Genomic DNA, 141,732 nt, shown 5'->3' on the forward strand with positions numbered 1-141,732 from the left:
TAAAAACGCTTTGCAATTATGCAGCGTCTTTTCATCTGAAGATTTCAAAGCTTCGCAGCACTCACAAAGTTACTTATTATCCCTGGCATTCAGCAGAGTCAGGAAATGAAGGAAAGCAGCTAAGTGACTCGCCTTAGGTCATGCAGTAAGTCGGCGTCAGAGGTGGGAACTGGGTCCCGAACTGCTGACTCCACTGCTGCTCATGCCCCAGCACGAGGCCACACCTCTGCCTTGCTGTGCCGGGCCTTCTCCTGGGGGTGCAGAGCTGGGGGAGCCCCCTGAGGGTCAGCACAGCTCAGTCAGGGGGTGCCCGGCTGGGAACAGCACTGCCATGCTCCCCATGAAGGACCCTCACGCCGAGGGGCTGTTGTGGGGTCTGTCATGCTTGGGGCTGCCATCTAGCTTGTTGTGCACCCACAGCCCTTAGTGCAGGCCCTGCAGGGCGAGATGTGGTGTGGTGAACGCCGCCACCGCAGCCCCTGTAACCAGGATGTTCCCCGGCCAGCCTGCTGGCCATAAAAAGGACCTTTCTTTATGGCTGTCTTCTCCACAGCCACTTCAGGCTGGATGGCCCAGAATGAGCTCTGTAGGAACCAGAGGCAACCAGAAGCGGTTCTGCTTGTATCAGCACTACGCTCACTGCAGCAAAGGTGCGGCAGTACGGGCTGCCTCCTGACTGGGTGCTCCAAGCCTGCTGAGCAGCCAGGATATACGTTCATACACCCACCAGGAGATCAGAAATTTATTTCCAAAGTGTTCCTCTCCGTGGCTGGCCGAGCTGGCTGTGCTGAGAGGGCCACACCGGGTGCCAAACCCAAGTGCCTTGCAGCAACTGAGCCGAAAAAGCCAAGCCCTTGTAGGCTGCCCCTTCTCTAACTTTCCATTCAGTGTCGGGACTTCAGGATAGCATGTCAGCATGGGGGGAACAAGGAGGGATTGAAGGGGTAGAGAGAGAGGAAAGGTGGTGAGAGACAGGTTGGCCTCAGCTGCCAAGAGAAGGGCTTGGCTGAGTCTCCTGGCCCTGCTGAGGTAAAATACCTCTTGGGTGAACCACCACGAAGCTCACCTGCACACTTATATTTTTAAGGTTAAAATTTATCTCTAAAAAGGGCAACAAATCTACTTCTGCTCTTCCATTCTGGTTTGCTGATATTTACCCTGGAAATAATAGAAAAATATCCACTTTTGTCAATTTATTTTTTTTTCCCCTGAAAGACTTCAGATGCTTCAGGCTTTTTACTGACAAACAATATCCTGCTTAAAGTATTACATCCTGCAATCAAGGCAAGCTTGACAGATTTCTAAGGTGTATTTAAACAAATAGCAGTAACTAATCAATATTATCAGCTTTTCTTAGGAGCTTGGGGATTTACATGTCTCACTGTTACTGGGATGAGACTCCAGGACTGGGAATAAAACTCCAGTTAATTAAGCATAACTTCACTGGGGATAAAACCCAGGCAAGGGGGAAAACATGAAAGCAGATGCTGCAGTTAAATGAATTTCAACCTCAGAAATAATATTGAGAATAAGCAGTCATTACAAGGAATCATTTTGAAATGGTAAAAAAAATGATTGGTTATAAAAGCTGTGTCTCATAAGTCAGGCAGAGTTTGGTCTTCTAAAGGATATTAATAAAGCATTTTTCCTGGTTTCACATGGTTGAAGAAAACAGGGAAGGAGGAAAAAGAGCAGTTATTCTGCAGTGAGAATGGGATAGAGTTTAATTTATGTTAGGTGTGTGCAAAACCTGAGTTCATATGAACTCTCACTGAAGGTAAGGATGTTAACCACGTGGCTGCAGCTGAGAAGGAGAATGGGATGGGGCCGTGGAAATGTTCACAGCCAGCATAGAAACAAATCTCCGGGCTCCCTCCTGCACTGAAGGCAGAGGAACGGGCTCATCCACATGCCAGAGCTCCTGAAGAACTGGCCCCAGCGTCTTCAGCAGATTCCTCCAGTTAGGGACCGGAGCAGAGTGAGCACACGGCCTGTGTGTATGAAGTGAACCGATCTGGACAAGAACAGGCATGAACGTTTCAGCTTAATGGTATATGAAAAGCTTCAGAGCAAACTGTGAAGGAAAGGATAGGTAAAGAGAGGGAGGTAAATGCCGTGAGATTAATTGGGTTTATCAAACCCATTTATCTTTCTTGGGTAAGGTAAGGCATTTACTTGGTGAGAGAACTGGGGTGGATCTCATCCATCTGGGTTAAATTGCACAGTGCTTACGGTGCAATGTGGAAAGTCCTGAAAAATGGGAGAAGAGATTTAGTACAAGGTGTAAATTCAGTAAAGACCTGCCATGAGAAGAGTGCAAGACTGCCAGGCTAGAGGGAAGTTACCGGGGGGTGTTAAACGTCATTCCTGGAGATCTGGCAAAGTGCTCTTGTAAATGAGCTTGGCACAAACGTTGGTGGAGAACTAGTGAAATTGCTGATGACAGAAAATACCAAGCAACCTCAGGACAAAAGAGGCCTGAGGTATTATACAGAAAAAAAAATAGTCAGCTACAAGGAGAGAAATCAGCAGAAAGGGAAGGTTGTAGGGACAGATGACCAAACCCTTTCCTACACGCAAACTGGCAGCTCACACTTTGATCACAGAATAACTCAGTTGCCAGAGTGGTGGAAACATGAAGAAAGCAGTGCGATCCTAGAATACAACAGGAAAGGCACAGCCCAGGCTGCAGTGAAAGCACAGTTGTACTCAATGAGAGGCTACTTTTCTTGATTTTACAATGCAGGAGGATTTCTCTCTGTCAATACATCATGGAAGTATCTCCCAGGAAGGGAAAGGGAAGACCTAGTGGTACTAAAGGCCAGTGCTGGTAGATAATAAATGAGCAAAAGGAGGCATCAGACATTTTTAACAGATGATTGTTACTAACCATTCGACAATCTGGGAGGAACAGCCTGCCAGTTGCAGTCGTGCATGCAAAATATTAAATTGTTCTGAAGACGGAACTTGATAAGTTTGTGAGAAGGATTATATCACATGGTGCCTGTGATATGGGACGTGGTAGCCCAGAAGTTCCTGCCAGTCCTATGCACATAGGTAAATATTTTGTAACCCTCTGACAATATAAATATGGAGCATGTGATTATACACACACAGAAAGCGGGCACGTGATTTATTAATCACAAGACCTCAGCTTGTCAAATAATAATTACAAGACAATAACACACCTTGTTGTAATAAGTGGCTCCCTAAGATTTTTTCCCACAGTAAACCAGTAAAAAAAGGACAATTATGCTGAGGTAAGGACAGTATTACATGTTTCTGGTCGTTAGCTTTTAAATGAACTCACTGTCTGGAAGTCTTTACACGCAAATCAAGGGCTCCCTTTTTCTGCACATTTCACAAGTTCAGCCCTTTCCTGTAAAGTGTCTTTTCAGAGGCATGATTGTCTTTGTTAAGGCAAGAATGAACAGATGACAACTGTAACACAGAGGAGACATGCCTGAAACAGTTTTACAATGCAAACCCAAACCTGGGGTGTCTGCCAGGAGGGTGCACTCAGAAACACGAACAGGGATGGGTTTTGTGCAGTGTCAGGGTGCACAAGTCACGATACAGACAGGCAAGCTATGGTTTGGGTAAGAGTGTGTCCAAAGACATCTCAGCAAGTGGCTCTTGAGTTTCCTCAGACAAATGTGAGACTATTCCCCTGCACCTCCCAGAAGTGCCCATCCCCAGCAGGTGCTGCAGATGCAGGGCAGCCCGTCCCCAGCTCACATACAGGGCTGCAGGAGGATGTTCAAAAGCAAATCTAATTACTGAGCATTAAATAAGTGAAGGCGTGCTTTAGCATCCTTTCAACCCGGAGCTGACACTGACTGGTAAGGAATGGGATTGCTGGGCTTGCAGTTCATTTTATGAAGGCACCTTGCAGCCCATGCAGAAGACACAAAATAAAAGTGCATTGAAGGCAAAGAACCCAGAAGGCCAAGAGACAGGGAACTGAGCAGAGCAGATTGATTTAGCAGATACATTTTTGCTGTCTGCGTTATGGATAGAAATCTATATTTTAATTGACACTGCGACAGACTAGATTGTGATCAAACAGAACCGCTGAGGTTTCAAGATCGCAGACGCTGCCTTTTGAAAACACTTAAGAACAGAAAGTAAAACTCTGAGAAATCCGCAGTGGGGAGTGCAAAGAAAATGCCCTGCGATGTGTTTAACCAGAGGCAACCTCTCCGCTTTCTGCTGCTCTCTGTGGTGCGGGAGGGCCGATGGCCAACGCGAGCCACAGTGGGATGAAAAGCAAAGGCCGGCAGCACGCCCACGAGGCTGCGTGTGCTCTGGACCCAGGCTGGGGAAGGGCTGCTCCACGCGTTTTGGGGAACTCCAGCCAATGGTTTCCTCCCCTGGGTGTCATGGGAGGGCTTGGCCAGCGAGCGAGAAAGGGAGGGGAGAGTTTGAAAACAACCCAGCAGGCGCTAAGGGAGGAAGAGAGCTGGGAAGTGACCCGCTCGCCTCTCTTGCAGCACTCTGCTCCAGGTGGAGGGCAGCAAGGGCTCCCAGCGGCTCCCCACGCGGCGTGGCGTGGCACGGTGTGACACGGTGTGACACGGTGTGGCACAGCGTGGCAGAGCTCCTGGCACAGGTAACCTCGCGTGGCAGCTGCGGGCTGCCCACAGATGCTCAGAAGGGCTTTTTTCTTCTGTTTTCTTTTTTTTTTTTCCCTAAGAAAACCTGGGTTTGGTCTGAGTGATGCATGGTTTTTTGCCCTCTTGTTTCGAGGGGGATTTGGGAGGTATGTTGGCTATTAATACAGCTGGGGGATGGAGGCAGGGAGGGAGCAAGCAGCCCTCTGCAGCTCAGAGATTTGTGTGTGATTGGCTCTGTCTGTTCAATATTAAGGTTTTGAGGCTGGGAAGGCAAAATGGTGATATCTTTTAGTAGGCTGGTAGATAACAGTGGGAAAATACAAATAATCTTGCATGCACATCAGTCCTTTTTCATGTCACAGTGTCTTAGAAATCTGAAAGTATGGACAGTCAAACATAGACGAGATTTTCAGTGTTTGATAACCGGGGTGCTAATAGAGACGTGCAGCAGAAGAAAGGAAACCTACTCTGTTTTCTTGTCTGGCAGTGTGCTGGTTAGTTCAGGAGCGTTCATCTTCTCTTGATTTAATCACCCTGCTTTTGGGCCTCGTGGAAGTGACCCAGTCCAAAATTTAACCAGAAAAATCCTCCCCCAAATTTTCTGCGGTGCTTTACACCAGGTAGTAGCAATTGCCATGTGTTTTGTGGCATCTTCTCTTGTCACTATTTCAAAATGCTTTTTCTGCCACCTCCTTTCTCCTCTTCCAAGCTCCTCTCCTGTCTTGCTGCAGGGAAAGCCGAATTCCCTGATCTTTGCTAGTGGATAGAAATTATTTTCCAGATTTCTGAGCTGTAGTGGTATGTACTACTCAGTTAGGGTGAAAGAGCAAACTAGAAATTATTTTTTGATTGATGGGGGGAACAACATAGTTTGAGGTTGCTTCTGGGTTGCTTATGAAAAAAGCCTTGTGTGAGCATGTGAAACTGTCCCGACTTGAAAATGCCTGGAAAAAAATGCCTGGAACCTGGAGTCTTCAGGAACAAGAAAGATTTTCTTCCTGTCATTTGCCCGACGGGAGCAGCATTTATCATTTATCACTAGAAACACAGCAATCACGCCGCATGCTCGTTTCCCAGATCACTGTTGTTTTGATTCTTAACCCTACTTCTGATGATTCATGTGGAGCCGGGCCAGCAAATGCACTCGGAGCCTCTTACACAAGGGAAGCCTGGCTTTTAACTCCCTCAAAACCACGCCAATTTGGAGCAAAAATCCACTGGAATAATACCTAACAGCCCCATAAAACTCAGCTCATGGGGCATTTATGTAAAAAACAGCGTGAAACCCAGCTGGTAGGGGACGAACTGAGGGGGATTCTCTGTGGGGAGTGAAAAACCTACAAGGCAGAAACCCCTCAGCGGGGCGGTGTGGGGACATGGGGAGACGGGTTGTGAGGCTGCCTCCATGTAAAACCCGCACATGAGGCAGGAAGGTGGAGGTTTGGGGCTGGGTGAGGGTGTAGGACTGTAGGTGTGCAGGGTGTAGGACTGTAGGGTGTAGGACTGTAGGGGTGTAGGTACAGGCCACACAGCCCAGCAGCGGCCCCCTCCCCACCCGAATGGTTCCGCCCCGCTCCCCCCGCCCTTCATGGTCTCGCCCCCCTCCTCTCCCTTCTCTGCCCAGCGGGCCGAGCCCCCCCCCCCACCTCCCCACCCCAGTCCGCTGATTGGCCGAGGCGGCGGGCGGGAGCCAGCCAATCAGCGGCGCCGCTCGCAGCCGTGTCGCTGGGGGGAAGAAAACCCAAACAAGCGGGGCCGGGGGGCGGGGCCCGGCCGAGCGGGGCCGAGCGGAGCCGAACGGAGCCGAACCGAGCTGAGCCCGGCCCCGCCCCGCCCCGCCCCTAACGGTCCCGCTCCCGGCTGAGGGCTGAGGGGAGGCGCCCGGCCCGGCGGGCCCCGAGGGGCTCCCGTGAGGTGCGGGGCAGCCCTGCTGTGGGGAGCTGCAGCCAGGGCTCTGATTGACGCCTGTTATCCCACCCGAAACCTAAAGTTCTGTTATAAACGACGTTTTTCTCTTAATTGGTGCTGAATTCGGGGGTTTTGTCTGCTTTTTCAAAGAGGTGCAGCGGCTGATGGGACGTCCCGCTGGGAGGGGTGCAGCGCTGCTGGCATAGACCCACCGCACGGCCAGCCCTGAGGAGGAGCTGCTGGATGACTGTGTGAGGTAAACACCACGCAAACGTGTCTGAATTGAGCAAATGTGAAGCAAAATTCCCTGCTCTGAAGCTGTGGGTAGACCCATGTGGTGCCAGGGGGTTGGGCTCGACGTGTCCCTTCCAACGCTGGATATTTGGGATGTTCAGGGGTTAAAAATGGTGTGGGGATGAGGAGGATCGCGTATTGCATTAAATTAACTGTTGGGATGGGTGTTAGGAAATGACAAGGTGGTGGCAGTTTGGTACCGTGCCCTAACCCTTCAGTTCCTTTCCTGTCAGCGCGCTGTGATGAATCGTGTGCAGTTGGTAGGTCTGTGGCAGGAAAGTGGGCATAAAAGGGGAAAACCAGGAAAGGAGAAAAGCGGAAGGGAGCGATGCCGTTTGGTGTCACAATCTTGCCACTCAACGGTAAGCTGCTTTCAGGGCAGAAATGGATGAAAAAGAAGAGCCACGGTATTCGGATGGGACAGGCACGTACTGGTAATAGTCACAGTGCTACAAAGTGATCTGTGAGGATCTCGCAGGTAAAAAAAAAAAAAAAAAAAAGTGCACGGGGAGTTGTGAGGCTGCTTTAATTTTGTGTACATAAAGGGAAGATGGATGAGCTCGGGAGGGATGAGCTCTTTCACAGTGACCTGTGGTGGTTTGTGGAATAGCAGCTGCTAGGAAAAGAGAGCAACAAAAAAAAGTGAAATGTTCAAACTTACCCCGTGCTGATTGGCACAGAGACATGTGAAAGTTTGACAGTTGTACATAAACACATACGTTAAAATATAACCACTGTGTCCTTGAGGGGAGGAACAAAAATATCTTGTTTTTTAAGGATTTGTCTGAACTTGATAAACAGGTACCATTTTATCAGTATAGTTCAACCTGAAGAACATTTCTCTTGTGGATGCAATTATTACATTGATATCGCATGCTTTTGTAGATAACTGCTCTGCAGAGGTGGACGGTCCTAGGTTGATAGAGGTGACTTATCAACTTACAAAAGCTGCATACAGGGGGCTTGTACCCTTAACATAACGGTTTTTATCCTGGTTCCTTCTATATAAGCAGCAGAACTAACAACTGCTGAGACATAAAGGCTTTGATAGATGTGTTTAAGGGTGGTGCTGTCTCATGTTACATCTTCTACCTTCTCAGGAGTTTTTCAGTGGCTACTGGTAGTTAAGTATAACTTAAACATATTTTGTGAGTGAAGCCTTTATAGCTCTGTACTCCTTTCGGATTTAGTCTAGTGCATTTCTTCACTTGGGCTTCTCCTTTTCCGTTTAGGCCCTGAAGGGAAAGCATTGAGACTTTACATTTCACAGTCAGTTCTGTTAAGCAACTATGGAAATAGAAAAGGAGCACGTTTATGTTAACACAACAGGTAAGTAATAGATTCAGTACCTTTTACTTATATTTGCTTAGCTGACCTAAAGTGTTCTCTGTTGTAAATTGTATTGCCTGTTAATTTTTAACACTACTGCTTTAAGAAAAAAACTTCACATATTTACAGAATATGTGTTGAAGTTTTTTTTTTTTTAAAGGTTATTTCTTTCAGGTATATATTACAATATCCTGCTTGATGTTTATTTTGAAGCTGCTCTGAAAATAATAATGAATATAACACTTCTCCCATAAGTTAGTAAATAGTGACTTTCGACTCTGTCATGTGATTTTTCAGTAGTGCAGGTGTAAAGGCAGGTGTGAAACTGCCTTGAAATTGACAGCTTGGTCCATATCACAAGCACATTTTATCATGCTTGGTCAAATTAATGTAATTTCATGTTGTTTTTATGTGCCTTCCAGAGATTGTGATGATCTGCACCAACCTTCTTATGTCAATTAGTTTCTGTAGGTTTTGTAATTCTTTTTTCTAAAAAAAATCACATATGTTATGGATGGTATGCGATGCAGTCGAAGTGGCAGCATTCTCCATATGAACTCTTACTTTAAGCTTGAAGTAGTTTGCTGCAGAAGATGCACTGCTTCTCAGCATTTTAGAATGACGTTTGGATAATGGATGGGAGGCTGTGAGATATCTAAATTGATCTAATTTGGTCAAATGAAACTTGTAGGTAGGTAAGTATTTGCTGAACGTTCTTTTTGTCTAATAGTAGTGCCCATAAAAGCACAGCTTTCAACTATGCCTGCTAGGCTTAATAGCAGGTTAATTAGATCAATTTGGATAACTTTTTAATATGTGGTAAGCAAAGCCTTAAAGTGTATAGGATGCTGTTCCTGCTTGTATATGTGATGTAGATCTTTCCAATGTCTCATTTTAACGTCATTTTTTGTGTACTTGTAATGAAAGAGATTTATAAAATTATTCAAAGCTAGTTTAATCTATTTTTTTTTTTAACCTAATTAGGTGACTAACAGTGGAGGGCCAGTAGGTCACGGTATTGTGGAGTAAGAGGCTACAGGTGGAACTTACATGGTGTTAAATAAAAATAAAAAAAATGTAGTAAGAAATCAGTAATGCAGTATGAAATCCTGAGTCTTACGGGTTGGACGTTTCCTGTGGATGATTAAATTTAGATTTGAACCTGAGATTGGGACTGTGTAGAGGCTACACTGTTGTCTCCCCCTTTTTTCTTAGTAGTCAAAGTCATGATTGACTCGTGTTAATTAAATGTTGACCATTTTCTTTGAAAATGGAGAGAAGTAAGTGGTCATCGAAGAGTGTAGATCCTGTGTAGCCTGGTTGCAGGTCTGAACTGGAGAAATTCATGGGAGACTCAGCATGGTGCAGAATCTTAATTCAGTTATCTGAGATGAGCTGGTTCTGCTGGCGAGGGCTCCCTGGGGAAGAGAAGGAAGGAAACCTGTTCAGTTTTGCTTTTTTGCCCTCTGCTAGCTTTATGCAAATCTTTCATTGTGGTATTAAAATATTATAAAGCTGAGAGTGCTTGTTGTGGGAATTCTTTTCTGTACGTAATGGATGCTTTTCTTTTTTTAGCTTGCTGCAAGCGTAAAGGGAATGCTTTTGTGGGAGTAATGAGTGGAAAGATGAAGCTTATATGGGAACGACTGCATTATTGTTCAGCTATAGCATTCACATCTGTGAGCACTAATATCTAAATGTTGCTTCTTTGATCATGAAGGAGGCAGTTGCATCAGGATTTCTTCATTTTGCAGTGCAGTGTCCTCTTTGATATGAGTAAATACTTTGAGGTTGGAAATATTTTATTAGTGCACTTTGCTTTCAAAACATTTTCATGAGCTTGTTTTGAATTGAAAAAAAATCCTGTTCTGAGAACAGTTGCCAAATGAATGCTTTTAATTAGAATGTATTGGAATGGTAAAGTAATATATTTGTCTACGTTCAAATAGAAGTTTAAAATACTCTTCGTGTTCTGGGTTTAGGGCTTCAAACTTTTCTGTAAAGCAGGTTTGGCACAGCTGGAAAAGCAGCTTCTTCTGTGCACCTCATCAGTGTACATCCTGGGGTTGGGGCCATAGGCTGTGGCTGTGAGACTCTACCAACTGCAGAAAAAAAAAAAAAAAGAAGAAGGAAGAAGAGAGGGAAGAAAAATTTACAGGGACTTTTGCACTAAATAAAACATTCTGCTGAACCATAGAGTTCATGTGGGGGAGAGTCTAACTCTCTGAAATACAGGACTTTAATGCACATTTAAAATTTGTATCTAACTTAAGAAAATTGTGAAAATCAGTGAAATTATTGCACCTCTCAATGCTCTGAGATATTTTTGGATCGTTAAGTTGTGAGAGGGCTTTTTTCATTGTGCAGAGGGTGTTTTAAAAGGAAACAGGGCTTGTTACCTATTACATTTGATTGTAGCAGGAAAAAAACATGGTAATTTTTAGAAAAAGTCTTGAACTACCCCACAGTAAGGAACAATCCCTAAAGAAGAGAGATCACATTGTTTCAAAATACTTTATTCTGAATTTTTGTTACCAACCTCTCCAGATTTTGTATTAAACTGCACTTTTTTCATACCTTTAAAAACAGAAATTAGTGATCTCATTCTTGTATTTTAAGTGTAAATCATTGATTTTTCCAGATGGTGAGCTTTGTTTGAAATTCCTTGAATGAGAGGAATGTTGCTTGATGATGTAGGAAATTAATTTCACTTCGGTGATTATTCTGTTAACATTGCTGAGTTCTTACAAAATTTACTGCATTGGCAGTTCTGTTTGTTTCCAAGTCAAGCGATGAGTGGGTGGGGTGATAACAGGGCACCTAGACCTTCTGTGCTGAGGAATTCTGATAGATTGTTTAACACGGGTGGAGTTCTTTGCGGTTTACCTGTTTATAAATGGTTTATTCATTTGCTGTCTGCCTCTTGACATATGCTCTGTTTAGATTGTGGATGGTATGTGGAGGGGGATAAGGAACGCCTTATTACTGTGATGTGTGGACATATTTAAATTAAACACTACCGTTTGCCTGTTGAATATGAGTGCTATTAAATGCTGTAATCCATTTTAAATGCAGCATTTTGGTATTTTAACATAAAATACTTTAAAACAGTAACAAAATTTCCACTTTGCCTCCTTTTTAAGAACTTGAGAACCTCAGTGATGCTCCATTTTCCGGTGATGAAGAAAATGGTGGGTCTGACGAACGAAAGACTGAAATCAATGGAAATTGGATTCCTGCAACTTCGATTACTGAAGCCAAAATAAACGCTAAAGCCAAGAGACGGTTGAGGAAAAATTCTTCCAGAGATTCTGGGCGAGGAGACTCTGTCAGCGAGAATGGAGAGACACAGAAGACCGGAGTTGTCATTCCAACGAGCCCAAAGGGGAAACTCCTGGATAGGCGGTCCCGGTCCGGAAAGGGAAGGGGTCTGCCAAAGAAAGGTTGGTGTAGCTTGGTGAAAAGATTACTGTGATGATGATTCTGTCAAGAACACAGAGATTTTGTTGTCACTGAGAACCATACTTGTAGCCCACAGTCTATGCAGGCATTTGCTCCTATTGCCACCTACCAACTAAAAAAAGCTAGGTGGAATCTTTATATCAAAAATTTGTGAGTATCATTAAGTAACTTGTGTCTTTGAGTTAGGTATCTTTTAATAGTAAATTGAAGTAATCTTTTAATAGTAAATTGAATATGAATTTGAACTATTTGGGGTTGAGGCGGTTCACAGGAGTGTTACTAATGCGAACTGAAAGCATGGCTATATTCGAAAGTATGGTTGTTTCAAACTTCAGCAATTCTTACATAGTTTCATTCTTCTAGTGTCTTACTGGAAAGTAATGAAAAGACTGGTTGCTGAAGTGGGAACGTGTCAGAGAGACACTTCTGCCCTTTTCAGCAAATATGGCTAGAGTCAGGAGGTGGTCACAAGCACATACTGAGTCAAAGAATGTTGGATTGAACTGAAATTATTGCATGTAAGCTGACTGTCCTTGCTTGCTGTCCTCTATTTCGCCAGGTGGAGCAGGTGGTAAAGGAGTTTGGGGAACACCAGGTCAAGTGTATGATGTGGAAGAAGTAGATATTAAGGATCCTAATTATGATGATGACCAGGTAGGGCAAATTTCCTTGCACAATGCTTGTTTTGATTTCCGTTATTACTTAAAATTGCCGTGATGCTTATATTAATGAAAGTTTAACCTCACAAGTTATGCGGGTGTTGGACTATCTGTACTAAATGCTCATTTTTATGTTCAGTAATGGATTGTTGGCTAGCTAAAGGGGTGTGATGTAGGAGTGTGGCAGTGTAACACTATAGATCTTAGACCTAAACTTTCCCTCTGTGTCTGACTAGGCAGTGTGGTTTTCCCAGGTGTGTTCTTTCATTGCTTGTTCCCATGGAGGTGAATGTTGCAACGCTGCTCTAAATTGCAAGCAAGCACCAAGTTAAAAATACCACACAGATTTTTAATTTGGGAGTTTAGTCCATGACAGTATCTGTTAGGGATTGTTCTCTTCCTTATATTTCTCTTCCTTATATTCCCAACATAGCCATTTCTTGTATCTGCTTGGTATTTGTTGTGGAAGATTGTGCCCTACAGCCATATTATTGGGGAGAACATCCCCCGAGTGATGGAGGAATCCTTTGAGCAGAGGTTGCTGCTTGTAACCATAGCTGCTGAGGTGATGCTATCTCGGTATGCCAGGACCTGCTTTCAGAATCATTTTTTCCTGCAATTCAACACTGACATCAGCAGACAAGGCTATTGAAAACGAACCTGATGATTTCATAAAATGAAGCTTTATGAAGAATTAATATTCCAAGGAATACCTGCATGCTTAGCTTTTCATAAACATAGTCTATTGTGATAGGAAAAATAGGCTTTTGGTCTTCTGCTGGAATTCTTGACCGTGGTAAGCTTCCTTCTGATAGATGTTAGTTGGAAGCTTCTTTTTTTTTTTTTTTTTTATTTCTTTTTCTTTTAAATATTGCTTTGATCTCTAGTATTGCTCTGAGTATTACTTCTGTAGTCTTTGAGGAACTGAATTATAGTGGAGAACTCTTCAGGACCAGGTTATACAGGAGGCAGCTGCTGTGTGATTCCCTTTTTCTCTTTAGGGAATGCCTTCACTCACAAATGTTCTGAAAATGCCTTTCTCTGTCATGCTATCACCTGTCTGATCACAAAGTCCCTCCAGGGAAGAAGGAAAACAGGCAGGCTTGTCGTGCTGTCAGGGACAGAAGTACCATTGCAGGGAAGGCTGCTAGAAGTTAAATCTTCCGTTGCAGCACAGATAACTCAGCTGGGCTTTAACAGGAGTTTCTGTCACCCTCCCTTGAGTACATAGGTACTTGATCTCTGTGTTCGTATAGTGTCAGCAGAAATCCAGTGACAGAGTTTGAACTATTTTCTGTCATTGAACAGTAAATTCAAAATATAAGAAACGTGACATTTAGCCAGCATCATCCACAGTTAAACTGTAGAGACATAATCTGGTGTTTTCTGGTAGAATACTAAAATATAAAAGCATTAGGGATGTAGAAGGTGTTTTTTGATGCTATTAATGCTGCTGAAGATTTAAGAAGTGACTACTGCTTACAAAAGGGTTTATGCTTTTGTTTCTTTTGAAATAGGAGAACTGTGTCTACGAAACAGTAGTTCTACCTCTGGATGAAAGAGCATTTGAAAAAACTCTAACACCAATCATACAGGAATATTTTGAACACGGAGATACTAACGAGGTTTCGGTATGTCACATGCCTTTATTTACTTCAGGGGGCAAACCTGTAGTGCACAAGGGAATCCAACTGCCAGCTGTAAATGAGTGTTGGCAAGAAATGTGCAGTAAAAATAGCTAAGCAGTTATACGTACGCTTCTGCTTATGTAATGAATATAAGCAGAAGTGTGTATACGTATTTGTTTATAATATATATTTAATATTGAAATGATGAAATGTTAATCTGTTTTGTTTTTCAAATCTTATTCAGGAGATGCTGAAGGATCTAAACCTCGGTGAAATGAAATACAGCGTGCCAGTGCTGGCTGTTTCCTTGGCGCTGGAGGGGAAGGCTAGCCACAGGGAAATGACATCTAAGCTTATCTCCGACCTTTGTGGGACAGTAGTAAGCAAAACTGACGTGGAAAAATCATTTGACAAACTGCTTAAAGATCTACCTGAATTGGTGTTGGATTCTCCCAGGGCACCCCAGGTATATCTGCAAATTTTTGTGGTAGAAGTCAAAACCTTTTCCTTCTAAATTACAGCTAAAATTGATCAAGCAAATTGAAACAAGGCTCTGCGTTTTGAAAAACAGCTATAGATTGTCTTGGTATCTGTAATCCCCTATCCAGCTTCCCAGGCTGTGTTTTCTACTTTGAGCTGTCTCATTTAAATAAAATCTGAAAACCAAATACATTGTAACTTTCTACTTAAGCTGTTTTGAAATTCAAGGTTTATATAAAAATGCTTTTTTTTTTTTTATTATTTATTTATAGTTGGTGGGCCAGTTTATAGCTAGAGCTGTTGGAGATGGGATTTTAAGCAGTACTTACATAGATGGCTACAAAGGCACTGTGGATTGCATCCAAGCTCGGTAAGTTTCTTGCTTTCTATAGCAATGTTTTTTTCTATTCCACATGCCTGAGAAGGAAATCATGAATACGGGGCTTCAGGATAAACCATGTGGTTCTGTAATTGCTTTTCTAATTTCAAACTATCAAAAACCCACATCTGCAACAACAAAACACAGAATTGCGGATGCCAGAGGAGAAGTACTGAAAGTGCCTTAAAACTATATTCGATACACTGGAGTTCATCTTGTCAGGTTTGTCTGGCTTTTGTTTTGGGGGGGATAACCTGAGCTGAAACTAGACGTGACTATAGAGGGTTGTGTCTTCTACAGAGAAAAAGCTTTAATGTGACTAAGGACTAATAGCATTAAGACAGCTGCTGTAAATATGTTGTGAAGTACGCAAGTGATCAAGTGTTTTGCCTCACAAAGATTTTAAGTTTGTGTAGTGTTTTCCTAGACTTCCTTTCTGATGTTTCATTTATCAATAAATAGAATTGTTTTCAGTTCCAGGGTGAGTAGTCTGAAGGAGCAATCTCTGAGCAAAGAGGAGCATTTCAGTAACTAGCCATGCATTTTTAATTTTTTCCCCATAAGTATGTTTCAGGCTCAATACTGAGATGCTAAACTCATACAACTTCTAATGGTGCTTAACTGGAGCTGTCTTTTTTCACTGTTTTTCTTCTCAATGAAACAACAAACATCCCTAGTTCACAACATTTTTGCAACTACATATTTGCCTTCTGAAATGCTGTCTTGGCTTAAATTCCAAATGTTTCACAATTCTTTAGACAGAAAACATTTCAGTGCAAAAGCCACTTTTCAGCATGGAAGCAACTCAAGCCTCTTGTTCTGAGATACACATGCTAGCCTGCATTTTTGGAGGAGCCCAGATACAGTTCCTCCCTACAAAAGAAACTATTAAATTCTTTCCTATGAGACTGTTTCAGGTTCTGCATTGATGACACACAAACACTACCACTGCAGGATTGTTCCCTGTTCAGAGCAAAACATAACCAAAAGTGTACGGGTGGCAGAAGGAGAGCACAGGAAGGGTTCTCTTGCTAGCTTCTTGATCTAGGAGGCCCAGTGGAGTTACTAAACCTGACCTTTTTCCAGAGATAGGATCACTTTGGTCAGAGAAGAACAGTGGGGGTGAGGGTGTCGATGCTACAGATGTCTTTTAGAGATTTATTATGAAACTTTACTAAAATCTGAATTTATCTTTCTAGAGCGGCTCTGGACCGAGCCACTGTGTTGCTGAGTGTGACAAAGGGTGGAAAGCGTATAGACAATGTGTGGGGGTCAGGAGGCGGCCAGCAGTCTGTGAAACACCTTGTTAAAGAGGTAACTCATGTCTACAAAACTATTCTCCCCAGAGTTTACTGTTTGTCTAAGCTTACCTTGTTTGGGATGGAGCAAAGAGATGCATACATCCCATAGCAAAATGATGTCTCGAGTGTTGTATTTTTTTTTTTTTTTTAATACAAAGTAGGTTTTAAAAACTGATGTAGATAATTTTGTGGATGGAAATGGATGTCCGTAGTGGTCAGTGGGGGGAACAAACTAGGTAATATTCTTTATTGCAAGATTACACCTATTCTTACTTTAAGCAAAATTTTAAGCACTTAGCTTTTAGGAGTTCACAGTACAAAATGATGAAGTAATAGAGGAGCCAACACGAAACTGGCTAAACTAAACTATCTTTTTGGCATCAGTGATTAAAAGCACTGTAATAACTCAAAAAAGAGGGAGGAGGCAGAAACAGGGAAGCTTGATGGTCCCTGCAAGGAGGTTTAAAGGAAGCAGTCACATTGTAATTCCTAGTTTGTGAGTGTAGCAGATGACAGGAGCTCGGGGAGAAGATAAGTTTATGTAGATATCTTACAAAACAATATGCTTGCATATTTGTCTTACATTATAGGCAGGTATTTGGCTTACATTGTGTTTCAGGTCTCAATTTAATTACGTTTATAAAAACACTAGCTGCAAGTTTCAGGAACTAACTTGCTGCCAGGTTGATTATGCAGCATGAAAAAAACAGATCATCATCAAAACAGTTGACAGCTTTTAAATCTTGTATCTAATTAGTTTTTGTTTTGTTTTAAAATTCAATAGATTGATATGCTGCTGAAAGAGTATTTGCTTTCCGGAGATGTACTGGAAGCTGAACGTTGCCTTCAGGAACTGGAAGTACCCCATTTTCACCATGAACTTGTGTATGAAGTAAGGAGAAACCAGTCCCTTTGAGGACTGCCAGTAAAACCAACAGATTTTGTTTTGATGTGGGCATGCATATAACGTAACTGGAATTTGAAGCTGATGTTGCAAGTTCTGATGTTATTTAAATAACTAAATTATTTCATGTAAAGCTAATGGTTTATGTGTTCACTGTGTGTATGTTGTGCAAGAAGTTGCTGGTCCCTCTGGGAATATCCAGAGTTAATTTTTTTTGTTGTTGTGTTCAGATTATTACAGATCTCTGAGGTCAGCTTATTTTCTGCTGAAGAATAGCAGCAAATAGTCATAGCTTGTATTGGTGTTGACTTGCTTTAATTGCGTACTACAACAGATTTTAGACATCTGTGTATTCTAATGGGTGTTCCCTATTTCTGTTAAGTTATGAAGTTTTCTCTTTAGGGTGGAATTATTCCTTCTAGTACATCTGTAAAAAGCTTTGAGATGTTTTAGAACCAGACTATATGAGAGAAGGATCTTTGTTTTATGTGGAAGGTGACTGTTCAGAATTGTACTCTTACCTGGCAAACTGGGAGATGTTGTGTAAGGCCAAACACCCACAAACTGCAACATTTACTCTTCAATAAATTGACTCCTTTTAGAAAATCCTCTTAGGATAGGAAAACAGATACCTCCTGGTTGATGGGGTTTGTGGAGACTGCTAAAGTTGTAAATTTTCCTCTAAAGTCCTGGAAACAAAAATCCCAGACACAAAACTCATCTGTGCTGCAGCAACCAGATGGGTACAGTCATGTACCTCTCAAACCAGGAAATACTCTGCACTCTGTCTACTCCTTTCTGTTTTTTTGTTTTGTTTTGTTTTTTCGTTTTTTTTTTTTTTTCATACCTTTTATCTTTATGCAAATAACTTTTCATTAGTCTTTCTTTTCAAATAATAATATACTGGAATTGTATACGATTGCATTTTCTGGGGAGACAAGTCCACAGTAATGCGTTCATTGCGTTTTGTACTTCATGTGCTTACATGTGTACTTTCACCACTATTTTCTTTTCAGTTAAAATGCTTACATAATTTGTTTTAGGCAATTGTGATGGTTTTGGAGTCAACTGGAGAAAAGACCTTTAAAATGATGCTGGATTTGTTGAAATCTCTCTGGAGATCTTCTGTCATCACTGTGGACCAAATGAAAAGAGTAAGTGTGGCACTTACAGAATACTGGATGAGGTCTTTAAAAACTTGCTTAGTTTTTACCCACTTTTAATAAGTATTTATAGCCCATTGCTGACTCTGCTGCTTTTTTTCCTCCCTTCCCTCCATGGTCACTCTGTATCCCATACAGATAATGCCATTATCTCATACAGACAATGTCATTTTCCTCACACACATTTCTCGTGTATTGGAGGGAGTACAAAGGGGTTCTGAGCAGCGGTTTTCTCTTCAGCTGTGGGGTACGGAATATCTGAATCTTCACTGAAAGATTTTCAACTGATTTTATGCAATAAAATGATAAAAAAGCAATCATAGTATGCTGTGATACAGCTACATGTCTTTAAAATTATTTTTCTTATCCAGTATACTTCATAATCGAGAAGTGTGTTTTCTTCCTTCTGTTACTACCCGTGCAAAAGCAGCCTGGCTATCACAGAAACCCAGATAGCACAGAATGTATGACTTAAGAAGCTTAAAAATTCAGCTAGTGTATTTATATAGATGGGTAGTTACATAATACTGTGCTATTGGTTGGTATTATACCTTGCTTTGCCACTAATTTGCAGGTGCTCTGCTTTCAGTTTGTTGAAACTGTCTGAAGTATACGTGAAATTACATAAAAAATCATCCTCTGAGTGCAAAAGGGCGTTTTAAAATAATACAATCATTGAATAACCAGATTATTATTTGTGTTCTTACACTACAGGGCTACGAACGAGTTTACTGTGAAATCCCCGACATTAACCTGGATGTGCCACACTCCTATTCTGTGCTGGAGCGGTTTGTAGAGGAATGCTTTCAGGCTGGAATCATCTCCAAACCACTGAGAGACCTCTGTCCTTCAAGGTAGGTGTTTTACTAGAGATACTGCTTTTTATCCCCACTGTAGGTAACAGAAAGCAGGATCTTCGTGACCCGAGTGTTAGAGATTGGAACCCAAAACTAGGAAAGATGGAAAAACAGAAGAGGGTTGGACTGGGAAACCGTTTATTAAAAAGCTGCACTAATACAAAACCTTTTACATGGAGGCTGGGATAAATATTTGAGCAAAGCAGGGCCTCTGCTGAATCCCCGGCACCATGCCTGTCTGCTCTGCAGAGGACAAAGGCCCGCCTCTCCTCTCAGCTTTGCCGATTTCCTGGGCAGAGATCAGCGCATCACTGAGATGCAAGAGTCAGATGTCACAACGATCCATGCAGGCAAAGCTGGAAGAAAAACAAAGCTTGAAAAATAGCTTAAATATACTAAACAGCATTAGCCGAATTCTAGGATTAGACAACCAATTCTCCTTTTTTGTTTAAAAGGAACCGGGATATTTATGCAGCATAAGCCCCACGTACCTGATCCTTTACTATCTGCCCATCGTGGGCTTTGTAAGGTGCTTTTTGTTTTGTTAGTGTTTGTTTGAACTGCAGGTCATCAGTATTCTTTTCTCTCCTTACTGGTCACAGTTTCATTTCCTGTGGGAAATGTGTGTAAAAATTTAAATTTGATGTTAAAACCATTACTCACAATTTTGCGCATTGGGAATATTGCTTGTTAGATCTTTTCCAGTCTGGGTGTTTCCTTAGGCTTCTTAAAGCATCTTGACAGCTTGCAAAAAATCAGGTTTGGAAGGTTTAGTGACTTCATTGAAAGCAGCCTCCACGTGTGGACTTCAGGCTTAATATTGAGTTAGTCTGTATTCCGATACCAACTGTTTTGTGGGCTTGGGGAGTAGGAGGGTTGAAAGTCATCGCTGCAGCAAACGCTTGATTATACTTCAATTCTCACGAATATATTGAGAGGCATTTTTGGCTTATGTACTTCAATTTGGGGTAGAAAAATGCCAATTTTAGGCAGCATCTTTTTCAAGTATGAATTACAAAAATAAATAGAAAAAGGTAAGCAAAGCAGAAAGAACTTGACAATACAAATTTTGAAAAGCTTCCTAGAAATGAACCAAGATGTGAGATGCAGATGAATTTTCAGCAGTTGAAGGGTGATTGTCAGCTGTATCTTGCTGAATCTTTTACACCTTGTATTTGACTCCCAAGATCAAGAGAAGATTCTTCAGTGATAGATGAGAGAAAGAAATTACTCCACTGTAAACTTCCTGAAAATATACTTTGTGCTCTCTTACAGGGGCAGGAAGCGTTTTGTGAGCGAAGGAGATGGAGGCCGGCTTAAACTCGAAAGCTACTGAATGTGGGAACTGACTCCCGAAGCCTGAAGTTTAAAGGGACAAGAGATAGATATCTATATATATACAGACACGCGTGCTTGTTGGTGTGTGTGTATATATGTACGCACATATATTGTATACCAGAATTCTAAGAGTTGCTTAGCACAGTTCATATTTTTTTAAAAATACATCTTTGGGGTACAAATCATTTTTTTTAAATAGTTTTATAAATTTCAGAACTTTTTTTTTTTTTTTTGGCATACAGTAGAACAACTGGCCACTCCGCTGTGGTGGTGCCTTCAAATAAGCTACCTTTTTATAAGTGCCATACGTTGTGACCTAATCATTCCGTGTTTGCATCGATGTTTGACTGCCGCTCTTTCTTTCAAGGACAGTGTCTTCGTCATGAAATCACTGGCTTGTACAAAGCTTTATAGAAGGGTCAAGTTAAGCTGCTGTGATCCCATTTTCATTGCTGCTGAAGAAATACTGTGCTTTGGGAGAAAAAAAAAAATAGCTATTTCTTTGTTGTAAAGAGCCCATGGAAACGGAGTTGTTGGGTCATGGGACAAATTCACCTGTTCTGGGGCAAAACGCAGGTCGGTTTTAGATGTTCCAGCCACCACCTACCAAACCAGTCGAAATGTTTTTTCTATGTAACTGGAAAAGTGAAACGTTCTGGTAAAAACATATTAAAAATATTTTTTTGTGAAGCTCTGCTTTCTGTCTTCATTTTTAAAATGATGTTTTACAACTGAACTGCTCCCATCTCTGACGGGTGAGGTGTACATCTATCACACTACGAGTTAGAAGATGTGAGAGAGCAGTGACTAAGCACTTAAATTACGGGTAACAATTTTAAAAAGTGTTGTTAGAACACTTTTAACGCGCCCCCCAGCCCCTATCCCCTCCTCCTACCTGTGGCCGGGCGGCTCCCGGCGCTAGCGCTGCGAGCCCGGCGCCCCCCCCGAGGCCCTCCCGGCCGCCTCGGCCGCCGCCCGCTGCAGCTCCTCCAGCTTCTCCAGCGCCACCGACTTGAGGGGCAGCACCTTGGGCTTGCACAGCACCATGGCGGGGACGTCCTCGGCCGAGAGCTGCCCTGGGGAGAGGACAGGCAGGGGGTGAGCGGGCAGCGCGCTGGGGCCGAGCCGAGCCGGGCCGTGCCCGCCCGCCCCTACCTTGCTTGGGCAGCACCTCGCGGAACGCAGCCTTCCCCTCCGGCATGGCGCCGCTGCCGCCAGGAGAACTACAAGTCCCGGCGTGCACCACGCGGCGCAGCGCTCTGCATGCGGGGGCGTCTCCCTCGGGGCATGCTGGGAAATGTAGTCCTTACGGTGCGGGCAGGCATACCAGCAACGAGGCCCAGGGGTAGTCCCGCGAGGTTGACCTGGCCGCCCGGGGTGTGTGCGGGTCGCCCCGCCCCGCCCGGTCCCTCTTAGTGTTATGGGATGGGCTCCGCGCCCTGCCCGCCCCGGGCTGTGTGGTGAAAGCCTGCACCCTGCTGACCCGGCCTCGGCAACCATTTGTTTAATTGCACTGAAATGCTGGGAGCACCCTTCAGCCTCCTCCTCCAGGGGCTGTGGGGAAAAGCACAGATGAACCCACTAAGTCACAAATCAGAACCAAAATGAGTGCCAAACAGCTTTCTGCCCCCTGTGCCTCTCCGCTCTGTCTCGGTGCAGCCAGCTCCGAGCTTCCTGACCCACACAGCTGCCAGCCACGGAGTCCCAGCCCCTCTGGGGTCTGCATTTAACTCCAGCTTCCCTACCACCACCTCCCCGACGCTTACACAGAGCCCCTATTTGTACTCTGCTAGGTGTGTTTCCTCCGCGGCAACCTGCGGTGGGCAGCTGCTGGCCCCTCAGGTAGCCCGCTGCCACCCCACGGCTCCCTCGCTACGTGTGGGGCCCCGCGGCCGCCTCGTTTCCTGCCTTTGTGGAGCCGGCCAAAGACAACACCGCCGGCGTGGGCCAGCAGGGCCCAGCAGCCCAGTCCGTGCTCTGATTCACTTTATTCCACTCGCAGGTCAAAAGATTGGCATCGCTGAGGCGTTGAAATGGACGCGCTCGCTCGGGACATCCTTCGCGGCCCTTTGAAGTGCGCAGGAGCCTTCCCGCTGGTTTCGGTGGGAACGGCCACCTCCTTTGTCTCCTGTGCTAGTCGGGGTGTGCCAATTAGCGTTCCCCATTGATTGGGAGAGGAAAGGGCAAGGGACCGGAGACAGATTTATGAAGGTTGTGGATGTCTGTAGACCAGGACGTTTGACACGGTACGTGCAGTTTGCGAATTAGTAACTTGGTAGGTTTGGGTTTTGTTTTTGTGTTGATGGGCTTTGCGTGTTTATGTATGTAATTAGTTATTTATTTTGGTTATTTATTTATTTATTATTTTCCAAAGTGACCCTCCTAGCATCTCAGCTGGCTAGAAACGAGTGGAAAAGACAGCCAGTTACGAGTGAAAGTCTTGCACTGTGAAGCCAACAGTTACTCCTGCGGTGACAAATACGGCCTGCGGAGCAACAGAAGATGAACTGAAAGCCAGACGTCGGAATTAAATTGCAAGATGGTTGTTTTGACAGAGCCGATGACCACCTGCAGTCCAGCATTATGTGAGGGTTGGCATTGGTAACAACCAGAGCCCCCCTCGGTCACATAAGGAATCACTTTCCCAAGACAGTTTTCCTGCCAGCGAGGTTTGTTTGCTTGGTGGCAGGAAACAATGGCCAACTCGGGTTGTGACTTGAGTGTTTTAGTGACTGAGAAGTGGAATCTGGCTTCATGCTAAATCCATTCTCGTAGCTAGTCAAATGCCAGCTTGGCAGCCTGTCTATAAACTGATAGCACTGAGAGTGGAGTGGCTAGGGGGATTGCTGTCAGCAGTCTCCGGTAAGTCTGCTTTTAAGACACCTCTTTCCATTGGGGAAAAAACAGTTGCCATCTTCAGGACTGTAAGGACTGGATGAGAGAGAGGAGAGAGGCATGGGCATTGTCTGGAGCTTGGTGTCGCCCTTTTCAAGGTGCTTTACAAGCAGTGATGGGCTTAGCTTTGAGTCAGGCCAGCGTTCGTTCAGTAGAGCAGTGACAACCACAGTCAGCAGGAGGGGAAAGCATGGCACGTAGGACCTAGTTCTGCTCTTGTTGGAAGAACAACAACACAAGACGTGAGTTTTTCAATTACCTGGTCTTATTCTGCAAAGGGAAGCGTAGTTAGAGGTGGCTCCCAGGTGCCTGGGGAACTCGGAGCAGGGCTGTGTGGTGATACCCACATCTCAAGTTGTGCCCTCACTGCGTGTGGCTTTTTAAAGTGCTGAGACTCGGCCTTCAGATCACAGAATCGTAGAATCACTCAGGTTGGTTGGAAAAGGCCTTTGTTGCCAGTGTGAGAGCACCACCCCAGACAAGGACAACGCACTAGGTTCCATCCTCGTTGTACTGATGTCGCAAACAAGTTATTCTTGTACGCTGCAGAAAGCCTCACAACCACAAAACCAGCAATAATTTTATAAATGATAAGCTTGTTTTCCTCCTCCTCTTCCCAGATATTCTGAGTACAGCAGGCAGCAGAGATGTGCATTGCTGGAATCCGGAGAGTTTCATAATGTGGCAGCCGCTTGCTGAAAGCCCTGCAGATACAAAACAACACTTATTTTAAGTCTTGAGAAATATCTTCTCTTACCAAGGAGAAGAAAAGAACCCAAAACATGTAGGTGAAGCAATATGGCCGGTTCCATTTGTTTACAAGGCTTGTTTTTTGTCTTTATACATTTTAAATGCTTTTTTTTGTATTCTGTTTTTTGAGCCTTTCAAGTTCATGTTTTCCATTTTTTTTCATACAACAAGAAAGTCTGGAATTGAGTCCTTTAAAAGCAAAACTCCGGTTGAGCGTCCCATATAGCCATGTAACTCCAGACACGGCGGGTTTAAAAATATCCCTGCTTTCATGAGAATTGCCCATCTCTCAGTGCTAAGTTTAAGTAAGTGCTTTGTTGACAGTTTAAGACGCTTTTAACAACACCTGTCTGTGTTTGCTTTCCAGGCAGATCTCTCTCTTCTTTTCCAAACATTTAGAGCTTGTCTCACCTCTGCATGTGCTGATGGGGTCAGAAATGCAGTGCACCAGCCTGGATAACGCGTGTCGAATAATTCATACAAGTGCTTATGAAGGTACAGGTGTGTAGATTTCATGCCGTTGTCCCCCTAAGGTGCTGAGTGGTACCAGAGGGTGCAGAGCCCACCGTCCAGGCAGCAGGGTGGTGCTGCTGTCCCCGGAGCAGAAAGCCTCGGTGACTCCCTGGGGGAACCACAAATGCCTCCAGAGCATGATGTTTAACCCAGTCCTTGTTTTTAGGAGGCAGTTGACAGACGAGTGATTTCTTTTGGTTCACTTTGCTGAATGTAACGGCTTTAACTCTGCTGTGTGACGCGGTGCTGTTCCCGAGTCCACCACGAAGGAGACGTCCTCGCTCAGCGTGCAGGTTTGTCTTCCACTGCTGGGCACACACAAGTGCCTGGAAATGCGTTATCCAAGGGACACAGAAACAGCTTTTTGTCCAGCTGCTCTTTCTGTTCTCTCTCTAGCCATAACGCCCGGTAAAAGCGGAGCCTTTTGCCTGCCTCATTGCTCCGTAAAAGCCCCGCTCTGGGCTGCCAGGCCCAGGCTGGCACTTCCAGGAGGTTACCGCTCTACTTGTGTGGTTTGAATCGCTTAAGTCTTTGGCCTTGTGCCTTCAAGTGCCAGCAGAGGCATGCTGTAATTGCCCGTAAATGCACCGTCTGTCATATTATTGTTTAATTATTCCAGCTTCTTACTGCCACACACTGCTTAGTGTCTCTCTTGCTATCTTTATTTAATTGAGTGGAAAAAATCCGAGACTTGCGCTTCGCTTACGTCACTTTGTATTTACCCAGCATCACTGGATCCTACTTTGAAGTCCCAGCTTTTGTACGTAGAAGCCAGCCTTCTATGCAGAAAAAAAATAATGTAAATGTCTAAAGCATATGTTAGAGACAGAATCAATATTTTAACACATGGTAAACTCGGGCCATAAATCTCTTAACACAGTCAGATGATTGTATTGTTCTCCTTTCAAACTCCGCTCTGCCCCTTGAGAAACAAGAAGGGGAAAGAAAACCCGCGAATAACCAAGCCCTTGTCCTCACAATGCAGGATTGTTCTTAGCCTGTCACTTTGTCTGTGCCACCTCTTCCTTTTCTGGCTACTAGCTCTCTTTATTCTTCTCTGCCAAACGCCTTCATCTCCAAGAGCCTTCTTTCCCTAGCCCATCCCTACTGATGGGTTTTAGCTTATTATCAGGATATCAGCTCTGTCCTTGGATCAGCCTGTGTTGACCAGTCTCACTGCCCTCTTCTGACAGTTTCAAACACCCCTCTGCTTCCTCCAAGCCTGCAACAAACCCGTTATTAATGTGTGTGTTGAAAAAAGAAATCATCTCGCAGAGATCTCTCCTTGTCCGTATGGTCTATAAAAAAACTTGGCAGCATGTTGACTGCTTTCCTTTCCTCATGCTCCCCGTGTCTGCGACAAATAAACGCATGCCATTTTTCTGGTCCTATTCTCAGTCTTCTGTCTCTGAACCAGAGCAACCTTTTTGTACAGCACCCAGCACACACAATTGGGATCAAGCAACTCTGTGTTACTGCACCAACGGTAAATATTAGGGTTGCTGGCATTCTCCCTAGACTAGTTTTCCTGTCTCTAGGCAAAGGGAGTTTCATGATGTCCTTTTGGAAGATCACCGTGTGCTTGAATAAATCTTGCTTTCAGGACTTTTCTTTTTTTCATAAATCCTCAGCCGAAATTTTCATTCACAGGTGTGCTCCGTACAATGCCTAGCTGCCTGGCAGAGCCAGCGTCGTTTCTGGGGCTGTGCTTTTGGCTTCCCATAACCGTAAGATTACTCATTTCATACTATTTTCTGATTTGTTTTATTTTTCATCCATCTCTTTCCTGCAGGAAAGAGCAATTTATATAATGATTTCACTGTGGAATTGACTTCAGGCTTTACTGCTATTTGTCACCATTCAGGAAATCCATCCCTGGCTCCAGAAGAACACTCAGTCCCTGCTGACAGTCTGGAAGAGGGAGAGAAAATAGATAGCAGAGCTGAAGCTATTAAGACCAACAGGCACATATTTTATTCCAACTCAATTTTCCCTTCCCAAATACCTTTTAAAGAAAATCTTTCTCTTTGAGAGACCGTGAATTAAGGTTGGTTTTGTTTGTTTTTTGAGGGAAGAGGTTGTTGTAGTTTTTTTGTTTTGTTTTGTTGTTGTTTTTCGGGGTCCTTGCTGATCTTCATCTTCTTCCACATTTCAGACAGCAGAGCCTGCAGCCGTGACACGATGCAATCCCAAGCAAAACTGCTGCTGCCTCTGGCCTTGGTTAACCTGCTGGCAGTGATACTTGCCTGGGCATGGGGCAGCTGGCTTTTTACACAGCTCAGCATGGATATGCTGCCACTCCCAGTCACTTTTAGGACACAGCCGAGTTGTTTTTCTTAAGATTACTTCTGAAGAAAAACATGTAATAAAATGTTCGACCTTCCCAGGGCCACCACTCCCTGAGACCTTTCCCCTTTCTTGGCTTCTGCGAGAGCTTCTTTCCCTCGGCTTCACACCTTTATCAGCTGAGAACGATAAGGGTACAGAGCTGCTTGGCTCCGGGCTCTCCCTTTGAAGCACAGGCTGCGCTGCCACACCGTTGTGCCTCTGGGGGACTGGACGATCACCGAGGACAATGGGGAAGTGAAGTCTGCTCCCTCTTTTGTGTGGAGCAGAGGCAGGACTTGGCCTTTTATGAAGTTCAGCAGGGGAAAACTCGGGCTTTCTCACTCGTGTTCCTGCATTCCGTGCCCTACCCGTCAGCCTGGTGCTAATCTTCACGGACCTTTGAAGGCAAGAAATGACACGCAGTGCAAACGAAAGCTCAGCCAGGGTATTGGTGCCAGCCAGTTTTAGAAGTCTGACGCGGGAGCCAAGTGGAACAGGTACAGGGGCAGGAGATGCCGTGTACCACCTGCAGGCACGCAGACCTGCGGTGCTCGCACGGCATCGGAGCCCAACGGCAAAGCGCGGCGGGCGAGGAGCTGGGGAGCCCAGGGCCACATCAGGCTCGAACGCACTTTCCCGGGGAGGAAGTGGCTTTTCCCTTGGAAAGCTCAACTCCCCAGGGTCCCTATGAGGTCAATGGAAAAAGTGATTTCTTCAGAACATGATTCAGAGTGCCTGAACACAGGCTTATCATTTCGACTACGAATGGAGCTTAACCTCTGTAGTTTTAAAGTAGATTTGTGAATGCCCACCCCCTCCTGCCCCCTAGTTTTGGGAATTAGGGAATTATGCTGGGGGTTAGTGGTAGGCAGGGTGCCCACCACAATTCAGGTGCTGCAGACCCACAGCCTTGTCCACTACAGCACCGCATGTCCTATTGGATCCTGCTTTGTCCTTGTGGCATCTCCTGGGATGTCAGAAATGGATCTGCAAGTAGCAGAAGAATCAAATGAAGTCAAGAAATGTTGGTTTCTTTATGGATAGCCTGACTGGAGCTGGAATAATCAGCATCTGTTTCAGTTTAAGCAAGTTTTCATTCCAGCCTCTCTCCCTTTTCAAAGTACAGACAACCGAAGCCTTTAATTTGCCGTGTCTTTCACTAGAGAAAAGTAGGAGTTTCTAGCAGCTGATACTATCCTGCCTCGAAATCTACACTACAAAAATACAGTTTATTGTCTGTTGTGAATGAAAAAGCTCTCGCTTGTTTCTCTTGTTTGTAGTGTTGACTTTGAAAGATAAATTGTTTGAACTGGTTGACTCTCCGTTTGTGTAAGTGAAGATTAGCTTGCTTGATAGCCGGCTGGATTTGCAGTTTCCCCTTGCACTAAATAAACCGAAGACCTGCCAGCCTGGGGCAGTTAGGACACGGCACAGACTTGAAAAAGTCGGTGTGCATACTGGTAAATATGGGAAACTCCTCTCATGCCTGGCATTCTGGATGTGCCATTTCAGGGTTGGTGTGTCCTGCCTTTCCTCCTGGAGAAGCCCTTGTAGGACCTGGGAAGCGCGTCTGAAACCTTGCTACCAGATAGGTTCCTAACGAGTTCAAAGGTAAGGCTGGCAGGCCCAGAGCAGTTTTTTACATGACAGTTTCACAACTCTTGAGTCATGCTGCTGCTCGGTTTTGAGAACACAGACACCGTAACCAAACTCCATCCTCTTCCCATGTGCGTGTTTGCTCTGTAGAGCCAACGGGAGGCAAAAAAGCAAAAATAACTTTTTGTCCCTCAAGTAAGCAGACCTGACTGAACGCAGAAAAGGAACAGGCGTTAAAAATAGCAACATCTTACAGTACTGCAGCCCTTAACTGAGAACCACATTTTGAGGTTCCCCTTCTTTGTATCCTTCTTTGTATTGCAACAGCAGAAGCTTTTGCTCTGGCGGGGCAGAGTCTCTCTCAGATGCGATGGATCCTGTTGTTGGCTGCTCTGTCACAGCGCTGGCTGCTGGACATTGCCAATGGCTCTGGGTGTCCACGTCCATCCCCCAGGCACAGCTCCTGTGCCTCGCACCATTCCTCTGTCCCCTTCAGCTCCTCAGCTGTGCCAGTTCTTCCAGCCTCCCCACCCTCTGTATACCCGTGATAAAGGCAGTAGAGCCAAGATTACGTTCAAGGTGAAGACAGAAAAGCAGCGCTGAAGTCATACGCTATTTCTGTGATCAGTGTGACGCTCACAAAATGAAACGGTCTTCATCATGCCATCAGCCTTCAAAGCATGCTTCTCTCCCACAGAGCAGCAGGACACATTGCAAGCCTTGGGTAAGAGTCCGAAGCCAAGCCTCTGGTAAACTGATGGCTAAAGAGAAGGGAAAGGAAGAGGGCAAGGCAGGAAGGCCTGGGTAGGCTGAGGTGTAGAAGGGAGGAAGGCAAAGCCTAAGACTGGGAATTTGGAGCTTTGGTGCGATGGAAGGAGGCTGAGATTCACAAAGAAAGCGAAACTGGGAATTAGAGGAGTTTCATGCTGAGACTGGCTGTGCGAGGAACTGACAGCAGGGGAGGGACCGAAGCCATGGCAGATTTCAGTTTGTCAGTACAACCAAAGTCAGGGGGATAGGAAGTCGGATGAAGAACTGGCCAAAAGAGACTGAGCAAGGCATGGGGAACTGAAGCTGGAGGCAGCGTTGGAGGCTAAGAAAGGAGAGGCAGGTGATCGAGTCTGAAAGCCTTGATCGGGCACAGGCAGAGGGGAGGGAGCGGAGCACCAGGGAGAGCTGTGAGCTGGGCAGAAGGGAAAGCTTGGGGATAGGGGTACAGGGGATGTGCTTGCTGGGACACCCTGGCAATGGGGCAGAGCTTCCCTGAGGCTGGCCTTTGCTGTGGCGTGGCTGGCCAAGAATTTGCCTCTTGTTGGTTTGCCCCAGAAACAGCTAGAATTTAGTGCCCTGGGATGAGGCAGCAGCAGCTGCCTGCCTTGGGGAGGAGAGAGAGATTTCTTGTAGTGAGATAGAGAAAAAATTACAGTTGGGAGGAGGTAGTAAAAAGGCCACATGAACAAAAGAGAAAGGGTCAATTCATTAGTCTGGCAGCTACTAAATTAAGAAAAGGCAAGCAGGGCTGTTATATCAGAGGTGTCTGAATTCAGGCAAAGATGATTCTGAAGTTGCTGTATTGATCTCGTGGTCAGCTTAAGCAAGCTTAACTAATTAATTGCTTTATTTTGGTTCATTGTGTAAGATCTAGCTTGCAATAAATCACACTGCTTTGTAGAAACATGCTTGAAACAACTGTGTAAATACTAAATAGCCTTAGGAATGGTCATATGTACCCAGTGAATAGTCCAAATTCCAGGACTCATCCCTCTCCACTGCTGGTCTAGGTGGAGGATAACAGTCTGCTGTCCTCTGCCTCTGTGAGTGAAAGGGGCAGAGGTCTGTGTTGGGCACCTCAAGGTACCAGCACTGCCGATGACCCAGGGAAGGGCTGTGATGTTGTGTGATCCTGTAATGACAGCTGTCCTTTGGGGAAGACAGGGAGTATTACGTGTGTGGAAGGACCATTACTAGGGCTGCAAAGCCAAGCATTTCAGTGAGGCAATGCCCAAATGAAATTGCCTGCGAAACCTTCATTCAGATCGTCCACACATGCAGGTTATGAAATGCTCGTTAATTTTGTTGCAGTAATTCAAGATCCTCTCACGGTTGTACAGGTTTTTAGGGAAACAGAGACCACGAAACTACTGAGTTGCTGCCTGTGGATCTCTCTTAAGGAGAAGTGCTCAGCCACCATACCACCAGGTTCAACGTATGGGCCAATAAGAGGAGTCCTCTGAATATGAGGGAAACCTTCGCTAATAATTTAGGGATCCTGACTGTGGTGTCTGTCTTTTACATCGGGTCTGTGTCTGGGAAGGCTTTGGGAGAAGCAGCAGCACTGCTGGAGGCTGGGGCTGGAGCTCAGCCTCCAGCAGGAGGGCACCACATTAACTATTTCACGTGTGCAGATTCCAAAACAACATCTTGCAGGGCTGTGCCCAAACACCCGTTGCTTTTGGGCTTTTTTTTTTTTTTTTTTTTTTAGGAGCCGGCGCCGTCTCCAGGGGCAACGGGGGCCGCTTCCGCCCGGCGCCAAGATGGCGGCGGCGCCGTGACCTGGAAGCCATCGGCCGGGGCCTCGCCGCGCCGCGCCCGCCCCCGTGGTGCGGCGGGCGGGAGGGCCGTGGGCGGGGAGTCCCGTGACGGCTCGGGGCGCACGGAGCGGGGCCGCCGGGGCCGGTGTTGTGAGGCGAGGAAAGGAGGGGGGGAGCGTTGCGGAGAGCGCCGCGGGAGGATGGCGGAGCCGCACGGTACGGCACCGGGGCGGCGGCGGTGGGGCGGGTGGCGGCTGACAGCGGGCCGGGCCCCGGGGAGGCCGCGGGCACAAAGGCGGGGAGGGCCCCGCAACGGTCCCGGCCCCCCCCCCAACGGCCCCCAACGGTCCCCAACGGCCACCAACGGCTCCTCACGGGGCGGCCGGGGCTGTGGCGGGGGTGGGGGGGGAGGCCCCGTGAGGGGATATGGGGGGGTTTGGGGGGATGTGAGGGGGTTTTGGAGGGGTATGGGGGGGGTTTGAGGGGATGTGAGGGGGTTTTTAAGGGATATGGGGGGGGTTTAGGGGGATGTGAAGGGTTTTTTGGGGGGTGTGAGGGGGTTTTGGAGGATATGAGGGGGTTTTGGGGGTGTGTGAGGGGTTTTGGGGGGTATGGGGGGGTTTGGAAGAATATCAGCGGGTTTTGGAAGAATATGAGGGGGTTTTGGGGGGGGTATGAGGGGATTCTAGGGGATATGAGGGGGTATTGGGGGGTGTGAGGGGATTTTATGGGGATATGGGGGGTTTGGAGGGGTATAGGGGGATTTTGGGGGGGATATGAGGGGATTTGGGGAGATACGAGGGGGTATTTGGGGGATGTGATGTTTTTTGGGGGGGGATATGAGGGGGTTTTGGGGGGGTTCAGGCGCCGTGGGGGCGCCGCGTTGGGGTGCTGAGCTCCTCCGTGCCGCGTCGGGGTGGCGGTGCCCGAAGGAAGGAGGGGGGGATAAATAAATAAAGAGAGGAGGAAGCCCAGCCTCGCCGCCTCACCTCGCCCCGAGGAGGAGCTGGGGGGAGCGCGGTGACCCCGTCAGCATGGGGGAGCCCGGCCGGAGCCTCCTGCACCCAGCGGGGTGAGGGCAGGCAGGGCCCTCGCAGCAGGCGTCGCCGTCCCGTGGTGCCCCAAAAACAGAGGTGGCCCTGAGGGAGACGGGTGACAGCTGCCCGCTCGTCCCCGTGGCTCTGGAGCCTGGCTTTGCCCAGCTCTGGGTGTCTGTCTGTCCCTGTGAGGTGCTTGCGAGGCGCTGGTAACCTCAGGTAAGGTGAGCGGCTCCCTGTGCTGCCTGCCAGCGCCAAGGAGAGGTTCGGCGGCACTGAGGGTGCGTGGAGGCGTGGGGCGGCTCGGCCCCACGGGCTTCATGGGGAGCAGGTGTGGGACAAAACAATCCCAAAGCTGAATTAACACTGAAGCATCGACAGCGATTTGTGACGGATGCATCCGAGATGGGGCTGGGGGAGCCAGCGTTTCGTGCGCTCCTGCACACGTGCAGGCACAAAGACGCTTCTGAGGCAGAATAGTAAAGCTGAGGAGTTGTAGCTGGGTGTGCTGTGGCTGCAGCAGAGATTTCTGCGACTGCTGAAATACAAATGAAACTGGTTTTGGTAATTAGATTCAAGGCTTTAATTTTCTGCTGTCTCCTTGTTTGTGCGTTCGGCTTTCTACTTATTGTTTTCCCTTTTTACCTTCTAAACTGTTTTTCTTATGCATCTCACTAGGCGTTATTGGGAGCTTCTATTTATAAAATCAAGGGCTTAAAGTAGGTGGTGGTCAAATTAAGTCACACTTATTTACAGCCATATTTCAGGCATATGCTGTATGGTGATCTTGATATAATCCTAGCTTGGTTTTGGGAAAGATTTACTGTATCCTATGAATTTATTAATACTCTGTTGTGCATACGTTTTAATTTTAGTAACACCCTTATCCCCTTAATTCCTTTTGAATGATTTGGGCTTGACTGTCTTGGTTTTCTGTGTAATTATTCTTTGTTCTGGGCGAGCAAAATGACGGGCTATTTTCATAATTTGAAGCTGGATTCCTTTTAATTTAGGCTAATATTTGTCAGCCATCAGGATTTCTGTACGTGTGGCAAGGCAAAACACGTCCATCGGGCAAAACTCATTTTCTGTGCCATCTCGTACTGCGGAGAGATGATTCCAGACAAAGCTCTCCGCGCGTCCGCAGCCTTCCTTTGAGGAATACCGAGGCATCCTCAGCGAGGATGCTCGCGTCCCTCTCTCCTGCTCTCTAGAGATGTTAAACACCCCCCCAGGATTTTTTCTCCCAGGGGTGACGGCGAGGGTAGGGTCTGTGGCTGCCGCTCCCGGTGGAGTTTTCCCTTCCCCGTGCCAGCCGAGATGTCGGTGAGTGAGGCAGGAGGTGCTGGGAGGGGCGTTCCTTTGTTGTGGTGACACCGATCGCCCCGACGGGTGTGTGCTCCTCCAGGAATTGCCTTCCGCGGCCGGGATTCCTTCCCAGGATGGGTATTTTCTCTGTCAGTCTCCGTGCTCTCTTAGCTTTTGTGCAGGGGTGAATTTCTCCGGGGATTGCTGTGTGTGTGTGTGCCTTTTAGGAAACCCTGGGATTTCTTGCTGCTTGGCTGTGGCTTTCTAGAAACGCGTGTCGCTGCTGGAGCAGTGTGGCCATCCTGCTTGGGCCAGCTGCTCCTCGCCGGTGTGCAACGCCCGTGGAAGAGGTGCGGGCGTGTGTTTGTGTGCCTGCGTAACGCTCATGCATATTCATCGAGTCCGGGCCATAAAAGTATCTCCTGTTCGCTCCGGCTGAGAAGATCAAATGTGATCTCTTCTTGATCAGGCTGAGGAAGCCGTGCAAAGAACCCAGCTCCCTTTCGGGATGATTTGGGCAGGTGATAAGGAGACGAAACTGCACTGAGAGATCTCAGATGTAGTACCGCCGCGGAGAGAATTTGGGTAGGTGCTAAAAATGAGCCGCGTCTCTCTTCCAGCGGGTTTTCCTTCCTGTCTGAGGAAAGACGAAAACTTGCGTGTCCGTGCGTGCGCCTGAAAGCCAGCTCTGCCTGCTCTGCCTCCCTCCAGCCCCACACAGACCCCGCTTCTAGGGCCTGGACCCGCTCCTGGGTGAGCAGAGCGGGGCCGGAGCCGTGGCAGCCCGCATCCACCCCGCCTGGCCCTCCGCCTTTCCCACCCAAAATCATTTGAGGCTCCTGGCTTGCTCTTGTTTTTTTTTTTTTTTTTTATTTTATTTTGTGGGACAGCTTTGTGGATGCTCTTCTAAGTGAAGCACTGCCTGCTTTCCTCTGTGGCTGTGATACCTTCTACTTATTTTCATTGCAGGCAACTCTGCCTCTCGGAGGAGGTATTTCTGTCTTTTTTTCTGGTGGGTTTGTGTGTGTGAGAGAGAGGGCCGGGGAGGACACCGTAGCGAAGATTAAACAGCCAGTCGTAGCTAGATTGTAGAGATAAAAAGAGCCCTTGTTTACATTAAAATTGTACTGGCTGAGACATATTCTAGTCTGTTTCATACAGTAGTCCTGGTGTGTTACAAAATCTCCCAGGATAAAATGTAACAGGTTGTATAAAAAGAGGGTAATGTTTGCGATATTACCCATTGACCTTAATTTGCCTCTTTTTTTTTTTTTCCCTGCATTGCTTGGGCTTGGCTGTGTTGTGAAATGCAAATAGCGTGCTATTAAATCTGGGTGTTCTCCGACACCGAGCCTTGCTCAGGGAAGGCAGTTGGGGGATAGCGAAGCGACGATCGCTGGCACAAAGCGGGTTTTAATTACCGAGGATTTTTCCATCGCTGACCCCCTAGGTAATGGATATGCCTTGCAATTACGCAGTGTTGATTTCTGGTTGAAAGCAATTCAATGCCGGGCAGTTGCTTTTAGCCTGGTTGAAGGTGGCTGCCGCTGAAGTGCCCGATCTAGGAGGGAGATGCGGGTGTGCAGCCCGTCCCCAGCTAGCGCCGTGGCCGTGCCGATCAGCGTGAGAACACGGGAAGAGGCTGGGAACGGGCGGAGATGAACCCTGCTGCGTGTGGTCGCACAACTTCTTAAAACACCCTGCCGTGCCTGCGCAGCCTGTAGTGATGCTTTGCTGGAGGTGAACACGTGGAGAGGCACAGGGCGGCCTTGACTGTGCTTTTTGGCTTCCCTGTGGCAGGACGGCCTGCGTTCTGAGTGGATTTACGGCCACCAGATCTGAATTTGCACACCCGCCTCCCTTTTCCTCACAAAAATTGCTGTGTCCCAGGAAGGTCTGTGCCTGTTTGCTTGTCCAGCCCTTTGGCGTGGCCCACAGGCCCTGCCTGCCCAGGCAGGGGGCTGTGGCTGGCTCCTACCTTTGCCACGCTCATCTCCCCCTGCTTTCCTACCTGGGAATGGCCTGTGGAGGAGCAGGAGGTCCGAGGTGACCCACCAGAGGGTATTTCCACGGAGCCCTGATGATGCCACAGCTCTTGGATCTGCCTGCCCTGTGGTCGGAGGCTTTTTGTTACGCTTGCATGCTAATTGTTCTTTCTGCTGGCATTGTGCGGGGACCGGAGGGGCTGGGCACCAAGGCAGACAGCTTTTCTGGTACCTTGTGCATTTGCATTATAATGGCTGCATAAATATTGCAGCGCATCTCAGTTCTCCCTCGCACTGCTGTGGCTGCCACGCTTTGAAACGGGCTCGCTCTGTGGCCTGGATCTGGGCTGGGATTGCTTTGGGGGGGGTTCTGAAACCCCTCTGTGATGCTGAGGTGCAGTTTTACCCTGCCCACGTTCTGGTCTCCCACTCCTTCAGCCCACAGGTCGATGCAGGCGCTCAGAGGGAGGGAAACGACAACAACAAACCCCACCAAAACCCCACGACCTCAAGCAGTTAAGCAGTTTTTCACCGACTATTTCTAAACTGACTATATTTGGGGTTGCAAAACATGTTTGCTGGAGACTTGGTCTTGCATTTATTCTATTTCCAGAGTGCCTATAGATGTCTGTGGGAATGTTTTATTCATGAGGAATGCAAAATATTGTGCCACCATTGTTTTGGTGCTGAAACATTCAGTGACTTATGACTAACTTTACCAAAACCACCCTAAATTTCCTTTGAAAGTGTCGACACAGCGACATGACTGAAACCAGCGGCTGTTTTTGGGAACTGGTGGCACGTTGCCATCGCCTACCTGTCCGAAGTGTGCTTTACAGAGCTGGTAGCCAGGGCAGGGAGCAGGGACACTCACCTGACTCGCAGCCATTAGGAGGTGCCTGGCGACTCTTTTTTAATCGTGAAGGGCTTGAATCCACTGCATGTGGCCGCAGCCTTGGTATTAACGCGTTGTGTGTCAGGTTTTAGGGGAGGGTGATGTGTTGCATTACTCCTTGTATTTGGTGGCTTGTCAGCTCTGGGCTTAGCGCTCGCTCTGTCTGACTTGGTTTAGTTTGCATGAAAGATGTTGAAATCAAACGGGGCTGGGGTCTTTCTCTTTTTAATTTGGATCTGATGTCAGTAGTTTGTTGCTCTCTCGCTTCTTTGCACGTGTTAAAGCAGCGGTAGTTGGTTAGGTACACGCTGTGGGGAAGGACCCTGTTGTTGGAAATGAAGTTGTGACGGGGCAGCTTGCTGAAACAGCAAGCGCTGCGCCTGCGAGAACCCCTAAACTTGCCTGGAACTTGCACAGTCACTGACTTGGGCGTTGTGTGTTGTGCTGCAAGCAGTGCAGTTAGCACTGCAGCCCAGCTTTTTAACACTTGCAGCGTCAAAAGCTGGTGTTTCCTCTAACAGAAGTTCAGAGGAAGTATTCCGTGAAGGCAGAAACACAAGGTTAAGTAATATAAAAGAATAAAACTCCCCAAACCCCGACACCTTCAGATGCAGAACACTTGCACTGTCCATGGGCTTGTGTTTTTGTTACCATTTGATGTTGCAGATTGTGTTGGTTTGGTGCTCCGGAGAATATTGGCAAAACTTCAGGGTTTGCTGTGGTATTTCGATCTGTGCTCTCATTGTTTCCATCCTAATAGGAATCGGTATTAAATCAAGAAGCTGAAGAGGTGGCTCCTGACAGTTGAAATGGTCAGAGCTCTCTGTTGGTCTGTCGTCTCGTGTTGACTGGGAAGGAAAAATAAACACATCTATTACTTCCAGGAAGAATTGCCTGACTGGCAGCCAAAAAGGACCAGGGCCCGGTATTTACTCGCAGACAAGGTGCAGCAGTGATCGTGGAGACTCAGGCTTTGCTCTTTTCCTTCCTCTTGTCTGTGTCCTGGTCACCTAAATGTCACAGACGGGGGCTGCTCTCTTCTGCTCCGCCTGAGGCTTCTCTCCTGTGACCGGCCGTAATGGCAACCTGGGAAATTGTAGCTTGTGGACTGTCCGGTCATGTGTATAGTGAGATTTTTCCTCTGCTGTATTTTTTTTTTTAATGCTGAAAATGAGGTTATAAGCTGTTCCGTAATACATTGCATTAATCGTGTTTATTTATCATTGTCCTGGGAGGGAGTTTTCATGTATCCAAAAAAAAAATAACCATTGCATATATATATATATATATATATATACACACGTATCTATATTTGGAATGAAAGAAGGCAGTCAGAATGTCACTGTAACTTAAAGCTTGTGTAGCAGTGCAGTGAAAGTCTTAGTAAATTTGTAAATAATTGCCCAAAGCGCCACACCGTGCACCTGCAGGTACTGAGTTAGGAGCGTTGTGCTGTAGCAGGGTTCAGGTCTGTAACTAAGCTTTGGCCTTATTTTACTTTCATGTTATAGCTAATCCAGCAAAATACTGGAGTTTATTTTCATCCTCATTTAAAAACAAGTAAACAAAACCCCACCAATACCAACAACAAAACACACAAAACCCAGCCTCTAGTCTCTCCTCCTTTCCCCACAACTCAACAAGGAAAAACCCGGGTCAGCTCTTGGAGAGCAACCCTTATTCTCCTCGTTGGGTGAAATCCTGCTGGTGGTTCTGTGCTTTTCGGACAGGGCTTCTGTATTCCCTTCCCCCCTGCCTCGAGACAGCCGCTGCAGAAAAGCAGAAGCACGCGTTGCTTTTAGCTGTGAGGGATAACCACGCCGAGGGGATCCTTCGCGTTGCCCTGCACGCTCACTTCTGCTTGGAAGCGTTCAGTTGCGTGGAGGTGCAGAGGGTAGCAGAGAGAAAAGGACTTCACTAGCAAACTGTACGGCTCCTGGAGGCAGCAGGTGGCCAGATATGTACACACAATTACACGGCAGTCTAAAATAGCTCTTCATACAAAAAGTAGTGCGAAAAAGTGACCTGAAGGAGGAAGTCAGGGGCTGCCAGGGAATCCATCGCTGGAGTCCTGCAAAACGCCGGTGGAAGCGGAATGGGAAGGACTGGTAATGGAAACCCATCCTGCTCTTGGTCATGACATTACGCTCGGAGTACACGAGCTTTGGTTTTGCTGTTTCTTGTGGATTGATTGTACCAATTATTATACAGTCAAAGGCTTCAAAGCCAAGAAAAATCCGATAAAGTATGCAGGTTGGAGTGATTTACAGTTTTCTTATTGAAGGGATGAATGGGTTAAATGAAGCCTTAGTTCAAATGTGCTCGTTAATGTACTCGATCTGTGGCAATTACTTTTCTAATAAAATTTAAAATTTAATGCCCATGCATATTGTACGGTATTTGCAAAACCTGAAGTATTTCTTATTAAAGGCAATCGTATAGTACGAGCAGGCACACGAGTTTCAGTGAATTTCAGGTTTTAGATTATCTGCTTTCACTAGAAGGGAAACTTCTGTTAGTAAATAATGTGAATTAAGGTACATGGGAACTTGTGGTTGGGCGGCAAATTTTGTTCTGGCAAGTCCCTCTAATTCCTTTGAACTCCTGTTCAGCGTGCAGGGCAAGGCAGATTTCAGGCGATCGTATTTGTTCTGTGCATGGCAGGCTGCAGATTCGGCTTTTTGTGAACGTTCAAACAATTGTTTGGCAGCTTTCTTGATAGCATATTGTGTGTGGCAGGCCTGGTTAGGAAGGAAACAAAAGTTGAAGTATTATCAGCGTGAGTTGTAAATCGCCAAATAGATGCAACAACCTGGGTTTTTATTTCACTACATCATCCGTAAATATATTTTCTGTGCTTTAGGGGCACCGTTAGGAACATCTTTACAATAGTGATTTGTCATCCCTCTTACTTGTTGGAAGTCTTCAGAGAAGTGTTGGTAGTTGTCCCTTGCGTGTCAGCCGTACACCATCTTTGAGAGATGTTTTTGTGCTCCAGCTCGCTCGGAGCCCGAAGCCGAACCCACCCAGACAGCGAGGTTTCACTTGCATGCTGTCACTGCGGCATTATGTTTTCTTCTCCTCCTAAACCAAGATTCTGGTTATTGAACCAATTAGCTGCTGGGTGCAGGCCAGAACTTTCTCCTGCAATCAGAATTAATGAATAAACAAATTACCCTGGGATGCTGCCTGTTCTCCACGGGCAGCGGCAGTCGGTGCATGGCGAGGCCACGCTTCGCGTCCCACCGCGGACCTGCCTGCGCTCTCACCCCTGTCCGAAGCAACGGGGTGAACTTCTGAGCAGGGATCACGTGTTTGCAGCGCGTATTTGCCGGTATGTCTGCCTTGGCCCGGTTTTGAACCCCTTCCAGCTCTTCTGTAGCAAGCAGATGGGATGCATACGCCTTCATTACCAGGCAGTTAACTCCGCTGGTATGACTGAGTTTCCATCACGCTCCGGGTCTCTGTCTTGGCTCTCGCTGCGTTCCAGCTCCCGCTGCTTGTTCTGCTCTCTCTAAGAAACTGGTGTAGTAGTGTTACATGCTCCTGCCCTCCTGTGGCAACGAAAACCGAAATGATTTGCTCAAAATCGGGTTGTGTAAAAATAAAAGAGAAAGAGATGAGAATAGGGAACCAGTTTTTCTTTTCTGTAACAACTTATTGCATATCTCAAGATGCGCGTTGGCTTTTGATGCAGCGTTCTGCTTCAAAAGTGCACACAAAAATCAAACCAAACTTGCTGTTAGGGTACCAAAAATACCTTGTAGGCCTTCATGGCTTTGAATTAACCTTCTGACCTTTTCCTGTGATAAGCATACTGCCCCTTTTGCACTGGAATGGAGGAGCCAAGGCGCAGAAGTTACAGGGAAGCTCATGAGAAGCAGGAACAGAGACTCGATGCTGTGAGCTGGTGGGAGCCTGCCCGGCTCACCCTGAGCCAGGACTGAGGTGGGTTACAGCCTGCTCCCTGCTGCTGCCAGGGCAAAGCAGTGGGTGCCAAACGGCTGCTGCTGTGAAATAGTTGTCAGCACTTGGAGCCATGGAGTGATGTGCCACATCTCTGGGCATGTGGTGCGGCAAGTGAGCATGGTGCCCAAAAGGGTCCCGAGGTGGCTGTGGTACGTCTGTAAGTGATTCCTGGTTTTGGGCCAGCCTGTTGGCTGCCTTCATGGGAGGGTTTCAGAAATCTGTAACAGAAGCTGATCAGCTGTGTCCCGTGGTGATCAGCAGTGTCCTTTACCGCTACATCTCCGACCTTTTCCTGTCACGTTTTGTACAATTTCACTTTTGGTCTCTTCATCTTTGAAGCCCCTCAATTAACAGTGAAAACACGGCACACAGAGTTGCAGCAAATAAGAAATGCTCCAAGAAAAGTTTCTGTAATCTTCGTTGTAAATAAATATCTTCTTTTGTGACACCTGAATGAGTTAAGGCAAGGTAAGGAGGTGTAAATTTGGAGCACAGAAGCTACTCATTTTAGCTGCTTGTCTGCATTCCCTCATCCCAGAGCAACGTGTTACACTGCCCCTCTTCGTATTGACCCAGAGTGTGTGTGTGTGCCCAGGCTTTCTGCAAGTAACTGGTAGGCAGGAGCCTTCAGCCATCAAGTTCCTGGTTGGGAGCCTAGCTAGATGTATAAAGTCTTAAAACAAGTAGGGAGAGTGCGTATGGCAGAGTGTAAAATGAGCGCCCGGCCCTCTGCCTGCCTGTTGGGAGCCAGCTTGCTGTCTGAGCAACTTCAGGCAGCGGGGGGCGAGGTGGGTGACAGCCTGGGCTGTCTGCTTCAGTTCTGATTTTTAAATTAAAGTCAGCATCGTAGAAAGTGTTTTATGAACGAGATGAGAGACTAAGGAACTTGTTAACAAGTTTACATTCTTGCAGTTGTTCTTTGATGGTTCGTCCATATGCACAGCAGGTGTGTGATCTGCTGGTTCCCTGCAAGCCGTGCCGCTGTTCAGACACCGGGAGCACAGGGACAGAGCGTGGTTGGTGCTGGAAACGCTCCTTTTTGCCCAGGCTTTGACCACTTTTAATACGAGGTATACATTGATCCATTATAAAGGTGGTAGTTCCACAGCTCTAGCATTTAGGATTCATCTGAATTCTGATTTTCCTTGCTGTCAAAGCTGTAAGCACTATGTAAGCACCATCAGTTCTATTACCAGTGGATCGAGGGGGACAGGATGGACGACCCTTTTTCTTCTGATGTGACCAGGGACACTTTGTATCCGAGAGCAGCGTTTGGCTCTGATTGGTAACACACAGCTTCTCGCCCTGCCTAGTGCTTACGGGCTAATGGAAATAAAATACCCAACCTTGAAAAGTGACAAATTGAAATGAGTTTTCTTTTTTTTTTTTTTTTTTTTTTTTTTTTTTTTTGATACGTGCACTTAAACACGTGATCGTAGGGCAGACTAATTCGCCAGTGCAAGGCATTTGATTCTTTTGAATCAAGCTTTCCATTTGCCTGGGAGGTTTGCTCTTCAGTATGAGGTGTTCTCGTATGCTGACGCTGGCGTAATGCTACCATTATATGCAAGCTATAAAACAAAAAGGAAGGGAGAAGAAAAGGATTATTTTGCAATGTGGTGGTTTGTGAAGCTTGCCAAATTCACTTGTGGATTGCTCCCTGATTTTTTTTTTTTTTTTTTTTTCCTCTGATGACATGTAGTGATTCTTGAAGGAGTAATGTGCCTTTTATGCAAGTCTTTTAATATTGGGAAAAAAAAATACCTAGAAATAATAAGTGATGAAATGAGAGCTCCTGACATTAATAGAGGCAAGAAAGAATATCTAGCTCGAACAGATGGTGTTTTTTTTGGCTCCATTCAGATTTGTTCTTTTATCTCTTTTTAAAATTATTTATTTATTTATTTAAAATAAGACTTCAAGAGTTAAGCATGCTCATTGCAACTGTCTTGCTCTCTAGAAATGTCTGAAATATTCCCTTCACATTTAGGGGCGCAGGGCTGGACACGTCCCTTAAGCCAAGCAGCATTCTGGTGGTTCAGTGGCTGAAGAAGTGGAAGGGAACCCCAGGAGGTGCTGGGGAGATGGTGGGTTCTGGCTGTGCCTCCTGCTTCTTGTTTGTGTTCTAGTTTTCTGAAGAGGACCTCTTAGTTACTAGATTATTAGTTGTTAAATTTCAGTTAAAGTACAGATTTTAATGGCTGAAAAAAACACTTAACCGAGAGTGATCGTATTTTCTTACAAGTTTGCAACTTTATTTTTTTGAGTTAATTGTGGTGAACAGCTGCGCTTCCTACCATAGTTTCTCTAAATTTCTTTAGTGGAAAGATTTGATTGTCCTCTGCTGGGTTTGTGCTTGCTTTTTTTCTCCCTTTTTTTTTTTTTTTTTTTTTAAGTGTAGGGATATGTGCAAGTTTTTGATATTCTTGAAAATATCAAAATAAAAACACTGTGCCTTGTCTGAAATACGAAAACTTTACACTCTCAGTTTACTTTAGCACTACGGTAAATAACCTTATTTCACTGCTGATTGAGTTGCTCTTCAGTTCTGCACCTGCATTTGGGAGCTGCTTGTAAGTACAGGAATTTGAGGTCCCAAAAATAGTGATCAAATGTAATTACTGTTTGCAATTACTTCTGATCCCAGAGGGGAAAACCAAAGAGTTGTTTCTTGCCATAGGGGCCTGTGAGGGCTCCAGTTTTACAGTACTCTGGATTGTGACAGTATTTAAAATGGTTTGTGACAGTTAAAGCTGAATTCAGAGAGAGATCAAACTGTAATGAATCGGTGCTTAGATACTCGTTTCTCTTTTTGCTGACCTTATGCAGTGTGGCAGGTGAAGCAGATGTCGTCTTGCTTTTCTGCTCACTCCCAGGTATTGAAAACCTCACGTTCGTGGTGGTGTGTGCAGACACCCAACGTCTGAGGTGTGGTCACATGAAATCTGTAAGGGTTTTTTTCTCAAACAGCCCCCCTAACCTTTTAAGTTCAGTTTTAAAACACGTAGGTTTTTTGTTTTGTTTCTGCTGAGGTTATTTTACGGGACCTCTGTCTTGATCTGATTCACACAGAAAAATGTCATCTGCTCTGTGCTGGAAGGCGGTAAGTTCTGTTGCATATTTAGAGATTTAGTTTCTGTGTGACATCCAAGCTTTTGTCTCTCTTAGCAGCTTCACGTGCTGGGTATGCGAGCATCAACATCACGTCCTGGCATGCAGGGCAGCAGAGCTTCGTAGCCATCCACGGAACTGGCCGGAGGGGAGCGTCAGGGACTCCTCTTTTTGCAAGGAGAAGTGGCAGGGCTGTTGGGGCAACAAGTCTTCAAGCACTGAGCTTTTTTTTTTCTTATACAAAAATACCAATTTGGAGCTGCATCCAGTTTGCTGGACACAGTAGTACAATGGCCAAAGAATGGAAGGGCGTGTGGGAAGTTTTCTGGTGGGCTCCTGCAGGGTTAAGCTGTGGCTGTAAGTAAAAGCGAAGCAGTCATCCCACTAAAGCACCTCGTGAAGATACCACGTTCTTCTGGGGGAGAGATTTAATTTAAGAGCTCTTGAATTAAAATCCAAGTTTTATTAATAAATGCTAGCAGTCGGAAAGAGATAATGTTGTATGGGATTAAGTACGCTGAATGCTGCCTGCAGGAGTGAGCCTGGCTGTGGGGGGGATCGGCTGGCCTGGATTTAGTGGTAACGTTATGTGCTCTGTTAAGGCTGTGGGAGAAGAGAGAGCTGCAGCAGATTCCCCAGAGCTGATGTGAAGAGTTGAGGAGTTACAGACAGCCCCAGATGTGGCAAATAATTGAGGATGGGATTAAAACTCCCAGTCCTGCTTCTGACTGCTGGTCCTCCCAGCCACAGGTCACGTTGAGCCCTAGAGAGGATCCCTCCAGCTGAAACGTCCCTCTTTGAAATGTTTTGGGGTTTGAACTTCATCGGACACTGATTTTAGTATAAGCTGATTTTAGGGATCTCTTCATCTAAAGGAAAGGAAAACACACTTAGAGGACTTACCTGCACTTCAGTACCGAGCCAATACTGAGAACTGCCAGAGCAGTTATGTTACTTGTGGGCCATGTAAGAATTACAGAAGGCTTTGGGGTGGTAGAATTTGTGTGACACGGACAATGTTCAGCTCTTAGATGGCAGCTTCTCTTCCACCTTCCGCGTGAAGGGAGGCTGCCAGAGAATGGAAGAAGGGGAGAGAGAAAGGAGGAGCCGTGGGGGAGCAGAGCTGCCCCCGCTCGCACCACCTCGTGTCCAAGAGTCACAGGAGCTGGAGGCTGCCAGCGAGGAGGAGGATTCATCAGACACATGCTAATCCTCCAGCCTGCAGAGGAACAAAGGCTCGCTGTAGTCTGTCTGGCTCTTTCCTTGCGGCAAAGGGAGGGATGGAGAAAGGTTTGGGACGGCACGGGGCAGCCCCACACCGGGCCCTGGAGCTTTGCAGCCAGGCAGCGCGTGCTGGGCTGGGGGCAGTGGCTGTCTGCCCCGGCAGGGACTGGCTCCCCTGCCTTCCCTGCCCTCTGCCACCCTTTGTGCCATGGCTCCTCTGGCTCTGTGCCACCCCTCGCTGCTCACTGTCCCTACGGGCAGCCACACCGTGCCCAGGCCTCCAGCTCTGGCTTGGGGTAAATGCTGGCGGCTTCTCTGCCTGTACCTGCCCTCCCTCTTGTTCTGGTCCTTTGTGTTTTCCTTGGAAGTGTCTTTCTGTGCCTTTTTTCCCTCTGTTCCCGCTGTTTTAGAGAATGGTCCAGTGAAAAAGGAACAAATAGTGAGTATTTGTTAATGTTAGTTAAACAGCTTCACCGGAAACTTGTTTTTATATTTAGAGGTTCAGGTGTCCAGTGTTTTAGCTGCTTTGTCTCTCTGTTCAGGAGCTCTTTTGCACTTCTTCAGGCCCTCTCCTTGCGTCCTCAGGGTGTTCATTTACAAACGTGGCATCCTGATTTTGTACACGTTGTTCTGGAGCATGTTGTCATAATAAAACTCGTTCGGTCCTTCCAGCAGGTTTGTGAGTCTCTCTACCTTTCTGAGTGCTTTCTGCGTATATCCAGTACTTCTTGGGTTACCCTTGGGTTACCCTTCCCAGCTCGCAGTGCCTGGTGCAGCCCTGCAGTCCCTCCTGTGCAGCCAGGTACTGAGCGAGGTGAGTATCTGCAGGCTGCTGTCACCGTCTGGGGAGGCACTGGCGTGCCTGAGCTGCTCGCTGTAAAGGTGGCATGTTTCTTAGTCATTTGTTTTATAACTCCTGAATGTTCACAGACAGCTCGGGTGGTTCCTTGCTGACTTACACGTGTGAATGACATCTGTTTTCTGTCTGAAACGAGGGACAATAAGCTGCAAGGCTGTCGTTCATTAGAAATGGGCGCACAGGACATGTTTGGGCTGCTTTATTTTGCTGGGGTAGTGGTAGGACCTTCCTTGTAGCTCTAAGCTGGTCTGCTTTTTCATCAGTTTTTTAAAATTTCCATTATCTTATTTAATTTATCAGAAGGTAAAAGGCTTCTTATGGCATGGGATTTGTGTGCTGGTGTTTAATTCAGTTCACGTCTGAATTTTTTTTCCATGACTTTTCTCAGGTTATCGTTGCTGCTACTTTCTGCTTTTACAATATACAAACCTTTCAAGCGTGCTGAAGACCGTATCATACCGTTGATTTTTGGCAAGCAGAAATCATGTTGTTCACTATTTCTAGTAAAAATGTCACTGAAGACCTTTTTTCTTTAAAAAAAAAAAAAAAAAAAAAAAAAAAGATGCCTCATCTGAACAGATTTTAAAGAATCTGCTTGGAAGGGATCACAGTGGTTTTCTTTTCTTTTCTTTTCTTTTTTTTTTTTCTCATTCCCTGTGAAGGAAAACATCTTGTTCCTGTGAAGATACCCAATTTATCGTGTGTTTTCCAGAATTGTTAGCGTGTGACATCTTTTAATCGGGCTCCTACTTAGGAGCAGAATAGTGTTCAGCTCATTAGCTGCTGGATGTCTTGACCATCAGGACAAAAAAAAAAAATAAAAATGTTAGAATCTAAGTCTTGCAAAACTGCTTTTTTATTTTATTTTTATATCTGTAAAGACTGGTAATTTGGGCTGTCAGACTTCTGTTACACTCCTGTAAGCTGCTAGCTAACGTTTGAAAGAATTACACTGCAAGAGTGTCCTTTTCAAATAAGATTGTGTAAAGAAGAAAAAAAAAGATATATAAAATCAGTGTGGAGTGACCTAAGATACCACTCTTTGACTGACTGACAGACTAAGTTAATTAGCATTTAATTAGCATTTATCAGTGAAATGTATGTATGCAGGCTGCTTCTATGGAGTAGCTGGCGTACAGGCGGTTCGTACTCTAACTTGTGTGTTGAGATTGTTAAAAATACATCCCCTGTTCTTGAAACAGCTCGTGGAAGCAGCTTCTTAACCCTACTCTTGTCATGCCTTCCTTAGGGCCTCTTCACTTACCACGAAGGAGCAGGAATGCCACCTGCGCGAGGATTACTGCCTCTGTTTTATATCTGGGCTCTACACGGAGCCCCCGAGCACTGCCGCCACCGGGGCTCTTCAGCCTCCTGTCCCCGCTCCTGCTCCGTGCTTCTTGATGTGCTCGTGCTCCAGGCTGGCTGTGTGTCAGCTCTCTGCCCCTCGGCACGGCTGCCGTGACCCCGCGGGGAGCCCAGGAGAAGGTTTCTCAGCCGGGTAGGAAGGGCCTGTTCGGCCACGGTGCGTTCGACTTGCTCTGTGGGAATGCCGTATATCAAAAGAAGTCGGCGTGTAGGAGGTGAGGAGGTGAAACAGGCTCGGGGTGCATGAAATATTCAGGTCTGTGTTGCCAGAGGAATTCCTCGCAGTTTTCTTATGAGAGGTTTCAAAGTGGCCAGAAGTGAATATGACAAAATCTGGCACGGCGCAAGGCAGCTTCTTCACAGGCTGCAGGTCCCTGGTGTAAAGCAAGAGTACGTGGTGGGTGTCATGAAAGCACGGTAGGATTATATGCAACACGAACAAAGCAGTGTGCTATTAACTGCTTTGTCATAAACACCTGGACTAAATAACTTGTCTTACCTTTTCCCTATCTTCTTGGCCCTCAAAAAAAGAAAAAAAGAAAACAAACAAAAAACCCACTACCAACAACAAATGGGAAAAAACAACAAACAGACACCTTCCCCTCCAAGAGTAAACTTCAGTTTTGAGAAGTCTAAAATGGTTCAATGTGGTTACCAGAGCCTTCACCACAGCGCGCTGGCTGTGCCTGGCTACACGCAGCGCTCCCTCAATCACCTGAAATGCACATGGATTTGCTTAAATAATATTTGACTGCTTTATGCCGTGTAGCTTTAATTCTGTTTCGCTCTTGGGGGAAAACATGTGAAAGCTTTGAGAAAGCCTTGGGAGCAATTTTATTCCGCGGCACCTTATCGCGGTGTGTAATGAGCCTGCGTTTGTGTGGCGCTGCTAATTTACGAGGTTCCCCAAGGTGTTTCCAGGCTGCCTCCCTCTCCCCAGCCGAGGCCAGGCACCATTTCACGCAGCGCTGCAGGACGCCGGGCTGGTCTTTGGGACGGGGAAGCTGCTCGACCGCGTGCAGCCAGGTAAGGAAGGGCAGGATGGGGCTGCTGCAGCACCCCAAGGCAGGGGGAGTTGTGCGGGCACAACGCGCTCGGTGTTGGAGATGCACACAGCAGATGCTAACAAGAACTTGGCTGGAGAGCACCCAGGGAACGCGGCAGCTCTCGCTGGCAATTCCTGGTCCTGCGTCTGAATGAGGATGCTTGGAAGGCAGAAGTGCTCCGTCACGGCACGCGCAGGCAAATGTGTGCTGGAAAACGAGAGCAGAGGTAGAAATTGCGTTCTGAGGTGCAGCAGCTGCTTTGCCCTCCCTTTCTGTATGCTCACTTGGCCTGAGCCAGTTTGCTTTGACCAGGTACGACGTGTGTGTCTGAGGTGGTCAGATAACAAACGCAAACAAAGCCCAGTACTGTAAAAATCCCTGGTTAAGCAGTAACGGGGGCAGACGTGCAGGCTTTTGTACCTTCCTTATTCTTCATTCAGAGTGTTCTGAATTTGTGAAGTTTTGCTTCCCCGTATTAAATACATAACGTAAACTTCTTGAAAAACGTCCTCCTGGAGGAAACAACTCCAGCTCATCCTTGTGCAGTTTTCAAAGAAATTTTATTTAATTTAGTAGCAATGAAGGGGAAATGTACGCTTAAATAGGAGCAAATCTGATTCCGATTGTGGTCGTTATCTCTTTGTATGAAGAATGCCAGTCTTTTCAAAGAGATTTATTTTTTAAGAGGAGCTTAGCTGCGAGATATGCTAACGACTTTGAAAACTGAGGCGATTTATAATTGGAAGCTTGTGGGTAAATACGTGTTTTTTTGGTCTTCACCAGACTCACGGACGTTGGTTGGAAAGTAAATCTTCCTGCATATGTCCATTTCTGTCCTTTAGTTATATTTAAACTAGGTGCTCAAGGAAACCAACCCAGACTCGTCTCTTTTCTCTTAATTGAAGATCAAGAACTGCAAATAATCTGAGCTAGGGAAAACGTTACCAGGGGCCAGGCTCCGCGCAGCGAGGAGCTGCCATATGTAGGCACTGTGGCTTTGGCTCTTGGTGCTCTGTGTGCCAGCAGGCACCGTTCCTTTTCATCTTCAGAATTATGTTAAAAGTGCCTTTTAAGTTGCTTTTCAGATAGGCTGTTTTCCTAGCAGGGTAACCCTCTGCAAAGGGATCTTGTGACTTGCAGTCACTAATTATGGTCAGAAAACGCAGGCACTGAGAGTCATCCAGCACTGAACTCTGCAAAATGGTCGTAATTATTACATAAAAGCCTGGTGAAGAAGATGAGCAAACTTTCTGGATCGCATTCAGAGCCGAAATGAGGAGAAGTGCTACGATAACCGATAATTTTGCTTTGTCTTTGGGCAATTGTGCTGCTGGTAGAGACTTGGGTAGGATGCTACCGAGAGAAATGTTTGTGGCTGGGATTTAGCGTGCGACTTGTCCCTCTGTCTGTAAGCAGAACGTCACGTTAGGAGAGCACCTCTTACTCCGTTGTTGCTTTGTGTGTTTACTTTCTCTCCCGCCCGTCCTTCTTGTTTTGTCTCCTGCTTGGTTGCTTTGTGCCGAGATGTTGCTTCTGTTGCTCGGAGGAGATGACGGATAAAAGAAAAAATACTTCTTGAATTTCATTCATTCCGTTTTTTTCTTGGATTTCCCTAGAGCCATGTCCGTTTTGGATAACCTGTTTTTAGGCATTTCTAGTTACCAGGACCTATATGAAGGCGAGGAAACTTGCTTTGCTGAGCAGGTTAGGATTTTCAAATTTCACGTGTTAGGAGGGATGGGGTCGGGCTGCCAGCCGATCCCACAAGTTCCCGTGGAAGCAGAGAGATGCAGCCCGAGAGGTGCGTGTTGGGGGACCACACATGCAGAAACTCCCTCGTCCCAGCTGGAAATAGGCTGCCTCGGGGACTTAGCAGGATTCTTTGTGCTCGCTCTCAGAGTCTGTTTCTAGAGACACATGAAGTGGTGTAACTTGGCCAAGAGCTGGGCTTGGTTTCCTTTCTGTAAAGGAGAAAAAGAACAAATGCTTCATAAAGATAATGTTGAAGCATACAGCATGAATCACAGCACTATACACTTGTTTGTATTTGCTAGATGTGCTCAAAGGCAGGGCACAAAAGATTATTTTTACTACCCAGGAACTTAGGGTGTAGGTGCCTCTGCCTGCTGGCACGTGACCGTGCATCGTGGTGGATCTGGACTTTGGTGTGTGACATGGCAGCACAATGCAGAACCTGCAGAGAGCGGGGGATGAAAGATGAATTCAAAAGCTTTGTAGGGGATGGTGACGCCTGTGTGCCTGTGTCTCTGCTGCAGAATCGAGTGCAGTATAGGCATCTGGAAAGGGATGTCCCGGAGGTCGTGCCTGGTTCCTGAAGTTCAAGGTGCTCAGCGTCCAAACACCTCGTGAAGCTGACTTGCTCATAGTGGCGCAAGCTGTAAATGCACATGGATCTGTAATTATATGCTTAGAGTTACAAATTTGTCTCCAGATTGAAGAAACCACAGCTAAAACATGAGCAAGCCTTCAAAAAATGGCCCGGTTGCTGGCCCTGCCCTGTTGTGAAGGCTGTGCAGTCACTCCCTGCACCTCCCGGCTGCGTTGGGACGCCAGATCAGGTCGTGCTCGGCCTTTCTGCAGCTAGCAGGCAGCGTGGTCCTGGCTGTGGTCCTCTGGCAGATGAAGATATCTGAAAGGGCATAGCGGGCTGTCAGGCTCCGTGCCCGCTCGCTTACCCAGCCCCGCAGCACGCAGGCTGCCCCCTCCGTGCGGGAGGGGATTAGGGGGGAGCGGGGCCACGGGCAGATGCACTGAAATCAGGCGAGACGGGCAGGCAGGCTGCAAGCTACCATCTGCTGGCTGCACATCTAGGGGACCGAGATGAATTTAGTGGCCTGCCTTCCCGACAGAGCCATCCAGTTGGCATGGACCCCGTGGCAGCCTTACACTGCCGCTCGGAGCCGAAGGGAGATTTCTGCCCAAAGAAGGAAAACACCAAGTGCCTGGCCGGCGTGTCCCGGGAGCCTTCCTTTTGTCAGCTGGATCCTGGCTACCTCTGTGATCTCTGGCTACGTGATGGCTAGCCGGTCCCTGCTGTCGGCCAGCCTCAGGGTGAGGGTTGTGCTCGAAGGAGCAACGCGACCGCCCGCCGGCTGAGTCAGCGCTCTGCTGCCGGCAGCAGGAGCTCAGCTGCGCTCACACAGCTCAACGCTGCGGGTCAGATGGCTGAAGCTAGGAAATTGTAGGAGAGAAGTTGCTTCGTTTGCAAGCGGCTGCTTGGCTTTGGCTTTTGGGGTTTAGAAATGAAAGTAGTGACCGGCGCCTTTTGCAGATGTGGTGTTGAGAAGGGAAGGTCTCTGGCTGAACTTGAAGTTTCAGCCATTGCTCATTCGTGTGCTAGTGTTTTTGAGATACCCCCACTATCTTAAGTAAAAGGCAAGCACTTTTAAGAAGTAACTTTCTCAGACTTGTTTGTGTGTGCGCAGGTGTTGCTGCCATTCCTAGACAGCATTTGAGCTCTGCCTTGCTGCTGAAAGTCACTCAGGTCTGACCAAGAGTTTCCTCGATCAGAGTTGCTGCCTCAAAACACTTATTTTTATATTATTATTATCATTGCTGTGTAGGGGAATCACTGTTTGCTCACTCTGGAGTGTCAGTGTGAGCTGATTCCTTATTTCTTTGACGTGGTTCATGCTCAGTGATCCTCACCCATGATTTGGGTTGGAAAGCCCGAGCCGTGCTGTGTGCCTCTGGGTCAAGTCTAGTACAACTGGAGTAAGGAGAAAAATCATCCCTATTCCCTAAGATAAAACTATACATATAATGAGGAAGTTTCAGTTTAAACGCAGATACATTATAAAATAACTAAAAACGTATTTGATTTGGGCGTAATGTATTAGGCTTTAGTGACTAGAATGCCTTAATTTTTTATTATTCTGGGTACGTGATGTGCCTGTGATTTGGAGCACCTGTTTTGTTTGCTGAAACACGTAACGGGGAGCAGCAGTGTTCAAGGGGCACTGCACAGTGGCCGTTCTGTAAGGCGATGTGCTGTGAGTGCTGTATCTCAGCACCCTATTTTATTAGATTATGACCTGCAAGCACCAGTATTCATTTGCCAAGTCGCAGGTCATTAGTGTAGTAGTATTCCTGGAATTACAAACATTGCTGTTCTTGCGTTACTGTGTTATTTTATAAAGCTCTTATTGCACGGATGGTTTGGGTTCTGGTCCTCAAAGAAGCTGAAATCTCTTTCCAATGCCTTGTGTACTTCACTGAGGTTCCCAATGTGCGTGAGGTGGATGTGGTACCCTGCCAGGCGGCTAAGGAAGATGGTACAGCTTGGGCTGAAATTGTTTCTGAAGCTTTGTCAGAACAGCCCAGGTGTATTGACCTGCTTGCCAGACGTAAGGAAGAGCAAATGAAAATTCTGATGCTGGTTATTTATAACTATTTACACGTATTTTTATATATATATATATTTGAAACAGGCAAGGGGTTATATTCCTTACCTTCTCCAAAAATTGTATTTTCCTTCATACGCTGCAACAAGCAGGAGCCTTGCTCCATTTTCCAAGATGTCCAGCACACAGTTAAATGTTTTTATGTCAATTAATATTGCCAGGAAGTCAGCTTGAACAGCGTTGGAAAATGGAAGTAGTTGGCAGAACTGGCTAATTTCACTGAATTTCCTTTTGCTAAAAATATCTCTAAAAGAAGCTCTCCTTTTGAAATACAATGAGTGCTTGTTGGGCTCTAGCGTAGAATTGATGGTGACTCTTGTCCTTTAATGAAAAGGGCTTGAAAAATGTGAATAACCTTTTGAGAAATATTCGGCTTCCTCTGTGCTATGTGCAGTGATGCTCGTGTCCCTCAGAAGTTTGGGTGTCTGCTGGGCTGTATCTGTGAGTAACCCTGTTAGCTGGGGCGATCCGCAGCAGCAGTGACATTTCTGTTGAGGTGCTTAGGTGAGGCCGAGCATCTCACCGTGTGCGTGCTGGCTGCATGGAGCAGGGTTGCTGGGTCAAGCTTTGGGACAGCCGGACTGCAGAATTCCTCACCGGAGGCTTTTTGCTTTCCTTCCTAGAAGCACCGCTGCAGTCGCTGCATGGACTAGGTTTAGAAATAGAGTCTAAACCTTCCCAGCCTATTTTGAGTGTGTTTTGTGGTCTCGGGCAGTAATTAAAATCCCCAGGACAGGGAGAAGAGACAGGTGCAGTGCATTTAATCGCCAGCCTGTTGTCATGGTGGACAAGGTGTGTGTTTTGAAGGCCTGCTGCCCTCCTGAGCTCTGCTCTCGTTTCGGTGCATTAGACACCTACCTCTGCCTGCTGCTTGCTTGCAAGCTGGCTGCCTCTAACATCCTGAACTTTGAGGAAAGGTCGAAATACCTGGTAGTGACACTTCTGTATTGATCTGATTTTAATCCTCATTTTTCAATTTTTATCCTTTTGTATAGGCAAAAATGTATTTTTTTTCTGTCCCTCAGAGTCAAATGAAATGCTAAATTGGCAGGCTGTAACGGGGAGCGCCTCCCACCTGCTTCGTTTTTTCAGACTGCAAGTCATCGCTGGTGAAGACAGTGAGATGCACGCAGCTTGCTTGGAGCATTTGCCCTCCTGAGCTCCTTTCACCAGCACTGGTCTCCCACTGGCTTTCCTCTCGGAGTCTCCTTCAAAACCTGCTTCTGCAGTGCCTATAAGGCATTAACCGAGTCCCTCTTGTCAAGGCTTAAATTTGACTAAATTGAAATCTTGTAAGAGCAGCAGCCTTTTTTTTGTAGGGGGTGAGGGGGCACTTTAGGGTCTGGCTATGTGATAAAAATCTCAGTATTACGAGGACTTAGAACCTGGCAGTGTTAGTACTGGGCTCTGCTGGCCACCTTTAGTGCTGAAAACCAGCTGACAGACACTTGAGGCTCTTACCCTTCAGTCAGCTGCGTTTTTGCATGTGGAGTCATTGCATTTCCTACTGCGGGAGGTTTGCAAGCGTGTAGATGACACGGCGCCGAGAGCAGGTCCTAAAACAGAACGTGGCGAGGCTGGTAAGCTGGAGATTAGGGCAGGTTAATGGATGGTGTAAAAGCTGGGTGTAAAATCTTCATCCTGCAATAAGGAACTAGCTTGTGCTGCTTTGGAAATCTCCGGTGGTGCAAACGTCGAAATTAAAAGCTGCTGCTCTCAAGCTGCCCAAGTCCTTTACTTGGTTGTGAGCTGTGCTAGTAAACAGCCAGGTTTGCTGCAGAGGTGAAATGTCTTGCCCTCCTTACCCTGTCCCCAGATAGATTGTTTTTTATTGGGTTTGTTTTTATGTGAATGAGCACAGTGAGCAAAGCCTGCTGGTGTGTTCTTTGAACGCATGTTTATACTTGAAAGTAAGCAAACACAGTGTAACCGTGCAATTAAAAATAGCTGCTGAAGCTCTGCTACAAGTTTCTTGTAGTTCTAGTTCTTGATGATGGTTCAAGCATGCAAAATATTACTTAATGGGTTTTGATTAGCAGCTGTATGAACTGGTGCAGAAGGTGGAATGCCATGAAGGAGAGGGTTCCTGCGTGATGATTTTGTGAAGGTGTAAAAGGGGCTCTGTAGGTTTCAGACACTTGTTTCATTATTAGGCTGCATTGTATTCACTTGGGGGGGAAGTCAAGATGTTTTTCAGAGACGGTATATCCTACGTTTATGAAAAACTCCTTCCTAATTTTGCTTGTCTGGAAGTGTAACGTGCTACATTCCTTCAGAGCTTTCAGCTGACTTCTCAAATGGCTTATTCTCTAATGAACTTCTTCAGATAGTTAAAAATCTTTCCATTTGTGTCCTCGAGGTGCATGAGCCTGGTGACAGCGTGCTGTTCCTGTGGTCCAGGACGGGTCGGGAGGGAGATCTCACAGTGAGTGGAGGGAATATTTGTGTTGGTGACCAGGTCTAGCTGTGACATCAGGTGGCAGCGCGTGACTCCAATGGAGCACTGAAGGCAGTGTTGTTCTTAAGGGCTGTACTTTTCTTTCCTCGTGTGTGCTAATTACCATAGCTCTTCTACTACAGTGGATCTTCTGAGCAGCAGGTGTAGTATTTTGTGGTAACACCGGGTTTTTTGTTGGTGTTTGAAGAGAAGGACAAATCATTAACCTGAGCGAGTGAGTGCTGGCTGGAAGTAGAAACATTCACGGTTTAACTGGAAGGGAGGTTTTGTATTTACACTAACTTTGGCTTCTTTTCTCTCCTGTGTTACAGAAATACTAATACGGAGTGCTTGACCTTCTAATCCCTAACAGCTGAATCTCCTGAGACCAGGATTAGGACAGAGTGCCTTCAGAACCAATATGTAGCAAATGGGTATCGCACCTCCGAAGCTCCTCCCTCGGTTCAACACGTGCGTGTTGTAAGGATCCTCATAGCCTCTGCAGTGAGTCGTTCTTGTTGACTTCAGAAACGGATTTCATGTGGTGCTTGCTGAACACTGAGTCACCATGAGTAGTAACCTGGGAAAAGAAAAGGACTGTAAAGAGAAGGATCCAAAAGTCCCGTCGTCAAAAGAAAGGGAGAAGGAGGCCAAAGCCTCCGGAGGATTTGGGAAAGACAGCAAAGAGAAGGAGCCTAAGACCAAAGGGAAAGATGCCAAAGACGGAAAGAAGGACTCCAGTAGCACGCAGCCTGGGGTAGCTTTTTCAGTGGACAATACGATAAAAAGACCTAACCCAGCCACAGGTACCCGCAAAAAATCCAGCAACGCTGAAGTGATCAAAGAGCTAAATAAATGCCGGGAAGAGAATTCGATGCGCTTGGACTTGTCCAAGAGGTCTATACACATGCTTCCATCCGCTGTCAAAGAGTTAACGCAGTTAACAGAACTTTATTTATACAGTAACAAACTGCAGTCTCTACCAGCAGAGGTGGGCTGTCTGGTGAACCTGATGACACTGGCCCTGAGTGAAAACTCACTCACCAGCCTGCCCGACTCTCTGGATAACTTGAAGAAGCTGCGCATGCTTGACCTGCGGCACAACAAGCTGCGAGAGATCCCGGCGGTGGTGTACAGGCTGAGCTCTCTCGCCACTCTTTACCTACGCTTTAATCGTATAACTACTGTGGAAAAGGATATCAAAAACTTGTCAAAGCTCACCATGCTTAGCATACGAGAGAACAAAATCAAGCAACTACCTGCTGAAATTGGTAAGCGATGGCACTGATTAAGGGCTTAATTCAATGCTTGAGTTAATTTTTGCAATTCAGTTCTGTATACATAAGCTGCCACTTGTTCGGGTGCTCTGCCACTTCTAAAATATGCATGCAATTATGGTCTTGGTCACATTGTAGCAGTCTTAGCTTATACAGAGAGTAACCAATACCCTAGATGTATATTTTTAAACAAAACAACACCCTTTTTTCTTCTTAATCCATCTTAAAACCAGCTATATCTTGTTTTCATCTTTGCCTTGTGCTTTCACATATTGTGTCTTTGGAGCCCAGATGGTTTAAAAGAAAAAGAAAAGATACAGGGGCACGTCTTATTTTCGGATTTCTTTATAAATCATTTACGATCTGTTGCAAGTTACAAACACATTATGGGCATGTTAGGGAGAGGTATGACCACAGCAGTAGAAGGTGGACAAGGTAGCTACATGCTATTACCATGAGCAAGCTGCTGGATGCCCTAACAGCTGATAATGCAGGTTAATGATTCGTGAGAGCCTCTACCTTTTCTCGGTCATGAATATATTAATACGTGGAATCTCAGTATAAAGTGACCAAATGTTGCGTGCACGGTTGATGATTCTTATGACTTTTTAATGAGGAATATTTGTTTTTCCAAGCGTTGTTGCAAAAGTTTGAAAGATGGTTACGTGAAATGATATAAAAATGGCTTATTGATTTGGAATAGTTTATTACAAAAAGAGCAGTGGATTGGCTGTATATCAGTAACTCCTGAGTTGTTCCTAGTAGGTTGAGATTCGTGGAAAACATCTCTTCCTCAGACTGATCTCAAGCAGTGCTTCACTAACGTATGTGTTTCATAAAAGGGAGTGTATCATAAGCTTTTTCTCTAGGTAGCTTCAGTTTATAAAACACAAGCACAGTTTAGTGCTGTTAGGTGGAGGGGGAACAGAAACTTCTTCATGCATTGGAGAGAGTTGAAACAGTTCCTGAAAGTGTGGGGAAAATCTTATAGCAGACCCTTACACCTTGTAACACCGAGTAAGCATTCCTACGCCCTGTGTTCATAAATGGCTGTGGCACTTCTCCCTGTCACTACGCTTGTGCATGGGCTCAGTTAAGCACTACTGAAGTTGTCCCGATGTTCCCTAATTTTGCAGAGTTTGGGAAATGCTCGTTTGGATCCCAAACTGATCTCTTCTAAGCCAGCAGTGTTTGCCTCCTTCTGCGTAAGGTAACGTGTGCTGGATAGCAAGAATTGCTGGGCACTTCTTACGTGCTGATGTGCAGACGGCTTCTGCTTCATCAGGGAGCGAAGAAATGTGGTGAAGCTGTCTGCCGGTGGTGTCAGTCTTTGGCTCCCCGCAGGTGCTGTTGGAGTGGATTGTGCTAGAGCCACAGAAACTCATTTTTGCTGGGCAGAAATGGAACAGCGAATACGGTACATTTTCTGATAAAATGATTTTTCACTTGGCAGCTAACATCTTAGCAGTCCTGGGAATTTCCCCTGGGAGAGCTGAGGAATAATAATTTGGATCTATTATTTGACACTTTGGTTTCAACCTAACAGCCCGGGCCTTTCTCAAATCCAGGAGCCATACTGCAGCGTGCTGCGTGCTGCTGCAGACGTCGAAGAAATTGTGACCGATTCAGTTGCCTGGGTTATGTTATGCCTTTGTCAGTACTTTACCTGTGTCTGTTTTGTGGCTGTTATTAAATACAACCCAGCAAAGAGTCAGCCTCTGAAGTTCATCTGGGGATAGTTCTGCATAAATTTAAATTAATCGCAGTCTGTGAAGAAAAGGCTTTCTTGCGATGTTGCATTCCAGTGTTTGGTGTTGCCCTTTCCAAACCTTTAGTAGGTGTGTTTGATACTGCAGATATTGCTGCTGGTGGAGCTGCTTTGTTTCTTGCTGTTTTGTTTGTGCAATCTCATAGTTAGGTTTCCACTAAAATCCATGGTTTCTCTACATACAGGTGCTCAAAGTAGGCTTGAAAGAGATCATGTGTAACAGTTGCATGGAGAAAATTAGTTACTTCTTTTATTTGCTTTTTTTTTTTTTTTTGTCTTGATAGCATCCTGGCAGAGGTCTCGGTTCTTTATCAAGCTCCAGCTTGAGAACACGAACTACTTTACTTCTCTCTGTGTATCCAGAAGTTTGTCGTGCCCGTGTTTGCATTGTGGTAATGGTTATATTCCTTTCGTGGGTCAGCACCTCACCGTGGAAGGCATTTTAGAAGCACAAGTGCAAGAAGACTCACTCCTGTGAAGAATTTCGAAGGGCTATCACCACGTTTAACTGCAGACTTAATCCAAAGCCCATCTCTCTGACTAGGTTGCCTGTAATTGAATCATTGGAAAAATTAGTTTAAAGGATTTTGAAATTTAAGAAACACAGAATTATAACTGTCAAAACACACACAACAGCTATTTGAAAATCTTTTTTCCTCAAGTAGTGAAAACAGACAAGGCAGTTTCACTTCTGTAATTGATTTCTGTGCGCTGACTTTCACGTCTCTTTGTTTTGGTACAAAGATGAAATGTTTGAGTTGGACACAGCTGAGAAATGAAACTGCTAAGAAATGTATCTCTTACTTTCCAGTGGAATTTCTCTGTTTCTGTAAACACTTGTTAGTTCTCTACATTTTGCATGCACGCTTCAAAAAATGCTAGTCTTTTTAAGCCCTGATGATCTTAATTGGTACATTTGTAATGCGGTTCCCAAATATTACATGCAAAGCTGAACTTAATGGTAAACATTCTTGTATTATCGACTTGTAAATAACGCAGAAATTTTTGGTGCTGCAAAGCAGGAAGTAAAATGAGGCCATTATCTTTTATAAAGCAATATCACGCGGAACATTTCAAATTCTTTTTAAAAATACCCCATTGTTCTGAGGCCCAGGGCTCACATATCTGATGGTGAGCTAGTGTGCTTATGTGTAGGTCTAAAAATTCACAGATTTTGTAACCTGCTGACTTGTCCAGCAAGGAAGAGTCTGGCAGCGCTTGGCTGCAGCCTGCTCGTGTAGCTACCCTGGTATGCAAGCATGCGAAGAATCCTTGGGTTACGTTTGCTGGTAGACATGCTAACTAAAAACGTTGTCCTGCACACAAAAAAAAAATGCAAACCCCAGGCCTGAGGCGTGGGATGTTGCTGCTGTCCCATAGCAAGAAGTCCCTACACAGAGCTGGAGCTGACTGTGAAGTCTGACCCCATGCTAAGGAGTTCTGGTGGCTTTTGTTACCTCTGGCCACACGACATCAGTCCTGTGTAGTTATAAAAGGCTTTCCAGCTTCTGGGGCTTGCTGCTTTTAAATAAAGGATCACCTGCTCTTTGCAAGCAGCCACCCCATTTAATTACTTTTCTAGAAATCTTTAGTCTCCAGCCTTATTAAATACAATTTGTTCTCCTCCTGCTCTCAGTGAAAGAAATTGAAAGTGGGGTCTGGAGCCTTAACGCTCTGATGGTTGAGCCCTTTCTGCCAACAGCCAGTAAGTCTGTCACCAGCTGCTTTCTGTGCTCCTGGGTTTAGATGCAGCACTTTCCCTCTGTTGCTAATATTTGCTCCCCCGTTGTATTTGCAGACAGCAGTCGTATCTTCTCCCAGCAGTTACTCAGATTTCAGTTTCAAGTCTTGCGGAACATCTCCATCCCTTCTGTCACCCCGCTATCTATTTTCTCGATTTCTCTCGTTTTGAATGGAGAGCATGCTTGGTTAGTTGGGATGTGTGGGATGTAGGGAGAAGCCCCTTGCTTTCTGACTAGTCTTTACTGAAGACACAGCAAGACTGGTCACAAGGCGGATGCATCTTGACTTCTACCAGTTGCTACCCGAGTTTCCAGGTTATTTTCTACACGCTGCTACATCAGGCATCTCGCCAGAGTCTTGGAGGACTGGACAGAATAAGAGGATCTGCCGTACTTTTGTAGAAAGCTGTGTCCAGTTTCATGCCTTTTGTTAACATCTCTTGCTAAATCTGGTGCTCTGTGTAGTGTTCAGATGCCCTTTCAGAATCTCCCTTTGGTTTTTCTCCTTCCTTAAATTTGGAATCGGTTTTCAGTCCTGTGGCAACATTCCTTGTTTGATCGATGACTTGTCAAAGCTGGGCTACTGCTTATGCGATTTCAAAGTAAGTTTGTAGAACTGCCTACCTCGACCATCCACTGCTGGCTGTGCAAGTGCTAATATTAGCAATAGGTGCCTGTCGGGGAACCTGAAACTGAAACATTTCTGAAGAGACTGAGCGAAGGTAAAATATCGGACAGAATGTCATTGGCAAAACCTGTCGTTCGTGAGATTTTAAGAGAAAAATGCTGTAAAACAGCTGAGCTGTTGCTGCATGTATTGCCTTGAAGAGACTCCAGAGGAGATGAACCTTCCTGCGCCCAGGAAGCGCTCTGATACCTGTTCGGTTCTGCTTTGGGCTTTAAAGCGTCTTAAGTAGCTAAACAACACAAACCTGGATGAGGTGACTGCAGTGGGGGAAGAGTTGCTTTGCATTTAAAGTTTTTACAAGAAAGAGGAAGTGTTATTATCTGTAGTTAGTAAACAGATGTGTGTGTTTCTGGTCTCTTTTTCCCCCCAGAATGCAGTACATCGTGGTCCCGTGCCTCCAGTTGCTTTGTTATGGGCAGGTAGGATGATGACAGTAAGCTTTTGAGTCTTTCCAATATTCAGATCTCCTAACTTTAAATAACAGCTTACTGAACTCACCGAGTAAGCAAAAACAAAATGGGGAGAATATTCTCTGTACTTTAGAAAAAGATTTTTAGTAACTCCGCAAATTCAGGCGCTAAGTAGGTAGCAAGTCATTGCTGCCAGTCTTTTATTGGACTTCTCCTAACTTTTCCAGCAACATAAATATTGTTTCTACATTTTTAATGCAACTGAAATGATTTTGATAGGCTGCATAGGAAGCTGAAATCCTGAAATGTGTTGTTTTATTTTCAAATATAAATAGATCTGTTTGAATAACATCTAAAAATCCATAAAAATACATTTAACCAAAAACATATTCAGAGGGTGTTTTTAATCAATTCTTTCTTGAATGTTTAGCTAAAAGATCTGTTCAAGAGTGGCTGAATTAGGGAGAGTTTTCATGAAATGGCTGTGCTGATGTACACCAACTTCATGATGCTGAAAAGGGCAGTAACCCCTCCTGTCTTCCCAGCAGCTCAGTCCTTCTGCCTTGTGCATCTGAGTTGTTCCTTGATGAGCTGATTTTTCTCACTGAACTGACAGGATATGATTTTGCTACTTTTGTTTTCTATTATGTTAGTTGAGTTCAATGAAATTTCAGATGAAACAGGACCTGGAGTAAGAGGAGCAGTGGGACAGCACGGACAGCATCAGGGAGAGCAGGACCGCTGCTTCTCACAGTGCTGAGCTGTTAAATCAGTGTGGCTCGCTGCAGCTCGCTTGTGTAATCTCACAGGTAGCATTGCTAATGTTGTATAAAAGCACATGAAATGCATTGCAAATTGAGGAAAGATAAGTTACCCTCTACAGAGCCATTGAAAATGCATCACTTTATAATTTCAGAGTCTTTCTTCCTTTTTCCTCCCCACCTTCCATCTCATGTTCTACAAAATCCTGTGTGACATGGGTGTCCCAGTAGCACCAGCTTAGCCTCACCATCCTAAAACATCATTTTAATTATTTATTTATTGGAATAATGGTGAGGATTTATATTTGCAAATTTCATGACAGCAAAGCTGCTCTTCATTGCTCTGTGTACCTATTTTTTCTTGTAAGTGCATCTTGCCCAATATCCTGCTCCTGACTGTGGCCCTAGACAAATGCACTTGTCCTGCCTTTATGCAGACGTATACAAGGCTGAACCTGACTCCTTTCCCAGATCCCAGCTATTTTCATATCGGGGATTTCCTGAGTCCAGCACAGACTTTCTATTTAAGATTTCTCAATAGACTCCTCTTCCAAGGACCACTTTTTTCCCTTAAAGTTTTATAAACTCTGCTCATCCTTGGCAAGGTCCACAGGTTTGCTTTGAGTGCAGCTTTTGATGGCTTCATTTAACGAGCTGCAGTTCCCATGTTCCGAGATGGTCAGCAGTCATCCTGATCTCTGTGCCATTCCCAATTTGGATGTCGTTCCCCCAAGTTTTGCTTCTGAACACAGATGGGTTGTTTGAAGCCTGTCATTTAATACACGAAGCTAGATACATTTTTCTCTTGGTCTCCCATCTGCATTGCTTTAAGGTATATAGGGGAATTTAATCGGTCGTTTTGTTGCTCAGTCATTGGACTTGAAGTTCTTCGGCAGGGTTTCACTCTACGCTTGTCCTTATGGCCATGAATAATTTAGTTTCAATCAGGAGGCTGCTGCTGCTCAGCCCTCGATGGAAAGCTCGTTGTTGTGCACTCGCTGAATGCGTGCACATTGCAAGTGTGAATGCAGAACTGACCTGCTCGCCTGGCTGTTGAGTCTCTGGTGGCATCCACAGACAAAAATGTTAATGGGAAGGGCTCCATGTGGCAGCTTTGCCAAAACAATCTCTGAGGATAACGTGGGAATGAATGCGCAAGGTGGACTCTGGCTTCATCACCATATCTGGGAAATTGTCCATTCCTCCGAGATCAAAAAGTTGAAGATGAGAATGAAAGAATGCAAATGCTACGGTGAGTCAGACGGGGAGCACGAGGAGGAGGAAAACCAGAGGAACTCTTCTGGGTTGAGGCCAAGCAAGTGCTTCGATTTGCAGTCTGCTACTGAAGCTTTTTGCATTTCTTCTATCTAGCGTTTTCCTGCGTTCTTTCACGTTGTGCTGAAGGAATTGTTTTGCACAATCAAGTTGATAATATTTTCTTTACCAAGTCAATGTTGCGTGTTACACAAGTTTTTGACTTTTTTCTTTTCAGCACACAGATCAAATAAAAATAATATCGTCAACACAGTTGAAATTGCATCTGCTTAGTTTCTGCAAGTTTCTTAAGACTCCAAATATTGTGTTTTCTGTCTGTGAATGCAACTCTTATTCTGTGGAGAATCTGGTCAGGGCTGTTCTGCAAGGGAAATATTTTTAGATTGTAATTCAGGGAATCTGCCTACACCAGACTTGGAATGTCTCTGAGACTCTCGTCTGTTCTTCCCTTCCCCCATCTACCCAATATTTAGATCATTTGTGGTTTCTTCACTACTTTGAAACTTTTTTCATAACACTTGCACCTGTTTGGTTTTCAGTGGCACAGACAGCAAAGCAGATGCGTGCAGCTGCGTTACTTGGTGCCTGCTCCATGCTGAATATATTCGCCTCCTGACTCGGTGACTGCTCGCTTGCAAAGCTTCTCAGCGGCGCTCTGAATTTCATTTCCCTTTTCTTAGCAGACCTGGCGATACGGAGAAACACTGTTTGTGTGTAAGAACCCCTTTTTCAGTTTCAGCAGTTTGAAAGTTGTGTTCCTGGGCTCAGCTGTCACGCTGCTATCTGCGAATTCAGTGTCTAACGTGGTTAAAGCCTGGTGTTGGGAATCAAAGTGTAATAAATGCAGGCGTCCACACACATGTGCTGTTCCCTGGAAGTCACAACATGACTCCTTAGTTGATGCAGTTCTGGCCACTTCCTTGAGCTGCAGGCAGGGTGAAGAACTTGCTTTTGGCCACCTTCAGCTTCGGTGCCTGGCTTCTGATTCCCCTGGGAGCTCATGAGGGGACTCAGTTTTGTCTCGTCAGCTATTTGGCAAATTTGTCCTGGTTGCGTTGTTTTTATACTGACTTTACGATAACAGTTGAGTAGTCCTGCCTCCTTGATCTGCTTGCGGAGCTTACTGGGAGGATGTCCTGATGGTATTGCAGGGAATGCTGACAGCTTGTTAGAAATCCAACATTTTTTAATATCAATGCTGCAATAATTTTAACTGCTCTAATACTTCATAAACGCTGAATAGAGGGGCACAATCACCTTGCCCTTGCTAATGCAACGGTGTGTGGCTAGCCTTTATTATTTGTGCACGCTGCTGTTCCTTCCTCAAAACGCACAGGGGCCAAGACCTGACCCCAAACTCATCCCCTCCAGGACCCCAACCCTCCGAGGCTGCTGCGGGGCTGCGCTTGTCCTCCCCAGCTCCGCGAGCTTCCCACCGCTTTGCTACGTGCCCGTCTCCATCCCTGTCTGCGGCCCTTGCTGAGGCTGGTTCCTCTGCCTATGTCATATGTTTAAAAGGTTGTTTGAACACGTTTTTATTTGTATTCCTTCACTGTTTATAACTGAAAGTAACAAAAAGTGTTTTTGCTGTTGTCTTGTTGAAGCTTGTTTTAGGCTTGATTTTTAGGCTTTTCGGTGAGCTTAGCTTCTGCATGTTTGAGCGGTTCCCATAGCCAGCTTCTGCTTTACACCCTGCAACTTTTAAATATTGCACTCTGCTTATTTATTTATATGAATATTGTAATTTTTGATCATAACTAATTTGGAACAATATTAAGATTTCTTTCTTTCTACTCCGTAACTCTCCTGTATAGGCTGTATTTTGTCAGTAATAATTCAAAACAGCCCTTATTTTTAACTCTTAAGCAGTTAGTGATAGATAGCAAAAAAATCATCCTGTCTGTTACAATGATGTACCCAACCCTTGTGTCCAGGGATAAGGTTCTGAAATTGCAGTTAGTTAATTTTTTTAAACTAAAATTAGAACTCGTACCTCAAACAGCTTTATAGACAGACTAAAAAAAAAGGAGGAAAAAAAAAAAAAGGGTTGCTTCCCCCCGAGTCAGGGAACCTAATGAGAGATGAATGTTATGATTATGGGAAATACTTGAAGTTTGTTCACAGCGTTGCTGATTTTGGATAATTGTTCTTTACAAATTAGATTGCAACCAGAGCGCTGACGCACTGGAGTCGGGTTCCACTTCTGTTTGCATTCTCCTCTTCCTCGCGCTTTCTGTAGGAGTCTTGATCCTCCTGCTGTGTCATCTGGCCCAGGATTTATCATCTTGTGAAGGATTTCACAATTTTCAATCTGCTTAAGCATGGGCAGGCATCGAGTTAATCCGGAGGAAGACAGGTTATAGTGCCAATTCTTGCCATCCAAGAGAGTCGCCCACCGAGGGAATTTGTGGTGGGAGACACCACAGCCCTTTTGATGCCGACCTGCGCTATCTCCCTACGCTACTGTGAATTTGGGAAGCCTCTTCTATTATTTTAATGTAGCTGTGTGCTGTTTTTAAATGGCCAAGAGGAATCTTCAGTTACGTAAGTCAGGGCACGTAGCTTGGCCCTCTTGTCATGACAGGCTTTCAGGCTGGCCGTGTAATGGGGCTGTAATTCTGCTGCAGCGTGTGGAAGACACCGGGTTCCTCGTAACCCTGTTTTTTTCCAGCACGCACATTTAGCTCTGTCATAGCATACCATACCATACCATTTACTCTCTGTGTACCTCTCAACAGCAGTCAGGTGATTGTTCCTCTCGCTTTTTTTTTTTGAGCAGCATCCTTCGCTGTATTTTTAGTGATTTTTTTTAACTAGAAAGTAGTTGGGTATCTTCAAGAACTATTCTCTCTGAAAAGTACATGTGAATTGTCTGAAATTTTTGTCCTGTAGACGCTTTTAAATTGTAAGTTTTTTTTTTTTTTTAAAAAAAAGAATTACATAATTAAGCCTTCTGTTTATGGAGAAGCTGTTTTATGTATTTCATATGGACATTACTTCAAAATTTCTTATTACCAAACCTGTTAGTACATGCAATTTCTGCCTGCTGTCTTGGCAGACTTTGGGTTTCAATAGCCTTTTATGTGTAGCTTGCAGAGCAATAGTGTTTTAAAAAAAATCCACCTCCAACCCCACAGACTTTCCTGGTTTGTTTTCTGGTTGTGCTGAGGTTGCCCATCTCCGCAGTGCCGTTGCGAGCAGTCTGTAGAGAATTCTTTCCTCACTACCTTTAGATGAAAATTTTGGCCATTACTTGTGGTGAAACGGCTCCGTTCATTTTTCCTGTCATTAGCTTTTCCCTAAAGTATTCCCTGCCCTTCTCCAGTGGTCCCCGGTGTCTGACCTTCCTTGGTGAAGTGATCCTGCTGCCCGGGCGAGACTTATCTCCAGCTGTGAGCAGCACATTTCTAGCTGGGGTGGTCTTCAGTATGAACAACACCGTGAGTTCCTCACTCGTTAACTATTTTTCTTCTTGTACCTGTGCAAATTTTTCCATTAGGAAGACTCTTTTTGATTTTTGACAGCCCCTGCTTTCGCATGCAGAGGCCGGGCTGTGCTGGCGCTTGCCCCTCGGCACACGCAGGCTGCGGGCCCCATGCCCAGGAGGCGTTAGAAGCTGAGCCTGATGAGCAAGGTTGGCCTCATCTGACACAGGGCCTGGCCAGCATTGCTTTATGAAGTACTGGACCCCTTGGATTCCCTATTTCTCTCTTCCTATGCTTATTCTTCCCAAACTGTGCTGATTCTGCCGTGGTAAGGCTTGCAGTCCCCCAGTTCTCCTCCTCATATCCCATGGGAAGCATCACAGCCCCACTGGGCTTCCTCTTTGTGCCTGGTGGTGAGCCCCCACCGTGTTACCCAAACATTTTTCCCTTTGTTATGAGAAGCATATCTGATGGAAGGTTTTTTTCTTTGTCCTGGAGAACAGCAGGATAAATCTACCTTGCGTGTTTTCTGGTGACTTGCAGGGTCTCGGTGTTGTGTCTCGGCAATCCACGTTAAAGTATTGAAAGAATTTCACTTCCCCTCCCCTCTCCTTCTGCCTTTAGGCTAGGAAGGACGTTTTGGTGAGCTGCTGTCAGACCACAAGTATTATTATATTACACCCAAGAGCAAGATTCCTTACAGAGCAATGTGAACTAAAAGCTGAATAGTAGATACCAAATAGTATCACTTGAAATTGTTTTCCTGAAGTCACTGCACTTCAGGATAGGGCTTTAACTTTAGCTTGACTGGCTACATAAACCTGAGCTTCTCTTTTTTTTTTTTTTTTTTCCTTCTTCCCAGAATTAGCTCTGAGATGTTTGTGGCAGCACGTATCTTGCTGTTGTCAAAGTTTTCAGCAGGTGCAAAAGGGAAACGCAGCAAATGGTACTGCAGAAATCCAACTCTCTCCTCAACTCCAGCAGATGTAGAGTGGGAAGAGTCAAGTAAATGAGAAATCAACGTGATGAAATGAAATTTGTGCCACATTGAGTTTGACATCATTGGTTTAGGTGTGCAGGGAAAACAAATGCAAACAAGATTGTCAGGGCTGAACTTCAGCAGTCAGGAGGTGAAAAATGCTGACCGAAAGTGCGATCAAAATTCTTGGGTTTTCTGATTAAAGATAATACGGGGTTCTTTTTGGTTTGTTTGAAGGGAGAATAAAGTCTTCCTCTAGCTTTTTCTCTTTCTACTGCCTTCTACGCTTTGCCCACTTGTTTTCATGACTATCAAGCAGATGCTTCTATCACAGAACATCAACTCTTGCTCAGCCTTCTCCGTAAGTTTGCTTTCTTCTGCCTATTAATGGCATTGAATCGTGTGGTTGATGAAACACGATTGGATATTGACTCTGTGGTTGCCTGAAATACACTTGAATGCTGACTTGAGAGGCGAGCGCACACAGTCATGGAGGTGGTGCTTAAGCATTACATTTCAATGTGCCTATTTTCAAGGAAAAACATCGCAATTTGGGTCAATACATGCAGAAAATTGGGTCACTTTTGCATAAACTTTTTTGTTGGCTGGTTTTTCACAACTGTTTTCTGATCCTTAATAAAAGTTTGTGCTACCTGCAGCTCAGATACAGAGTCTTGAGTTCATTAATGTATTACAGTTCAATAAATTGCGATTTGTGATCCCCTGATGATGTAATATGTAGACAGTCTACGCATCAGAACTTGCCCAGGCCAGGCCTGTGGGAAAATCCCTAAAGGATCACGTCAAAGATACAATACTGAAGCTTAAGAATAGACAGTCACCCCTCAAAAGGAATTTGCTTCTTTTCCAAATTTGTTACTCACTCAGTGATGCTCTGATACACGAATACAGTGACCTTTACTGGATAGAGTTGAAGCTGTTGAAATCATTTGCATTAATTTCACCTCCATTAGATCCAAAAAATACGAGCACGTGTACCTGGTACCTGTGTTCTTCCATGCACACACACTTTCTCCAACAAACGCAATGAGCTATTGCTCAGAATGCAGTGTTTGCTGTTCAAAGAGGTGGAACTGCTGTACACAGAGAGCTGTGCCTCGTTGTGCTCTTCAGTTGGTACGTACGAGTCAGGAGTGAAACAGAGCAGCAGTAAAGCTGCTCTTAGCTCTAAGCAAGTACAATCCTTTTGTCCCTTTTAAGGCTTAACAGATAAGTCTTTTATTTCAAACTTTTATTGGCTATACCTGTGTTTACATATATATATTATATCATAAACTGTATAAATAGTTTCTACAGTCATCTTATGATATGTTGCCTTTTCTTGATGACTGAAATGATTAAAAATAGCATTCAGGACTTTGGATGAGTTTTGTAGGGTGTCAGCCAAATAATTTTGATGTCTCTTACGCATTCATTTTGTGTCTGAACATAATTTATGCTATAAAAGCAGATTTGGTTTCTCATAATTCAATACAATCCACTTACTCCATCAGATTTTAAACTTCTGGGCAGCATGAAACAAGTGTGAGGAATGGATTTTGTGCTCCTCATATTCCACAGCTTGAAGTGCTAGAAGAAAATCAATAAATAAGATTTCTTTAGAGAATCTATAAAAAGCTTTATCCAAGTTTTAAAGAAAATTGTCAATCAGATTTTAGATCGCACTGATAAAGTTATGATGCTCTAAGGACTTAGTTTATATTCGTAATTTTATGGTAGTAATATATTATATATATATTTTAGATCATCAAGAAAAATCTCTCCAGACCTGTACATTAAATAACTTCATATTTTGATTCTCTTGTGTGCTTCTAGGTGAGCTGTGTAACCTCATAACGCTGGATGTAGCGCACAATCAGCTTGAACACCTTCCAGAAGAGATTGGAAGTTGCACACAGATCACCAACCTTGACTTGCAGCACAATGAGCTTTTGGACCTGCCAGAAACCATAGGTATGTAAGGAGGCTGGGGAAGAGAAAATAAATCGCTATTTCAAAATGTTCAGTAAGAGGTGGGAATTTAAGACTAAGTGCTTGGTTGGCAGCTGTAGAATGACTGCTGTTCTGCTCAAGGCAACTTCACCATTGGGATTAGAAGCAATGTGTGCCTCTTACTTTAAATGTAGTTTCTAGTTTTTGGAATTATGTTATTAAATTTAGCTGTGGCACGGAGTCTGTGCAGCATTGCACAGAAGAAAGAGAGTTTTATACAGAAAAAAATCCTTCACTTTTAACCCTGATTTAAGGTGCTCTGTGAGCATGATGAAGTATTTGCAGCTTGTTTGTCCGTTCTGTAATGAAATTAAGTACATAAAGGAACAAAAAGCCAAAAGAGAATTAACTGAAGATAAATACTTTGACGGATAGTTTTAACTAACACCTTTGGCTAAAAGAAAATAAAACCAAAAAGGTAAATGTTTTCAATGAATTCTGTTTGCTTTATGCTTCTGGGTAGAAAATTAAAAAAGATTTTTTTTAAAAGAACTTCTCAAGTCAACAAAGCAATTATGCTGTAATGCAATAAAATACAGAGGGTTTGTGACTGAGGTTGGGAGGCTTTTTGGTCAGTTCCAGAATCTCATGTAGGAGATTCTCTAATTTAATCTGTCTTAAACAGATGGCAGAAAAAGATGCATGCTGTGATTTTAAAAAGACAAAAAAACAAGGCCATCATGATTTTAAGCCCTTCTTTGTCACCACAACATACTCAAAAGAATATACATTATCACTTAGCCAATGTTTAATGTTCTTTAATGCATAGTGAAGTGAATGAGCAGAAGAGTGAAGAACCACTTAAAAACACTCCAGCTTTTCTTTTAGCAGTAAATTGTTGTGTGTAGTTGCTGTGGCTTTTTTGATTAGAAAGTTTGACCTGAGCGGAGATTACATTGATGAACCATCCACTCTAGCTAAATTTCCTTCCTGGTTTGATGATATTTTTAAACTCTGGAGATCTTTTTCCATCTGGAATTTGCATCTAACTTACACAGTTTGTAAGCACAGCCTTTATTTCTATAGCTGTTTTGTAAATCTTACTGCAAACTGTTTTAAATAAAATTTACATGTACTGTAAATTTCATATTTAGGAAGACAGTTCTCTGGATAAGCTGTTAATTATGGGAAAAAAAAGTCTTCAGGCAAGTTGGTGGCTTCCATTGTGCTGGATGGTGCCAAAGATGTACCGAGTTGTCTGGTGGTTGGCAGTCACTGAGCTTCCTTGCTGTACAAGGAGAGGTCCTTGGGTGTGAGAGGCACGGACTTACTTAAGCTGTTAAGCCGTTCGTGATAGGTAGGAGATTGCTGACTGTGCAATCAAGAGAGTTTGGACTCTTCTATTTCTCTAGGAAGTTACTGTAAACGTAGGTTGCTTGCATTGAGCTTCTACCTGGTCAAACTGGATTTCTGCGTGTTTTCTTTGTTTTGTTTTCCCATTGCATTGTTTTTATAGTGTTTTGAAGTCATTTATTTTTAAATGCACACAGATGTCTCTTTACACTGCTTATCGGAGCTGAACATCAGTGCTGTGTAGCTCAGCAAACCACCAAAGACAGATGAATAATTACAGCGCACTCTCCTGCCTTTAACTTCGCACTGGTTAGGCTTTTGCGCCACTGGAAAATCCCTCTTGTTTGTACTGATGAACGTGTCCAGTAGCTGAGCACTGTATTTAAGTGAAAACTGAACATCACAAATCAGTATTTGTGTAGCTCACAAATGGCCAGAACTGGAAACTTCAGGCAAAAAAGTTGAGCTCCAACTTAAATGATAATGATCAACCTACATTTATGCATGTTACAGAAAAGGCAGTCGCAGCCAGTTCAGCAGCATTGGCTTTGTTTCTTAGTCATCACAGTTTTGGTTCAACATTAAAGCAAGTTGTGGCTTGATTTTTAGATTACAGCTTACTTTGCGGTTAGGATTGTTCAGCGAGAGAATTTGAGTACTGAGAAAAACACCGAGGACGTCTCCTGGCCCCGAGACGCAGGGGCTGGGCTGCAGGACGCCCTGCCCAGCCTCTCGGCCGCTCTCGCCAGTTCCTGCTTCTTCCCTCGCCCGCCGATACCTGCCTGGTGCTGCTCATAGCTGGCATGTCTTGCAGCGCCTTTCCTCTGCCGGGTTTTGGCATATTTGGTATATAAAACACTGTCAGTGTTCCCCTAACTTACTCGAAGCAGCGTGGGGGTCACACGCTTGGTACAGAAAAGACCAAACACATTTGCTCGTTATAAATATTTAATACGCTACGAGCCTCCTGTTGTGGAAGAGACTTTCCATTACTGCCAGATCTGTCCCCTCCTCCCCCACTGATACCCCTTTGATGGAGGCCTGGTTTTGCTCGTGAGGGATGTTTTTGTCAAGCTGCTTTGAAAAACCTGCAGCCCCTTTCGTTTTCTACTTCTCCTTCCCCCCTTAACCAGACACCCCCAACAGAAAAGAAGGTGAAAAACAAACTTGGGAAATGCTTACATTTACTGCTGCTCTATCTAACCAAGTTTTGGTTTTACCACAGAAAGATTCCTGGACATGCCAGTAAAAAAATAAAAAGTTAATCATCATAAAAAGCTGTTTTTCTAGCTAGCAGTACCTCCTGAACCGAGGCAGCGTTGGAAGGCAGGGACGCCGAAGGGTGACACGCAGGGGAGTGGCCGGGAGGGGATTATGCATCAGCAGTGATTACAGAGGTAGCAGAGCCAATATATCCACTCTGTAAAAATACAAAGTTCTTTTCAGCTAACACTTTATAAGCAGCATGCCTTCTTGCAGTAGCAAATGTCAATTTTAGATATTAGTTGTCAGGAAGTGACCTCATGTCTTGCCTTGCAGATATTGGCTTAATACATTCATATCTGTATCTCTGTTGATTGAAAATTGTAAAGTACTTTGTATATTAGGTCACTTCCTGGAAGAAAAATGAGCTTTGTGGAACAGCTTAGCACATTCCAAGAGTTTCAAGTCCTAGAATCAAAATCGTAGTGGGATCTTAGCTTCTCTGGTGCTTTAATTGCAGATTTTCCCCCCCTGCCCTGGGTGTTTTCTGGGGGGGTGTGGCAGAGAAATTAAGATCTCATTTTATTTTCAGGGATTTATCTCTGTATTAGTACCTGGTGCACTAATAAGAGGGATTATCCAAAGCATATATACAAGGAGGTGAATTATCAAAATTAATAATTGGACTTTTGAGATAGCAAATTTGGTCTGGAAGAAAGGGTTTCTGTTAGGTGACCACTGGCTTAAACTAGCTTAGAAAATGTGCTGCACATACTGCGCTGTGAGTGTTCGCTCTTTTTGGAGACTCTATTATAGCATTCCTTATAAATGTTTGCAATTTCTTGTTTAAAAGCTCAGAAATGCTTGTTTGAGAATGTAATTTTGTTTCTGTTGAATTTCTGCTGTTAAAGAACCAGATTCTTCAACTGTTTTGTAATTTTCCACTTCTGTGTGTTTACGTGTGCAGCTTGATTATAGTCAAATGTGGCATGTTCATAGACATTTAAGGCAACAGACATTTTAATATGAAAAAGAATAGTCAGTTGTAAATGATCCAAAATGATGCTTTAAAAGCACAAAAAATTCTGTCACTGGATACACTTTCCAGTGTCTGACATGGCACCGTTCCTGAAATATGGTTAGGAGAAGGAGAGGCATATTCAAAGCCTAGAATTCGTGCCCTTCTCTACGATAGAAGAGCTCAGAGCTGAAATCACAACGTTCACGAAAGCAAATGCTCTGGGGAGAAGCTTTGCTGCTGTTGTTGACATTGAGCTACAAACCATGCTTCGAGCTGCGTTACCTTCGGAGCGCTGCTCTGCTTTTGTGCACGTGGTTGATAAAACCTGGGGACGGAGCTGTGGCTCACGCAGCTTGGGTCGTACGACGTGCTGCCAACACCTTTAGGTCCCCAGAATTCCTCATAAAGATATTTTCCTAGACAAGTGAAACTACTTTAAATTTATTTCTTTATTTATTTTCTTTAAGTACAGCAGGCTTAGCAAAAGCTGAAGTCTCAGTCTGAAACTTCTGCTCTTAATGAGAAGCAGGCGAGCACCGCCAGCCCTTGATGGCAGGGCTGCTGCTCGGGAACCACGAGCTGATTTCTTGCCCTCCTGGTGGAGCAGAAGGTGGGCACCAGTTTGGATGGCAATCTTCATGTCCTGAACATTGAAGCATGTACACGTAGTGCTTTGGTCAGGCAGGGCCTACGAGCGTGCAGTGCTTTCAGGGTGAAGCCCATTTCCAGTCTCAAAAGGAGAGAGCGATCTGGTCAGTGCTTATTGTTCTTGGACTGTGCTGTTAATGGAGCATTTAAATTAGATTCTGTTTGTATTTGGCAATCACAACAAGCTTGCCTTTTCTCTACCTCCTCGAAAGCAGCGGCTCCCACTCTTCTCTTTCAGTTTTCAGGTTATTACAAACCATTGTTGGTTTTCAGGGTGTTCTCATAAAGGGGATGAAGCTGCTCATTGTCTTCACTTCTAGAGTTAGTAAATACAAAGCAGTGAAACTGTCCCAAAATCTTGCATGGCATGGAGGTGGGAAGTGGGAAGTGCCTGCTCACTGCCTCCTGGGGGCTGAACTGGAGGGTATGGAGCAAAGCTGTGAGTCGCCAGCCCCCAAAGGATTGAAAGCAGCTCGCCCTTACTGCGACGGGTAGGTAACACTTAGATGTCAGTGTTTGCACAGCTTGTTGGGGATGCTGAAAGCTCGCGGGCTCCCAGGGCAGCGTGACAGTTCCGAAGAAGAAAACTGCATCAGTTGCTGCTAACTCCAGGAAGTTTGCGAGCCACACGTTGTTGAATCTTCCCCGGGCTCCAGGGGAAGTTTCAGGGTGTGCTTTCCCTTTCCTTAGCTGCTTCTCTTGGCGTTGGCTGTTGGGCTTTTTTTTTCCGGAGAGAAGATAACTTGTGAGTTAGGTGTACATTGTTCTTGATGGTTAACCTTTTTGTAAAATTAATGCCTATATAAATGTTTTTAATGCTCACTTGAAAAGGAAAGTAAGATTGCCAAAGAAAAAAATAGTAAAATAAATTTCAGTTGCTTTGTGTTACATTTTTCTCAATTCATATTTCATACAACAACTTCACTGATAATTGAAAGCAAGTCCCAACTGTTGCTTTTGACTGTTGCAGTCAAGTGTTTTTGTATCATTTTCATATAATTTTCAGCTGATTATAATTCCTGTTTTTGTTTCAGTAAATAATCTTCAGTGCAAGCCTGGTATATAATTCGATACACATGTACTCTGCTGTAAAAATAAGGCTTGCTTCTATTGGCTTATTAGTTCTGAGTTTATTGATTTGACCTGTATTTATGAAAACACTTCTTATTTTGTATTTTGGTTGGATATTCTTCCTGGTGAGACCAGGATGGGGACTGTTTATTTTAGCGAGCGTGCATACCAGCACACGGTAATGAGATGCAGAGACCGGTATGGAGAGATGCGTTAGAACTGCAGCTCAGCATTTTCAGAGTGATTTGTATACCGTAGGAAGAAAAAGCCCATCATCTTATATGTAAGAAGCAGGCAGGAAGGAAGAGTGATTCAAAGGAATCAAGGCAAGCAGGTCTCTTAGCTAAGTGCATTTTGATGAACACATGTTAAAGGAAGTTGAGTTTTCATGGCTTAAAGACAGTTTCAGAAACATGTCGCTCTTGTTCGTGCTCTCTTGCCTTATACAGGTGTTGTGCATAGTACATGTCAGGTACTTTAGCCTCTGCCACTTAGTTTTTGCCAGTATCTTCCATCTTTCACACGTGCATTCTGCAATGATTTTGGTCTTGATTTGTTCTGAGGATTTTGTTCTGCTTTCCACTGCAGCATGCTTGCTGAGATCAAGTTCATGATGTCTTGCCTTGCCAGTGGCTTCTCACTCTAGCCGTGCTGGATGTCTGTAGCATGTTGTGCTTGTGGAGTGCAACTGAAGATCAAAATGGTTTATCTAACGCCTTTCATTTTGCTTCCCACCTATCAGGGGAAATGTTTGCCTTTCTGACAAGAGCTTAGATTGTCAATGACAATGGTGTCAACATGTCAACAGCTCCTTTCACCTAAAAAATCTGTGAAACTGTTCAACAGTTGTCATGGAGTATGGCTGACATCTGGAAAAAGTAATGCATACTAAGCACAAAGTGTGCTATAGGCATCTTCTAGCTTGCCTTATGGCTATTTTAGGCTATGAAATAAAGCACTACTGAAATGCTCGAACAGTGTTTTATTTCTATCCATAGTTGGCCACCTCTAGCTTGCCTAGTCTCTCCTTTAAAGTTTTCAACTCTTAAGGCCCTTGTTCCTACCTTCTTTGGGTTTTGTAATTATTTTTTAACATACTCACTGAACCTCTTGTGGCTTTTTCTTCCATACTGTCATCTTTGTTATTTTATACAGCATGAAGGATATGCGGTGTTTTAAGGCTAATCAATGACATCTGGTCCCTTTTGTGGGTGAAATAATTTATCTCCCGTGGAAGAAAATTCCTCAGTGATTTAAGTGAGCTGAGCTGTATGAAATCATACGGTGTAATGTAAAATAAGTTCTTAGGCTGCTACTTAAGGCATGCAGAGTTTAGTCAAATCGAAATCTAAGAATATTTATCAAAGTTAGATCATCAAAAACACTCATGAGCCATGTTTGTAGTTCAGTCTTGTGATTATCTGTTCCATGCCGAAGTTCATGTATACTTATTATCACAATCTTTAAGGGAAGGGTTTTTGATGTGTGCAGCTCTTTTAGTTAAATTTGTGTGTCAGTGCTATCTGCAATAGGATTTTCTCTAGCAAACAGATTTTAAGTTGATCAGTAAGTTTCTGGTATTTTTAGGAAAAAGCAACTGGCAAACTAGCTTGATGAACTAAATTGCATAAATCAGACTAATTGCTCCATGTTTTAGTAATGATACAGTAATATTTTGCACGAAGTAATGACCCTTCATCTAGGGATAGGGAATTTGAATGATTATTTTAACTGAGGAAGGGAGAGAAAGATGTGATGAATCTCAGAAAAAAGAGCATTTGTCACCCCCTTTACGTGGTGCTGGTAAGACTTTGAAATAGGAATTTGGATTTCTTTATACTATTTAATGCTTTAGGTCCTTTTTTCTCTTGATTTTGAAATACTCAAGGAAGAGGTGTGGCTCCTAATTAGAGAACTGCTTCAGGTGGTCTTTCTAGAAGGCATATTTAGGTGAGTGTGGTTTTCCACTTTATTTCAGTCTTCCCTTCTTTTGGGGATTAGCTTGCACTGAGTTTTTTCCTTTAACGTTTGTGAGGTATCTTTAATAAAGATTTTAATTTAAACTAGAGTCTTATTTGTAGTAGTAGGATTTAATTTAACAGTTTCGGATTTATGTACTTCCAAGGGGCTTTGAATTAATTTCTGTGTAAATTTAGAGACCCCTGTTCTCCTCAGTGAGGTGACCGGGAGTTGTGTGCTCAGGGCGCTTCAGGACTGAGCACTGTGGGATGGGTGTCACACTGGGCTGGGTGTCAGTACCTCTTGCCTGTAATCAAATACATCTGAAGCAATTGCTACAAAGGTGGCTGTGTGAAAAGTGACTCTTAACAGTGACTGTTCATGCAAATAGTTGAGCTAAGACAATTGTGCAGTGACTTCCTTGTGCCTGGTGTGAGTTCAGGGCTTAGGCTGGCTTTAGTATGCCAGGGAGAATTACCTCTGAACGGGGTGATTGAGTTTACAAGCTCTTTTTTTTGGAATGGGCTTCCTAAGAAAAACTCTTGGAAAGGTTTCTAGTTGTTGCTTTTTCTGTCAGTAGCTGCTTTTCAGTTGTGGTTATCAAACTGTTGCCTTCGTGAGCATCCAGCGCTGCGTCTTCTGAGTCACTGCCTGCGAGGGGCTGCTGGAGAGGAACCGCAGAGGTATGGTTTCGGTGACAAAAGCACAGCCGCAGATGCTCCTGATTGTCTGGCTGCCCCAACTGATGGCGATCGGCTGGTACCATCCGCGCCTCACTTCTGGCGCGGTAGATTCGGCCTGACAGCGTGCAAGCTGAGGGCTGAATGCGGTGCCACATCACAAACCAGTAGCTAAACTGGAGAAGAGGTAGGGAAGCACTGGAGAAGAGGCCGGTGAGGTACTGGGGAGCGGGGTGAGGAAGATGGCAGCAGGCCGTGCGGCGGGGCCTGCAGCCCTCGGCCATGCCTCCTCCAGGCCCGCCTCTGATAGCTGCTGGTGTCGCTGCGGCTCCGGGCAGCAGAAGCAAAAGTCTGGAGACAAAACTTCCTGATGGCACATACACACAGAAATAAATACATTAATAAATCTGACCTTCGTTTTGAAGAATGCAGGCTTCCCATTTGGGGAAAAAAAAAATAAATCACAGGGAGGAGTTTTGACATCTTGAGCAGAGGAAAGAGCTATAAGGAGCATCCTGTTTTGTGAAGAGGAGGCTGTGCTGGACAAGCCAAATCTTACCGAAATAAAAGCCGATCGGGGCTGCTCACCATGGTGTGTTCACAGCGAGGTGTGAGCATGAACTCTGAAGGGGATGAAAAGATACCTGAGTCTTGTTGACACAAAACTAAATGGCGATGAGTTGGCCATAAAACTGGTTTGAAACCAGATGGTGGCCTGTGCTGACTGGGTTGGCGGGTGCAGCACAGCCTTTCCAGGAGCAGGAGGGGCACTGGAGATGAAGCTGCAGCTGAAATCTCGCTGCTTGTGTTGCCATTCCCAGGAAGAACCGACTGTATTATTGCTGTGCTGTGTGAAACAGTCACGAAAAGGAAGGACACGTAGGATGCATGTTCTTTTTTTCCTGTGGTATGCCTTTCCTGTGGAGGAGAAAGATTTCTGGAGAAGAGAAAACAAGTTTATTGAGAAATGCTATTTATGATAAAAATTGTGTTGAGAGCTGCTACTTATGCCTCCTTTCTGACAACGCTATGAAGACAGCCCATGGGTATCGTTCTCCCTTGGAAAATTAAGGCACAATTTGACTCTGCAACGGCTGCCTTGTGTTGTTTTTCTCAAATGCCACGTTGCTGGTAGGAATGGAGCCACAGCCATCCAACCTGTGCTCGCAATCTGGACTCAGCACAGTGATGTCGTATTGCTAAGCAACAGTTGGCATCACGCTGGCTGCTCGAGCCAGGCCCTCTTTGTTCTCCTTCAGAGTGCCCGAAAAATCAAGATCAGCGTCCAGCTCAAGGTTTAAGTAGCGAAAAAAAAAATAAATTGGCATCTTTTTGTTGTGTAAAGTTGATCGCTTGTTTTGTAAGTGAAGTGTTAAATAGCAATTCAGAGAAACACAGTCAGGGTGTGCTTCGTTCGTCGTAGAGCAGCGAATCCTAATGATTGTGGTGCTTTGCGATAGGATGTGCGTCTTGTGGAGCCAGGCCAGTGTCCTGTATGGACAGATCTTGCTGAAAATGGTATGAAATAGCTGCTTTGCTCATGAATGCGCATCTTGGTGCTAGTGGATTGTAGGCTGAAAGCAGGTCTTACGTATTCTGCTTAGTGTGGATATGTACTGTAGGATTTAAAACCAAAATGATGACGACTTGTGCATCAGAGAGCAATATCGATAGCCCCAGGTTTCAAATGCCTTTTTTGGTTAAGGGAAGACTTATCTTGCTGCTTCTGTCAAAGTAAACTGTAGACTTGCTCAGAAAGAAAGCACTTATAAATAAAAATCCCGGTGGGAGATGATGTTAGTTAAGCAGCTCTAGGTGGCTACCTGTTGTTTAAACTTCTGTTTAGTTTTTGACAATACCAAGTGGAATTTGTTGCTAAGCTCGTTAGCTAGGCACTAGATACACACCGAAAATTTGTCATCTTTTCTTTCTTGCTTTGTAAGACCTGGAAATTTTTTTCTATGGGAGGCTTTTTTGGACTTTTTTGCCTCTCACTGTTCTTACGAATCTCTTTTTTAGTAACTGCAGTGAATCATTCAGCATTTCCAGTTCTCAGTTTTTATTAGGTACACTACCAGTCTAACCACTCCGTGATTTAGGGTCAATTCTTACTGTATGTTTTCACCAGTCCGGAGTACTTCAAGAAAGAGGTATTTTGCCATTTCCTTTGCTCTGACGTTTTGTCTGTCTAGTGCATTTCATACACTAATTTGCTTCTTCATTTGCTGTGTTCCCATCACCTTTGTAGAAGTTCATATGTATAGACATTAATATATCCTTCAGTTAATGAGGAATTGCTCAGACTATACATATAGGGCTCCCTTCATTTTTTATTTGTATTTTTAAAAAAATTTTGGTTATTCTTGCTAGTATTGAATCTTCTCTTCCTTTTATCATGTATCTTTCTGGTACTTCAATATGCAGAAGACGTAAGTTGTCGCACCAGTGGTTGTAAAAATGTAAAATAATATAAAATAGTGAACGTTTTGCAAGGACTAAGTGTGTGACTTTGTTTCAGTAGCAGAAGCTTATGAACATACACATGCACAAACGTGCTTTCTAAACACATGGATGAGACAGAAGGCTTTGCACCGTTCTTCATACTATTTGCCAGATGATTTTATAGAGAAGTTTTGCGCCTTAGTACTTGCAGGAGAGTACCGAATGCCCCAGGACTGTGTAGGTCAAAGACATTCTTAAGCACTTGATTTTGACCCCGAGAGCTTGTTAGCTGTCAAAGGTGAGAGCTAAAGGGATCTTCACATAGGAAATTTTCAAGATGCAAGCTTCTCAAGGCTTTTTCTCTGGACAGAAATACAGATCAGCAGGGACTGTCAGCCTGGCAATATTCAGAAATATTTTTAAAGCACTATTGTCCAGATTTTTGCAGACTTCTCCCGGACTTTTCCCTCGGTATCATTTGAAAAACTTGAAAGATTTTTTTTTTTCCGTCATCACTTCTTAAGGACTGTGTTGCTTTTGAAGGATAGTAGAGTCTTGGTGTTGTGTGGTTTTCCCCCACCCCCCTCACCCCCTGTAGAGGAAATTGTTTTGCCAAAACCGAAGCCGTGTGAAGTATGCCCAAGTTCTGGTAATATGAGTCATGGCATTCAGTGATGCTATGTGTAAATTCTTTTTTTTTGAAAAACAAAAGTTGTTTTGGGGATATTGAAAACGACAGAGTTCTTTGGTAGAAAGATCAGGATAGGACACTTCTGCAGTAGGATGCAGGCTTTCCTTTTCCTTGCTTACAGTATCATGTACAAGTTGAGAATAACTACAAGGCATGTACCATTACTTCTCCTGCATTGTTGGTGTCAGCATTGGAAAGCATGGTAAGTTATGAATGTCCTGTTTGGGGATGACAGCTCCTTTTCACCCTATGAAAAGTTTGAAGTGTGAAGTATGAGACTACAGAAGAATCAGAAGTCAAACCATTTTCTGTTCCTTGGTGTTAATATAATGATGTGTTAATAACTGTTTCCTCCCTCTAGGAAATCTGTCTAGTCTAAGTCGTCTTGGCCTGAGGTACAATAGGCTGTCAGCAATTCCGAAGTCTTTAGCAAAATGCAGTGAACTTGATGAGCTGAATCTGGAGAACAACAACATTTCTACTTTACCAGAGGTGAGAGTTACAGGGGAGTGGGTTTGGGAGGGAATGTGTTGTAAGGCGTCTTTGTTTTGTAGAGGATTTGGAACATGTCAAATAACTTCATTTCGCCTCGTGACTCTGAGGAATACCCTTTGTTTTAATCTACGTGTGTAATGTGAAATATTGCAATTCTGTACAAGTTCTTCTATAGCAGTTAGATATGCCTACGTCACGCAGCTTCTGTCAGAAGTTGGAGTAGTACATGTGGTTCCCATCATTTGAGCTGTGTAAGAGATATTTTGTGGAAGAAGTGGAAGTAGAAAAAAAGAAAAAAAGGATAACTATCCCTAATTGAGGCAAGAATGACCTTTAAGAGAGTGAATAAAGTGTGCTTGCAGCTACTTACTTGGCTTTAGCATTCTCATTTTAACATGGAGAACCATATGCTGTTGGCACTGATGGGGTAGCATCCAGCAACTCATTGATGCACCTTTCGTAAGTCACAAAAAAATAAAAATTTCCATCATGTTTCAGTTTCCAGCAACTCTGCAAGCATCACAGACAAGGGAGGAGAATCAGTTTTCATGCTTTTCATAGTCATTGCACTTGGTTGTTTTACCCTGGTCTCTTGCTTCAAGCTTAGTGTGGGAGCAAAGAAAAAGTTCATTGTTAGAAGTTCTGGAGTCACCTTTTCAGTCTCTTCAGGCAACACATTTCCTGAATGGACTGCTTTGTTAACGCTGAGGTGGAGACACAAGTCCTAGTCCCCAGTGCATCTTTATATTTGTCTGTACTCTTTCTCAGAAATTCCCTGAAACTCGCCTCATTAACCTTCAGTTTCACAGTCCTGGATAGGTGTGGTAGGTGGTTACAGACCGTTTTTTCAATACAGTTTTGGTGTCTGCATACTTTGAAACTATTTATACTGCTGGGTTATACGTCTCATCCTGATTTTTTTTTCATTTTTATAATTTCTTGAGACTGATTTAGCAGGGCAGCAGATTGTAAGATGCTCGACTGCATACATTTGGTGCTAGTAAACATTTAGAGGAAGTGTTTGAATGGAAGCATTAGTGCCTGGGCAGAATTGCTTGGACAACAGAAAAAAATCTGATATGATTTATTCTTATTTTGGATGTTTCTTCCATTGATTTAGAACTGTTTGGAGATTAAAGCTGTGAGACAAAGCATAGAGTTTATATTCTCTTCTGTTTTAATGGTGGTCCAGACTGCTTTCCTAAGCTGAAAAGAGAGAGAGATTTCTATAAATCACTAGCATCAAAGAGGTATATAAAAACTATACATACAAGAAAAAAATAAATACATTTACAGTTAAATTTGGAATTAGGCAAAGTATTCGTAGTAACAAAATGTCACGACCTTTTTCTGTCAGATAAATTTTTAAACTCAGCAATGATAGACTGAAGACCCAGAATTTAATAAATGTTTGGATAAAGCTATCATTTAAGGAAATGCCACTGAGTGAAAGCCACCAGGCTGCTTTTAAAATGAGGACTAAGCTAGCTCTTCCCACCCTGACATATTATAAAAGCAACTACAGTGTAATTACAAAAAGATAATGTGAAGATGATTGCTTGTTTTTCAAATATGTTCAGTCCTCATACAAAACTATTTGAGACCACACTGACTTCTTCACGTATTTGCCAATAATTTGTTACCACCTAAGCAGCTACCTTGCAGAAGTGTATAATTTATACTGTAATCAGCTTAAAATAAAGCATTCCTTGCTATAATACAAAGAACTGTATTTGCTGAAGAAACTTTGGAATTTCAAAACATAGCTGAGGCTGCTGACACAACGCCTAATAAATATTTTATCTTAAAAGGATGGGCTGGGAGAAGGCAGCACTGCCACAGTTTTCACAGACATAAGAGCATTGTTCTTTTTGTGCTGCCAAAGCTCTCTTGCTTCCCTTCAAATGTGTTTAATTACTCTAGGCTATTAGAGTGTATTAGCTAACATTTTTAATATTTTTTATATAGATGCAGAGTTGAAAAATTGGCTTTAGGAAATGCCAAGATCCATTTGAAGCCATAAAGTGTTTCTGTAACAGAGCTCAGGGACTGCCTAACCCTAGGACAAAGAATATCGGTTAAGTAAAGTATAGCTAGAAGCAGTATTTCCCAATCAGAGGTTGTATTAGTAAATGATTAGGTTTTAATGACTAATACTGATTTATAGATCCATTATTTTGTCTTTAGGGGAAACCTGCTTTATTGATGCTTACTGAGATGCCCCCCGAATTGTATTTCGGTGCTTAAAAGTTTTAGCCATGACTTGTAGACTATTCCCTATTTAATCCCGCTTTACTTACAGCAATGTTAATAAAGAGTTTAGAAGAGAAAACTGACCAAAGCTTTCCTAGTGAAAGCAGCAAAACCATCTTCTTAAAGTTTTTACAGTGCGTGTAGCAGTGTAAGTGCAATCCAGAAACACAGACACTAGAGGTACGGTCGGAATCATTATCTTGTTACGGCTCTTTCCTGATTGCAGATGTTGCATTATTTATGGTACGTAATGCCACGCACAAATCTCCAGTTCCTGCAACGCTTAAGCAAATAGGGCTGAATTCAAGTTGGCATGCTAATAAGCAAAGGTGACACTTTCAGCAGGAATTTAGCTCTCATTATTCATCCCCGTGGTACCAGCAACGTGCTTGGTGCATAACTAATGGGTAAACCCTGCGGTCCGCGCTGCTGAGGTTTCGGAGTCAGCTTAACTGAGGAGGGTTACAGTGGGGCTGTGCACTCAATGGGCAACCATTGCTACCTCCAGGCCTTTTGCTTTTCTTTTCTGAAGTGGGATGAAAAGAAAGGTGGAGTAATAACTATTTAGGAGCATTTTGGAAATAGGAGGAAAAAAAAAAAAAGGCATTTTTCAAAGCAATTTCCAAAGGAGGTATCCAATACACATTTGAAGAGCAGTGTGTGCTGTTGGTACCTCTTTGGGCCCTGGTCTGGGTTGTGATCAGAGGTCAGAACTAAGCAATGGGAGGCTCAGTGCCATGGGCTGTGCATCCCCCAGAGCCAGGACGTCTGATGGGGGCATGCTGCTGGCTGCGGCCACTGCCTGTGGGCTTCAGAGCTGCCCAAGAGGTAGCAAGGTGTGATTGCAAAATTCCTTTCCAAGGAAAACCTACTAAACTTGTGCTTTCAAAGGTGGTGTCTTTGTTTTTATGTATATATCAGTGTATAAGGAAAACAGGGGAAATAAGGTAAAGGGTGATGGCTGTGATGGGAGATTGCTGCTGATGGAAGTTTTATCAAATCTAACCCTGATCTGTGTGTTGCAACGTGTATTTGGGGGATAAGCTTTGGGGGGGAGCATTTCCAAGTAGACCCTTGAAGGAATAGAGCTGTATTGAAATAAATCTGTCCTAAGTTCCTGGGTGGTTTTCTTCTCTCTGCAGGGTCTTTTATCCAGCCTTGTCAAACTGACTAGTTTAACGCTGGCCAGGAACTGCTTCCAGTCCTATCCTGTGGGTGGCCCGTCCCAGTTCTCCACAATCTACTCTCTCAACATGGAGCACAACCGCATCAATAAAATCCCCTTTGGAATTTTCTCTAGAGCTAAAGTATTAAGTAAGCTGAACATGAAGGTGAGGCACAGAAACATGCTGCTGTTTGTAAAATCAATGAGGAGCACTGTTCCCTATTCCCTGAATTCTGGCAAGCCTAACGATTTAAGGGATGAATTTATCGTGCTCAAGTGGGCACTGCTGCTGTTAGACATTGAAACCATTCTGGATTAGTTTAAAAATGGACTGTCAAAATGTTATTGAGTCGGCTGTATTTTGGTAGTTAATCTTTTGTCACATTTGCTGGAGTCTGAACAGTAACGAAGTGGCTGCAAAGTTTTCAAATAATCATCTAATAAGATGTGAGCGTGTATTGCAACTTATTTAAAACAAAATTATGTAACGTTTTTAAAATATGTTCTTTTAAAACCTAAGTTTGGAGCATGCAGGAAAAAAGGACCTTTAAATCTGTGCTATGAACATGTAGAGAACAGAGCGAAGAGAAACAGGGAAAAGAGATAATATTTTTCAATAAATGGGTTTATGTTCTTGAAACAAATTATTAAAAAAAAAAAAGTTTCAGCAGTAATTAAGCTCAACAACTATCTTAGAAAACTGTTGGCACACATGTATTTTCAGTTGCATTATTACTAGTTTTTGCAGCACGTACGCATCTGTAACTTGGCATGTTTACCAGGACTTTGACTCTGTTTTTTGAGTATACGGTGTCTGATCTAAATCATAGGAGCATTTTGAGTAGTAGGATGTTTAGATTAATTTCAGATGATTTTACTCTGGGCCATTAACGTATATTTCCATTGTTTCATTCGTTTGTTTTTTTTTTTTTTATTCCCCACCTCCCCTAAACCACATGTATCTGTTGATTTCAGACTGAGCTATGAAGCTCTGCTGGCTATTCCCTGTGTCCCAGCTTGCTCAGTCACGTAGTCAGAGCCTTGAGTAATATCTTTGCTTTTGTAGTTTTGTAATGACCTCACTTTTTTTTGTTGTTGTTAAATGGTTGGAAGAGGTGGTGTTGGATTTTTTTTTATCAAGCTCCATATATTTTTAGTATTTCAGCATTGCTGATAGCAACTTTGTAAGTTATGGTGAGTTCTCTCCTTTTTTCTCTCCATTGTATACAGCAATGAAAAGGAAAAATGTTTTAACTACTGGGACGTTGGAGGGCAGTTTTTTATTAAAAAGAGGGGGGGGGTAGTTGTCACCTTCTTATTCTTCTGATTTAATTATCTCCTATTTGTTGTGAAGTATTTTATAAGCCATTTGTCTAATCTCTCAGAAGCCTTGCTGACATCTTGCACATGCAGACCCTAAATGTTTGATATGTTAAATCACAGGACAATCAGCTGACCTCTCTCCCGCTGGACTTTGGAACTTGGACTAGTATGGTAGAACTGAACTTAGCAACTAACCAGCTCACAAAAATCCCTGAGGATGTGTCTGGGCTTGTTTCTCTTGAGGTGAGAAGAACATAAATGAACAGCTACTTGAATCCCTGCAAATAAGCGTTTTCTACTACAGGTATAAGTAATGTTATTTTGGGTCAAATAAGGCCAAATGAATACATGTAGGTATGGCATTTAAATAGGTTTATTTGATCTGTTTTTGGTTGTTGTGACCAGCTTTTTGAATGTTGTGCTTTAGACTGTGGATGAATGTGCACAAAGGGTTATTGCATACATATTTTTAACTATATAGAAAGAAAACTTTTCAACAGAGAGTTATTGCTGGAAATTAAATGGCTCTGAACTTAGTATAGTTCTTGGAGACACCAGCATGGAAACAGAGGGGGTCAGAAAAACATATTGAAATGGTCTTTAGTCAAAAGTGGCTCGAACATAGCCCTGTGAACCTTGTAAACAGCCAGGTGGGAATTCTCCTCAACCCTGAAGGGGTAAGAGCTCTTACGTGGAAATCATGAACTACACCTGTCTTGTTCCCTAGACCTGTTTCTCAAGGTACCCTCAGCAGAGATGGTCAAACTTAATAGTCTCGGAGGGACATAAGAATAGAGGTGCTTGTTGGGGCAGCTCTGACATCTTATTAGGGGACTTCACAGCCTCTGTGAGCCAATGGATAAAGTCTGCTAAAGTACTTTTTCAAATAGTATATTTGAAATTGCAAGTTTTCGGTGTGGCTGCTGCTCTGAATAATTAATCATCTGTTTAGTCTGAGGTAAAGTTGATGTGGCAGAGCAATAGTGCTTTAGTAGCCCAGTTTTCTTTAAGTTAAGGCTCAGGCTGATTGGACTGGGAAGTTGGTAATCTCTGACAGCTGGATTTGTGGGTGGTCTGCTAGCTGCAGAAGCTCGGGAGCTGTGCAGTCCACAAAACCATTAGTGCTATCTTTCTCTGTAATTAAAGAATCAAATACAAAGAGCTATTTGGGCAGTGTTTACACAAAAGTGAAGGTTCCCACAGCAGTGCTAAGTCAGCTGCCTTGCATGTAGGTAATATTTTCTGTTCCTGCCTTTGTTTCTAGATATGCGATTAGAGCGTTATTATTCCTACCGTTGTGTACACGTAAAGGAAGGCCACTGTAACACTGCTTGCACCAATGCTAAATTTTTGGCTTTTATTCATTTTCATTTTCACTTTGATTTTAGCCTTGTTTTCTGCTCTGTTCCTGCCTTCAGTGTTTCCAGGCTCCACGAAGCTAGTGAGAGTGAGATTGTTGAACCTTGGCATTTGAAACTGTCCAGCCTGGCAGGGATGAGCCTCTGCTCTTTCACGCTTTTGTTTTGACCTGCTGTGTTAAATAACTAGATAATAGCATTGTTTAATCAGTGATTACCTTACTGCTCGCTGTGTTATTATGAAGCTTGATTGTTTCTAAGGACTGTTAGGTTTGTCTGAAGCTAAATGGTTTACTAGTATAACTTGTGGCTCGATGAATAACTCTGTTAGTTGACATTGCAAATGAGGCTACGTTTGCTGAATGTGGGATATTTATAATCCAATTTAGAAAGAAGGAGAAACATGAGAAGATAATATTCTAGTAGGGGTGAGTGTGTGCTAGGAGACCATTTTAGAAAGCCAACGGATATCTACACAGTGTTCTGCTTAGGTGCTCTGATCTGTGCGTTCACTTGCTGCTACTCCTACTCAAAAGGGCATTGGGAGAGAAGGAATAATTTGTTCATAATTTGTCTGTACACTAATCTTGGACTTCATTACTTAAGAATTTAAACAATCTTGTCTTGTTATATTATTATATAGCCTGTCTCCTTGTTTACTTATTGCATTGCTGAAATTCTTTTTTTTTTTTTTTTTTGAAGGTTCTTATATTGTCAAACAATCTCCTAAAAAAACTTCCCCATGGAATTGGAAATCTAAGGAAACTCCGAGAGTTGGATCTAGAGGAAAACAAACTGGAATCCTTGCCAAATGAAATAGCTTACCTCAAGGATCTGCAGGTGAAACAATAATTGGCAGAGATAAACATCTTATGTCCTTTATTTACACCATACTGTTTTAATTACAGCTAGTTTGGTGAAGCAAACTATTCTGGATGGATATAGAACCAAAAGTTAAGAATCTTTCACAACTTCCTCCCCAATCTGTCCCCACTAGTTCTTCCCCAGATTCATTAGCTGATTTCGAACAAACAAGTTTTAAAGAGTTTTACTGTGTTGCACCGTGAGTACGATACTACGATGGGAATAGCTTCTGTGGTTTCAGTCATGTTCATGAAAACTTTTATATTCGGGATAGAAGGTGTGTGTTTTAATATTACGTACTGTTACGTTTTTATGTTTAGCGATGCCTTGTAGAGTTCTGAAATGTTGGGATGTAGAAATTTTCAAATGCTTGAGATAGAACCCACCACGTTATCAGCCATGTATCTTGTTTTTTGCTGTTATTTTAAGGCACAAGTTAACTTTTAAAAATGTTTTTTCCTTAGAAATTGGTTCTGACTAATAATCAGTTGACCACCCTTCCAAGAGGTATTGGTCACCTTACCAATCTAACGCACCTTGGGCTTGGAGAGAATCTTCTCACACACCTTCCTGAGGAAATTGGTAAGACCTATTTTTTTTTTTGATTGTTTTATGCAGTGTGGCTGAGCAAAAGCAGTTACTGACACAGAAGATAGGCATCTACTGTGCTCACAAGTGGAGCTACAAAATTCATGCGAAACTTCCAGATATACACAACCTGATGTGAACGATGTGCCACTGAAAAAGCACTATAAGTGTATGATACTTATCTCGCTTCAGCAAGCTGTAGTGAAATGAATGGTCTAGCTTTTTTGAGTTGTTTTGCAGAGAGCTGCCAAATGCATGCTAGCTTGGAATGGTGAGATGCAATTTATCCTCAAATTCTTCCACAAGCTGCATGCTATTGATCACCTCATAAAACTATTCTTTTTCTTGGAAAGAGGTCGGTGTTAGAAAATACACAAGTCCTATTCTAATTCCATGGTGTGGACTAAAACCTTGTGTAAGGCATAGACAGCTGAAGCAAATGTTTCTGCTGATAGTTCCTCTGTACACACTTCTTTTTGTAAAGCATCATGCTGTATTTGACCTTAAGTAGATAAGAAAAGCAAGGAAATCTACAGAAAGTAGGGGAGGAGTAGAGTTATTCTTTCTGTTCACTCGAGACATCCTTCCCCAGCTGCTTTCTCTCAAGGGAGATGAAATAGTTTGTTAGATTATAGGTGTGTATGGTATGAAAGATGGGAAAGTGGGGCGTGTCGTAAGGAGGACTTGTGTGTTTGGAGTGTATTTCAAAGATATATATTTCTGTGTCACGGCTACAGCTTTAGGTCTGTAACAAATATGTTGTAATTATGTAAAAGGTGGGGTATAGATATTTTATTAGAGATGATAGATGCCATGTGGCATGAGTAGATTCTAGGCCCTTCTAATTTGAGTTATTCAGTATTGACTACAATTTCAAATTGCTAAGCTGAAGAGTTAAGGTAAAATCTCCATCAGTTCTTTTATTCTGTGTATTCTCAGTTGCTCTCTGAGGGAGATGTTGTAATTGCTATTTTCATGGAAAAAGCTAATGTAGATGTGGCTCTGGTTTAGATAATGGTGAAAAGAAAACTTGCAGTTTAGGAGTTCGGATGAGTAACTGACTGATTTTATATTGTGAAGAGTTTCCAATTGGGCTTAGAGCTCCTGTCTAAAAGTTTAAAAACTGCATGAACCAAACCATCCCTCTTTGTATTATTTTATTTTAACCAGGTACACTGGAGAATCTGGAAGAACTGTATTTGAATGACAACCCCAATCTGCACAGCCTTCCCTTTGAGCTGGCTCTTTGCAGCAAACTGTCAATAATGAGTATTGAGAACTGCCCGCTCAGCCACCTTCCACCTCAGATTGTTGCAGGAGGACCCTCCTTCATCATTCAGTTCCTAAAAATGCAGGGACCATACCGTGCCATGGTCTGATGCTAATCGGATTGTCCAATACACTGTACAAAATACAAACTGCATTAATGTTGTAATTGTCTGCATATGTATATATAATATAATATAATATATGTGGTTTATATTATATTATATATATATAAATATATAAATAATATAAAAAGGCGAATTTAAGACTGCATTATGTGTTTCTGCTAATAGAGGAATCATAGCCATTTAGATTTTTTTTATTCTGTAAAAATGCTTGTCTAAGTTTTCTTTGCTGAATTTGATGGATGGATGTCTGAGTAATCTGGAAATGCCATTTCATTTAAAGCAATTGCCAATGAACTCAAATTTAAGGGACAAAAATAGTTTTGCTTAGATTTACTTTCAGTTAAGAGAAACATGTAACCTTTATATAATGAACTCTTCTGTTTTACTCCCTCTTTTTTTTTGTGTCAAAGCCTGAAAGGGTCATGTGTCCTGAGGTTGGGATTTTCTTTTAACTTATTTTGAGATTTGAAGCAAATGGTGTTTTTATATTGTTTACAGTCAGAGTAAATCACTGGATTTTGTTTTATTTTGATTTGCTCTGTTTTAATCAATCATATCTAGAATTTATATGCCTCTGCTGATGAATTTTTATCAACTGGTTTGTATACTAAAGACATATTCTCATCAGAACAACTGGCAGGTGAAAAGGATGCAGTCAAAACGAAAAGGAAGAAAAAAAAAAGCTTGAATTCTAAGTCTTGCTTCCCTGAGTTATCAGTTGCAGGCATAACATATCTGAACTGAGCCTTTTGCAGTTGGTCTTTTCTAGCACAAGTAAACCTTTTCAGATTGGTAAAATCGTGGAGTATCCTCAGTGAAGAGCGGTTTTCATGTTGTGAAGTAACGATTCCATGAGGTCTGACAGAACAGTTAAGTGGCAAGGAAATAATATATATGTACATTTTTATTACAATGTTGAGTCATAAACTACAACAGGCAATTTTAAGGATTCCTTCTAGTCCTTGTACAATAAATGAATGTGTCTTACTTTTAAACACTGCAATATATGTAAGTTTTAAGGTTGGTTAACAATGTACTATGGTTTTATATCTTGACTTGCCTTGTACCTCCTTCCATTACGGAACTTCTGTGTCCAAGCACAATATCTTCACACTGTGCTGTTTTGCTGCTGAACTAAATGCACTTTTCCCCACAGCTGGGGCACTTGCTTCAAAATATTCAGTTCAGTATCTTGATTATTCTTTTTTAACTTCATCCTATCTGTTTCAGTATTAAACTGATCTATTAAAAAAGAGGCACCTTTTTCATTTGTGCATAGATGTTGATAGCTCAAGAGAAACACTGTAAGTAGTGGACATTCAGTTTGATCACGACTTTCTTGGTTGCTCAAAAGGCAGAAGATGCTTCAGGGAAATACACACTATTGCTGCACTTGCAGGGCCAGTTGTCCCTTTCCAGGAGGGCAGGAGCTTGAGGCGGTTGCATTCCACGTTTACTGAAGAGCTGTCCAGTCTGTAATCATTGGAGTTGCTGCTGGGGTAGCGTGGCTTAGAGGACTGTATCTTTTGAACAAAATAAAATCAGCTGATGCCATGAGAAATCTATTTCACATGCAGAAGCTTGGGGAATATTATTTCTGGCTTTCAGGCATGCTTACTTATGTATATTGCCTTGATCTATTTTTTTTTTGGCATTGCATTCTGTTTTGTCTTACATCTTTTCATTAACAAGGAGTAAGTTTTAAATGGAAGGCAGGTGGAGATATAAAACCTTAGAGGGCTTAAACATGCTGTAAAACTATTGTAGATGTCACTGGATTTTACTAAGTAATTTTTTTTCTTTCTCACACGTTCTCTCTCTGACCCCCCCCCCCTTTTTTTTTTTTTTTTTTTTTTTTTTTTTACATCTACTGTAGCTTTTCAGTTTAGACTTTAGTTTATAAAAGGCTGTTTTCTTATGGTTCTGCCTGAAGTTAATCTTTCTCAGCATTAAGGTGTTAAAATATGAAGATGCTGAAGTGCATATTTTCAAGACTGTAATCTAACTTCTGGATATACTGCTAAACCCGTATTTGTGCCCTCAGGTCACTAGGGGAGACTGGTTTGAGTAATAGGGTTCCTTAAAACAAAAGTGGCGACCCCTTGTGTTTTAAAGCATCTTGGTCTCATTCCCTGTCTGCTTCTCAATCCCATTTTTTATAAGAGCTGACGGGATTTAATTTGTTTAGTTTGTAAATATGTTGATTATTCACCTTGTTAAGGTACACGGTTAATGACTGTATGATTGGAGCTGACCCTCTCTCACATAAGTTCTTGTGGAGAAGTTGGCTACCAAAATAGTGCTCGTTACACTCGCTTACAAACAAAGTATTCTTTTCATTACACTTATAGGAATAAATAAAGCTATGTTTTAATTCATTACTATATTAAAAACAGGATATTTTTTCAAACTATCTTTGTACTAGTATGGTTGTTGCAGTGCCAGATAATCCTGAACCCTGTTTTAGAAGTTTAATTTTTATACATTCTGAGGTGAGTGCTTATTTTTTCAGCGTCTCAAGAGAGATTTGAATAAAAGCAGTGTGAGAGAAGTTCTGGTACAAGAGAAATTAAGTCAGAAATAATTGAAGTTCTTAAAACTAGCCTAAAGTTTAGGTATTAAATGTGTAGCATGGCTTGGGAGTATGTGCATATAGATCTCTATATGCACATATGGGGATTTATATCCAGATCTATTCACAGATCTATATAAATCCAGCTGTTTTGACCATTCAAAGCAGTCTTCTATCCTGACATAAAACTTCTGCATTTGTCAGGATGCTGGACTGTTAACTGGTGCAGTTTCTAAATTGTATTTAATGCCTGATGACATTCAGTTGGACACATGCTGGTTCAAACACGTCTCAGTATTTTGTTGGGCCTCATCAATTAAAGTCTGAATGGAAATAACTTCATCCTGACAAGTGTATGTATCCGTACATACATGTATATGTGTATCTATATGTGTATGAAAGCATAGACAAGGTGGTGAAATGAACTCTTTAGGGCTCTTTTCAAATAAGGATGGGAAATGGGCGATTCCCAGATACTCATATTAAATATTCTAAATCTTCCTTGCTCTACTGTTATCTTCAAAATAATTTACAAGGGTTATTGAGAAGTGTGACAATCTTTACTCTGGGTGAAAATCATGACCTTTATTGCTTGCCCATGGACAAAATGTCAATTTTGTATGTCTGCCTATGTACATAAAAAAAAAAAAAAAAGTGCATATACATATGGTCTGTAAAGACACTGTCCTGAATCACGCCTTGACTTCACAGAAGCTGAGTTACTGTACTATAGACTATACAGTATTATGGAACTTTGATAAGGTCTAAAGCAGATTAGGGATTTGTTAAATTACAAAAAGAAGGTTTAAATGCCATTGTGACTCATTTTGGTCACGTATTGCATTTAAATTTGCAAAACAGAAAGTTGGTAATCATTCTCTGCAAAAATACTTTGTTTTAGTATAACTAATATAAAAGTATTAAAGTTATGTCTCTGGCTGTCCCATATTGAACTTCCTAAACAAATTTGTCTAGTAAAAATGCAGTGGAAGTGCTGCATGTAAAGGTGGGGTCACAAAGTTATGTGATTGGCACTTTGTAGTTTGTCAGATGTTATTGGACACTTCTAAATTCACGCCCACTTTTTAGAAAGAGGTTTGTGCTGTAGAATATTTGCTTCAGTGCCTCTTCTGGATTTTAGGTTTTCTCTGCAGTTTTGTCCATCTTTTGCTGATGTTGTGTGAGTGCATGTTCAGACTTCTTGAAGGTCGTGTTTGTACATGATTTAGTAAAGTAGTACTCAGACTGGCTGGCTGGTTAGCACTTAAACCCATTGTGTCACCTGAAATCCAAGTATCTCCAATCTTGGGAGTTGGAAAAGTACTTTATATTTAAAAATTAGAAAACATTATCAGTTTTTTTTTTTTTTTTTTTTTTTTTTTTTTTTTTTTTTTTTAATTTCTGAATCAGTGCAAACTCTTAGCTGGGGAGTCTTCATATCCGGATACAACAAAGAATCTTCATATAGTCAGTATCACACCTCAGTTGTATCAAATTAGCACACCAGAATAGCTTCTAATTAGATCTGCAGTTGGCAATAATTTGCCCAACACGAACTTCAAGGCACAGTAAGGACAATTACAAACAAACGATAGTATCTGCAAGTGGTTTTTGTTTTTATGCTGGCAAAGATCAGAAAATTATGTTTATTATTCTGATGTTTAGGTCTTAACCAGGACTGCACAGGACTTTTGCTGTGGAAAAATACCAGACCACACTAATTTTGTGGTTACAAGCTAAACAAGAGTGTAAACAGTCTACAAAAATGTACTTTTAATCTGAATTATTGTAATGTTGATTGTTATGTCTATATAAAAGATTGCCTTGCTTTTTTATAAGAGTCATTCTGTATCAATGCATTCGTTATAAATAGTATATTTGTAAATGAGCTGCCACTGAGTCTTTTGAAAGTTTTCTAGTATTTATAGTCTAACACGAGCTGGATGTAAGTCATACTTTTGCAGAACCCCAAATTATCAAGAAATGCCTTCTTGTTATATACTTGTCACTCCTGAAAAGATGTTTTTTTTTCAAGTAAGATACAGATTTTTCATGTATAGCAATTACAGGAAACTTCAGAGTTGCTTGACAGTAACAACTTTACTCAAAAGAGATGTGTAAATTGCACACCTTTATAAAGCAAATGTTGGTAAAATATTTTGCTTTCCTTTTCTTGTAGTACAGTAAGGCATAAAGTAAAACAACAACAACAAAAACTTTGAAAGGGAAAATGTCTTAGATTTTAGAGCAAAATGCATTTCAGCAACAACAAGAAACTTGAAGTAGGTCCAGAATTGTTCTGCCTGCAAGGAAGCCATCTGCATTTAAACTTCTGATGTATAAGGCAGTATTTCCAAGCTGACCTGGCAGCTCCGAAGTGCTGTCCTTTAGCTCTGTGAAACTCCCTAGGATAGATGCTGTTTCGAGAAGGTCATGGCTTGCAGCGTGTCCCACAAACAAACACACGCTGATATCCTTTGGAATCCTAATGTAGAGGCCATAGCAGTTCAGATACAGTGTCGAGGAGGGCACTGAAGCACTTGCTGCGGGAGCATGGATGCGATCAAACTGCCCTGTGGTCTGTCTTTGAGCTGCGGACATCCCTGTAGGTTCGTTTGGTGGCCTGGTGACCTGAACGCAGCGACCCTAAGGGATTTGCAGCTGTACCATGAGAGCAGCTGTGCCATGCCACAGTGCTGGCCACATACCAACCTTCCCCGTCTCGTGGTGCTGAGCAGCAGACGTGTAAGGACAGCAGCAGGGACTGCAGCTCCTCTGGCACCCTGCCCCGGGGCTCAGCAGCTGAGTCTGAAGGGCTCAAAGCAGCGTCGGCATCACGGCATTGAGTAGCCCTTGATAGATTTGGTAAATTCACAGAAGTGCTCTTTTTTCCTTTCTTTCTTTCTTTCTTTTTTTTTTTTTTTTTTTTTTTCCCTCCTAAATCTATTTGTATTTCTGGCCTCTGCAACATCCTGTGTCTAATAATTCTGCAATATGATTATGTGCTGGGTGAAAAAGGACTTCCTTCTGTTTGTTTCAAACCACACCACCTTATTTCATTTGGTGACTCCCAGTTCATAGATTCTGAGATATTTATCAAGAGTCTCTTTCCTGTTCATCTGCTTTTTACTATTCTTGAGGGTTTTTCATAAAGAGGAGGGTTTTTTTTTCCTCAAGTCATAGAGCTCTGCCTTTTTTACCTTCAAACAAAACCTCTCCCATTCTGGGGTAATTCTTGTTGCCTTTCTCTGTAGTTTTCTAGCCCTGCTCTGACGTTTTTTCCCCCTAATTCATGGCCTTCAGCAGGCTATTTTGTTCTTTGCCTTCTAGTTTGTGAAATAAAGGTACAGCTGTCATGAAAAACTGAAGCTGAGTGGGGGATAAAGTTTAGTGCTAAATTTCAGTGCAGAATAATTTTACTATGAACGGATCAGATTGGGATTTAGATTTCGGAGGCAAGCCACACGCTGCAATAACTGTTTCCTCTGATTAGCCGTAACACCAATTTTCATTGTCTCTTGCAGCTAGATTTGAGAGACAAAACTGATGTTAAACTTCACATGGGTGTGCTGATTTAAATAATGCCAGAATTTCAAACGTGCTGGCAGGAGTGCGTGGCTTTAGCAGATAGGACTTCTGAATATTTCAGCTGGCCTTTTTTAACAGCCTGAGCGTAACACTTTCTGAAAATATTGGGAATTTTCTAGTGTTACTCTTCCTTATTTTTTAGTTGCAGCTCAACGCTGCCCTGGTTGGGTTTGATTTTCCCAAGGGGCTCCTGCCAGCCACGAGCACTTTCTGTTCAGATGCTTTAAACGAACATCCCCAGATGAGCCTGGCCTCGGAAGAGGGCTGCACCTGAGTGCGAAGTGAAGAGCGTGTCTGTTCCCAGCACCCTGTGTCCTGAAGTCTGTATTAAGGCCTGGAAAACGTACAGGTGGGGTTTTGGGTACCTGGTGAGACAAATGGGATGTGTTTTGGTGCAGTTAACTCAGCCTCAAGTGCTTCAGGATCCCGAGTCTCCCAACGCTGTTGTCCAGAGGCAGGGCCTCACTCACACCGTGCACGTTGGGGTGTTTGGGGTGCAAATACCGTATGAAACCTGGACCCGAGGCAGCTGGATAGCTTACAGTGAGTGCTTTGGGTTGGAGGTGGTGGCGAGAGCAGCCTATGCCAGAGAAAAAGGTGTTAAAGAGCTGGAGATGGTTAGCCTGGATACAATTAGAAGAGACAGAGTGCCTTGAAAGCTAATTTGTTTTGGTTTTGCAAGCCATCAGTCAAATAAAATACATCAGCTCTTCATCCAAGCCCTGCCTCACTTAGGCTTGTAAGAGGGGGAGATAATTTGATTACCAAGATCAAATGATGATGTTTTAGAGGAGGAGCCATCTGGAGCATTCGAGTGAGCAGCTGGCAGCCTGGGCTGCACGCTTAATTGTCTGACTGTGCCTTGCAACTATTTTTCCACTGCAAAACCTTTTAAGAGTCTTTAGAGATCAATCTACCCCACTGCTCTGACTGAGATGCTATCTGCAAAATTGCACACTTGTTCCCTTTTAAAAGGGAAAGAAAAAAATTATTCCCTTTTAAAAGCTCTTTCCACAACACCATCTCTCTCTTTTTTTTTCTTTTTTTCCTGCTGGTAAAGTATTTCTTTGTTAAAACTCATGACGAATCCTTAATTTGCTGTAGCCTGGTAGTTGCTTCACTTGAGCTTGTCACTGCTTTTTGTCCCGTGTTGTTACAGTTGTGGGGCCTCAAGGGATTGCCAAGCGTTGTCTGGATAGTTTAAACAGAAGTGCATTTTTTTTTTCCCCTCAAGAAATTCTTAAAACACCTGCATTGGATGAGAGCAGCAGAATCATCCATGAAAACTGGGGGCTTTTCCAGCAGAGCTTCCTTTTTCCTTACCAGCTTTTTCGGTGTCACTTGTGGTCTTGTCTTCTCTTGTACTCTCACCTCCCATCTCTCCTCCTCCAAATTTCGCACTTGTTGCAGCAAGCCTGCTGTCTTGGCCCAGTGCTTTCCAGGCTGTGCTGAGTGGAAGTAAGTGGAGAAGGGCTGGGAGAGAGAGAAGGTGAAAAAAAAAGCGGGTACCCAGCAGTTTCTGGTCCTGACACCTGCTGGTGCATCCCGATCCTCGGCTGAACTTGCTTTGCACTGTCACAACCCCCTGTTCTCAAGCTGTTGCTGAATGGAGATACCAGGAGGAAAACAGGATTGGGGAACAGGTGGCTGGGAGGGAGGACAATAAAAGATGGATTTGCTGCATCTGGCTCAGCCGTGCGTTGGTTTACTTTTCTGCGAGCTCCTTGTACACGTGATTTATGGAGTGCAGCTGGGTTGTTACGCGGTGTCCCGGAGCGAACCTGAAGCTCCCTGTGAAGGTTTTGATGTCTGAGCGCTCGCTGGATGAATGGCTTGGCCTGGGGTGTGTGCCGAGGCTCGGAGAGGAATGAATTTTGATTAAGTAATCCTGCAGCTGATCTTTGCTCCAAACCTGTCAGGAGCAAGGATGAATGTCTTAGTTCCTGAAGTGACACAGAGCGGCCCTGAAAGGGCTCTGAAATATGTGTAACACTTGGTAATGCTCATCGCTTCTGCTGGGGAAAACCCACACCCTCCCACAATTAAATCGTTTGTGAAATATTAATGAGAAAATGATATTTTCATTTTGTACAGACGCTTAGTTCCCCAGAAATGTAAATAAATGAAGAGATTTTCTTAAGATATGTGTTAAAGCTACCGTAACTGCACGTTGCCACTGCTGTCTCTGGATCCGCTTAAGGACAATGAAGAGTGCGTTGTGGTGGGGGAGCAGTGGTGGTTTTCAGCTCCAGAGGACTTGGTTGGCCTGATACCCAAGGCCTGGGAGCCCTCCTGAGCTGCCCCAAGCCTGGATCCTGGGTGGGTGGAGAGCCCCACACTGGCTGCCCTGTGGCCAATGTGTCCCCGAACAGTTTCGCAGGGCTGTTGGTTAAAGCCAGATGAAATCCACGATGCGCTGTCTTTCTGGGGATTTGGGGGTGATTTCCAGCCTGGCTGAAATGAAAGGGTGTTGCTGAGTCCTGATTTCGGTTACGCTGCTTTCCTGTCAGTGCACCTGATTGCATTTGGGACTGCGCCTCCGGTAACGCTTGGGTGCCGCCTGGCAATTTCCACTTCTCCGCGGCTGTGAGCCAGCAAATTGCTCGGGCTCTATGAGTGGAAAGCAGAGTTCAGGGAGGGTTCAACGCTTCCCATCCGTGGGGGAGCTCAGGCATTTCCCACCACGGCTGCCTTCCCTGTCCATCCTGCCCTTCATTTAAGGACGGGTCAAACAGCGGGGCTGTCAGAGGAGATGGCTCCTTTCCCTCTTCCCGGCTGCGGTGCCCATCACTTGCTCCCCGAGGGGCAGAGGTGACGGTGGCGATGGCACCGGTGCTGCCGGGAGCACCGACCTGCTGCGGGCTCCGTCCTGGTGCCGAGGCAGAGCCCTGGCGGGGGAATTTGCTGGTTCTGCCCTGCGCGGGGATGGAGATTACTTCTCGTGAAAAAGGGAAGAGAGTTTGTGTGCAGCAGCAGAGGTTTGTGTTTGCCGTTATGTGCTTGGTTTTATGTGGTGCTTCAGAGCTTGTGAGTTCAGTCCGGAGAAAATTTCCCTTGCTACCTGTGGTGTTTCAAGGGAAAAGGAAAACCGGAATCGAGAAAGCACAAGCGGATGCATTGTGCTGCTGCTCTCTGCATCCAGTGGGTCAGCCTGCCTCCTCCAAGTGCCTTGTGCTGGTCACACAGCACCGCCCTCGGGGTGGTATTCCCAGATAGGATAAATGGTTCCTGGGGAGAGCTATTGTGTGTTGCTGAAAAGCAGGCGGTAGTGCTGAATCAGCTAATAAATCGGAAGGTGGTGTTTAAACTGAATTTGAGCCTCTCGGGAAAAGAAATAAAATTATATATATATATTGTAGCTTATAATCCGTACAGGGTTAATTGTGTTGTAGACGAGGGGACGGCCGCAGTCACGATGATGGATTTCCCTCTGTGGCACGTACAGGTGGCATCTGCAAACCAGCGCCAGGACGGGAGCCCCGGCTCTGGAGAAAAGCGGCCTCACCTCCCTCGCGTGGCCGTCGGGTGCCTCTGCCTGGCTCCTGACACTCCAGAGGGGAAAGAAGGTGTTGGGGCAGGGGTGGCTGCCGGCAGCGTGAGCTTGCCTCGATGGGAGGATTGCTGGCAGCGGGCGGGTGGGCTCCGTGTGGAGATCAGGGCTGCTGCTGGGGACGAGGGGGGGGCTTTGGGGGCACAGCGGCAGGACAGAGGGTCCTGAGGTGGTGGCCAGCCTAAATGTCAGCCACTGTGGTGGTTTAGGACGGGGAGACTGGAGCAGTTTTGGGTGCTGCCCTCTGGCATGCTCCTCCCTGGCTGTCCTTGCTGCTGTGGGAGGGTGGGAGCCCAGGGAGGGCAGCCGGGACGTGTCCTGTGTCCTGCTGCTGGGATGTGCTCCCAGGCACCTGTGGGGACACCAGGGGGAAGCTGGCACTCAGACAGCTCTCCTCACAGATCCAGCTGCTGCTTCTGGATGATTTCTCCGCGTTATTTGCTTTTGCCACTAGATGGTGAAGTAAGTAGTCAGTGAGAGCACCTAGAGCCTCGCCGTGCTCCCCAGCAGCCTCCCTCCTGGTGGAATCGCGCCAGCGGGCTCTGCTTTCTGGGAACCTGGCAATTTCAGGCAATTATCCCCGGGATGCTTTACACAGCTCAGCCTCCGAGCACTGCTGCTGCCATGCCGAGCCCTTTGATCTCCAACTCAGGCTTCATTCAGGCAGGCCCAGCTGGGTTAAACGCGGAGCAAGCCTGCCTGGTGCTGCTGTGTGTGGAAAGCCACCTCCGAGAACTCCCCGTGCCCAGCCGCTGGCTTTGCTGGCAGCTTTTTGGGGTGGCACGTGAGGGCACGGCTCACTGGGGTGCTGTGAAGGAAGGAATCGTGCTGACTGCGGCCCTGGCCTCCAGGCAGTGTTGCTGTCAGGGCCTCAGACGGCGATGGTGAAGAACAGGGAGGGAAAGGGCAGGGACGCGGTCGGGCCCCGGGATGTGCGGCTTGAACCGAGGAGTTACGGCTTCCCAGCTGACTAATTGGACCTTAGCCTCTCCCGGTTGTGAAATTAAACACTTTAAAGCCAGGCAGCCTCAATTTTGCTTTAAACACGGGCCGGCTCTGCTGATGAAAGGTAACTTGCTGAGCTGCAAGAACCTGGGTTGCTTTTGCTCAGGGGAGGTCAGAAGGGAAGGCAGCGGCACCTCGCCATGCTCACGGCACCTCTCCGCCTGCCCAGGCCTGCCTGCCCTCAGAAAGGCAACTCTGGCCCGGGTGCCCTGTTGCAGCCAGGCCCTTGGCCGTGGGCTGGTGCTGACTGGGTAAGTTTCCTGTTATGGGGTCTTACAGGAGCTGCTCGTGGTCTGTAGGCTTTGTGCTTCATTCCCTCTGTGCCCATTTTGGCTGATGCATCCCATGGGCAGACGGGGGGGGGGGAGGCTGTGAGCCCTCACCCCGTGCTGTGAGCCCCAGCACGGAAAGGCTTCTCCTGGCTGTTGATTTAGGGCTGTGCAATCAAACCTGGCGGCTACGATCCTGCCAAACAGGGCAGGCAACCCCGGTGCAGCTGATGAGGAAACGCGAGCAGGGCTTTAAAGCTGCCTGTGACAAAAATGCTGAGGGAGGAGGTGGTCACCGAGGATCTGTCTTGCGCTGGTTTGGGCCAGGCACGGGGCAGGGAAGATCTGCTATGATCGGTAATATTCAGCGTGCTCCTCTCCTCCCTGCCCTACACCCGACACCACGGCAGCGTCCCTCTGCTTGACGGGGGATTAGATGCGAGCGCAGGACGCCGTCGCTGCCATCCCTTCCACGATGGTTTATTCAAATAACTCGGGAAAGTACATCCAGCAGCTGAGTCCAGGCAAACTCTGTTGAAAAACACAGCTGCTGGGGAAGGCATCGCTGTCAGGTCGAGGAAAAGAGCAGAATCTACAGCTGCAGTGCAGTGGATGGGGAAGGGGAGGTCTGTGGGTTTGAACGCATGTTCAGGGCCAAGTACTTGGGTTCCCAGAGCAGCTGGTGGGGACAGACGGGTGGGCGGCCAGACCAGACACAGTTCTGATGATTTTTTAAAGTATTTATTATTATTATTATTATAAGAAGAAGAAGATGAATCACAGCACTTGCACTGCCTCCCTGGAAATGGATGGTGCATTTGCTGACATTGGGATTACAGGGCAGTGGCACTGTGATCTACCCAACCATGCCAGGTTTGCCTGCTCAAGATCTTTGCCTCTTCCCTGATATATTTTTATTTTTCCTGTTTTTTTTTTTTTGGTGTGGCTTGGGTGCAGTTTGCTTGGCCTGGGGGAAAGCTGTCCCCCTGGAAGGTGTTAGGAGGGGCTATTTGGTCGTTAGCCCACGGAGCATCCCAGGCCATGGGCTCTCAGTGCGTTACCCCCGGCAGAGCCCGGTTACTAAAGCAAACCTCCCTGCACAACACGCTGTTTTGAATAATTCAGGCAAAGCCAGCAGCACAATCAAAACCCACAGCCACAACCAGGGCTTCCTGCCATGTGTATGCAAATACGGAGATCAGGGTGAGCGAGCCAAGCCCAGACCTCCCCCGTACACGGCCGACGGAGGCAGCTGCTCACCTCTGCTGCAGAGCACCTGCAGCTCCCTCCCCCTGCCCGCACGTTCCTGCACCGTGCCTACTGCTTGCCCCTTTCCCCTGGTCCCCCACTGGTCTGAATCCATCCCTATTCCCATCCCCTGATCGGTGCGTGGTGCTGTCAGCACGGCAGGAGGGTGAGCCGTGTGCTGGGCCCTCTCATCAGGCTCTTGGTGGGGTTTGAGCTGCAGAGACCTCGCCGCTTACACCAGCGTTGTTAGCAGCTCGCATTCAGAAACTGAGCATCTGGATGCAAATGCCGGGGGATTGATATAAAAATTTTATTTACTATTTGTTTTTCTTTCCCCTGAAGCTTTTCTCTAGTCTTCCACAGGCTACAAATTCACAGTTCTTTGCAAATCCCAGGACTCTGAGAGCTGAGGCTTTATTACAAATTACCATAAAGTGCGGGATGAGCTCATAAGACGGCGTCCTGTAGGAACGGGTGTGCTGCAGGCTGCTGTGGGGCATCTTGGGGGTGCTCAGCAGCCCTGGCATTCCCACCTGCCTGCCATGCAGAGCTATAGGACAACCTGCAGAGGAGGTAGGAGGGAGATGTGACATTGCTGAGATGCTTTGCAGGCACCACTGGGTGCTGCCGGGGCTCCGGAGGCATCAATAATGTCACCAAGATGTCACACGCATGGCTGTGGTGGTGATGCAAGGAAAGTGCGCTGGTGTGCCAGGTTTCCTCTTGGAGATGAGCACAGCATGCTCCCAGCTGTCCTCAGGCTTCTGCTGGGGTGATTTGAAGCCCCTGCTGATCCCGCACCCAAGGGAGACCAAGCCCCGGTGCCAGAGGCAGAGCCCCATGTCCTGCAGAGCACGCAGCTCCCAGCAGCCAGCAGAAAGCAGAAGATGGCCCCAACGCCCAGCATCACCTTGCCATGTACCCAGGTGAGTCCCTGCACCCCGTGTGCCTCCACCTGCCCCTTGCTGTGGAGTCGGTGGTTGCAGCTCACGGCCACTCCAATGGAGACTCCTCCAACGTGCACGGAAAGGTCCATGCACATCACTTTGGGTTCAATGTCCAGGTTTTAAGTCACTCCCCACGGCTTGCCACCTTCCCAGGCGTGCTGCACTGTGGGTCCCCCACTCCCCCACCTCTCCATCCTGTGCCAGCCCCACAGGCTCTGCGCTCCCAGACCCAATCCATCTCCCACCCTGCTCTGTCTGCTGGGCATCACCACTCCTGGGCCTGGCTTATAACACCGGCAGGGCGCGGGGCTGAAGCTGACAGGGCTTCCTCCATCTCGCGGAGCAAATCCGTTCATTGGCCCGAGCGCCTGGCGCGCCGATTAATTACCAGCTGCCTGGCTCTGGAGCACGGCGTGAGCATCATTAGGAGCCGGCTGAAAATGAGAGCGAGGAGCCCGTGAGGGTCAGGGCTGCAGCCCGAGTGCCGTAGGGGTGAGCGAGCTGTGTGCGGGGAGCTGGCATCCTTGGGGCCACCAGGTACGTCACCTCTGCTTTCCCATCGAAAACATCCCGTTTTTGGACATTTTTGCTGCTGCAGCTGGCCAAAAACACCCCCTGGGCACCCCATGGGGCAGGCGTGGGCACCACAGCCCCCCTCCCATCCTCCTGCTTATGGGGCTGGGGAGAAACAGCGGGGAGCTGGGAAGGAAAGGGGCAGGAGGACGAGCCCCGGGGGGAGGCTTTTGGGGCTCGGCCGCGGTCCGAGAGCTCCCGTGGGTGCCGCGGCCCCGGGGGCCGGAGCGTGCAGTGAGGCGCCGCGGCCAGCAGGTGCCACTGCCCCCCCGCGCTGCCCGCCGCCACCCGGCCCCCCTTGGTCCCCCCCTGGTCCCCTCCGGTCCCCCCCATCCCACCCCACCCGGAGCATCCCCACGGCACGGGGGGCGCACGGAGGGGCGGCGGCGGTGCCCCCCCGGGGCTCCCCGCGGGGACCCCACGCGGGACGGGTCCGCTGCTGCCCCCCCCACCCCCCGTGGGGGCGCACGAAGCCCCGTGGGGGGAAAGGGGGGAGGCAGGAGCAGCCCCCCCTGTGTGTCCCCTCCCCTCCCGTGTCCTCACCCCACGGGGAGGGGCTGCGGCTCCGCAGCGGGGCGCGACCCCCGTGGGGTGGGCTGCGGGGAGTGTGTGGTGGGGAGGAGATGCGGAGTGGGGGGGGGAGGATTTGGGGATGGAGAGGGGGGTGACAATAGGGTCGGGGGGCGGTGGGTGGGGATGGGGATGAGCACGGGGGGCTGAGGGGGGGGAGGCGGAGCAGGCGTGTGCGCGGCGTGTCCGTGTCCGTGTGCGCGCACCGGGGGCAGCTCCCTCCCCACGTGGGGCTGACGCGGCAGCCCCGGCCTGATCCGGGGCTATAAAGGGGCCGGCAGGCGGGCGAAGCACGGCAGCCGCCGCCGGCTGCAGCCCCGGCCCCCGCTCCGCTCCGCTTCGCTTCGCTTCGCTTCGCTTCCCCTCCGCCGGCAGCGCCCGGGATGAGCCGCGGCCCCCCGCGCCCCCACGGCGCCCCCCGAGCAGCCCCGGCCCCGGGCGCGGCGCCTTAAGGAGCGCGGAGCCCCCCCCCCCTCCCCGGAGCCCCCCTTTTGGGTTGGGGCTGGGGGGCGAAGGGCGAGGGCGGCCGCGCAGCCGGGGTTGATGTTTAACCGGGAGCGCCCGTTCACGGAGAGGGGCCACTTCTTCTCCTCCATGGAGTACCAGCGGCAGCTGGGGGAGGAGGAGGGCTACCCGCCTCCCGCGGCCAACGGGAGCTTCAACGACAGCGGGGTCGGGCCGGGATGGGGCACGGTGTACCCCCTGCACGCCACCGTCACCCTCATCAGCCTGGCGGGCTTGCTCATGCTCTTCACCGTCTTCGGGAACGTCCTGGTCATCATCGCCGTCTTCACCAGCCGGGCGCTCAAGGCGCCCCAGAACCTCTTCCTGGTGTCCTTAGCCTCGGCCGACATCCTGGTGGCCACGCTGGTCATCCCCTTCTCCCTGGCGAACGAGGTGATGGGGTACTGGTACTTCGGCAAGGTGTGGTGCGAGATCTACCTGGCCTTGGACGTGCTCTTCTGCACCTCCTCCATCGTGCATTTGTGCGCCATCAGCCTGGACCGCTACTGGTCCATCACGCAAGCCATCGAGTACAACCTGAAGCGCACCCCGCGCCGCATCAAGTGCATCATCTTCATCGTCTGGGTCATCTCGGCCGTCATCTCCTTCCCACCGCTCATCTCCATCGAGAAGAAGAGCGGGCAGCAGGCAGACCAGGGGGTCGCGCTGTGCAAGATCAACAACGAGAAGTGGTACATCATCTCCTCTAGCATCGGCTCCTTCTTTGCCCCCTGCCTCATCATGATCCTGGTCTACGTGCGCATCTATCAGATAGCCAAGAGGCGCACCAGGGTGCCGCCGAACAAGCGGGCAGAGCGCCCTGAGAAGAAGCAGAACGGCTTGGCCGACAAGGAGGACCTGCCGGCCACAGCCCAGCTCAACGGGGAGAAAGCGGCCGGAGGAGGCGACGGGCAGGAGGGAGAGGTCAACGGCATCGACATGGAGGAGACCTCCTCCTCCGAGCACCAGGACAACAACCAGCCCAAGAAGTCAGAGAGACCGTCGAGGGGAAAGGCCAAGACTAAGCTGAGCCAGATTAAGCCTGGGGACAGTTTGCCCAGGAAGGTGGAGGAGGAGAGGACCACCAAAGGGTCCCGGTGGAGGGGCAGGCAGAACCGGGAGAAGCGCTTCACCTTTGTGCTGGCGGTGGTGATCGGTGTCTTTGTCATCTGCTGGTTCCCCTTCTTCTTTACCTACACACTGACTGCCGTCTGCACGAGCTGCTCCGTGCCCGACACCCTCTTCAAGTTCTTCTTCTGGTTCGGTTACTGCAATAGCTCCTTGAACCCCGTCATCTATACAATTTTCAACCACGACTTCAGGCGGGCCTTCAAAAGGATCCTCTGTAGGATAGAGAGGAAAAGGATTGTTTGAAGGACCCCCTGGTTTGGGCAGGACTAATCGTTCAAGACTTTGTAGGAGAGTAATGCATGGCTCCCTTGGGCTGTGCTTGCATGGGATGGTTTCCTTCAGCCTGTGAGCAGGAAACCCTCAAAACCCGAGACGAGCCCATCGACACACCAGGCAGCAGCAGCAAGGAGCAGCAGGCAAGTGGAAGTCTGAGCCGTGGCATTCGGCTTTCCAGGGGAGGATGGCTTTTGACTTGCTTGGTTTACTTTGCTAGTTTTTTTTTTTTTTTTTCTTTTGCCAGAGTCTCTCAGTGGATATTTTCATGACTGCTCAGTTTGACTCTTTAAAGACAAGCTCCGTGCAGCTCCGTGAGATGAACAACAAAGAGGGAGTATGCCACCTCAGAGGTGTCGGCTTTTTTATTTTGTTGTATTGTATATGTAATTAATATTCCCCCCCCCGTGTAAAATATAGTATTGTATCCCTGAATCTGAATGTCTTAATTTTTGTAAGGCAAGCAGCTTTGAAACTGTGAATGCTTTAATTATCTTTGATACCTTAAAAGTCCCTCTCTTTCCACCCCCCGAAAACTCAAAACCACTGAAAAATTAGAGCCATTTCCCCTGCCCATCAGCCTGACAACGTTACCAAAATTTCCAATGTCCGTCCTGTGTTTGTTTGTTTTTTTTTTTTGACTACAGAGCTTAGTATCACACATCTTGCCAGACCGGCTTTTTTTAATTATTATTATTATTTTTTTTTCTTTTGGAGTCATACCTGATTGTATTTAATTTTTCTGCTGCCCGTGCTATGATACAGCTCAGCTGGGAACTTCCCAGCTGTTACGAGCTAGAGCAGAGCCGAGGAGTGGTGGCTTTGCCGTGCTGTCCTGGGGGGCTGTGAGGTGGGCTCCTTCTCACGCCGTGCGAGGCTTGGGACCCAGCCAAGCTCCCGGCGAGTTAATCTCGCCTGATATTATACCACAGTGCAGTGACGAAACGTGTTCAGCACTAACATACTTCCCCCACCTCCAACTGTAAATAGATAACATTTCATAGCAAATATCAGGGCTCTGTAGATCATGCTATCTTGTTTGTATTGATTTTTTTTTGGATGTTTTAAATCCTGCTGGGTTTCCTGCAGAAGCAGAGGGGGTTTGTTTGCAGAGGTGGTTCCAACTTTCTGAATTAACGGAGGAGAGTTAAGTTTTTAATCTGCCAGACTCACCTTTCCTAGGAAATACCGAAGCATCCCTCTTTCCGTCTTACACAGGGCAAAACCCTGAAATTGGAAACTTACAGACACTTTCCCCTGTATTTTATAATGTATTACTATTTTTTTTTTATTTAAAGAAATGTGTACATATTGTGAGATTGGAGCAGGAGAGAGTTATTACTGCTTTTACACTCCTTTCCTGAAATGTCTTTCAGCTTTTTCTGCTACAAAATAATAAAAAACAAAATGAACAGAACAAATGTAACATCTTTGTGCCATGAAGAAATTTATGGAGAATATTGAAGGAAAAAAAATCTTGATATATCACAGTAAATGCGTTGGCAAGAGTTTAAATGTTATGAAAATAGCTTTATCAAGTGCTGACAAATCATAGAAATTGTTTGAGAAAGCCAAGTTTAAGTCTTTTGTATCGGATGAATTTGCCTTCTCTGGAATTTTGTGGTGCAAGGAAGAGACTTTAAAACAATACCTTTTTACTTTTGGAAGTGTTTTGTTGATTTTGCTCTCTCTTTGGCTTTGTAATTAACTCTGAGGGTGCCCGGCTGCATCCTGGGACCTGGAGAGCAATGTTTACATTCACTTGCATTTTCAGAGTTGAATCCTCAAGACGTGAGGAAAGCAAATAAACAAACTGTGCTTTACTGTAAAACAAACCAACAGAAAACACAAGCAGAAGTTGCTATAATGGATGATTATTTTTATTAAATAAAAGAGCGTTTACAGATCAAGTGTGAAAACCCTCTGAATAATCTGTTAGCTGTAATTTTTTCCAGCCGTTCACCGATTCTCCAGCAGCTTTGGTCTTGACATTTTTTTTCAAGAGCGCATTGGGAAAAGCACTGGCGGTTTCTGAAAGGCGTTTTTACCCCAGGTAGGGAACAATGGCTCACTTCATTGCGCAAGGGCAGAATAACAAACGAGTCCTTGATGTTTCTTGTTCTTTCCCCCCCTTTTCATGCCATGGTAAGAGCATTCACGTGCTTCTTAAAGGAAAGAGGTTAGGTGTGATTTGCTCCTTGGAAATGCAGCCTGGCCCCGTTCCTGCCCCTCGCTGGGAAAGCCAGGCTGGTGCAGTTTCTGTAGCTCTTTTGCTGAATTTTTTTGTGATAATTAGGTTACAGATGGGATTAGAAGTGCTTGGGGTGGAAGGCAGTGCTCGTTCCTATACGCAGGAGTGCCCACCTGCCCAGCGTGGTGGCCTTTGCAGGCCAGGAGGGCTTGATGGAGGGAGGCAGGGTGTCCTGCTGTCCCCTCTGGTGGCCTTGGGGGGGTTTCCAAAGTAGACCCAGGGGAGATGTAGGGGTCGGCGCCTTCCTCATCCCTGTGGCTCTCTGCTGTCCTCGCGGCCGAGTCTCTAGCGCAGACAAAAGCAAATTTTGGTGGGTTTGGGGGTGGGGGCTGGGGTTTTGACGGGCTGTCAGTGAAGCTGTGCACAACTGAGATGTGGCTGATTATTCACATTTTTTCATCAAAGATCAAAGCAATGTGCTTTTGGGGTTGTGTCCCTCCCAATACCCCGTGTCCTCACAGTTCAGCCCGACCCAATAAAATACCCCAGGGACTATGTTAGGCAGGGACAGTGACTCCCTGCATCTGGCATGGAGCTGCCTGCCCGTCCCTGTGGCCAGTGTTTGAATTTCCACTGTCCTGCTGCCTTTGCCACCTTCTGACTCGTTTTTGTGTTTCATTTCCCTGAGCTGTTGGTCATTTTGGTTTCAGCTCTGTCCTGGGCCCTTTCTGCCTGCTGAGGGGGGGAACGTCCAAGACGCAGGAGCCTTTTGGGCTGTGTTGTGCTGGTTATGGGGTGAAACCAACGCTCTTCTCCCTGTGTGGTGGTAAATGTTGAGGTAAATTTCCATGCCTGCCCCACATTTTGCTTTGGGGCTGCGGCTCTGCAGCCCAGGCCCGGTCCCAGTGCCCGGCCCTTCGTTTTCCCTCTCCCACATTCCTCCCTCAGTTTGGAGAAAGCAGCCTCAGCGCTCCGGCTCATTCCCATGCAAATGCCACATTATGGGATGTAATGAGCTGTGGTTGTTTTTTAATAACCTTTTATGTCAGGGCTGGAATGTTAACCGTGCGGGGGCGGGGAAGGTGCCAGCTCAGGGACATGGATGTGTGGCCATGAGGAGGAAGCCTGGCATGGCAAGTGTCCCCAGATGTCCCCATGGGCGATCTGCAGGAGCAGCAGGGTTGTCCTTGCAGAGCCTGAAGAGAGCCAGCCCAGGGTTTGTCCCTGACCCCTCATCCTGCTGGCATTCACATTTATTCCCATGGGGTTTTGCCCCCATTCCCTGGGACATGAGGAACTGGTCACACTGAGGAGCCTTTTTCAGGGTGGTGCAAGGAGGGATGGGCTTGGCCCCAGGCACTTTGCTCACAGACCTGGGGGAGCCCCTGTGGGTTTCACCCCATGTCCCTCAGCCGTGCCATGCTGTGGGTGTCCCCCCACCCAAGCACCCAGGGCTTGGTGCCCCATGATGTCCCTCTTGGGTTTGGTGGCTGGCCTGGCTGTTGGGCAGCCTGGAGGCTCTCCTCAGCTGAAGCTTTTCATGTTACTTTATTTCTGAATATTCCCTGCTCTTTCACTGCTGGAAAAGTTCAAAGACTGCAGAGATTGCTCCTTGATTACAGCCAGTGCCCTGGCAGACAGCTCCGCCTGGAGCTGTGGCACTGCTTCTGCTGTGGACCTCGCTGTGCAGCTGGTCTGTGGTAACGCCTCTGTGATGTGCCAGGTACCCGTAGCTGCCACCGCTGTGCCTTCCTTGCGGTGGTAGAAATGGAGTGAGGAGAGAGCAGGGTCAGCAGAGAGCATCGATCAGCTCACAAATGCTCCACGAACAGATCCTGACCCCTCTGTGAACTGCGAGGGCTGTAGTCTGAGCCCCTGGAAGACAAGGTGAAATTACAGCTGTGGGGGAGTGCCTTAAATCATGTTTCCTTGGGTTGTACCGTGGCTCCTGAGCCTGGCCAGTCCCAGGGAGAGTGCCCTGCGTGGGCCCACATAGGGGGTGGATGGCCACGTAGCGCAGCAAGCCCCAGCAGCGCCATGGCTTTGGGCTTCTCTGCACGAGGAGGGAGCTGGGCCCAGGCACTTTACTTATGCAGTGCAGTGCCCTGGTGCTACAGAGCCAGCTTTTGGCTTTTCTCCTACCTTGTGCCATTCCTGTTTTTTCTGAACTGCCTTGACCTGAGCATGAGCTTTGTCTCAAGCAGAGGAGGAGACCTGCTGCCGTGGGCTAGGGGATGGTGGGAGGTGTTGAAAGGAGATGCTGATGTTTCAGCTGGTCGTTCAATATTCCTTCCTTCTCACGGGACTTTCTTGGTGTTTGAGCCATCTCACATGAGTGCTGATTTCCCACAGGAGACCACAAGTGTGTGAGGCCAACATCTCACAGCCAGGCATACAGGGAGGCGAGGTGGGTCACAGCATGCAAAATCCAACAAAGCAATGTGAGGACAAACCAAAAAACAGAGCAAGAAGGCATCTCCTTCACTTGAGCAGAGGCATAGATGTCTACCAGTAAAGGCATAAACTTGCTGGCTTTAACTGGCTTCAAACTGCTTAAGCTGGCTCTGGTTTAGTCTGTCAGTGTGGTGGTCAGCTCCATATTGACCAGGTTAGGAGACACCATCCATGCTGGGATGGGTCTGAGGTTCTGCTCTCCTGCCATGGCTCTGACAGTGTCCAGCAGCAGATTTTAGGGAACATGGAAGAGCAAGGACCCTTCCTGGGAGCCTTGGGGATCGATGGATCTTCAGGGACTTTGTGGGGCCAGTGGTGCCCTCTGTGAACAGAGAAATTCCACTAACATGTGTTTCCCTTCAGCAGTGCTCCGTGTCAGGAGGTCTGGATGGCTTTCAAAAATGTGTTTTGAGTTGAATGCAAGAGTTATGGGGTAAATGAGGTTCACCAGGAGTTGAGGTGAGCTGATCTAAACATCCCCGCTTCCCTGTGTGCCATTCTTACAGCATTTGGCCTGTATCGGTTCAGGCCCAACCGGGGCATTGCATTTGCAGGAGTAACCCTGCAGTCCTCCAGAGCTGTGTGACCTGCTCGCTGTTGGGTTTACTCCCAGAGATGAGAAACATTTATTTTAAATCAAATTCTACATGAGAGAATTGATTGCTCCTTTGCTGGTCGAAACACTTGTGCTTTGCTGGGCTGTGACTTTATGGCCTTTTTCCTATTTGTTTTTCAATTGGTCTCCACAGAAAAAAGAAAGCCACCACTGGACATTTCTGACAAAGTAATGCCAGCTGAAGGCTGCTTTGCCTTCAGCTGCATGCTTGGAGCTGCTGCAAAGCATTCGTGTGAAGCTTGCAACCTTAAAGTGCCACTGAAAAACTCCCTGAGTAAAAAAAATAAAATAAATGTACAGATCAATATTGAAAACACTGCAGCCAACCTTCTGCTTTGCTGCATCGACCAAATGTCTTCAAAGAGTGAAATGCTGAATTCTGGCCTTTTATCACCGGGATGACTTTTGCCATCAGGAAAATGTAGACAAATGACTCCTGTTCCAGACCCAGGCATGCAGGGTCGGCCGCAGTGATGCTGATCCATGCCCCTCACTTCATGGTTACCCCACAGGAGTTATGGGGCACCTCTGTGTGAAGCAGATATGTGACCTGGGATGGCTCCTGGAGCTGGGTTTGCCAGAAGGAGCTTGCTGCTGGTACAGGCATGGCCATGCAGGGTCCTGCTTGAGCGGGGTCCTGCTCGCTCTCCCAGTACTTCCCCCTCAGCCATCAAGCTGCTGGGCTTTGGGGCTTCCTCACACCCTAAATGCAGAGGTGCTGGGGGGTAGGAGCCTACTGCAGGTAACAGGGGGAAGCAGGTGCTTCTGATCCCCTTGGTTGTGGGTTTGACCAGCAACCTAAGCACAAAAGCTTAACTTTCGGAGAAGTTACTAAAAAGCAATCCTGCACTTATTATTTTCAAAGACTGGCTTTTAAGCCCCAGATTTTGTGGGGCCAGAAGAGCTAAAATAACCAGTATAAACTGAATAACTTGACTTGCTCACACTGAAGAATTTAGTACCATCAGGGCTTTGGCACTGCTGCCTCAGGATGATGAAGATGCTTCCAATACATTTTGAAGAGCAGCATAACTGCTTTCATCACCGCCGCTCATCGTCTGGGTGAGATGCCTTTAAAACAGCTCAGCAGAGAGGAACAGAAGTGCTCAGTGCTGCCCTGCTAAACCGGCTGTGCACTGAGGAAAGCAAGGTAAGCAGTGCTGTGTGCAGGGCAATCCTTCATCGCTGCTGGCTCTACTGGGGCTAATTAGAAAATGAGTTCTGGCTGGTGTGACTGGTCGGAGTGGGGCTTGGTCCAAGCAGGGTTTCCTGCCATAAAGTAAGGTGCTTGTTGCAGATGCAACGGTGGCAGCTGCCTTCACGGCCCGGTGTTAATTGGCTCCAGTCCTTTGTGGTGGAAACGATCTGTTCCTATTTTAGCCCTCACTCATCGTCCCCAGAAGTGCCCATTCCTGGCCTGTTCCCATCACCTTAGATTCACGGATTCCTGCGGCTGGGGATGCAGCGTTGTCTGGGAGTGTGTGTCTGGGGGTTAATGGTTGGGGTAAACCTGAGGCCAGCAACCTGACATTGCGATTATGACAACTGGGACTGTAAGGATGGAAAAAACCCTTATTAATTGCCATCCCAGTTGGGATGGCATAAACTGTCATGTTCACGTTATCAGATGTTTGGAGGAAGAGGTGAATTTTTAGCCGTTGTTTATACAGACCAAGATTTAATTAATATTAAATAGATTAAATATTTGATGAAAGAGACTGGAATTAAATATTTAGCTCCCTCTTTCCCCCAGATAGCAGCCCCAGTGGATGTTTGTGTGGGCTGTAATGCAACAAACATCTTCTGAACACCAGAGAGTGTTCAAAGACCCAAGCTGCATGGGAGCATCATCTGCAGATGGGGATTAAATTACTCTGGGCCCCTCTTTCTACCAGCCTGCATGGGAATGTGGCAGTCCTTCTGGGCCTGCTGAGCCCCAAAGTGCTGCTTGTCACTCTGCTCTCCTGCTGTATCTGTCTTGAGCCAGCAAGGAGGCTTCATGGGGAAGGGCTTTCTCCATACCTTAAGAAATCCTGGGACATGCACTGGGCATTTTTTTCCCCTGTGGCTGCTGGTGATCTCAGAGCAGAACTGCGACGTGATCACTTGAACGGCTGCGCTGCTCTTGGTGGCATCACTGCCAGCCAGCAGGTCCCCAGGAAAGGTCCTCCTGCGTGGGTGGTTGTGGCTTAATTGGGGAAGAAAACATAATAAAACTTAATGCGCTTGGCATTTCCCTCTTTGTCAGACCAGAGGAAGAAAAACCACAGCAAAACTGAGCTCTCAGCCCTCGATTTTTGCTTGCAGCACTCTTTGAACAGGCCAGTGATAAACCAGAATATCCAGAAATTCATTGTGAACTGCAAATATGGTCTTGTAAATTAGGTATGGGCCCCTTGAAGCCTGCCCCAGCACCTTCCATGCTGCTCAGCTGGTTCTGGTTGGATTATTTATTGACTATTTTTCTTGATGAACGTGAGCTTTGCCTCTCCCTCCGTGGCTCTGCACAGCTCTCCTTTGGTCAGGGTGTGCCTTGTTTTGTAGGTGGTTTATCACCTCTGGAGGTATTAGGACTGTGATCCCTACCTTCACCCTGCCCAGGCCTCTGCATGGAGCTGTCAGAAATCAGCTGCTGGGCCTTGGGGGTAGGTATTAACCATAAGCAGTCTCCTGTGCCAAAATGCACCTGCCAGTGAGCAGAGACTGAGAAAAGGGCTTGTGGTTTGGGCAAACCAAAGGTCCCTTAGGAGCTGATGGTGCTGCCTGCCTGTGTGCTGGCAGTTCAGAACGGTTCCCTATAGAAGAGAGAGGAATTCATGTCACATTTATAAACCACGTTCGGATATCTTATAAATATTGCAGCGCGCTGCTTTATCTGTAAGAGCCTGGCATTGCTTTATAACCTAGAGTGACAAATCCACTCTGCTCCTGCAGCAGCAGATAGGGTTTCACTTGTTCGCACAAGGCTACTTACTTAGTTAAATTATTTAGAATTTTTCAAGCGACTTAAAGCACGTTGGGTTAGCAGGCTTGGGCAGCCGGGGCCTCTCTCCAGGCACTGAGAGCAGGAGGGGGATATATAGGGTTTTTGTCCTAAGGGCACCTTTCAAAGGTCTGCTCCCTCTTTTGCTGGGTAGTGTCTGACCGTGCTTGGCACCACACTCAGGGTCGTGCCACCTCCACGTGGCTGACACGGGGGTAGGAGCAGGTCTGTGAGGTCTCATTTGTCTCCCCTCAGATGGAAATGTCCCTTTACGTGCCATAGCGGGTGATCCACACAGGTTGGTGCGAAAAGGGCACAGAAGGAATAGCTGGAATGGGATGTGCTTAGCTTGTGGGAGCTGTCTGAGCTCTTAAGGGGACTTTGAATGGCTGGGACCCATCCCCAGCAGGAATAAATTGTTAAAGCCCTGTTGAAGTCTCTGATCTTCAAGCCCAGCTCCCACGCTGGGCCCCATTTCGCAGAAGGTCAGATGGCAAAGATTTAGAGCTGGTCTGCTGGGGCAAGAGGCTGGATTAGATTATTCCCAAACTCCTCCTCAGCCTGAGTTTTTTTTTGAGCCTATATCCATGTGGAGGGAATTTTGGTGGCATAAAACCGATCTAAGCCTGAGACGCAGATCCTGAGCCCCAGGGACATAAGCTCTGCTCCCCTGGCTCCTCTGCTTCTGGCCTTGACACGGGCACAGGGGCTCTCTGCCACCTCCCTCACTGGGGACCTCAGAGGAGCTTGTCCTGTGCCCAGGAGAGCTGGTGCCCCCAAGCAGACAGCCCGGGGTGCTGGAAGGGGGTGGGCTGGGGTATGTTCCCTTCGCTGCCCAGGCTTTCAGTGCTGGTGTTTGGCCCTCTATGGAAGGAGTTGCTCCCTTCTTTTCCCACTCGCCCATCCTACAGCAGAATTTAGTTATGTTCCTGGGTTTGGGTACACTAGGCTTACTTTAAAACCATGCCCAACATCCTAGCAGGATCCACATCTGCATCTGCCATGATGAAGAAGGGAGCCCCGACATGGGGCCCACGGAAATGGTCCTTGCCTGGGGCAGGGGCATCTCCAGAGCTTGCAGCATGGCCAGAGCAGTGATGGACCCATGGGCCTCCCCACACTGCAGGACATGTGTGGGCACCTGCAGACGCATGGGGAAGGAGCCCAGCCCCGTGGCTCCCTGCCTTCTGCTCTCCTCTTCCTGTGGATGGAGGCTGGCCAAGGCTCAGGGCAGACACAAGCCCCCCCAGCTTGCCTTGCCACTGGATGCTGCTGCAGCACCTCCTTAACCCAGGCCCTTTTTCCAGGAATCTTCTTAAAAAAAAAAACAACAAAAACAACAACACACCATAACTGTCTTTGTAGCCAAGCAGGGAAAACGGTTCCCCAGGCAGATTGCTGAGTGCCCCCAGATACCAGAGTCCTGCTGGTGGCTCCCCTTCCCATCCCACGGGCTGCATGAAGCTGGGCCGCGGTGCTTCAAGGGATGGGTACCCGCCATGGTGGGAAGGCCTAGGGAAGGGGCTCCTCTTGGTGCAGGGCTGTCCGTGGCACCACGCGGCCGCTGGCTGATCTCGCCATCAGCCTTATATGGCCCTCGGCTTGGGGCTTCATCCACTCGGTAAGAAAATTAGGTTACGGCTGAGCTGATTGTATTTTTGCCATCTGACACACATGCAACTGGAGCCCACGGAGAGTCTGATTAATGCTCTTCCAGGATCGGATTGTCTAATGCAAACAGCTTTAAAAATATGACTAAAGTAGGAAAAGAAACTTGGAAAAGACCCCATTTGGGATAAAAGCAAAGAAGGCTATTTTTTGCAAATACCAGTATAGCTTCTTCTAAAAATATTATCTTGGATGTCTGCTAGAAAATGAGAACCAAATGTGATTCCGAGCAGCCTAACACAGCCTGCCACTTCAGAGGAGACGGGAAGGCAACCTCTCGCCGTGGCAGGGGATGTGCTTGCAGGCAGGCACCCAGGGGCATGGGTGGGCACAACCCAAAGCTGTCAGCTTCAGAGAGAAATGCAGGTGGGCAGGGTTCGCCCAGGGGCAGCTGAATTGCAGGTTCATCAGCTGAATTGCTGGCAGCCATCTTGGGAGAGTGCAAGGGTTTCTAAGGAAAGGAGTTGCATGCTGTTAATATTTTTTAAATTATTAGTATTATTTGTTAAAGCAGGAGTGACATCACAGAAGGAGAAGAAGGAAGGATCCTTGCAAGAGAGGCCAGATCAGAGCCATCTTTCTGTTCAACCCCTTAAGCTAATTTTTCGCCATCCTCCCCTCTCTGGTGTGCAGTTTCTGAGCCTCCCAGAAGCAACAAGGTGGCTTTTCCCTCCTTTTCACATGTTTCTTTCCCTCAGCTTCCCAAGCAGTTTCTTTCTGAAGCCAGCAGCTCCAACAGCTTCTGCGAACGCTGTGTTCAGAGCGAATCCAGGTTGTAAACAGAGATGCTGCTGCCAGAGCCCTGAGAATGATTGAAAACCTGCAGGGTACTCCTTGGTAGTAACTCAGACAGCACACAAGTAGTCTTGGAGTGTTTTCCATCTAAACCTCTCACTAATATAATATTAATCTCTGCTCCAGCTTTGCCCTTTCCTAGCAGTGATCACAAAGTCCTCTGGGCCTCCTCCTAAGATCTTACAGGGTTTTTTTTTTTTTTCCTTTGGAGCTGATGAGCGTGTGTTTTATTTGAAAATAGACAGATTGCATGCTTTTCCACCCCAGTCTGATGGTTTCACCTCATCTTCTCGGTGTGTATCAGGGCAAGTCCTGCCTGCTGCCTTTACCACCAGAGCACGGTGACAAGAGGGTGCTGAGGCCACCGGCCTGAAGAGTTCGCACATCATGTGGCACTGGGGGCTTCCCCAAAGGACTTGTCTGCCGCACAGTACAGCTCCACAGGGGAAAATCTGTCTCGGACCTGCCTGGTGAGATTCAGTTCATCTGCCTCTGGCTGCGTGGAAGCACGGGCGATGTCACGGGGGGACCAAGAGGTCCGGATCGCGTCAGCAGTCAGCAATGCGTGATCTAAGAGGAGGTCAGCGGGTGTCAGCTGCACGTCCCGAGGGGCTTTGTAGGGGTCTCACCTTCGTTAGACCACTTCACAAATCCTTTGGTAGGATGGCAAAAGAGCAAGGGAGAGGTAAGGTGGCAGGGGGAGGGCCAGGCGGTCAAGTCCATTGAGTCCCTTGGGTTGAGGGGGGTGAGCAAGGCAAGCTCTTCACCTTGGCAGCTCAGAGCACCCCCTGTGCCATTGACTGGCAGTGTGGTCTCCTAGCTGACTCGCCCAGGAACATATTAACCTTCACGGGACTTAAATAGACACCATGAGCTGGAACATGCCATATCCTGTGAGCTGGACATCAAGAGAAATCCTCATTTCTGAAGAATCCTTTCAGAAACACGCCACATCACTATCATAGGAAGAAAGCTGTGATATTTCTTCAAGCTGTTTAAAACAGATAAATAACCAAAGGGAGTGCTGGGAGCTTCTCAGAACCCAGCTGGGATGCCCTGCACAAAAACAACAAAACAGCACCAGAAGGCATTTTTCTGGTGACATGTTTTGCTTCTGTCACTATGTGTAATTTTTGTGATCACTTTGTTTTGCCCAACTGTGTTGCTTGGGGCATGGTGGGGAGGAAAATCCATCTTTCAGTAAATACTCTTCAAACCACCTGCTGTCACAGCAGATTGCTGTGTGTCTCTGTATTCCCAGAGAACAAAACAATTGCAAGCCTGAGCTTTCAGGCCATGTTGCTTACCTAATGCTGGCCCGATTCTTATGAGAATCTGGATTTCCAGGCTGGAGGAAGAGGAACATCCTTCATCAAAAGCACCTGGGAGGCCCTGTTTTTGTCTTTCTCAGACATCATCAGCGCGAGGAGAGACTTTTGCATTTGCCTAGGAAGAACACAGAAATTGTGTCCACGTTTTTTCTCAGGCATTCACTGACATCTTAACCTTTTTGCCCTGGCATGTGAAATGTGTGTGTGTTTCTGGATGCTCAGGTGCATCAGGAGCCTTTGATGGCTTTTTATTTGAGCTCTAGGTTTCCCCTCTTCTGGATCCCCACTGTCTAGCCCTGTTCTGCAAAGGCAGGGACTGGAAACTCACTCCTGAGAGTGGGTTTATCTACAGTGGCTATATCTATGCATAAAGCAGCTGACTTTGGAGGCAAACATTTGCTCATCTTTATGCATGTCACAGCTTTTTAATGTATGGCACGACCACAGTGCATCTGGAAATAACCCTGGACTAACTGCTTGCTTCCTGGCCTTGTCACCAAATCCTTCCTGCCAGGTTATCGCCACTTCATATCTGTTTTCTTTTGATTTTTTTTTTTTTTAATCTTCTTGGCAGAACCATTCCTGGTTGATGCAGCAGCTGCTGGGGAGGAGAGTTTGCAGGGCCGCACTTTGGAGGAGTTTGTAGGCTCAAGGTTTGTGCTTCATTCTTTGCTTGGAAGCACAAGCTGCCTCCCTGTGGTGATGGCCAAATCAAGCCTGAAATGTGACAGAGCACTAAATGAGACACGTGCAATTTCACTTTGTCTCCAGCATCCAGTCCAAGCTGGTGATGCTCTCCCACGGTTTCCCACAAGGAACCTCTTTAGTGACGTGACCAGTCAGTCCAGGGCTGGAGGGGTTCAGCCTCAGACGCTGGCACGAAGCGAGTTGAATCACTTGGAGCAGTCACTTTCTCTTGGCTGGTGGTGAAGGAACCTTCTGGCCAGCTTGCAGGGGGATGCTGGTTCTGCAGAGCTGCCAAGCTGGCAGGGAGAAACCCTGTCAAGGAAACCTGCTTTCCTGGTGGGCTCCATCCCAATTTACCATGAGAGGCTGATCATTTGCAGCTTTTTATAATATATTAAACCTTTACAGACTATTTAAATAAGCACAACAACATCTGAAAAAGAGCAAAGCTTGGCAGGTGCATTTCTCATGCACCTAGCATTTGGATACGCAAGTTTGGCGTGCAGCTCTGGACAGGGACTACAGTAAGAGTGCAGAAGATGACAGCAGTTGCTCACGCACCTGCTTGGACTTATGAGCCGAGAAAAAAGGTCTCAGCTACAGGATGTTCTTAGGGTTTTGCTTGCTTGCTCTGCTAAGCCCAAAGCCGTGCCTAAGTTTTAAGAAAAGTTCTTTTTCCTCCATCTTCCCATCTCCTCCCCTTCCCCATTTCACACTGCTAATTGCACCGGCAGGATGCCCTCCAGGCTGAGACTATTCTGAGTGCAGGGTGAGAGGAGGGTGCTGAGAGGAAACAGCAGGCTCTGCATTTTCCTTCACTAACGTGATTGGGCTATGATTAACGCACGTGGAAAATAATCAGCACATTTGGCTTAATTTTGCAAAATTATTAAAGGAATGAGAGGAAGGTGAAAGGAGAGATGTTTCTTCTTTTAATTTTTCTTTTTTTTTCTATTTCATTTTTAGGAAGGAGGTCGGATGTTGTGTGAACATTCATCATTAAACCATCACAGTCGATATTAAAAGGAAGAGGGGCTTTGGAAACTGGGATTGTTATGCCTTACCCTGAGCTGATGATCACCTCTCAGCCCTTCCCTTCCCAAGTGCTGCTCAGCCATTAAGGGGGTGACCACAGCAAATTACTGCTGGTTCCTGGGCAAAACACACCGTGTCTGAGCCGGGTCATGCAGACTGCTGGAGCTGAGCACATCACAACGATGCTGGCCTTCACACAGCCACTGCTGATTTTGCATCCCAGCCCCAAATTAAAGAGAGCAGGATGCACCTGCTCTCAGTCAGTGCTGCTTCATCACAGGCTGAAGTACTGGGGTCAGCTGGGTAACCTTGGGTGCCCAGGTGCCCCTCATCCTTACACTCATCACCAAATCTATTTCCTTTAAACCCAGGTTGGGTTTAGCTGCTTATGCTGTGTCCATGTGTTTGGTGTGAGCATTTTGCTGATGGTTCCTGTTGCTGGTGAGTTCAGTGCTTCTTGGCGCTATCTTTCCAGTTAGAAAGGAAATCATAATATTGTTTTGTGGGCTGGAGTTTTTATAAATCTCTCTCTTCCCCTCATATCTTTAAATAATGAAACATTGACTTACTGGAGAGATTGTAATATTTCTCCAAATTTTATAATGCACTAAATAAAACACAAAAATTACTGATATGAAAAATATTAGAAAAGCCTATTCTGTGATTATAATTGCATTTCTTTCTGATACAGGAAAGTATGCTGGCTGTTTCCTTTAATTGTGCTTTTTTATTACTTTGAATTTGCATTTTTATTTATTTTCCATTTCTTGTAATTCCCATTTACCAACACAAAATTAACACTTCTTGTCCCTGCTGAGCTCACTGCTATTCCCTTCAGCTTCCTAATTCTGCAAACGCTGGCTAGGGCATTAGCCTGGTATGCTTCTATGGGTGCCTGCATCTGATCTGAGAAATTAGTGTCCCAAAGTGCTTAATTGCGGAGTCCAGGGATCTCATTTGGAATACAGACAGGGATCTTTTGATCTCTGAATCAAGCTGCCGAGAGCAATTGTGTGCTGTGGCACTTGACAGTCCGACCCTGAGGTATTTCCCTGTCCCAGCTGAGTGCAAGGTCTGGGGTGCTCTTGCTTTGCCAGAGCTGGAGGTAGCATGGGTGTCCTGCAGCCTTTTGGGGCACAGCAAAGCCTTGGGAGTGGTACATCAAGGGAACACCCCAACACTGTCCTGCCTGCCATGGTGCTGGTGGGGCTCCCAGGGGGATTTCAAGTGCGTAGCTGGGATTTGGATGTGGCACTGACGCTGCTGCCATGGGGAGGTGGCAGCCCCAGGGGGCTGGGGCACAGCACAAACCCTGCTGGGGCTGGGTTTCTGGGGACAGCCTGAGCATTGAGAGCAGCAGTCAGTCACAGCATGGTTAGATTTCTTCTTTCAGATGTTCTGCAGTGATCCCTTTTGTCTAGAGGGTGAAAACTTGCTGTTGACCCATCCTTGCCAAACAAGGTGTTAATCCTGGCTCCTGCAGGCTCCCCTTGCTTGCAGAGCAGGGTGGGGCTGCAAAGGACCTGCATCCTTCCTCAGCTGCTCTGAAACAGGTGGGACTGAGAGAAACATTTCCAGGGGCTCTGCCCTTGGAGTTGTTTTGCCTAGGTTGACAGGGATGAGCTACCAGGTAGCCTGGAGGATGTATCTCAGAGCTCCTCAACAGAGAGGCATCTGGCTGGCGGTGAGAGCGTTCATATTATCCCCACGGAGAGAGCATGAGGAGAGAGATGTGGGCTCTTGCTGCAGACTTAGGACCTCGGCACACAAGAACAAGTACAGAGGTTGTTCCTGGAGCTGTTTTCCAAATGGATGAATGTTCACTGTCCCTGCAGGGCGTGTTGGTCTGGTACTAGCCCAATATATCAGAAGGGAGAGGTTTTTTTTTTTTTTTTTTTTTTTTTTTATTGGTGAAGCCTGCCCTTACAGAATAAATGGTTGACTTTTTTCTTTTTTTTCTTTTTTTTTTTTTTTTTCTTCTCTTTCACGACAAACAAAGAGCCTGCGGTGGTCACAAGATCACTTCAGCAACATCCTGACTCAAGCAGCTTGTTGCGTTGTTTGTAAAAGTCCAATTTTCTTTTTGAGGGAAATCAATACAGCTCATTACTTAGCTGAGAAAAGATCCCTGTGTCAAGCAGCTGCTCATTCCACTGGAAGGCAGCCCCCGAGCGGGCTTAGCCACTTTTCCTAAGATGGACAACAGGTTGATAGCCTTTGTCTTAAATTATCCCTTCTGAACTAAAACTGCCCCACTGAGAAGACTGATCAGCTTCCCGCAGGCTGCCAAAAGAGCTGCTCCACAAGTGAACACCACCAGCGCTGGGCAAAATGGGCACTGGGGAAAAAAGACAACCCCCCAGCAAAACACTTTTTTTACAGCTGGTATAATGACTGTAAGTTCTCACGCTGCTTCTACGTTATACCCTTTCTTCTGGGCTCCGGCTACTTCATTTTCGGCTTCAGTGCTAGGATGTGGGATTCAGTGCTACGAGGCTAAGAGCTATGTAGTCTTTGTGTAGCCTGTCTTGAGTGGTGAGGTTGGTCTCAAAGGCTTGGCTCAAACTTAGAGCGGGATTAAGATCTTTTTGCAACTGCACGGGGTGTTTTAAAGCAGCTTTGGGGCTGTGAGGGCTGTTGGGCAGACAGTACCTCTGCCTACCTGTGTGCAAGGCCTTGGGGGCAGCACTATCAGCCCCCAGCCTGGGAGCATTCTCACCTGCCTTCCACCGTAAATATGTGTTTGGTTAATCGTGAATTTACAGGTAGTGAAAATTGTTCCTTGCTGTAGCCCAGCTTCAGGCTCCAGTCCTCCAAGCCCTTGACAGAAGTTGCTAGTTTAGAAAGTTGGAGGAGAAAATTGCTCCTGTATGAAATGAAGAATGAGGAGAAAAGCACATTGTGGCTGCTGGGGAGTATGACCACGGAGTAAAGGCCTCTGCATTGCTTGGTCTGAGTTCTGAGTAAGGCTAACAGCAAGTTTAGCAGAGACCTTGCACTGAGGTAAGCTAAGTGACAAGTTCAGTGAGAAACCAGGGCCAGTGCATGGAGAATTACTGGCCAGGGAACTGGAAAGAGTTGCCTAAGCTTTGGGGCACAGGTTCAACTGGCCAGGAGGAGCTGCAAAGAAGGTAAATTCTGTTAAATTCTCTGTCTTTACTGCTCTGAAACCAGAGCAGATGATAAAAGTGGTAGTGAGGTGTATTTTAAGAGAGCCATCAGCCAAGAAATCTTTCTCCCCAGGTTGTTGCTGCAGCCCAATGCAGTGGTTGATTGCAAGAGGAGGTCACGGATGTACTGAGCACTGATGAGTCCATCCCTCCTCTCCCTGTCTGTCCTCTGAACAGAGGTAAGGGTCTGCTTCCCTCCCTCACCTCGGGTGAGCAGGCTGCACCTCATGAGAGGTTTTTTACAACTTGTTCCAGATCGTAGATCATCTTGTGTGGACTGTGAAGAGACCAAGTTTCTTGTATCACCAGACTCCTCCGGTGTTTGATGCTTATGATTGCAGCGTGTTGTAGCGTTATTATTTGACTGCAATTACAATAGCATGGGTGGTGTTACGCCTGACTAGCTGATTAATCATCTGGAGCAATGAGTGGATCTTCCTCCTCTCTTATGATAATTAATATGTGGAGCTGGATCACAGTCGTCTGAGTGAGTGTGGAAATGATCATGGCAAACCGAGATGTGTTTGGCAGCTTGAGGCTGCGGGAGGACAAACACACGGAGCTGTTGGGGCAACTTTTCTCTCCCTGCTGTGAGTTCTGGGTTGAGCTGGCCCTGATCCACCTCAGGGAGCTGCATTTCAGTGGTGGGTGTCAGAACTGCCAGAGACACATCGGGCCAGTCAGAGTCATAAGAGGATATTTCAGTTACAGGGATGCTCAGCAATGCCTCGTCCTCCCTTCCACTCTTGAGGTGCCTGGTAGCTGATGCTGCTGGGCTTTCTCCCACCACAACAAATGTGTAGCTTGTTTTGGGGGGGCAGCAGACACCAGGAGTAGCAAACAGTGGAGTTTGAGTGGATTTACTGGGATTTAGTATGTTTTCTTGGAGGATTTGCGTGGGATGGTCATTCCTTGTGTGTGTATATATGTATATCAGGCATCCTTGTTTCTAGTCCACCTCTTGTCTTTCTGTTTGACCTTGGCCCAGAGCCTCTGGACCACCATTTTCTTTCAACACTGTAAAGTTTGTTTTCAACATTAACTGTCTCTTCACACGTGTGTGTGTGTGTGTACACTAATTACACCAGTCATTACCAAAATGTATGCTGTGTTTTTTTTAAAGGTCTGGCTTTGAGGACAGAGCCATTTAGGATTGTGGGATGTAAAGCTCTTTCCTTCTTGCAGTGGTTAACCAAAGAACCCTGTGCCAGCATGTCTGTAGCTACCCAGGAGTGAAGGGAGGAGAGAAATTCATTAGTGTGATTGGATTAAATACCTGCTGTGCTGGGGACCTGCCATGATGGCTTAGTGCCACTGTTGTCTCCAAGCAGGTGGAGTAGCTCTCTGGTTCTCCCTGCAATCTGGGTCAGATATATTCAGTGCAGATTGTCTGAAAGTAACTCATGGTTTTGCTTGTGGGAATTTACAATTCAAATCAAGAGCAGTTGCAGCCTCTCTCTCCCTCATATTGTGATTTTCTTTACTCTCCTGATACAGCAAAGATCAAGATGAAATATTAAATGTCCTCCACAATGTAATTATATCTGGCTGGTTGCAATCAATTCCCTCTGCCTCATACGGTTTGCTACTGCTTCTCCTTTCCCTTCCCTTCCTGTAAAAGACAACGGGGCTGATTCTCATCTTCCCTGTGGGCTGGAAAGGAGACAATGCCAGCCCCTACATGGACCCACCAGCTGAACAGGAACAACTTCTGGAAATGAACTCTCATCAAGAGCCCCAAGCAGTGCACAAACAGTGTGGAGGATGCAGCTAAGCTCAGGTTAAAGAACAGAGAGATTGGAGACTTTCCCTGTTTTTCTACTGTAGTCTGTTTGTGCCTGCTTCAGAATATTTGGATTAGAAAAAGTGATGACTCTACTTGCCAAAATAGTCCATATATATATATATATATATATACATATATATATATAAAATGTCAGAGACACTAGTCTCTAGTTTTCATAAAGCCCAAAGCAATGTTTTATCTATTAGGCTACAATTAAACAATGGTTTCCAAAGCTCAGTCTCTTTCAGGCAAATGCCTGTTTAAGAATACTGCATATTAAAACATTTTTTTTCTTTTGTCCAGAGAATAGGTCTGGAAAGGCTTTGTAAGGCGGAAAGCTTTATGTGAACTTCTCCTTCCCCTGGTGAAGAGATCAAGGTTATGAATATCCTCATTGGCCTTTTCATCCGTTCCTTCTAAACATGTCAAACAAATCCAAGACAAATCCCTATTATCAGGTGCGGAGGCTGGTACTATCATTAGCGGGTCTCTTTAGGAAATTAAGGCCGTTATTCAAGACACTGGTGACTGCAGCTGTTGGTGAGGAGGGGAGGTCTTGAGCTTGGGTGGGACTGATCACCTGCTTGTGGCTAGCTGCTTGCTTCTGTGCTTTGCTGGACCTGTTTTTCATTGCTATTGAGCAGTGTGCTCACAGAAAAATCCAGAGGCCATCTTTTGAGAGATTCTTCTTGGGGCTTTTGAATAACAGTATGATCTGGCTGTTAGCGGTGAACATCAGCCCATGACATATTTAAGGTCCATATTTCAGAAGTTTATAAATACCTCATCACCTATTTGGGGTTCATTCGGTATATATGGAGAGTCAAGGCAACCAGTCTTGAGATACTCCTCCAGGAATATCCCAAGCTGTTGGAAAATGGACAGAAGAGTCTATTGTAAGACCCACCACCTATCACCTTCTCTAGTTTGGAAACTTTATTGGTTTTGGAGCTTTGAACCTTCTGCTGTAGGATACAGGACTCTTCTTCCCAAACCCAACAGCTCATTATCAAGAGAGACCAGACTTTAAGTGCCATCTCTGCCCAAGTAGAGCTGACCCTACAGATCTCAGTTCACATAGACCAGTTAAATGCTGATTGTCACAAGAAGACTGAAAGGAAACATGGCACTGATGCTAAGAAGGAGACAATGGGTGCTGATAGATGTTAAATGGATGTAAAATAGATGTTAAACCACTTTATAAAACTAGTAAGTTGTTAGCTCTGTACCTCTTCTGCCAGACACGGTAACCTGCAAGACACAGCTGTGTTCCCATTTGTGTTACTGTAACTCTGGCTTCATTACAAATAATCTAGATTATTGTCACCATGGGCTGAACCCAAGATCACTGCTCTGTGAGTGAGGGATGTTTGCATCCTATTAGGCAGGAGTGGAAGAAAACCTCAAGCACGGCAGGAATGAGGCATCAAACAGTCCCCAGCCTGCAGCCCTCTCCTTCAGTGCCTCTCTCCCAGGGACCTTCAGCTGCTCCTATAATATAGGTGTAATAAGACTACAACGCAATTATTTAAAAATTAATCAGATCCTTCACGACACTTTAGTCTTTGCCTTATCTGCTGGAGCCTTGCAGATTGCTATGTTTACAGCTGCTCCTACTGCTAATGTGGTTTTGTTTATGATACAGAAAAAAAAACATGTAATTTTTTATTTTCTCTTTGCTTCTCCTGTTTTATATTTTTTTGGCATCCATCTAGAAGACCGGAGATAACTCAGATGAAAAGGAGTCAATTATGTGGTGCCTGGGATACTAGAAGTCTGGACTTTATGACCCAGGAAGTTTCTCTCTGCACCATGCTCCCAATTTGTTGGATTTTTTTTCTTTAATATCAACAAATAAAATAACATATCCTGGATACTCTGCAGTCAACAACATTCACTTTATTGGCAGTAACTGGCTTGGAAGCTACTATATCTCCAGGACTTTTCCATTTAAAAATAAATATAAATATATATTTAGATAAATATATATCACTTTTTTTTTTTTTTTACATCAGTTAAAAATATTTTTTTGCTTTTCATGAGAATTTGAATGTTTTCTGACATCAGATATTTGAACAGCTTCTGAAATGAATCCAAGCCAGGAATTTTCCATTTTCCAATCTGTGAGGAGCATGGTATTCTAGAAATGCCACTGATACAAACAGGAGAAGAATTAGGTCAGCAATAAGTCCTTGGGAGCTCCCAGCCAGTGGCTGCTAGGACTGTCAAGTTCTTCTTCCTAAAGATTAGATTTATTCCTGACTTAGGGAGGTGTACACCTTGGACAAATATCTCCTACTAGCGTGATTGCAATGCTTAAGTCTTCCCTCCTGAGCAACTTTCTGTCTAAAATGGCAAGCAGCCAAGCAATAATGGCTGTGCTTATGAGACTTTTGAATTTTTATTAGTGTTTTAAAGTTGAACAGAAGCTTACAAATTTCAGTATGAGAAAGTATTGAGAAGCAGGCTCAGAGTAAAGTCACCATCCTTTTTGGTTGGGTCCTAGGACAGTAGGTGTGAGGGATATTGTAAGAGCAAGAGTGTGACTCATAGAAAAGTACTGGAAAATTGTTCTACTTCTGTTGAAGTTTTATTTCTGGACACTGAAAGCCAATTGAAATATCCTACATATCATGAAGTGTAAGACTATATATTGTATTATTTCAGTATGATATAAGATTATGCACAAATATTCTTTACTATATTTGAGAGAGGATTTTTCATTCCTTGTTTGTTATCATTTTTTACCTGTCAGAGGGCTTGGTTTGAATGTCCCTGCCTGTGTGGAATAGCCTGTGTATCTCTGCCCAAGCCTGGCTCTGCTGGCAGGGTCGGGACCCAGTCCTGGACCCAGAGGAAGCAGCTCGCCCTCTTTCTAGGAACTGCACCCATCGGCAGTGCCCTTCCGAGGGGACATTTTCTGAGTAGCCAGTGGGGGAGAGCTGGTCCACAGACGTCAGTCTGCAGGCTCAGGGCTGGTACCCAGCAGAGTTCTTCAGAAAGAAATATTACAGAAGGGAAAAAATACAAGAAAAACAGCAAATGCAGGAGACAACAGCAGTAGACCTAAGTATGTTATCTTAAGGGAACTGAAAGTCCTCTTGCTGCACCACAGCATTTTAAGCAGAGTCATTATTATCAATCTTCTTTTAATCTATAATAAAAGTTAAAGAGAACACAGCACAGCCCATGCTTCCCTTACTGTTGTGTACCCAGAAGATAGAGTGGGTTTAATGTAAAGTGATCCTTGTAATCTGGCAGAAATAAAATCCCAAAGGCAGGAATTGATCAGGTAAAGGTGGTACAAATACCTGCTCTAAAAGCTTTCTTTGGATACAATAATTCCCACAGGCATCAGGAAGCTGTTAGCTCAATCAGACAACGCTGCACCATATGGTTCGCTGTTTAGTTAAAAGAAAAAAAGTGAGAAAGGGAGAAAATCTGAAAGCATGCCATCAGCAAGTGTGAAATGTCCATGCTAAGGTTCTCTGTAAGAGGGGAAAGCCACAGCCAAGGCTGTGACTCACTCGCTAATTAGCAGGGCTAATGGCGCTGCAGAAGCTGCTGGCTGGGTTTCAGATGTGACCAGCCATGTGGCCGTGTCATTCACCACGGGACAGCCCAGCACTGCCCTGAGCATGCAGAGCAGGTGTAGAAGAGCCAGACTTTTCTTCCCCATGCAACTTTGAGGTGTATGGGAGAGTGCTTGCAGAGGGCTCTGCCAGCACATCTCCTGCACACACCAGGCTCAGCCAGGTGCTGAATGTCCCAGAAAGGACAGGAGTCCTCACGGAGTGCTCTGAAGGCTGGAGAGGCTCCGTGTCCAGCAGACTTGGCTCTAACCAAAGCAGCAGCAAATGGTCTTAGTTTGTGCTTCAGCTAGAGGCAACCCACCAGGGGTTGGTGTTACACAGGCTGCTTGTGGGAGAAGCTACGTGCAGTCCACAGGGAGTCCTATAGAAACCAGATGCTCCTGTACCTTTGACCACTTTTCACACTCACATATATATAACCAATATATTATATTGATTATATTATACTCCAATATGTAGAGACTGTACTTTATAGATCATAGATTATATTTTATTCTGGGTGTGTTATAAATTCTGTTTTCTATATCTGTAGGTTCAGATCAAGAAGTGCTGAAGTATTGTCCCAGTCTCACCAGATTTACAGGCTGAGGGTGCTATAAGACGAGGGAAAATCATCTCCTTGTTGACTACTGCTCACTAATCCTCCATCCTCTCCAATCCAACTGTTAAGCACTTACCAGTTATCTGTGCAACTTCTGCTGCCTGTAGGGCCCTTTTTATGCTGACTTAACTCACTAACCTGGCAGAAAATTTACTACATCAGGAAAAAAAAAAGTGTTTTGTTTTAAGCTGAATTCACGAGTTGATTTCATTCCTGGTTTTATTTCCATAGGTGAGTAGGAAACCTCCTTTTAACTCATTAGTGGGGACTAATTCTCATATTTGGTTTTATCTCATCTCCTGACCCATTCTGTCCCGGATCTCCTTTTGACAAGTGTAGGTACTTGAAAAACAAAGCTCATGCCTTTTGCCTCCTCTGTCTAGAGAGAGTATTTTATCACTGCAGACGGATGCAGGACTGAACATTTCCTTCCCAGCACCACGCGGGGCTGGGCTGCAGCTGCTTGGAAAGTGCATGAAATGCACAGCTCTAAGTGTTGGGGGGGGGCCAAAACCATGGAAAAATAAAGGAATTGTTTTAATGTGCATTGACAGCAGGGGACTGATTGTGTGTCAGGTTGGGCACCAATGGGTTATTTGTTTTTGCTTAGATTTGTATCTCCCAGAGCTGGTTTATTTTCTTTAAGCAATTATTTGTTGTTGCACAGGGTTTTAAATACACCTGCCGCATGACTGCTGGTCTGTGCAGGGAAAAGTCTTCCCTGTAAGGCCCTGCTCTGCTCCATCCTCTGGGCTACCCTGGATTTGTTGCAGGATTTAACCCCTGTTAATGTTAGATGTCTGTCTTGGTGCATATCTGTAGCTTCTTCCCTCAAGTGTGTCTTGAGAGCATGGTGAAAGGGACAGGGGCTTGACGCTAGAAGGATGCCTGACTTCTGCATGGTGGAAATGTTCCTGACAGTGGTTTTCTTCTCTTTGTTCATCCCTCAGCTGTTCCTCTTCTCTGCTACCAAACTTCTTCCTTTTTTCTGCCTGAAGGCCCTCTGAGAACCCTCCCAGAATTATGTCCCTTTCCCCATATTCAGCTGCCTGATTGACTTCTCTGCAGAGATGCTTGGAACAAATTGGTTCTCTTGGATCTCAGCCCATGAACCCACCTATGATCTGATTCAAGTGCAATTATTAAAGGCTAATGATGCTCCATTGTCTTGAATTATATCTATATTGCACGATGTAATGGAGAGCTATCAAACTAACTGTAAATGAATTTAGTCAGCACAGTAAGCAGTTTAGCTAAGCTACCATGGGGCTACTAAAGGGCTAATTTACCCCCTCTAGAAGCAGATCAGTAGAGACAAATCTTAATCTGGTGAGTGCAGTCTATGTTCATCCAAAACTCAAGCTGAGTTACACTTTAGAGAAGAAACCAAATGAAACAGCCTGGATTAATCTACAGAGTAAGGAAAAAAAAAAGACTCTTGTTTTGTAATTGCATTTTTTTGTAGCCTCAGAGCTAAAGGATACTTTGCACCTGTGTTTAATCAGCAGGTGCTATTCACTGTGGGCATACAGGTGTGGTAGTTAGGGCCAATGGCAATGAATATGCCCAGCCTGATATGGAAATAGGAGTACTGTTTTGGGAGGCAGGCAGACCAAAAACAGTTTTGCCCAAGGAAATCTGTGTGTGCGAGAAGTGCTGAGCTGGACAAGAGACAGCTCACAACCCGTTTGTGGGAAGAGCTGTTTGAGATCATGGCTGCAAAAGCAAATGAGCAGCGTTAACCTGCCTGGGAGCTACCTGGGGTGACGGACAAAACTGAGAGGTCAAGTGTTCTCTGCAGTGAAGGCACTGGTCTCTTCCTTTTCCATTTCATTAGTATTCCCCATGCTTCCTCCATCTGTCATAGTCTGCATCAGACATGGAGGGATGAAATCACCCTTATAATTTCCCCTCCCACTTTAAGTGAGAACTGCTTGTGCTTTGTTTAATTAAAATACTGTTGTTGTTTTCAGTATTCGTTAACAGCAGGGTTAATCCAAAGCTACTGTACAAAGAGAACATTCTGGCACCTTTGACAATAAGCTTAATGTGACATGGTTCTCAGTTAGGTGTGACATCTGGGCTGGAAGGCAATGTTGTGGAACTGTCTCCATGTGCATTATTGTGTCTTGAGATGAAATGGTGGCTTGTCTTCATGTAAATGGTCCCTGGAAGAAAGCAAAGCTGAAGCACTGAGCATCTTATAGATTAGCTTGCAATGGGCATCTGTGGATTTTAGGAAGGTCTCCAAGACTGGAAGGGTTAGCAAGGTGAGAACCCCAGAGCAAAAGACTGAGTCACTGCTGTCTGAAGTATAAGTGGAAAGGAGAAGGGCAGAAATGCCACCCATACAACAAAACTAGTTTGCAAGGCAACTTGGTATCAGACAACACAACTTTTCTCCAAATAGATACAAATGGACAGAGTGACGAAAGCAGTAGATAAGGGACCATAGGTTAATGCTGTTAGAGTCTACTCTACCCTTGGGCAATGGCAAAGACTGTGTTTGGTCATGAAATGCGGAGACGTCACCACATTCCAAGTGCTGTCTGCAATTACGGATGTCGTAGATCTCTTGCGAGGACATGTGTAAGGGGAAATGTTTCCCATAGCTGGAGAGATTTCCATGTAAAGATTCCTTCTTGTCTTATGCCCCGTGCCAAGGAAAACAGGGTGCTCGGGCAAGGGAATCTCACAGCAGAAAGAAATGAGTCCATGAATGAGCCCACTGTAGCACCCATAATGGGCATGAATGCATACTGGTCCTGCCTGTGGGTGGGGGAACTGGAAATGGGCACCGGACATAGCCCTGCCCTTCAGCTGGCTGCTGTTGACTCTGTCTCAAAATAGAAGAAGGAGAAAGCTGTAACAAACTGCCAGGCTTGTCAGTACTGGAAGAAAGAAGAGAAAGAAAGAGAGGATGGAAGGACAAAAAGAAACAAGGAAGGGCAGAAGGAGAGCACTACTCCTTAAAGAGAAGCTTACATCAATCCCTGTATTTCCGAAACAAGACAGTCAAGTGTGGAAGTCACGATGAGCATTCATTACCCCTGGCAACCTACGGTGATTAATTCTCCCTGGCAGCAATACATAAGCTTATGGCAACGTCCAGCTTGTGGCTGGAGCTCTGCATGCTGGAATGCGGAGACACAATAGGGCACAAATACTTGCCTTATAGGTGTTAAGGAAGTTGAAGAAGATAAAAACAGTGCCATGGGAAACAGAGCAGTTAAGTGGGAAAGGTGAAACAACAAATCATTGGCAGATTACTCCTCCTGGCACCAAAGTTCAGTGCTGGATCCGCAGGAGAAAACACCTCTTCCAAGGATGACAGATACTCCCCATCTATTGTTTCATAGCTCTTCATCTTCCCTATGGTGCCACAGGAACTCACTGCCATAAAGTACTTTATTAGCTTAGTCCTTAAATGCTCCAGGAAGGGAATCAACCTGGCTGAGCTCTCCCTACTACACTGAAGTAGCCCAAGAAATGCTGAGTCTGGTTTAGTCTGACAACTCTATAAGCTTTTTTTCACTACTGAAAAGAGGGATGCTGGTATTTATGTAACAGCCTGAAAAGTGGATTTTCTCACCACACTTTTTCACCCTTTGCATTCGCAGCTCTTCTAGTTGTCTTCCTGGGAAAAAGCAAAGAAAATACCCAGCCACCCAGATAACGATCCTAGTCTCTCAAACTCTTCCACCCTCTAGGAGACCCTGCTGCGTGCCTTGTGGCTTAGGGTCTTCAGACCAAATCAGGGATCAGAATCTAGATTGCAGTAGCAAAGGATCTTCAAAGGGAATGCCTGATCTCTCACTCTGATAGGCATAGAAATCCACTTAAGTGCCCTGCTACTCTCAGCTCTGGCTATTGAGGCTGACAGAGAGGAATGCTGTCTCAGAGTACGCCCCTTGGCCACTCTTGATCAAAGCCTGGATCAAAGTCTGGCAGCTGGTATCCAGAAGCAAACAAACAAATGCACAGGTGAAGAAACGAGGATCTGAAATTTGCCCTTGGGTAGCCAACCTCCTATATCAACACTGTAAGTATTCTGAACCATTAAATAAAATTTGAGAAGATAAATCCCGAATATAAGAAATTAAAATCAATAAACTTAGCGAGTCCTCCATGTCACAGTTCAGACTCATAAAGAGATACAACCACTAAATCCCTCCAGTGCTGCTCTTTCACAATTGCACACATTAAGAAAAGGGAGAAAAGAGTTATATGAAACATTTGGCTGGGTATAGGAATCAGTTATCTTAATGATGCAATATCAAAAGGAAATATAGTCTCATTTAGAGATCTACCAGCTACAGTCACTACAATACTCCCCGAAGGATGGTAACTATTCTCACAGATGCCTAGAAATTAAGAATTATACTCTCGCTACATTTAATATCCTAGCTGTACTTTCAAGGATCATCTATCTTAGTAAAGCTTTGGGGATCTAATTCAATTGCTTTCTGTCTGCCATTGCTTATTTATAAAACACGTGTCCTTCTGATGATACTCTGTTCCAGTGGATCTCCCAGAAGATGGAAGAAGAACTTAAGTTATTCAGTCTCCTGAGCGATGAAAAAGAAAGATTTGATCTGCTCACCATGCCTCTATGACTGCATCCCGTCCTTAACTGTCTTGTTTTGCAATGCAAACAGCATACCTAAAATACGCATTTTCCTCATGCTGATCCAGCCACGTGGTAGGACAGAGCCATACTTGTCTTTAATACTTTGTGCTGGTTGTTCTACTAAAATGAACAGCTAGTGCAGAAGGAACATCTCATGTGTGTTACATTTGTTTACTTGTGTGCAAACAAAGAAATTTATATTAAATTATTAACAGTTAACATTTATGGGATGACTTTACCAGGAACCCCAGAGTAACACCGAACTGATAAGCTATGCACAGACAGCTGAAATGCAGCCTTTCCACAACTGAGACATCATAGTGCTTGAGGACATCATATGTATGCGCTTATGATACAGTCAAAATATCAGTGTAATGTGTGAGAGTAGGGAAAAAAGAAGGACTCAGTGTAAAACTTCTCAGCAAAAAATCTGAGGTATGGTGTTCATGTGTGGGAGCGAGCCCAAGGACACAGTGCAATGGGGAGACCGCAGAGTGGGAAGGTAGGACCTTAGAAAGTGCTGAAAAGTGAATGGTGGGAATGCAGGATCCTAAGGAAGGAGGGAACATCAGTGGTCCCAGGGATGGACTGAGTGGGATGAAGAACAAAGAGGTGGTGGTAAAAGGAGAGACGCTGAGCCTCCTTCAGCTGCTAAGCCTGTAGGCACATTGTTACTTATCTAAGCTGGGTTTCCACAAAGCAATTAAAAATATTAAAAGTATTACAAATGCACTTAACTTGAATGGCGTAAGTACTCATCTTGGATTTAATGTTTGCATGCTTAAAACTAAGTGTATACTTAAGCACCTTTCTGGATGGGAACATTAACTGATAGGTAGTGTCAAATGTCGGGCCAACAAGTATGTGTAGGGTCTTATCAGCTTCCTGTAGAAAACAATTGGCAGTGCCTTGCAGCCTTGAAAGCTACTTCCCTCAGCAGTCTTGAGTATATTGTTCCTCTGATTAACAAACCACAAGATAGATTTCTTTCCAAACATCTGATGCCTTGTGAATAATTTTCTTAATCAAAATGAATAAGCAGGAAGCACATATTTTATCATTGTTGCTATGATACTGTGAATTATTGCATTTTTTACTCAACTGCTCTTGTGGTTTTGTTCAGTTCTAGGAAATATGTGAAGAAATCATGCTGGATAAAGCTTTAATGTGATGCTATAGGAGTTTGGATTCAGCTGGCTACCAGATGCTGAGTCATAAAGGAGAGGGATGTTTCGGAGGTAATGGATTATGGATAGCATCTGTAGGACTCAGTAGTTATTTTTTATTAAAAATCAGTGATTTATGTTGGTGATGACTCTTGCTTGCCCAAGATCACTGTCAGATAAAATTTCTGGTCAACGTGGGAGAGCTTCTGACCCTGGCAAAGCACCGGCACCAGCTGTACAGCTGCTGATGCAGGTCTTTGGGCAAGAGGGAGATGGGCTGTAACACCAGCCTGTTCGTGTAGGGGAAAAAGATCTGTTGAGTCTGGAGAAGTGAATAAGGGCAAAAGTGGAAAAAAATTAACATTTGTTGATTAAATCCTGCCCAGGGAGCACAGCCGTCTGCCATAAAAGTGAGAAACCGGCACAGATCAACGGCAGAACCATGCAGGGAGAAGCGCAGCTGTGCGGCATCGCTAAATCCAGGGGTGAGTGTGTGTGTGTGTGTGTGTCACAGCACAGCTTGGGGCTCTCCCAGGTGCTCTCGGGCTGTGAACCTGCTCTCTGCTGCTGTACTATGGCCACCGGTCCTTGGGGGAGCAGCTGCTGCAAGTGGGGATGGAGCCTTTTGCTCTGCCTCCAATTAGTGTAAGATTCAAGTCACTTGTCTGGATTTCTCTCTCGCACGTGCACATGCCTGCACACAAAGTGATGATGACAGCAAAACACAAGATGGGAAACACAGCTGTCAGGAGTTTCTTGACTAGCATGTGGAAGATGGGGAACGGCCAAAAGAATTGGGAGGAGGAGGGCAAATTCCTTGTAAAGAAAAACAAAAAGAGGGGATCTTCTAAGGCTAGAGACAGTGGAAAGAAAAGAAAATAGTGTGGAGGATGAAGAGGAGGCGAAAAAAGGGAGAAACCAGAGAAAAGCTCAGGAGATATTGATGCTGAGGAGTCACAGATATGCATGGCTGCTGTGTGCTAATTTCCAAGTTCAGTTTTAATTTCTGCTGGAGAAACGTGATGCAAAGCTTTCAGGCTGATGAAAGATGGGGGTGAAGGTGAGTGAGGAAGCTAGCTGGGGGCAGCTGAGAAGAGGAATAGGAAAATGGATGGGGAAAATCTCTCTGTCTGCTAGCCTTCTCTGTGCAGTGTGCAGGCAGAGAGCACAATTTACAGTTACAATGTGGTGTAGTGACCTCTGAAATACGTATCTGAGAAGAAGTTTAAGAAAAGTTTAAGAAGTTTTTATTTATTTATTTATTTATTTATTTTTAATAAAAGGCATTTGCTATAAGTTCGGAGATGTCCCTGGGATCACACAAGGTTTCCCTTGCTACTCTTACATTTGCAACACACTCTAAGGGAAGGGAGGACTAGGGGAATTGCAGTCACCATTGCCTTATGGGGTTGTGTTTCCAAGGGAGAAAGATCAAGGAGAAGTCAGGTGTGAAAGAGCAGAGGCAGGATGAAGAAAGTGCTGACTCTAAGGGAGCCTTACAGGTGTTTGAAGTGGGGTTGGACCCATCTGGTCCTTAGCTGTGGGGTTGAGCCTGAAGGCCAGTGAGCAGCAGGAGGATGCTGAGGTACCCTCACTGCTCAGCAGCTGAGAAATGTCTCTGAGACTCCCAAAGTAGGACCACAGGACAGAGAGGTCATTGCAGGCACAGGCTTTTCAAGTTACCTGTTTCTCTTTTGCAGCTTTCAATTTGGTAGTTGAGAACTTAAATTAACCCTTGAACTTTTGTCTCTAAGCTTCTCTAGGTACACATTTAAGCCCAGATCAGTCTAAGGCTTGCTGTCTCTCTGGAAGCAACAAATCCAGGCAAGGCAGCATATGCAGCCTGCACACCTTTCCAGCAGGGATGCGTTAGGAAATGGCTGCAAAATGCTGAAAGCCACCAGGGCAGGTCAGGGTCAGCCCACCAGTCTGAAAGAGTCAGCCTGGCTTAGTGCCATCAGTGACAGCTCACAGGCAGAAACTCCCCAGGTTTGTTCACCTGCCCACTATGAGCTAGAGGTAAACTGTGGGGAGATAGCTCAGGTTTTATCCCAAACTGCCTCACTGAACAGTAACAGCCTCACATGTTAAAGCAGGTGGCACCACTATTAGGAAAACAACAACAACAACAAACAGGAAGATTTTGAAACAGAGCCTGGCTTCAGCCCGGTACTTCAAGATTGGTTTTGAAGAGTCAAATGTGTCCAAACATGTTCTCTTCAAGGTGAACCACTTCTGTCCCCGTTGTTTGCATACAATGTTTGCACCTTCTTATCTCACTGAAACCTCCCTTCCTCCCTCTCCTGGCTCCTCGCTCCCTGATGCAGTGTTCCTTCAGTCACTAACCTGGCAGGTACCCATGAAATACAGTGTTAGTTCAAGGACATGTACTAATAAAATAAACGTATCACCTGGTCAATATGCTTAACATTTTGTGCCACAGATAAAACCAGAAGGAGCTGGTGAAGCAGCAGCAATGTTTACGGAGTAGTCACACGTTACTGAGCAACGTAGACGGGCAGGATTCATCCCTGGTCAGTCCTCTCTTGCTGTTGTATTTCTCCAGGGAAGTGTGTTTTATTCATCTGCCTGTGGAGTCCAGCTATTAATAGGGTTCTAAAGTGCACCAAATTGGCCATTGGCAGTCCTTTTAAGATACATAAGTGCATATTACTCATTTTGTAGTTTGTGTGTAATTTGAGCCTTTCAAATTTCCCTTGGAAGTCTTAGCTCAGTTACTTACCATCACCTTAAGCAAAGGTCATGAAGTTCAGGGTATGTTTGCTGTTGGGCTCCCTGCTGTAAGGTGCCATTGGGCTACAAGTCTGTGTGCATGCAGGACACAAACTGCTGGAGGCTGTCAATGCGTGCTGGGGAAGCATCACTGCGGTTGTTGGTGACAGCCTAGTGTTTTAGACGGGCTGTTTGTCCAGCCCACTTTGTCTGTGCTTTTTTTCTTTGTTGTTTCACAGCTGACAGCCCAGAGGACAGTATGCAGCAGCTTTGTTTTGTACTTTTCATAGGGCAGTTGGAGAGGACTCCAGGCTAATCTAAGATACCTTGAGGGCTTGCTGACAAACCTGCACCCCATGCTAAAAAATATAACTTGGTTCCATCTCATCAGATATTGCTGGTTTGAGAAGGGACCACCAGAAACAGCCTACCCGGCTGTCCTCTGCCTTGCCTGAGCACAGTAGGACTGCCTGGACCCCTGGGCAGTTGGCCCCACTCTGGCTGAGCACTTTCCCAAGTGAAGGATCTGGGTAAGCCTGTGCTGGCAATGCAAAAATCACTCTTCAGAAGAAGACTATGTCTTCAGGAAGAGAAAAACATATTTTATGGGGGACATAAGTTCCCCAGTTACATGTACTTGCATCATGCTGCTCAGATGGTACATGCTACATCTCTTCTGCCTTCTGGCTGTGCATATTCTGAAGACCCTGATCACCTTGGTATGAACTATTGAGAGGAACTGAACAAATGCTTAAAAACAAGAAAATGTGTCTGTGATCCAAGAAGCTTTTTAAGCATCTCTTTAATTCCTTCTTCATCATATTGTCTGCTGCTTCCTAAACAGTGTGGATGTTCTTGTCCGTGCTTCCATTAGCAGTGTACGTGAATTCTTAAGCTGACTATTAACATCCTTCAACTAGGAACACACTTCCTGTAAGGGGAATTATTACACAATTATGGCAATTTTGTAACTTTTTCTGAGGCATCCAGTGGTGGGCACTCAGTGCAGACAGGGCTTTGGCTTATAGTGACTATTGGCATGGAAACGTGCAGGAGCATCTTCTCTTGGAGCTGTCTTGGGTAGGTAAGTAATAGTAGAATTAAGTAGAGTGGGTACAGGAACAAAGCCAGAGGTTCTTTCTTCTTCTTATTATTTTTTATATTTTTTTCTTCTTGTAGGAGCTGCAGTTCAGTTTCAGTTGGGATGCTTCATGAGAAGGTAATGAAGAAATCAGAGGGAGCAACGTGAACTGACCTAGGCTGGAGAAAAAGGCATTGGACAAATTATCATTCCTGCTTTCTGGTGAGTGTGTAATATGTCAAAGGCCTGCTTTATGTTTCATAGCAATACTATCATCAATATTGTTGATACTTTTACCACATGTATGCTGTTTGAAATCAATAGAAAGAAAAAGGATTTCCTGTAATAATAGTTATATTACCAGGCTGGAAGACTTATGGATCAACACCAATGAACAAATGAACATTTTGATTCCTGTTATTTGTTCTTTTGATCACATTAGAGTTTAGTGTTAAAATAGGTCATGTGCAGAGTGCTGTGCAAACATACCAGAGCAGATCTTCAGCTAAGTTGTCATGGAGCCATCGTTTTCCCTGGTAAACCAATTTCATGCCTCTCTGGCAGCTCTGTGATCCTTTTTCCTGGGACAGACTTTTCAAATAACTGGAAGGAATGATGTGGTGGGATGTGGGAAGAGGTGACGTGCAACAAATGATGACTCAAAGGCACTTTTTACCATGTCAAGAATAAGTAATAGAAGTCACTTCATGAAGAGATGACATTTCTCCTTGGGTATGGAGAGATGACAGTTTTGGGGATGCTTGTGGGAAGATGGGATAGTGTCTGATAGTGGTTTTGCTATAGAAAAAGAGCCAGGTTGTGTGTATGGGAATGAAATGGTCAATGAACCCAGAATGATCTAAGATGGCAATCAGTGCTGTTAATATTGAATGCTTTTAACATTGTGAAAAGGAGAGGGAAAGCCAGTGGTTAAAAAAAAAAAATAACAACAAACAAACCAAAACAACCAGGGATGCAAAATATTTAAATGCAATTGAGCCCTTCCTATTGCTTCTTCTGTCACGTGAGGTATCACAAAGCTCTTCTGTATGGTTGTTAAGAGATTTAGGAAAGGGAGTGACTCAGAAACATGAGATAAAGTGGCAGATCATGAAGTCTTCCTAAATATTTGGGAAATATAGCCATATCTCTATAGCACCTTCCTTTCCCAAAGCTCTTCTGAACTGCAGCTTATCAATGGGGATCACTTTACTCACCGAATACAGCAGGTGGAAGACCACACCTGTTTTATGGAGCACAGCCAACTAAACAACCATTTGGAGCTAGAAGAGTGCAGCTTGTCTTTGATGCTGGTTGGGGGTTGTTGACAGAGAGCATGTAATGAGGGTACAAGCACTCCCCAGGGCTTAGCTGTCTCCTGCAAAAGGGCTGTCAGACACCCAGTGACCATGACATTTTGAGGAATTCATTGTCAGTTTTGGCTCTGGTATACAGCTTCTCTGAGTGTGGACTAGGGAAAAATGGCATACTGCTAACATTTTTTTTTCCCAGTTTAAATCTGGTCTCAGTCAATTAAGTATGCAAAATCTGCAAGGATCCTGGTAACACTGCAGTGGGCAGTATCCAGACTTGCAAAGGAAGCAATTCATGTACAAAAGAGAAGGGATGAAGTATCAGACAAGAGTTCCTCCTGCCTTACTTTCACTTACATTTCAGTGCATCACATTCTCTTGAGTACAGGTAATGCAGACAATAATGCAGCCTCTATTTCTCTTGGATAGCAGCAAAATAGCTGAAGGGGAATCAAGAGCCTGATCTATAGCAGAAACAAAGAACTGCAAATGCAAATTCAGTTAAATTTAGAGCTACACGGATCTGGATTTGATTTCACTTCTACCATTTCTAAAACAATATTACACGTTCAATGCGTGAAATGTGTATTGATTCTGAACAGAAATGTGCACACACATTTTTAGTATGGTTTTGTTATTCCATTAAAAAAAATAAGCCAAATTAATGTTTCTGGATGTTTACACGAGCCCCAAGGAAGTGTAAAAGGATGGCTTCAGGATTTCCTTTCAAATAATACAAACCTTTTGGTTTAGTGTGGCATATGGATCAGCGTGAGTTCAACAGAGAGTAGGAATCAATGGATCGCTTTGCCAGGCAGGTCTCTGACAACATGGGAGATGCTCAGCTGAGAGCAAGTGGAAGACCAGGAGAATACTCATCAAACAAAAGTGTAACAGATATAATTTGGTGAGGAGTCTGGCCTCATGGGTTCTTGCATTGGAAGTAACAAAAGTCTGGGACGGTTTTAATCTTCTATTTCAGACTACTGAGGTGCTGTCCCTGCAGCTACTGGCAAATTCCCAATGCACTGAGACATAGGTCATCTTCCCATTATCGAGCTGGTAATAAAGAAATCTGCATGGGGGACTTCATGGAAGACAGCCAGTCAGATCTGGTTTGCATTTGTCCAGAGAGAGAATTTCCTTTGCTACGTATTGGCGTCTGCCTAACATGAGCGAGATGATGGAGGAAGGCTGTCTGCAATGAACCAGACTCACTCTGGGCAGATAAAATAGAAAGGCAACAGAAGGGAGTTTAGTGCAATCTGGAAAAGAAATAAATAAATAAAAAGGGGATTAAAGTGATAATTTTTAGTTGACAGCCTTTGTTTGTAAACTACAGCCATCTAATGGGGAAACTGAATTTCCTGGATAGCATATATATGCTGCCCTGGAGTCACTTGATTAAATAATGGATGTGAAATGAAAGTACAAGTGCATGTAGGATGAGAAAGTACATGGTCTGTCTCTGGCACCCCACCCCACCCCCTTCTTTTTTTTTGTCTTGAATTAAACCAGTCCCACCAACACAATTCTGAGGGGAGCTGGCTGGTACATAATGCTGCTTCACATCTGCTGGTGGGGGGGAGGACAGACTTCTTGGAGGTGCTTCCTCAGCTTCAGTTACGCGTACTAGAATAGCCTGGGGGCCACTGGTCTAAATGATTGGTGCTGTGCCACAGAGAGGTCCTGGAGAAGTGCAGGAGAAGGACTGAAAGCTGATGATCATCCTTTTAGGGATGTAAATAAGTGGTCATCCTCTTCTAAAGTAAGATGTTAGAGACATAAGAGTGATCAGAGGAAGCAGTAGAAGTGAGCAGAGGAAGTAGGAGAGTACTGCAGATGGGAGTCTGTAGTACATCATAAACATTGAGGGACACAAGCCATAAGTAAGAAAGAGAACTAGGGTCTTTTCTGGACAAAGTGTTTACTGTGAAGACATGGCCTTCACAACACCAATAATCTGGATCATGACTTAGTTTATATAATGGTAAGCAAAAAAGTTTTCCAGGTGGTCTGTTGCATCTGGAAGTGTTCGTGTGAAAGGTTATTGTCAATGCCGATTGGTGGAAATGGGGCTGCCTTTCTGTTGGATACAGTGAGAAAGGAGATCTTCAAAGGGGCAACGCTTTTTGAATGTGAGTCAGATTTATTCCTTTCCTAGTAAGTCAGCATGGATCAGGGATGGGGCAGAATAAAGCCCCCAAGGAGCACAGCATTGTCTCCTGGGTTATAGATAGCCAAAAGAGAGAGAGCCATTCTGGTCAAGAGATATATTAACTCTTCATCTTT

At 45.4% G+C, this 141,732-nt stretch overlaps 4 protein-coding genes across 7 annotated transcripts; 3 read left to right on the forward strand and 1 right to left on the reverse strand.

Moving 5' to 3' along the window:
- Positions 1-4,467: 4,467 nt before the first annotated feature.
- Positions 4,468-21,008, forward strand: PDCD4 (programmed cell death 4). Of its 2 annotated transcripts, none has more exons than XM_084290147.1 (13): positions 4,468-4,612; positions 6,675-6,780; positions 8,051-8,147; positions 11,291-11,590; positions 12,169-12,263; positions 13,786-13,899; positions 14,141-14,362; positions 14,649-14,746; positions 15,955-16,069; positions 16,841-16,948; positions 18,004-18,114; positions 18,838-18,977; positions 20,256-21,008. In XM_084290147.1, exons 3-13 carry the CDS (start codon positions 8,108-8,110, stop codon positions 20,314-20,316), a joined length of 1,404 nt encoding a protein of 467 aa, XP_084146273.1. In that variant the 5' UTR covers positions 4,468-4,612; positions 6,675-6,780; positions 8,051-8,107; the 3' UTR covers positions 20,317-21,008. The 2 variants fall into 2 exon arrangements, with proteins under 2 accessions (XP_084146273.1, XP_084146274.1); XM_084290148.1 differs by lacking the exon at positions 4,468-4,612 and adding an exon at positions 6,388-6,530.
- BBIP1 (BBSome interacting protein 1) lies at positions 19,108-21,562 on the reverse strand. 3 transcript variants are annotated; one of them, XR_014618611.1, is made up of 4 exons: positions 21,474-21,562; positions 21,214-21,394; positions 19,472-19,591; positions 19,108-19,336 (listed from the first exon to the last, which is right to left on the reverse strand). XR_014618611.1 is itself a non-coding variant. In XM_084290149.1 (3 exons), the coding sequence occupies exons 1-2, from the start codon at positions 21,517-21,519 to the stop codon at positions 21,237-21,239; spliced, it is 204 nt and encodes a 67-aa protein (XP_084146275.1). In that variant the 5' UTR covers positions 21,520-21,562; the 3' UTR covers positions 19,108-19,336; positions 21,214-21,236. The 3 variants fall into 3 exon arrangements, 2 of the variants coding, with proteins under 2 accessions (XP_084146275.1, XP_084146276.1); XM_084290149.1 differs by lacking the exon at positions 19,472-19,591; XM_084290150.1 differs by lacking the exons at positions 19,108-19,336; positions 19,472-19,591 and adding an exon at positions 20,833-20,955.
- A 9,464-nt stretch (positions 21,563-31,026) lies between these two features.
- On the forward strand, positions 31,027-93,252 carry SHOC2 (SHOC2 leucine rich repeat scaffold protein). The gene is made up of 9 exons (XM_084289822.1): positions 31,027-31,147; positions 54,924-55,862; positions 68,753-68,890; positions 80,299-80,429; positions 83,828-84,016; positions 85,294-85,416; positions 87,234-87,371; positions 87,860-87,977; positions 89,154-93,252. The coding sequence occupies exons 2-9, from the start codon at positions 55,160-55,162 to the stop codon at positions 89,360-89,362; spliced, it is 1,749 nt and encodes a 582-aa protein (XP_084145948.1). The 5' UTR covers positions 31,027-31,147; positions 54,924-55,159; the 3' UTR covers positions 89,363-93,252.
- Positions 93,253-104,242: 10,990 nt separating this feature from the next.
- ADRA2A (adrenoceptor alpha 2A) lies at positions 104,243-105,577 on the forward strand (the record flags this gene model as incomplete). The annotated part of the gene is made up of 1 exon (XM_084290369.1): positions 104,243-105,577. The coding sequence occupies one exon, from the start codon at positions 104,243-104,245 to the stop codon at positions 105,575-105,577; it is 1,335 nt and encodes a 444-aa protein (XP_084146495.1).
- Positions 105,578-141,732: the final 36,155 nt, after the last annotated feature.

The sequence above is a fragment of the Netta rufina genome (genome assembly GCF_964035555.1).
Source record: "Netta rufina genome assembly, chromosome: 7".
NCBI classification, from domain to species: Eukaryota; Metazoa; Chordata; class Aves; order Anseriformes; family Anatidae; genus Netta; species Netta rufina.

Bases quoted from the DNA above. Each gene is read 5' to 3' on its own strand.
- PDCD4 (XM_084290147.1), top strand. From the start codon at position 8,108: ATGGAAATAGAAAAGGAGCACGTTTATGTTAACACAACAG. The intron at 12,264-13,785 runs GTAGGGCAAATT...CTTTTGAAATAG, and splicing joins CTAATTATGATGATGACCAG to GAGAACTGTGTCTACGAAAC. The intron at 18,978-20,255 runs GTAGGTGTTTTA...GCTCTCTTACAG, and splicing joins AGAGACCTCTGTCCTTCAAG to GGGCAGGAAGCGTTTTGTGA.
- BBIP1 (XM_084290149.1), bottom strand. From the start codon at position 21,519: ATGCCGGAGGGGAAGGCTGCGTTCCGCGAGGTGCTGCCCAAGCAAG. The intron at 21,395-21,473 runs GTAGGGGCGGGC...TCCTCTCCCCAG, and splicing joins CGAGGTGCTGCCCAAGCAAG to GGCAGCTCTCGGCCGAGGAC.
- SHOC2 (XM_084289822.1), top strand. From the start codon at position 55,160: ATGAGTAGTAACCTGGGAAAAGAAAAGGACTGTAAAGAGAAGGATCCA. The intron at 68,891-80,298 runs GTATGTAAGGAG...TCCTCCCTCTAG, and splicing joins GGACCTGCCAGAAACCATAG to GAAATCTGTCTAGTCTAAGT. The intron at 87,372-87,859 runs GTGAAACAATAA...TTTTTTCCTTAG, and splicing joins CTTACCTCAAGGATCTGCAG to AAATTGGTTCTGACTAATAA.